Source organism: Oryx dammah, unplaced genomic scaffold (genome assembly GCF_014754425.2).
Source record: "Oryx dammah isolate SB20612 unplaced genomic scaffold, SCBI_Odam_1.1 HiC_scaffold_25, whole genome shotgun sequence".
Lineage (NCBI taxonomy): Eukaryota > Metazoa > Chordata > Mammalia > Artiodactyla > Bovidae > Oryx > Oryx dammah.
In genome coordinates this window covers 76,900,895-77,032,914 of record NW_024070209.1, presented here as the reverse complement: position 1 = coordinate 77,032,914, position 132,020 = coordinate 76,900,895, and the positions used below count along the sequence as shown (strand labels likewise).

At 38.9% G+C, this 132,020-nt stretch overlaps 1 protein-coding gene across 1 annotated transcript; it reads left to right on the top strand.

Annotated features, from left to right (window-relative positions):
• The first annotated feature begins 11,190 nt into the window (after positions 1-11,190).
• Positions 11,191-106,639, top strand: TDRD15 (tudor domain containing 15). The gene is made up of 2 exons (XM_040225703.1): positions 11,191-17,440; positions 106,557-106,639. Exons 1-2 carry the CDS (start codon positions 11,191-11,193, stop codon positions 106,637-106,639), a joined length of 6,333 nt encoding a protein of 2,110 aa, XP_040081637.1.
• The last annotated feature ends 25,381 nt before the right edge of the window (positions 106,640-132,020 follow it).

Genomic DNA, 132,020 nt, shown 5'->3' with positions numbered 1-132,020 from the left:
AGGGGCGAGAACCGGCTTCAAGTTTACCGCCATCTTGGGCTGTGGCTAGAGCTTCGGGAAGAAACTGGCCTGCGTCAGGAAAAAACGGACTCCCACTGAGGGCTCCGTAAGTCCTAAGTCGCTATCTACAAAATGATCAGCTCGTGGTAGGCGGTATTGTTTTTGAAGGTGACGTCTCTGCAGCCCCCTTACCCCTTTGTCCCTTGACTGTTGTGGTGTTGGCTCCAGAGGAGCGGGGTGCCGGCCCACAGCCTTCGATCCGGGTCGGGATCCCCTCAGCACTGTGACCTCCCGGCCTCCTAAAGGTGTTCGCTGCTCGGCCTCTGCTTGGGCGCTGGTGTCCTTGACCTGAAAAATGCTATTTTCAGAGAAGGTGTACCCTCCAGGTTTGGTTCAGGAATCGTTGATAGTATTGCTGAGGCGCTTTTTTCTGCGGAGGTCAAAAGATACCAAATCGGAGTGTGACGTTGTTCTTTTGAAGAGATTGAGCTTTGCTGAGTCACCTCATTGTAACAGTTTAATACACATTCAAAAATAACGTGTTACCTTTTGGAACTTAGAAAAAGAAGTGCAAGCCTTTTGCAGTATAGCAGCTAAACAGAAGTTCATCCCCCCCGTCCACCCCCACCCCATTTTGCCAGTCCCATCTCCTAATTTATCCTTCTTCCCTTTATTGTTTGCAGAGAGACACATTCCTGTACATATTTAGGATATTATTTTTGTTTTTTGTAAGTTACTCCGAGCCCCGCAACTTAACAGTATTCCTAAGACCTGTTCCAGTCAATAAAAATAGATTGAACCTACTACTTTTTTAGTAGTAACGAAAATAATAGAGACGCCATAATTTTACTCTTATTAGGTTGTGTGTTTGTAGGGTGTGTGTGTTTGACAGCTTTGCTGAAGTATAATTCAGGTACAACAAACTTGCATGTAAAGTGTGTAGTCTGACACTTGACAGAATGTGTGTGATCATGAAATGATTATAATCAAGATAATAAATACATCAGACACCCCCAGAAGTTTCTTCTGCCCTCTTCAACACTGATCAACACTCTGCCACTGTAGTTTACATATTCTAGAAATTTTATGTAAACAGTGGAATACAGTGTATATTGTCTCAGGTTTCTTTCAGGGTAATTATTTTTGAGATCTTTCTATGTTGTGGTGTGTACCAATACTTTGCTCCTTTATATTGCTGTTTAGTTTTAATTGTGTGGTATACAGTCATTGTATGATTCCATTTTTACTTCAAAAACAAACTGTGATCATTCAGGTTTGGGTATTTTGCAGACATTTTCCTGATAATGAGTAAAGTGAGCTTGACACTTTAAGGAAAACACCTGATGGTATTTGTCAATGATAAATTTAAGCTTTAAAGCCAAAATTGAAATGTTGAAAAATATGTGGACTGTCAATGCAAGCTTGATGCCTTCCCAGTATTTGGGTTTTCTAATAAAGTTGATGGTGATGCTAATTTAACTTGATGTTGGTTAATGTGCTATGTATGAAAGTTTTGTATAACTGAATCAATATTTTCAAATCAGTGTATCTTTGAAATCATTCATGTTTGAAAATCTCATTCAAGATGCATGATAGACCAAGGAAGTTTAAGGTAACAGAGTACAAAAATTTGTTAATATGATATTCCATTTTGTAAATAATTTCTAAGAAATGACTTCTCACAGAGCTTTTGTGAATATAAATAAATCCTCAGTTGTATGCAAAAGCTGTTAAAAGTGCTCCTCTCTTCTCTAACTACATGATCTCTATGTGGTCAGTTTTTATTCATATACTTTACCCAGAACAACCTATTGCATACTGAATGCAGAAGCAGCTGTGAAAATACAACAATTTTCATTAAGCAGACATTGAGGTTTTCAAAAATAGTAATTTTTTGGTTCTGTAAAATAATCTTCATGAAAGTACCAAAATTTAATGGGTTTATTGTTATTTAAGAGTGAATTACTAAATATTTTAAAATTTACTATTTATAATATGGTAAATGTTGAGAGTCATGTATATGTTCTTTGGGGTCTGTCTTAGCTTAGACTGCTAAAACAAAATACCTTAAACTGAATGGCCTATAAACAACAGAAATCTGTTTCTCATAGTTTTGCAGGCTGAGAAGTCCAAGATCAAGGTTCTTGCTGATTTAATATCTAGTGAGAACCTGCTTTTCATGGGGATGGTCTTGATCCCTGTCTCCTGTACAATGTCATGAACCTCCGTCCATAGTTCATCAGATCTAGTCCCTTAAATCTGTTTCTCACTTCCACTGTATAATCATAAGGGGTTTGATTTAGGTCATACCTGAATGGTCTAGTGGTTTTCCCTACTTTCTTCAATTTAAGTCTGAATTTGGCAATAAGGAGCTCATGATCTGAGCCACAATCAGCTCCCAGTCTTGTTTTTGCTGACTGTATAGAGCTTCTCCATCTTTGGCTGCAAAGAATAGAATCAATCTGAATTTGGTGTTGACCATCTGGTGATGTCCATGTGTAGTCTTCTCTTGTGTTGTTGGAAGAGGGTGTTTGCTATGACCAGTGCGTTCTCTTGGCAAAACTCTATTAGTCTTTGCCCTGCTTCATTCCGCATTCCAAGGCCAAATTTGCCTGTTACTCCAGGTGTTTCTTGACTTCCTACCTTTGCATTCCAGTCTCCTGTAATGAAAAGGACATATTTTTTGGGTGTTAGTTCTAAAAGGTCTTGTAGGTCTTCATAGAACCGTTCAACTGTGTGGATCACAATAAACTGTAGAAAATTCTGCAAGAGATGGGAATACCAGACCACCTGACCTGCCTCTTGAGAAAGCTATATGCAGGCCAGGAAGCAGCAGTTAAAACTGGGCATGGAACAAGAGAATGGTTCCAAATATGAAAAGGAGTATGTCAAGGTTGTATATTATCACCCTGCTTATTTAACTTATATGCAGAGTACATCATGAGAAACGCTGGGCTGGATGAAGCACAAGCTGGAATCAAGATTGCCGGGAGAAATATCAATAACCTCAGATATGCAGATGACACCACCCTTATGAAAGTGAAGAGGAACTAAAAAGCCTCTTGATGAAAGTGAAAGTGGAGAGTGAAAAAGTTGGCTTAAAGCTCAACATTCAGAAAACTAAGATCATGGCATCTGGTCCCATCACTTCATGGGAAATAGATGGGGAAACAGTGGAAACTGTCAGACTTTATTTTGGGGGGCTCCAAAATCACTGCAGATGGTGAATGGCAGCCATGAAATTAAAAGATGCTTACTCCGTGGAAGAAAAGTTTTGACCAACCTAGATAGCATATTGAAAAGCAGAGACATTACTTTGCCAACAAAGGTCCATCTAGTCAAGGGTATGGTTTTTCCAGTGGTCATGTATGGATGTGAGAGTTGGACTGTGAAGAAGGCTGAGCACTGAAGAATTGATGCTTTTGAACGGTGGTGTTGGAGAAGACTCTTGAGACTCTTGGACTGCAAGGAGATCCAACCAGTCCATTCTAAAAGAGATCAGCCCTGGGATTTCTTTGGAAGGAATGATGCTAAAGCTGAAGCTCCAGTACTTTGGCCACCTCATGTGAAGAGTTGACTCATTGGAAAAGACTCTGATGCTGGGAGGGATTGGGGGCAGGAGGAAAAGGGGATGACAGAGGATGAGATGGCTGAATGGCATCACCGACTCGATGGACATGAGTTTGAGTGAACTCCTGGAGTTGGTGATGGACAGGGAGGCCTGGTGTGCTGCAATTCATGGGGTCGTAAAGAGTCGGACATGACTGAGCGACTGAACTGAACTGAGAGCCTGCTTCCTGGTTTACATTTTTTCATTGATGTATGTGTTTTGCCTCTTTTGTCTCAAGAAAGCTTTAAGGTTTGATTGTTTTCTACTAATTCTTTAGATGTTTTTAAAGAATTCTTTTATCTTCCTGGGGTTTGTTTTTGCTTTCAGTAAAACATTTTCTCAACGAGTATTTTGGTATGGATAATTGCTGTGTTTTCATTGATTCACTGATCACATTCATGAGAGCTCAGTTCTTATGAGATAGTCTTATCCTATTATTGGGAGACACAGTTTCAACATATAAATTTAGGGGGAGAGGACACACAACCTCAGTCCTCATTAACTGGTAGGTGTATAAAAGGGTCCTGAGGTGAGGCCAGATATTTGAGAACTGGTAATGCACGTTGTGTATTATATTTTAAAAAAGATCATTCTGGTTACAGTGCTGAGAATCATCATGATTGAGAGTAAGGTAGGGTTAAAGACAGAGCAGGAAGATAAATTAGGGACTTAACATTACAGATGATAGGAGTTTGGGCCAAGCAGCAGAGATGGAAGAAATGTCAAGAGTTTTTTTGTACTCTGGAGATGAATCTAGTAAGATTCCTTGATGGATTGTGTGTGAATGTGAAAGTCGCTCAGTTGTGTCTGTCTCTTTGCAACCCCATGGACTATACAGTCCATGGAATTTTCCAGGCCAGAATACTGGAGTGGGGAGCTTTTCCTTCTCCAGGGGATCTTCCCAACCCAGAAATTGAACCCAGGTCTTCTGCATTGCAGGCGGATTCTTTACAAGCTGAGCCATCAGGGAAACTGGATGGCTTCCAGTTGGAAAAAAGTAGAGTCAAAGGTGACAGAAGATAGTTGGACTGAGGAAATCATTTTTTTTAATGTGGTAAATTATATTGATTTTTTATATATTTTTAAATTGATTTCAATTTTGTTACAGCTTTATTTTTTGTAATACTTAAAAAAAAAAACTTGGTAGCCTCTTTTGTCTCATGAGGAAAGCTTTAAGATTAGATTGTTTTTCTACTAATTCTTTAGATAGTTTTAAAGAATTCTTTTATCTCCCTGGGGTTTGTTTTTACTTTCATTCAGTAAAGCATTTTATCAACCAGCATTTTGATATGGATAATTGCGCTTTTTTGTGGGAGGTTATTCTGTCTGTTATAGGATATTTAGCAGCATCTCTACCATATATTCGGAGAAGGCAATGGCACCCCACTCCAGTACTCTTGCTTGGAAAATCCCATGGATGGAGGAGCCTGGTGGGCTGCAGTCCATGGGATTGCGAAATTGGATATGACTGAGCGACTTCCCTTTCACTTTTCACTTTCATGCATTGGAGAAGGAAATGGCAACCCACTCCAGTGTTCTTGCCTGGAGAATCCCAGGGATGGGGGAGCCTGGTGGGCTGCTGTCTATGGGGTCACACAGTGTCAGACACGACTGAAGTGACTTAGCAGCAGCAGCAGCAGCAGCAGCTAGCATATATTGGGCTTCCCAGGTGGCTCAGGTGAAGAATCTGCCAGCCAATGCAGGAGACACAGATCCAATCCCTGGTTCAGGAAGATTCCCCTGGAGGAGGAAATGGCAACCACTCCAGTGTTCTTGCCTGGGAAATCCCATGGACAGAGGAGCCTAGTGGGCTGCAGTCCACTGGGTTGCAAAAGAGTTGGCCACAACTTAGTGACAACTGGCATATGCCTGGTATATGCCAGTGGGAACCCTGACCCTGGCCCAGTTATGATAAGTGAATATATCTCCAGACGTAGCAAATGTCCCCTATGGGACAACATTGTCCTTGATTAAGGAACTACTTCAGTAAAGAATGTTAACAAAATTGAAGCACTGATTTTGAAATATGCAATTTTAAAAGTACTCTATGCTGTTTTATTTTTTTACTGTATCAGTATCCTCAAAGACCTAAACCTAGAAACCATTTTGAATGTATGGAAAATATAGGAGGAGGAAAACCAAGGCACAGATGCCTAATTTGATCCAATCTTTTGAAACATGGTAACCTTAACCAGAATGCTAGTCAGAGCTTGAGCAGAATTATCTTAAATTTTGAAAAAAGAAGAATAAGCTGATTCTATCCCACTAAGGGTGCTTTTCCTTTTTTTTTTTTTTCTGTTTAGATTTTTGGTTTTTGATTTGTATCTTTCACTTTTTATTTCTTGTCCATGATTTACATGGGTTAGTTGAAAGAGCAGTGTGAAACAGTGGGAGTAATGTGGGAGGAGAACTTGGAGAACTGGACTGAATCAGAAAATGTAAATTCAAGCTTGCTCCTGTATTTCCTTTAAGTTTTTTCATTTGAAAAAAATGGAAGTCTTAATGCATTATCTGTTAAACTAATGTGCAGAAAACTTTTTTTTTAAATGTAAAGCATTATAAGAAGTTCTTAATATAAGGAAAGAAATTCAAATTTCTCTTAGAAAATTTACAAATCAAAAATTTAAATTACTTACATGACTCATTAAGAGTGGCATCATCTCTACTATGTATTCTGTAGAATCAGGGAATTTTAGTGTAGGAAGAGGTTTCCATATCAATTTTAATAGTTTTATAGTTTATATTTTCACAAACCTTAGCAGAACAGTGATACTTTGATTTTTTGACTTAAATTTAATTCATGAGTTTGTGAACTTTGAATTTAATTTTTTAAAATAGTCTACTTTTTAAAGAAGAAATAAAATATTTCAATATGATATATTAAACTTAAAAGCAGTGATGAGAACTGATTGGTGCCATACAATTAATTTGTTTAAATTGAGGCTCCATTGCATCTTTTTTTTTAAGATTAAGAAAAAAGATGTATTGAGCTGATACATTAAGAGGCAGATAGCGTGATTCAAAAAAACACAATATGGGTTAAATGATCTTCATATTTAAATAATTACTAGTGTCATCCTTGAATCCAAAATAAGATGGATGTGTGTTTTTTATAGATGGGGAAACAGTGGAAACAGTGTCAGACTTAATTTTTTTGGGCTCCAGAATCACTGCAGATGGTGACTGCAGCCATGAAATTAAAAGATGCTTACTCCTTGGAAGAAAAGTTATGACCAACCTAGACAGCATATTCAAAAGCAGAGATATTACTTTGCCGACTAAGGTCCATCTAGTCAAGGCTCTGGTTTTTCCTGTGGTCATGTATGGATGTGAGAGTTGGACTGTGAAGAAGGCTGAGCGCCGAAGGACTGATGCTTTTGAACTGTGGTGTTGGAGAAGACTCTTGAGAGTCCCTTGGACTGCAAGGAGATCCAACCAGTCCATTCTGAAGGAGATGAGCCCTGGGATTTCTTTGGAAGGAATGATGCTAAAGCTGAAACTCCAATACTTTGGCTACCTCATGCGAAGAGTTGACTCATTGGAAAAGACTCTGATGCTGGGAGGGATTGGGGGCAGGAGAAGAAGGGGACGACCGAGGATGAGATGGCTGGATGGCATCACGGACTCGATGGATGTGAGTCTGAGTGAACTCCGGGAGATGGTGGTGAACAGGGAGGCCTGGTGTGCTGTGATTCATGGGGTCACAAAGAGTCGGACATGACTGAGCGACTGAACTGAACTGATAATTGACTTACTGTGTTTCAGGTATACAGCAAAAATGATTAAGTTGTTTGTTTATATTCAGATTATTTTCCATTTTAGGTTATTATAAGATATCAAATATAGTTCCTTCTCAGAAAACATTTGTTGCTTGATCTATTTTATGTATAGGAGTTTGTATCTGTTAATCTCACACTCCTAGTTTATCCCACCCCTGCCTTCCCCTTTGGTAACTGTCTGCTCTATTTTTGTTTGAACTTACCTGTATCTGATCATGTACTATTGTGAAAGTGTTACAAATGTCTGAGCCTAATTTTTCCCCTAATACTGTTAACAAATACAATATTAAGGCAGATTATATGATGGAGCTGCTATAAGACTGTGTTCATCAGAGTGATTTTATTATTCTCATTTACTGGCTTTATACTTGTATAAACTTATGAAATTATTGGGGCTTCCCTGGTGGCTCAGAAGGTAAAGAATCCGTCTGCAATGCAGGACACCTGGGTTTGATTCCTGGATTGGGAAGATCCACTGGAGGAAGGCATGGCAACCCTCTCCAGTATTTTTGCCTGGAGAATCTCCATGGACAGAGGAGCCTGATGGGCTACAGTCCATGGGGTGGCAGAGTTGGACATGACTGAGCAACTCAGCACAGCACATGAAATTATTAGCATACCATTTATGAATCTGATTGATAGATACTTGAAGTTTTCTATTTACTTTTTGCACCTTAGATTAAGAAGGATTTCTGCTATTGCAAAAAAAGAAAAAAAGTTTGAAAAACCCAAATTTAACTCAGCCCTCTCATTTTACAGATTTGGAATCTGATTCTAAGAAAACAGTTCCCCAAACTTCATACTGTTAATTGAGTCTCAAGTAAAACTCAAGTTTCCTGATGTCCTAATCTTGTGTACAAAGTGTAAGTACTTTCTGTCAGTGTAATAATAATCTAAGGAATATAATACTGAATAGAGTTTGGATCTAGAACATCTTTAAGTTATATCCTTAAATAATTGTCCCTTGTATAAAATAATTGGTTAAATTTCCTGTTGATGTTTTTTCCCTAATTTTCTCTAAACTGTTATAGTTTGACCTTCAGATACACAAGGGCAGGAGCTTTATCCATGACCCAGTGAACCTTCTTCATGATCCTATTGGGCAAGCATTGGAGAGGCAGGTGCAGGAGGCTGATTGATAGTCTTTGAATAAGTTCTGTCTACCTGATTAAAAATCTTTTCCATAGTGAGCCCTTCAGTGCACATCACATGCGACCTACAAGTTTTCTTCATGTGCCAAGTCTGAGAGGCTCATCCATATGCCTTTTCTTCAGATTTATTTTGTAACAGATCATCCAGTCTTGTTCCTTCAGAATTGCTAATCATTCTGCAGAAACTATTAGCTGTGGCCTACTAATATGCATAGATTCTTAACTGAAACAGTTTCTTCTTCAGGCAAAGTAGAGGTACTGGTAGTCCTGTCAGCTTGAATATCTCCTGGATTGGGATACTGTGCTTTTGTGGTCCATTTATGGAAGGTACTGGCATTAGGTGAGAAAGTATGTGTGGATCAAGCTCAGATTTTTTTCCCTCTTTCTCTGTGAAATTCTCCATGAGGCCATTTGTTTTGTTTGAAGGAGGGACAGCAGTGTGGAGGAGCAGGCTTCTGGTAGTTGGGGTAACCTCATCACATAACTTCCTTTGGGCTTTTCTTTGGTCTATTTTGTATATACCACATTTGCTTCATCAAGGAATCCTTCTGGCTGCATCTGCTTTTTATATCTAAAGTGTGTGTGATTCCTGGAAGACTTAACTATTTGTTTCCTTTTCCTATCTACTCAGGTGACCCTTTGGGTGCATACCAAGAATGTTCTTGGTATAATCAAACACAGGATCCTTTCTTAATAATACTTGGTCTTCTCTTCATGTAAGGTATTATAGATTTATAAACTGACTAAACTCTGATAATTGAGTAGAGGCCTGTGACTTTAATTAAAGGAAGCTTAGTCTAATGAGAGTCTTTAATGTATTGCCCATTGATTTTTATTCTTAAGGACATCAGGGTCAAGTGAGCATTGCCTGGAATCTCTGTAGATCAAGCCATGCTGATTATCACACCAAGTTAATTATCTGGGAGGAAATAAGAACTGATCTCAGTACCCAGATGATCCTAAATCATTTCTCTTTCTCTAGCTTTCCAGTGGTCTGTTTCACTGTGTGGACTTGAATCTTAAGAAAGGGCTTCTCTTCTCTTATTTTATCTCTGAGATAACAACATTTATACTTTGGTAAGATTTTATATCCCTGTCCTTCATGCTTCTTTTTCATTTTTTTATCCTTCTGAGTTTTTTGGGTATTTTCACAAAATTTTCTTGTCTTCCATTCATCTTTATTTTGCATTGACTTTCCTTATTGCCGTAGGAACATTCCCATTGACTCTTACGTGTGGGTAGTTATTCCTGATTTCAGTTGCTGGATCTTAATGACTACTTAGTCATATAAAGATGCATTATCCTCTTTTGGGCTTTTTAAAAACAGGAATCGAACTGTTGAAAAACAATGTTTTGCTGTTTCCTTCAATACAATGTTTATTCGTGAGGTGTGGGTTTCCTTTGTTTCTTTTAAGTGGTTCCCTCTTTTTTTTTTAAGCTCCAGTGTTTTTTTCTCTTTCTCTCTCATTCTCATAGAAAAAAAAATTGTCAACTATTAGAGTCAAGCTGGAGTTAGGCTGTATCCTACCACAATAGATGTTGGTTCTTACCTGAATTTGGGCTCTATTTTATACTTCTTGAATATTTGACTGAAATATTTTAGAATTCTAACAATCTAGAGAAACTTAGCTGGAGCCGTAGTTATAGTAGAGAGTTTTGCCTCTGTGCTAAAGATTTATTTTCCTCTCCCCCTCCCTCTACACTTTTTGTGGGTGCCACCCATGCCAGTGCAGAGGCTTCCCAGGTGGTGGTAGTGCTAAAGAACCCACCTGCCAATGCAGGAAACATAAGAGATGCAGGTTTGATCCCTGGGTTGTCAAGATTCCCTGAAGGAGGGTGTGGTGACCCACTCCAGTATTCCTGCCTAGAGAATCCCAAATGGATAGAGGAGCCTGGCGGGCTGTAGTCCATAGGGTTGCAAAGAGTCAGACATGACTGAGTGATTTGACACGTACACATGCTAGTGACAAGCCTGGATGTACTTAACCTGTCTCAGAATCTTTCCATGCCTGGCTTTCCTTAGTGGTGTCCCAACCTATTGTCTCAACTTGTTGCCCTCAGAGGAGGAACCTGGAATTGTATAATGATGCTGATAGGGTCCACATACTGCTAATTGACACAAAGTGGGAAGTATAAACAGTGTGTCCCCTGTTGGGTAACCATCCACCCTTGCTTCTAGCACTCACCCCTTGGAATTAGGGGTACTGGAAGAAGTCTGCATGAAGGAGTGTAGTTCTCCAGTAGGCTTTATTTGGCTTTCTTCCATTACACTATCCGTCCAATATCTAGTAGAGATTTGTTAGTCTCTTGAAAAATACTGCCTTTTTTTCTGTTTTCCAGTGATTATATTTCTCTCCCTATTTTTAAATGTTCTCTTGGTTATTTCAGTAGAATTTTTTGAAAGTATGAAAGGCAGTGAGTGGTCAGATGCATTTTATTTATTTCATCATCTTGTCCAATATGTATAATTTTTACCAACATGTTCAGTTTGATAAATACAGACATGGCATTATTTTTATATTTAATATATGTTTACATACATCTAAGACTAATTTGGTTTATGTTTACGTACATATAAGACTAATTTCATTTAATTTTGACAACTGTCTGTCCAGAAGCTAATAGGTTCTTATTATTTGTTTTTTAGAAAATGGATCCTACATCTTTGTTACCAACCCTTTTAAATGTGAATCTGACAATATCACATATAGAATGTCTTCCCAAGGACATTCTGGTGAAATTTCAAGGCAGAAATAACATTGAATGTGAGTTTGACTACCACATATTGCAGAGGGAAATACAGCATATTCAAAAAGGAAACAATAATGTAGACATTGATGACTTCTGTTTGGTAGAAGAAAGAGTCTCAGGAGAATGGCAGAGAGGAAGAGTTGTGGAAAAGAAAAATGAACTCTATACTGTGCTCCTCATAGATCGCGGAGAGGAACTGAGAGTTGACAGTACGCACGTTGCTTCAGCCTGTGGCAACTTATTTGAGCTACCACCACGGGTAACATTTGGCATTTTGGCCAACATACTACCAGCTGGGGAAAAATGGTCTCCCAAGGCTTTGAATTATTTCAGGTCATTAGTAGGACTACAAGTGAAAGGTTGTGTACAAGCTGTTTTGCCTCTTCAGATGATTCTTCTTGAAGTGCCAAACATAATATCCCAGGTTCTTGAATTACAATTAGGGAGACTCATTGATGGAGATTCATTTCGTCTTATTGTGGAAATGGTAAAAGAATTCCCCAAACAAATGCCAGATTCATTACACCATAAAAGACCTGAATCATCATTAAGTAATAATGCTACTTTACTTGATATTCAGCATGTTCTGGATAATTTGCAACCATCTTTGTCAGTGGGCAGTACTGAAAGTGTAAAAGTATCATCTGCCTTGAGCCCAAGTAAATTTTATTGCCAATTAATTAAATGGATTCCAGAGTTAGAAAACTTTACAACATGTATGACATTGCATTATGATATTATCAGCCAAGGAAGTAGTCCCACCTGTGATAATTTTGGACTACTTTGTGTTGCCAGAAGGAGAAATGGACAGTGGCATAGAGGAATTCTTCAGCAGCTTTTGCCCAATAATCAAGTGAGAATTTGGTTTATGGATTATGGCAGTAGTGAGACTATACCTTCAGTTCATGTAAAGAAACTTAAACAAGATTTTATCTTAGTACCATTATTTTCATTTCCATGTTCTCTAACATGTTTACACAGTCCAGACAGAGATACAAGAAAATCTCAACTGAGTATATTTAAACAAGCCTTGTTAGGACAGGTAGTATATGCACACCTTGATCAGTTCAATAAGGATGAGCATTTGTATTATGTAACCTTAGAAAGTCAAGAGTCTGCAATTAGTTCTAAGTGTCTGCTGAAGACTGTAGGCACACAAGTACTTTGTCCAGTGTCTGATTCAAAAATTTATAATAGGCTGAGGGCGACTAGTGCTTCTGAGGTAAACAGCTTTGCAGTTGAGAGTTTTATTGCAAACACTGAGCGGTCGATAGACTCTCTAAGTAAAAAAGATACTTTTAAAATAGATTTTCCTGTTAAAACTGTAGAAATGAAGATAGAGGCTGCCTATATAGCTTTTGTAGTGTATGTATTAAATCCATCAAATTTCTGGGTACGTACTAATGAACATCAGAATGAATTTCAAGATATAATGAAAAATATAAACAAATATTATGATTTGTGTGAAAATGATGAACTGATTCTAAGAAATCCAGAACCTGGATTATTTTGTTGTGCTAGATATAGCAAGGATAGACATTTTTATAGAGCTGTCATCACTGAAATTAATGGTTATAAAATTAATGTTTATTTTTTAGATTATGGAAATACTGATTCCATACCATTTTTTGATGTAAAAATTTTGCTTCCAGAGTTCTGTGAGTTGCCTGCTTTAGCCATGTGCTGTTCACTTGCACATATATTTCCTGTTGAAGATTTATGGGTGAAGGCTGCTGTTGATTATTTTAAAAAAATTGTCCTGAACAAAGCAGTTTTGCTTCAGGTTATAGCAAAAAAAGATGACAAATATACTGTAAATATTCAGAGTATTGAAGCCTCAGAAAATAGTGATGTTGTCTCTCTTATGTTACAAGCTGGATATGCAGAATATTGGGAAGTAGAACCAGAATGTTGTCCAAAATTTGTAAGTGAATATTCAGTGTTAAATTTAAAATCTAAAAAAAAAGTTAACGTTAACAAAGTCATATCTGCCCTTGACGGACCTCAATCTAAAAGGTACCATTCAAATAAGCTAAAAGAAAGTAATTTGTCTTTGTTAAAGTCCCCACCTGTTAATTTCTCTGACTTAAAAAACCCTTTCACCTTGTCTGTGGGACCTGAGTCACCATGGCGTTATAAAGAATATGTGTTTAAACCAGGAACAGTCCTTGAAGTTAAGTGTTCTTATTCTTGTGGCCCAGGTGACTTCTTATGCCAGCTGCAGTGTAAGTTAGAAGATTTAAAATTACTAATGGAACAACTTCAGGATTATTATAGTGTTCATTCTGATCCTTATCAGGTTGGGCAGATGGCTTGTGTTGCTAAATCCTCTAAAGATGGGAAGTGGTATAGAGCTGCTATTTTGACTCAAATATCAAAAAAAGAATTTGATGTAGTACTGGTTGATTATGGCTACCAGGAAAGAGTTTTAATTAGAGATCTTTGTGCTATTAAGCCACAGTTTCTTTCTTTAGAAGCCCAGGCCTTCAGATGTAGTCTTAACCATTTAGTTGAACCCATTAGTTGTAAAGTATTCACTTGGTCGAGAGAAGCATACAGAGACTTTGAGAATTTTATTTCTTCATCTAGAGGGTTATTGACTTGTGTCATCTTTGCCATAGTTCTTATATATCCAAACTGTTTAAGTAATTTAGTGGATTTACAGTCTCCGTTTACTAGTGCAAAAGAATTTCTTATTCGTCATGGCTCTGTACAATATTGTACAGTATCAAAGCCATTTCCATCTTCAGTTTGTCTTTACAGTTACTGTTATTCTTCCTTCAATATAAAAATTGGAAGTGAGGAAGAAATATATATATCTCACATATATAGTCCTCAAAAGTTTTATTGCCAACTTAGTAGAAATAATAAAGACCTAGAGATGATAGAAACAAAAATCAGGGAAATTAGTTACCTCAGTGATTGCCCCAAATATAATTTTAGTAAAATGAGATTATGTATATCTAAGTATGTAGAGGATGGTCTCTCTTACAGAGCTTTATCAGTGCCGACAGATTCATTATCTGACTTCCTGGTGTATTTTGTGGACTTTGGAAATGAGCAGTTAGTAGAAGAAAGTATGTTGAGGGCTGTTTCAGATGAATTTCCAGAGTTGCTGTTTACACCTATGCAAGCTATTAAATGTTTTTTGTCAGATCTTAGTGATGTAGATATTCCAGCAGAAATCAATAACTGGTTTGCAGATAAATATTTTGGAAAACCATTAAGGGCAAAAATACTGTCCAGGGAGCCAGATGGCCAGTTTGGTGTGGACTTATATGATGGATATCAACATATAAATCAGAAAATTAAAATGTTGCTTCATGCTTATCAAAAAAAACATTGTGACCAAGCACAGTGTGTGAAAAAGGATTATAAAACAAATGAGAATAAAAAAGAGGCTGTTTCCTTGAAAGGCAAAATAGAAAACAACTATCACCGTAACATAAGTGAAACTAGTCTAATAACATATTCTGAAAGCAAAACAGATCAGCTGATGAATCCCAGAAGTATATATGCCAGGCTTTTGAAACCATCCGTTTGCTGTAAAGTGGAACCTGTGTCAAAAAACAAGGTGAAGACGTCTTTGCAAGATGAACTTAAAAATAAAGGTGTAGAAATTGTCCCTGAACTTGCACACATTCTTGATGAACATGATGTGGGCCAAAACTCAGTAAAGGTTGTATCACAGTCCTTTATCAGAAAATTAAATAAAGCAGCCTCAAAAAACATACACAGTCATGCTAGACCACAAATTAAAGACCTTCCTCAACCCAAGATTTACTTAAATGCATATGTTAAAGGATATGTTTCTAATATAAGTAATCCAGCGAGTTTCCATATTCAGCTTGCTGAGAATGAAAATTTAATCATCAGACTAGCGGCTGCTCTAAATGTAAGAAGAGCCAGTATAGTGAGAGAGAGAAAATCAGTTAAACCCATGGTAGGAGATCTTGTAGTTGCAGAATACTCTGGTGACAATGCCATTTACAGAGCAGTTATTAAGAAAATTTTGTCAAGAAATTCTTATGAAGTGGAATTTATTGACTATGGTAACACTGCAGTAGTAAGCACATCTAAAATTTATGAAATTAAGAAGGAATTCTTAACCATTCCTCAGCTAGGAGTTCATTGTTTCCTTAGTGGAGTCAAGTGGAATGAACCTAATGAAATATGGGACAGAAAAACTGTGGATTATTTTGCTTCAAGAGTAAGTAACAAAACAGTTTCCTGTGAGTTTTTGAAAAGGCATGAACAGAAATGGGAAGTAAATGTAATTTGTGATGAAAAATGTGTCATTAATGAACTAGTGAAATGGACAGCATGCTCGAAACTACAGAGAATAGTATTAGAAATGCCTCAGGTTGTCTCTCAAAAGATGGGCCCTGTTGATAATGAAATGAAGAAAGGAGGGTCAAATGGATATGAAGATTCTGTGATCCTTCAGCCATTCTACCAACAACTGGTTAGTATTCCTTTTGAAGAGTTAAAACCTGGACAACTTGAAAAGGCTGAAATACTTCATGTTTCACAAAGTGGAACGTTTTATGTGAAGTTATCTAAAAATAAAAAGACTTTATCAGATTTAACAGTATTAATTACTAAAGAAGTAAGAAACACTGCTTTTTTATCAGTGGAAAATGTTGAGCAAGGCTTGGAATGCTTGGCAAAATCTAAGAACACTTTTAAGTGGTATCGATCAAAAGTAGATAAGTATGTTGATGAGAAAGTGCTTGTTTTTTTAGTAGATTGTGGTAGGTATGAAATAGTGCCTTTATGTAATACTAAGGTGCTCAGTAATGAAATCAGAAATATTCCAAGACAAGCTGTGCCTTGTAAATGGATTTGGTTTGAAAATTTTAGGAAGATGCCATTTGAATCCATTGTGGGTTTGTTTGCTCATTTGGAAATAAGCATCCTTTTCCTGAAATATTTAGACTCTGCTTGGAAAGTAGACATTTTGATAGATGGTCTGTTACTTTTGGAATATTTAAATTTAAATACAGTTCATGTTGAAGAAAACAAATTTAGATCTTCAGGAATTATTTGTAGTGTTGAATCTAAGACTCCCGTATTACCATGTACCATAAGATCATTTCCTTGGACACAGCTTCAAAATGGTAGGCAATATTTTGGTATTGCCACTGCTGTTTCTGATCCATCAGACTTCTGTGTTCAGTTGGAAGATTTCTTTGACACAATGAAATCTCTCTTTATGTTGCTTTCTGATCTACCAGAAGACTTAGAAACAGTGCCTCAAGAGCATATAATTCCCGGTTCTAGTTGTTTGTTCAAATATGAATTGGAAGATCAGTGGAATAGAGTAGAAATTTCCGAAGTCTCTGATCAGAATTTACTTCTTATATTGATTGACTATGGATTTTCTGTTTACATACATTATTCAGATATAAAAAATCTTAAAGTTGTTCCTGAAGAACTTCTGAATTTGCCGAGGCTAAGTTATCCTTGCATCTTACATGGTGTCTTACCTGCTGAAGGGAAACATTGGAATGAAGAAGCCAAAAGATTTTTTCAAGATTTCCTGAGTAAACCAGGCTTAGTTTTTCAGTTTAGGGAATACAGTTTTGAAAAAAAACTGAAGGTAGACATCATTCATGAGAAAAACAATTTGGCAGACATGTTAGTTGCCTCTGGTCTTGGAATTTATTCTGAAGATTCAGCTCATCTCGACGCAGTTACTGCTGGATCTGTTGAAGTCCAATATAAGTCAGAGAGTAAGCCTATTTGCCAATTGTTAGATCAAAATAATTACAAAATAGAAAATATAAATTGTACATGCACTGAGAAGCAAGTGCTAAAAAATCAGAAAACTATAAAGAGGAAAGACGTCTATAAACACCTCTTAAGGAAAAGCCATATTAGTAGAAGATTACAGTCTGGAAACTCAGTACTGAGGAGGAAGAACGTTGATACTGGAAAACATAATCCCCGAAGTACCATTACATCTGATACATGTGCAACAGCTTCATTTTGGGAATCATCTAATGGTTTGAAGAATAACACCAATTGCATTGAAAACATTTTTGCAAAGCTAAGTGAAGGATTGCAGGAAAATAATACAGTGGACTTAAGAACAACAGGAAAAGCACTACATGTTAATGAAGTAATGGTATCAAAACATTTGAAAGGTAAGTGGACATTTTTAAAGAAATAATTCTATTTTGTAGATTTTGTAGATTCTATTTTTGATTATTTAAAGGTTTGTTATTTACTAAAATTATTCAAGTTGAAAATGCCCTGCAAGATTTTACTAAAAATTTGAATAAAGGGATAACTAGAAGAGATCACTTGAATTATAAAATGATGCTTTGCTATTTTTACCTTTTATGAATGCTTTGTGAATGTAATGAAAGTAGAGGATTTGAACCACATATACATGAACATGTGCATGACATTTTACAAACTTCACGGGTTTCTCAAAACTCCTGAAGGTCCACAGATCTCACATTGATCTTGCTACTATTAGAGAGCTTCCTGGGTGCATTTTGAAGAATCAGTTTTCTATTATACTTTGATTCTTATCAGATTACATATATCTTGAGGTTTTTTGAGTATGATTTTTAGCATATTGACAATGTAATTAAACTTGTAGGATTGACTCTAGCATAGTCATCTGAAAACTTTCAGATATCAAGCTGTTCATGAACATTAAATTTTTAATAGCCTATGTGCTAGAGTTAAAATTTTAATATTCTCTGTGTGGAGTATTATCTTTTTTTGTTTATGTGTGTTATATTTCATTTTATATATGAATTAGTGAGGATTTATAGGTTATAAAGAATATTCTATGCTTAATGAATGCTCCAACCTGTGTATTATCTTTTCTTGTTTATGTGTGTTATATTTCATTTTGTAAATGAATTAGTGAGGACTTATAGGTTATAAAGAATATTCTATGCTTAATGAATGCTCCAACTTGTAGAATATTCTGTGCTTAATGAATCCTCTAACTTGTATATTATTCCAACATATACAGGTTACATTGTTTCAGTGAATGGAGGTATCTTGTTTTTAATTGATATATTTTAGAAAGTATTTCATTTGAATTCATATTAGATGTTTTGTAGTGAATTGATAAATGCTTTAGTATGGGCCCCCTTTTTTTTTTCCCTAATTTTTGAATCACTCTTTTATCATAGTAGCAGTAATGGTAGAATGCTTATTATGTTCCCAGGTACTAGGTGGAATTATACATATTAGCTTATTTAAAGCTTTCCACTACTCTTTTAAGCTCCATTAAAATGTAAATTAATAACTAGTATCCTACTTCCTTGCCTGAATTCAAAACCACCTTACAGAGACAAGCGGAAAGACAATTGAGCAACATACTACATTTATTAAAAACAAAACAATAGTTGATGAATGTGGCTTACATACATGGGTATATAGGTTTCCCAATACTGAATCTATAAAAGTAGGCTTAACCCACATAGGCACAGAGGAGAGTTTCTCCATGGGGGCTTACCCATGTAAAATTTACAGCTTGAGGTAGCCATATCTATAAAGGGAGAGAGAGGGAAGAGGAAGAGACGAATAAAACATAGATCTTTCTCACTGTAAATGAAACAGATTGCCTCGACTTCTCGAGTATGAGTAAGGGTGGAATGAGACCAGAGGGTTGTTAATCTAGAAGTGTGCCTCAATCATGAATACTTCCACATGGAGGAAGATCAGGAATGAGAAGTGTCCTTCTCCCCCAAAATTATTATGAATATTTTCACTAAGGCTCAGGGAAATTAAGTAAATTGCCCATGGACATAAAGCTGTTAAGTAAGAAACTGAAATTTTAAATTCAGATTTCTCCAACTACAGAGTCTACTTTTGTCCATTATTTATACTTTAAAAAATAGTTTATTTTAGAAAGGGTTTTTCTATAAAACCCCTGACCATCAGTCTGTTCATTTTGGCACTTACATATCTTTTATTGTTCCTTTACTTGTGAATGTTTTTGCCTTCTTTGTTTTGCTCATCAGATTCTTTAAGATCCCACTTTTGGTCACCATGTCTATCCCATCTCCTGCATCCTTAGCACACAGTGAGTCAAAAACTTAAAGTGTTGAAAGTAGCAGTTATAAAAGGAGTTAGAGAATCAAACATTAAATTATACTTCTAAAAAATTTGAAGTCCCTTTTAAGGAAAGATCATAACTTCAGTGATACAAAAATATATGGTTTTATGGACAGAGAATAGGATGATAGATTTGCTATTATCATAGTTTTAGAACAAAACAAAATAAGAAAACAACACAAACTGATTTCATTGCCTGGAGTGCCATCTGGGTTCTTCCACCTGTATTACTTATCCAAGAGCAATAGTAACCACTGCTGTTTGCTGCTATTATTGGCTGTAGCTTGTCTGAGTCTAGAGCAAAATAGTTTTAGTAGTTCTTATTTGAAGATAATCAACACTTGAGAAACTTTAGTGATTATTAAAAATGTTAGCAGAGGGACTCTAACAGCCATGCTTTTCAAGCTAGGCTTTGCATTGGCGTTAAGAAAGGATGTTTTCTTTTTTAAAATTCTGATGCCTGTGTGTCAGTTTTACAGATTGTAGATTGTTTTAATTGGTCAAACTGTGGCCTTGTCATTAAGATTTTAAAGCTCCCCAAGTGATTCTGATGTATAGCCAAGGTACAGAATTGCTATTCTAGAAATTACTATGGATAGCTTCTTGAATTGTGGGAGAAAATAGCAATTTTGTATTTTCATGTGGGGAAAATGTTTAGAATTGTTTCTGTATTTGGAGTCCAGACTATACATAATAAGTCATAGTAATCCTCTGCTAAACTTAATTTAAGGTAATGGACATTGTATTAGAAATGGCCTAGAAGTATATAATGCATTTATTTCATCTTGCTCAGGTATTGTTTTAGTTATAGAAGTTTGTTGTTGTTCAGTTGCTAAGTCGTGTTCCACTCTTAGCGATCCCATGAACTGCAACACACCAGGCTTCCCTGTTCTTCACCATCTCCTGGATTTGCTCAAACTCATGTTCATTGAGTTGGTGATACCATCCAACCGTCTCATCCTTTGTTAGCCCCTTCTCCTCCTTCCCTCAATCTTTCTCAGCATCAAAGTCTTTTCCAATGAGTCAGCTCTTTGCATCAGGTGGCCAAAATATTGGGGCATCAACTTCAGCATTAGTTCTTCCAATGAATATTCAGGGTTGCTTTCCTTTAGGATTGACTGGTGTGATCTTGCTGTCCAGGGACTCTTCTCCAGCATCACAGTTCAAAAGCATCAATTCTTCAGCACTGAGCCTTCTTTATAGTCCAACTCTCACATCCATACGTGAGTACTAGAAAAACCATAGCTTTGACAATATGGACCTTTGCTGCCAAAGTGATGTCTCTGCTTTTTAATACACTATGTAGGTTTGTCATAGCTTTTCTTTCAAGGAGCAAACATCTTTTAATTTCATGGCTATAGTCACCGTCTGCAGTGATTTTGGAGCCCAAGAAAATGAAATATTACTTTCTCTACTTTTTCCCCATCTATTTGCTATGAAGTGATGGGATTGGATGCCATGCTCTTAGTTTTTTGAATGTTGAGCTTTTTCACTCTCCTCTTCATCAGGAGGCTCTTTAGTTCCTCTTTGCTTTCCGCCATTATCTTGTAGAAGTTGCTGCCTCTTATATTTAGACAATTGTCTTAACTTGTTCATAGATTCAGCCTACTATAACATATGAATATTTAAATATTCAAGGCAATTGTTTTTATTTACAGACTGTTTTCTCCAAAATAAAAATTACTAGTCCTTCTCCAGGATGTTTTTACAGAGTTCTTTTGTTTTTTGTTTTATTGCAGTGGTTGGTTGGTTGGTACTTGCTTTTTTATTTTTCTCTGGAAGTCCTGAAACAATTATTTCAAAAAGAATCTTCATGTAAACTGTGCTTGCATGCATGCTAAATTGCTTCAGTCTTGTCCAACTCTTTGTGACCCTATAGAATGTAGCCCACCAGGCTCCTCTGTCCATGGGATTCTCCAGGCAGGAGTACTGGAGTGGGTTGCCTTGCCCTCCTCCAGGGGAATCTCCTGATCCTGGGATCGAATCTACATCTCCTGTGGCTCCTGCACTGTAGGCAGATTGTTGACTGCTGAGCCAGAGTCTTTTCTCATTTAGGTTATTACAGAATATTGAGTAGAGTCCCCTATGCTATACAGTAGATTCTGAAGTGAAAAGTGCTCAATCTTGTCTGACTCTATGAGATACCCCCCCACCCCTGCCACCATGGACTATAACCCACCAGAATCCTCTGCCTGTTAAATTTTCTAGAAAAGAATGCTTTAGTGGGTTGCCATTTCCTTTTCTAGGGGATCTTCCAGACCCAGGGATTGAACCTGCATCTCTGGTGTCTCCTGCTTTGGCAGAAAGATTCTTTACCACTAGCACCACCTGGGGTCCTGCATGTAAGCTTTATCTTATAATACTTGTCTTTCTCTGACTTATGATAAACTTCAGTTCATTCATGTTGCTATAAACGGCATTTTTTCATTCTTTTTAATGGCTGAGTAATAGCCCATTGTATATATTACTACGTCTTTATCCATTCATCTGTAACTGTATCAGTTTGCATTCTTACCAACAGTGTAGGAGGGTTCTTTTTTCTCCATACCCTTTCTAGCATTTACTGTTGTAGGTTTTTGTTTTTGTTTTTTGATGATGGCCATTATAACAAGTGTGAGGTGGTATCTCATGGTAATTTTGGTTTGCATTTCTCTAATAATTAGTGGTGTTGGGGATCTTTTCATGTGTGTGGTTTCCTTTGTGGTGCAAAAGCTTTTGAATTTAAATAGGTCCCATTAGTTTTTTTGTTTTTATTTTCATTTCTCTAGCAGATGGCTTGAAGAAGATATTGCTGTGATTTCTGTCAGGGAGTGTTCTGCCTATGTTTTTCTCTAAGAAAAACAGTGATATTTGTTACACTGATATTTTCAGTTTTGTGCCAATACCTGTTGTTTTTATGACTGTAGCTTTGTAGTGTAGTCTTAAGTCAGGGCACCTGGTTCCTTCAGCTAAATTTCTCTAAAAATTGCTCCGGTTATTAGATGTCTTTTGTGTGTCCGTACAGATTTTAAGGTTTTCTTGTTATAATTCTGTGAAAAATGCCATTGGTTACTTGATAGGGATTGCTGTGAATCTGTAGTTTGCTTTGGTAGTATAGTCATTTCGAAAATACTGATTCTTTCAGTCCAAGAACATAGTGTATATTTCCATCTGTTTATGTAATCTTCTATTTCTTTCATCAGCATCTTGTAGTTTTCAGAGTACATGTCTTTTGTTTTCTTAGGTAGGTTTATTCCTAGGTAATTTATTCTTTTTGATGTGATGGTAAATGGGATTGTTTCTTTAATTTTTTTCTAATCTTTTGTTGTTAGTGTATAGAAATACAACAGATTTCTGTATATTAATTTTGTATCCTGCAACTTTACTGAATTCATTGATGAACTCTTAATAGCTTTCTGGTACCATCTTTAGGATTTTCTATATATTGTATCATGTCATCTGCAAGCAGTAACAGTTTTGCTTCTTTTTTTCCAATTTTAATTTCTTTTACTTTTTCTTCTCTGATTGCCATGGCTAGGATTTCTAAAACTGTGTTGAATAAAAGTGTCAAGAGTGAACATTCATTTCTTGCTTCTGATCTTATAGGAAATGCTCTCAGCTATTCGCCAATGAGTATGTCTTATACAGTTTGTTTATTTACCTGGAAGACATCTTTGAAAGAAATCTGGAATGGCAACTCAGTTTTAGAGAAGAATATTGTCTGACATTTTAAATTTGAGATCCTATCTGGACATCCAAAGGGGGGTGGCTGACAGGCATGCAAAATGTCAGATGGAATTTTGAAAATACAACACTAAGTGATATATATATTCATAAATCACTTGCATTAAATCTAGCATGGTACTGAAAAATATGGGCATGGAGGCCAGATTCCGTGAGTTTGAATTCCTTTTTCCATCCTTTACTAATTGAAAATGTAGGTAAGCTTTTTAACTGATCTGTTCCTCAGCTTCTTCGTCTGTAAATGGAGATCATCATAATTACTCCATTGTTTGGTGGAGGATTAAATAAAACACAAAGTATTTTCACTAGTACCTCAGTTCAGTGTAGTTGCTCAGTCATGTCCAACACTTTGTGACCCCATGCACTGCAGCATGCCAGGCCTCCTTGTCCATCACCAACTCCCGGAGTTTACCCAAACTCATGTCCATTGAGTTGGTGCTGCTATCCAACCATCTCATCCTCTGTCGTCCCCTTCTCCTCCTGCCCTCAGTCTTTCCCAGCATTAGGGTCTTTCCAAATGAGTCAGCTCTTTGCATCAGGTGGCCAAAGTACTGGAGTTTCAGCTTTAGCATCAGTCCTTCCAGTGAATATTCAGGATGATTTCCTTTAGCATGGACTGGTTGGATCTCCTTGCAGTCCAAGGGAATCTCAGGAATCTTTTCCAACACCACGATTCAAAAGCATCAATTCTTCGGTGCTCAGCTTTCTTTATAGTCCAACTCTCACATCCATACATGACTACTGTAAAAACCATAGCCTTGACTAGACGGACCTTTGTTGGCAAAGTAATGTCTCTGCTTTTTAATATACTGTTTGGGTTAATCATAACTTTCCTTCCAAGGAGTAAGCGTCTTTTAATTTCATGGCTACAATCACCATCTGCAGTGATTTTGCAGCCCCCCAAAATAAAGTCAGCCACTGTTTCCACTGTTTGCCCATCTATTTCCCATGAAGGGATGGGACCAGATGCCATGATCTTAGTTTTCTGAATGTTGAGCTTTAAGCCAACTTTTCACTCTCTCACTTTCATCAAGAGGCTCTTTAGTTCTTCTTCGCTTTCTGCCATAAGGGTGGTGTCATCTGTGTAGTAGGTTATTCGCAAGATTAATCGCAATCTTGATTCCGGCTTGTACTTCATCCAACCCAGCGTTTCTCATGATGTACTCTGCATATAAGTTAAATAAGCAGGGTGACAATGTACAGCCTTGATGTACTCCTTTTCCTATTTGGAACCAGTCTGTTGTTCCATGTCCAGTTCTAATGGTTGCTTCCTGACCTGCATACAGATTTCTCAAGAGGCAGGTCAGGTGGTCTGGTATTCCCATCTCTTTCAGAATTTTCCACAGTTTATTGTGATCCACACAGTCAAAGGCTTTGGCATAGTCAGTAAAGCAGAACTAGATGCTTTTCTGGAACTCTCTTGCTTTTGTGATGATCCAGTGGATGTTGACACTTTGATCTCTGGTTCCTCTGCCTTTTTTAAACCTGGCTTGAACATCTGGAAGTTCACGGTTCACGTGTTGCTGAAGCCTGGCTTGGAGAATTTTGAGCATTACTTTACTAGCGTGTGAGATGAGTGCAATTGTGCAGTCGTTTGAGCATTCTTTGGCATTGCTTTTCTTTGGGATTGGAATGAAAACTGACGTTTTCCAGTCCTGTGGCCACTGCTGAGTTTTCCAAATTAGGTGGCATATTGAGTGCAGCACTTTCACAGCATCATCTTTTAGGATTTGAAATAGCTCCACTGGAATTCCATCACCTCCACTAGCTTTGATTGTAGTGATGCTTCCTAAGGCCCACTTAACTTCGCATTCCAGCATGTCTGGCTCTAGGTGAGTGATTATCTGGGTCATGAAGATCTTTTTTGTACAGTTCTGTGTATTCTTGCCACCTCTTCTTAATATCTTCTGCTTCTGTTAGGTCCATACCATTTCTGTCCTTTATCGAGCCCATCTTTGCATGAAACATTCCCTTGGTATCTCTAATTTTCTTGAAGAGATCTCTGCTAAGTCACTTCAGTCATGTCTGACTCTGTGCGACCCCATAGACTGCAGCCCACCAGGCTCTGCCATCCCTGGGATTCTCCAGGCAAGAACACTGGAGTGGGTTGCCATTTCCTCTTTCCCATTCTGTTGTTTTCCTCTATTTCTTTGCATTGATTGCCGAGGAAGGCTTTCTTATCTCTCCTTGCTATTCTTTGGAACTCTGCATTCAAATAGGTATATCTTTCTTTTTCTCCTTTGCTTTTCGCTTTGCTTCTCTTCACAGCTATTTGTAAGGCCTCCTTAGACAGCCATTTTGCTTTTTTGCCTTTCTTTTTCTTGGGGATGGTCTTGATCCCTTTCTCCTGTACAATGTCATGAACCTCCGTCATGAACCTCCATCCATAGTTCATCAGGCACTCTGTCTATCAGATCTAGTCCCTTAAATCTATTTCTTACTTCCACTGTATAATCATAAGGAATTTGATTTAGGTCATACCTGAATGGTCTAGTGGTTTTCCCCACTTTCTTCAATTTAGGTCTGAATTTGGCAATAAGGTGTTCATGATCTGATCTACAGTCAGCTCCCGGTCTTATTTTTGCTGACTGTGTAGAGTGTCTCTGCCTTCGCTGGAAAGAATATAATCAATCTGATTTCGGTGTTGGCCATCTGGTGATGTCCATGTGTAGAGTCTTTTCTTGTGTTATTGGAAGAGAGTGTTTGCTATGGCCAGTGTGTTCTCTTGGCAAAACTCTATTAGCCTTTGCCCTGCTTCGTTCTGTACTCCAAGGCAAATTTGCCTGTTACCCCAGGTGTTTCTTGACTTCTAGTTTTGCATTCCAGTCCCCTGTAATGAAAAGGATGTCTTTTTTGATGTTAGTTCTAAAAGGTCTTGTAGGTCTTCGTACAACTGTTCAGCTTCAGCTTCTTCAGCGTCACTATTACCTGATGTATAGTAAATGCTTATTGTTAGCCAGTAATCATTATAATAACGCAACTATATTTACTTTGAAAATATTTTGGGAAATGGTAACTTTGAAAAAATTCTGATGCTACTCTGTAAGAAGTGTTTAGGACAATGTGTGCATGTGCACACATCATAACTTAACAGTGTGAGATTAATGGTTAAATTTCTATTTTGAAGGTAGGACTTATGATTAAGAGATAATTATTGTTTTAAATAAGCATTGGAATAGGCTGTACGTGTTTCACAGAGGTTATAATTGTTTAAGAAAGCCATTTTAAGTTTCTATATATATGGTTATATATTTTGGTGTATGCATAATTTATTTATGCTTTATTTCATATCTTTAGTTTCTATATTGGGACTTTTAGGAATTATATAGAAATTCTGTTTATGTCAAATCTTGATTATTAATTGAACCCATAATGCTTTGTAAATTGTATTCATCATGTTCATTTTTGTTTGCTTTTTCAGTAGAGGGAGAAGAAAGTTCAGATGGTTTATGCATCAACAGATGGTACATAGAATACACAGTAATTGCTATATTTAGATGTTCCAGATATATTTTAAAAGTTTTAAGTGTAGAACAATTTTTAATATATTAAAACTGTTAAAATAATCTAGATTGTTCAGATTATTTTCTCAGGAGACAATAACTAGAATGTTAGAGGAATTTTTGACACCCAAGAATTGTTATTTGATGTAAAAAGTGTTACTTAGGAAATGTGGTTCACCTCTAAAGTATCTTGAAAAAATTTTATTCAAGAAATAATTTTTACACATGCTTTTACAGTCATTAGATAATATCATTTTAATATTTTCAGCTGTCTTGCTGACTGATGTCTGTGTTTCAGTTGCTACTTTGTAGGGTCCTAATTTCAATCCTGAGTTATATGCAGTCAGTGGCACCCCACTCCAGTACTCTTGCCTGGAAAATCCCATGGACGGAGGAGCCTGGTAGGCTGCAGTCCATGGGGTCGCTAAGAGTTGGATACGACTGAGCAACTTCACTTTCACTTTTCACTTTCATGCATTGGAGAAGGAATTGGCAACCCACTCCAGTGTTCTTGCCGGGAGAATCCCAGGGATGGGGGAGCCTGGTGGGCTGCCGTCTATGGGGTCACACAGAGTCGGACATGACTGAAGTGACTTAGCAGCAGCAGCAACCCTGTGTAACTGTATTCCCTGGGACGTAGAGGTGCTTATAGGACTGACATTTATCAGAAGGTCAGAGTTAATCCTATTTTCCCATCTTTTTAGCTCTTACTATGGTGTTTTTCTTCCTTTCATTTTATCATTATATCTATTTTTAATTTGGGTTTGGGTTTATTGCTTGTGGATATTTGTGATATGTGGGTTTTTATGACATTAAAGAACATCCTTCTCTAGTGGTAGGAGTATAGATATTGTCAGAGCATTTACCTGTGAATTGGAATTTATTTTGCAAGTAAATATTGTTGCTCAGTTGGTAAAGAATCCGCCTGTAATGCAGGAGACCTGGGTTCAATCCCTGGGTTGGGAATATCCCCTGGAGAGGGAAATGGCAACCCACTCCACTTTTCTTGCCTGGAGAATTCCATGGACAGAGGAGCCTGGCGGGCTACAGTCCATGGGATCACAGAGTTGGACACAACTGTATGACTATGTTTAGTTCAGATATTTATTGGGCAAATCCAGTGTTTTGGTACAAAGATAGAACCTTAAAATTATACAAGTGTGCTTAAGAGTCAGTGTAAATCAAATAGTTTTGAAAAACTAGAGATCTAGGGATACAAAGAATTTTGGGAAAAACTTAAATTTTCAAAACGGGCTAAGGGCAATAAGCTTTGTCATTTGTACATATATATCGAGTGTTGAATATGTGTTGATATTATTTTTTAAGCCTAGGAAATAATTTCCAGAAATACTATTTATGAATATATTGGCATATAAATTTGGTATCCTGAAAGTTAATTTATTCAAGGCAGGCAGACATTATTTATATATTTTTACATTATGAATTAATATCTAGTTGTGATTATTTTAACATTTACTCATTCTTACCTAATTTTTTGGAATAATTTTGTGTTACTTGCCCTCAAACCTCACCAGATCTTAAAGATTACTACAGTTTAGAAGAGTGCTTCTATTGGAAAAATAATTCACTCTACATAACTTCTATGACTGTTGTATCTCTGGGTTACTTTTGTTCTTTTGTGGGTTTTTTTTTTAATGATTTGATTAGTTTTAAAGAATTTTAATGCTAAAGTAAGATAAAGTAGTAATAATAAATTTGGGGGTACTAATTTAATCACGAAGGGCTGCATACTGCTTTAGATTTTTAGAATTCTTTTAACTTCATTATGTCTTGCTATATAGTATTTTATGTTTGGAAATGATCAGAAATGAACAGACTTATTCACAGAATTTGATTTAATAAATCCTGTAGAACATATTTTTTCAAGTCTGCATATCAGTTAATTCCTGATTGATTCCTTTTCTATTTGGACAGAAGTCCCTGATAGCTTAGTTGGTAAAGAGTCTGCCTGCAATGCAGGAGACCCCAGTTCAATTCCTGGGTCAGGAAGATCCACTGGAGAAGGGATAAACTATCCACTCCAGTATTTTTGGGCTTCCCTTGTGGCTCAGCTGGTAAAGAATCCACCTGCAATGTGGGAGACCTGTGTTGGGAAGATCTCCCGGAGAAGGGAATGGCTGGCTACTCACTCCAATGTTCTGGCCTGGAGAATTCCAAGAGGGGTTGCAAAGAGTTGGACATGACTGAGCGACTTTCTGGAGAAGGCAATGGCACCCCACTCCAGTACTCTTTGCCTGGAAAATCCCATGAATGGAGGAGCCTGGTAGGCTACAGTTCATGGGGTGGCACAGAGTCGGACACGACTGAGCGACTTCACTTTCACTTTTCACTTTCCTGCATTGGAGAAGGAAATGGCAGCTCACTCCAGTGTTCTTGCCTGGAGAATCCCAGGGACGGGGGAGCCTGGTGGGCTGCCATCTGTGGGGTCGCACAGAGTAGCACACGACTGAAGCGGCTTAGCAGCAGTAGCAGCAGAGCGACTTTCATTTTTACTTTCCAGTGCAGAAAGTAACTGAAGATATGATTAAAATCAGGTTTCCTTTTTTTAAGATAAATAGTGCTAAGTTGTGTATATATTAACTTTATAACTTTTTCTGATTTTATTAATATTGAGCTCTAACATTTTAAATGATAAAACTTTCTTACATTATTAATGAATATTATTTGTGCACACCGAAAGAAAATTATTTTTGTTTTGTGTATTGAATGTTTTGAGTTAAATTTTTTCACTGTAAAATAATTGTGATACTTCCTAAACAGTATATGTGTGTGTATATGTTTTAATAAAATTGTGCTGTATGCATATTGTGATGAAAAATTTAATTCATTTTATTTTATTTACAAAGATAGTTCTTACTCAAACACATTATAGTTTCATGTGTTGAAAAGTAGTTTTGTCTTCTCAGAAAACAGACTTTTAAAAATATTCTTCATCCTTTTCACTTTTAAGGGGAATGCAGGCATTTTAAAAATTGAAGCTCTCTTTTAAAACATTTTTTTTTTGGTTTTTACTCTGAATATAATTGTCATCCATTTTCAGAAGTCTCCAGCATTGTATTTTTATCTCTATTTGACTTTTAGAATAATTTTTCTTGGTATAGATATCATAATATAACCTAGATATGTTTAAGATTCTAATAGTCATTGCCCTTTGGCTATGATGCATTAACATCTTCGTGTGAACCCTAAGTAATAGTTTTAATATATCTCCTTAGTTTTGTCATAATTTTTTAGTAATGATAAAGTGATCACTTGCTGATTAAAGCTACTTTTGTCATAATGCTTTTGTGTAGCACAGTGTATTTATTTCTGTCTTTTGTCCTTGAACATAATGATCTTTGAATATCTTCTCATTACTAAATCATCATCCTTTTTAAACTCATTATATTCTTCTTATGGTGCCTTCATTCATCAAAAGTTTTGAAAGTCACTGTATTAGATATAGGAGATAGAGAAATAAGTCAAATTCTACTTCTTAAAGATATGCCTTTTACAGTGGTGGAAACGAATTTATAAGCTTTTATTATAAAGATTGATATGTAGAATGCAATTAAGGTATATAAGAGATGTTTTACATCCACAGAGGACGGTGTATCTAACTGCCAAGGAACCAGTTAAAAGACTTCATTCAGTTCAGTCGCTCAGTCGTGTCTGACTCTGCGACCCCATGAATTGCAGCACGCCAGGCCTCCCTGTCCATCACCAACTCCTGGAGTTCACTCAGACTCACATCCATCGAGTCATTGATGCCATCCAGCCATCTCATCCTCTGTCATCCCCTTCTCCTCCTGCCCCCAATCCCTCCCAGCATGAGTCTTTTCCAGTGAGTCAACTCTTCACACGAGGTGGCCAAAGTACTGGAGTTTCAGCTTTAGCATCATTCCCTCCAAAGAAATCCCAGGGCTGATCTCCTTCAGAATGGACTGGTTGGATCTCCTTGCAGTCCAAGGGACTCACAAGAATCTTCTCCAACACCACAGTTCAAAAGCATCAATTCTTCGGCGCTCAGCCTTCTTCACAGTCCAACTCTCACATGACCACTGGAAAAACCATAACCTTGACTAGATGGGCCTTTGTTGGCAAAGTAATGTCTCTGCTTTTGAATATGCTATCTAGGTTGGTCATAACTTTTCTTCCAAGGAGTAAGCATCTTTTAATTTCATGGCTGCAGTCACCATCTGCAGTGATTTTGGAGCCCCCAAAAATAAAGTCTGACACTGTTTCCACTGTTTCCCCATCTATTTCCCATGAAGTGATGGGACCAGATGCCATGATCTTCATTTTCTGAACGTTGAGCTTTAAGCCAACTTTTTCACTCTCCTCTTTCACTTTCATCAAGAGGTTCTTTAGTTCCTCTTCACTTTCTGCCATAAGGGTGGTGTCATCTGCATATCTGAGGTTATTGGTATTTCTCCCGGCAATCTTGATTCCAGCTTGTGTTTCTTCCAGTCCAGCGTTTCTCATGATGTACTCTGCATATAAGTTAAATAAGCAGGGTGACAATATACAGCCTTGATGTACTCCTTTTTTTATTTGGAACCAGTCTGTTGTTCCATGTCCAGTTCTAACTGTTGCTTCCTAACCTGCATATAGGTTTCTCAAGAGGCAGGTCAAGTGGTCTGGTATGCCCATCTCTTTCAGAATTTTCCACAGTTTATTGTGATCTACACAGTCAAAGGCTTTGGCATAGTCAATAAAGCAGAACTAGATGCTTTTCTGGAACTCTCTTGCTTTTTTGATGATCCAGCGGATGTTGGCAATTTGATCTTTGGTTCCTCTGCCTTTTCTAAAACCAGCTCAAACATCAGGAAGTTCACGGTTCACGTATTGGTGAAGCCTAGCTTGGAGAATTTTGAACATTACTTTACTAGCGTGTGAGATGAGTGCAATTGTGCAGTTGTTTTAGCATTCTTTGGCATTGCCTTTCTTTGGGATTGGAATGAAAACTGACCTTTTCCAGTCCTGTGGCCACTGCTGAGTTTCCCAAATTAGCTGACATGTTGAATGCAGCACTTTCTAGCATCATCTTTCAGGATTTGAAATAGCTCAACTGGAATTCCATCACCTCCACTAGCTTTGTTCATAGTGATGCTTCCTAAGGCCCACTTGACTTCACATTCCAGGATGTCTGGCTCTAGGTGAGTGATCACACCATCGTGATTATCTTGGTCGTGAAGATCTTTTTTGTATAGTTCTTCTGTGTATTCTTGCCACCTCTTCCTAATATCTTCTGCTTCTGTTAGGTCCATACCATTTCTGTCCTTTATTGTGCCCATCTTTACATGAAAATTTCCCCTGGTGTCTCTAATTTTCTTGAAGAGATTTCTCATCTTTCCATTCTGTTGTTTTCCTCTATTTCTTTGCATTGATCGCTGAGGAAGGCTTTCTTGTCTCTTCTTGCTGTTCTTTGGAACTCTGCATTCAGATGCTTGTATCTTTCCTTTTCTCCTTTGCTTTTCGCTTCTCTTCGACTCACAGCTATTTGTAAGGCCTCATGAGACAGCCATTTTACCTTTTTGCATTTCTTTTCCATGGAGATGATCTTGATCCCTGTCTCCTGTACAATGTCATGAACGTCTGTCCATAGTTCATCAGGCACTCTGTCTATCAGATCTAGTTCCTGAAATCTATTTCTCACTTCCACTGTATAATGATAAGGGATTTGATTTAGGTCATACCTGATGGTCTAGTGGTTTTCCCTACTTTCTTCAATTTCAGTCTGAATTTGGCAATAAGGAGTTCATGATCTGAGCCACAGTCAGCTCCTGGTCTTGTTTTTGTTGACTATATAGAGCTTCTTCATGTTTGGTTGCAAAGAAAATAATCAATATGAGCCTGATTCTTAAAAGGTGTGGTGTAGTTTGGTAGGGAACTTAGGCAGGAATACAGGGAAGAAAATGATAGAAAGCATAGTACAGCCACATAACGCTGACTCACTACAAACACACTACTTTTGTTTTGATTACCAAGGCCTGAGGGTAGGTAGCTGATGGTTATGTGGTTTCTCTTTGGGGTGATGAAAAATGTTCTGAAGGTCATTGGTGATAGCAGTTACACAACTCTGAATATACTGAAACTCATTTTTATACTTTAAAAAAGATAACTTTTATGACAAGTGAAGTCTTAAACTGCTTAAGTTACATGTATGATGCACATGTATAGCTTGTGAATTAAGTAAGCTATCCTTTGAAACTACTGAAGAAAGAAATGTAGTGAATAGTTCTGATATCTGTTGCAAGGGTTTCAAAATTAAATGAAATACGAAACCTCAAGGTTTTTTTTTTTTTTTAAAGACCCAGGAAAGGGAGCACAGCATACTGAACCAAGAGCATTCTTTGCATGTTATCATTAGTTATTGGCATATAATGCATTTTTAAACCTTTGTTATTTTAAAATGTAGCATAAAGAAAACTGCACCAAACAGAATTATGCAGTTGGAGGGATTACTTCTGATTGAACACTGATGGTAACCACTACACATTTAAGAATAGAACATTGCCAAAACTTCAGAAGTTCTGTCCTTCTCCTTTTTGATATTTATGCCTTTTCCAACTGAACTGCTATCTTGACTATTGTGTATTTCTCTTCTTACTTTTTATGTTTTAAAAAGTTTTACCACCTAATATTGCCAACAGTAAAGAAGTAATGTTGCTTTCTTTTCCTTCAACGATTATCTGTGGAAATCATGATCTGTTTTTTTTATGTGTAATTTACTTTTGCAGTTTTTTAAATGTTAAGATTCATCCATTTCATGTAAAGCTATGGTTCATTCATTTTCTTTTCCAAATTTGTTTTCAAAACAATTTTTATTGTTAATTGACAATATTAAGTTTTAGGTGTGCAACATAGTGATTCAGTATTTTTTATAGATTATATTTAAAGTTATTACAGAATAATGGCTATATTTGCATACTTTTACTTTATCCATTGTAATTTGTGCCTCTTAATCCCAACCCCTGTCTCCCCCTGTCCCCCAGCCGCGCATTGGTAATCACTAGTTCTCTGTGTCTGAGTCTGTTTCTGTTTTGTCATCACATTCATTTGTGTTACTTTTTAGATCCCACATAGAACTAATAAAGTATTTGTCTTTCTCTGACTTATTTCACTAAGCATAATACTCTGTAGATTCATCCATGTTTTTGCAAATGACAGAATTTAATTTCTTTTAATGAATGAGTAATATTTCATATTGTGTTTTTTTTTGTGTGTGTACATACCATTATTTCTTTATTTGTTATTCTGTTGGTGGACACTTGGGTTGCTTCCTTATCTTGGATATTGTAAATAATGCTGCTGTGGACATTGGAGTACATATATCTTTTTGAACTACTATATTTATTTTTTTCAGATATATACCTAGCAGTGGAATTCCTGGATCATTTGGTAGTTCTATTTTTAGTTTTTTGAGGAACCTCCACAGAAATTGTGCCAGTTTACCTTCCCAGCAGCAGTGCACAAGGGTTCCTTTCTCTCTACATCCTCACCAACGTTTGTTGTTTGTATTTATGATGATAGCCATTTTGACAGTTGTGATGTGATCTCATTGTTGTTTTGATTTGCATTTCTCTGATTAGCAGTGTTGACCATTTTATTCATGAACTTGTTGGACATCTGTATATTTTTGGAAAAAGTGGCTATTCAGGTCGTCTGCCTGTTTTTAATCATGTTTGTGTTCTCGTGTTGAGTTGAATGGGCTGTTTATGTTGGATATTAACCCTTTATCAGTCATATCATTTGCAAATATTTCTCCTGTTCCATAGGTTGTCTTTTTACTAAAGGCTTCCTTTTTGTGAAGAAGCTTTTTTACATTTAGTCAGGTCCCATTTGTTTATTTTTGCTTTTGTTTTCTTTGTTTTGCTGTGCTGTGCTTTGTCGCTCAGTCATGTCCAGCTCTTTGCCACCCCGTGGACTCTAAGCTGCCAGGCTCCTCTGTCCATGGGATTCTCCAGGCAAGAGTACTGGAGTGGGTTGCCATGCCCTTCTCCAGAGGATCTTCCCAACCCAGGCATCGAACCCAGGTCTGCTGCATTGCAGGAGGATTCTTTACTGTCTGAGCCATACTGGAGTGGGTGACCTATCCCTTCTCCAGGGGACCTTCATGATCCAGGAATTAGACTGGGGTCTCCTGCTTTGCCAGTGGATTCTCTACCAGCTGAGCTACCAGGGAAGCCCTTCTTTGTTTTGGGAAACAGATTTTTAAAAAATAGTGTTACAATTTATGTCACAGTGTCTTATTATATTTGGGTCTTTAATCAGTTTGGGTTTATTTTTGTATATGGTGTGATAAAATGTTCAGATTTCCTTCTTTACATGTAGCTGCCCAGTTTTCCTGCTTGTTCAAGAGAGGCTGTCTTCATTGTATGTTCTTGCCTTCTTTGTCATAGATGAATTGACCATTAGTGCTTTGGTTTATTTCTGAACTCTTTTCTGTTCCATTGATCTGTGTGTCTCTTTGTGCCAGTACCATACTAAAAGAAAGTGAAAGTTGCTCAGTCCTGTCTGACTCTCTAAGACCACCTGACTATACAGTCCATGGAATTCTCCAGACCAGGATACTGGAGTGAGTAGCCATTCCCTTCTCCAGGGGATCTTCACAACCCAGGGATTGAACCCAGGTCTCCCACATTGGAGGTGGATTCTTTGCCAGTTGAGCCATCAGGAAAACTCAAGAATGTAGTGGGTAGCCTGTCCCTTCTCCAGGGGATCTTCCTGACCCAGGAATTGAACTGAGGTCTCCTTCTTTACTAGCTGTGCTACCAGGGAAGCCCATGTACCATGGTTTTTGTACCATGCTGTTTTTGATTAATGTTGTTAATGGGGAGTTTTGGTCTGTAGGCTTTTTTTTTTTTTCCTTCTTCTTCCTTGTGATGTCTAGTTTGGATATGGCATCAGGATAAAAGAATGACTTGGGAAATATTTCCTTCTCTATTGTGTGAAGAATTTTATGTAGGATTGGTATTATTTCTTCCTTTAAAATTTGACAGAATTTACCAGTAAAGCTCTTTGAGCCTGGGCTTTTTTTTATAAGAAGTGCTAATTCCTGCTTCAGTTTCTTTGCTTTTCTAGGTATGTTCTGATTTTTTTTTTTTTTCTGAGTCAGTTTTGGTTATTTGTGTCATTTTAGGAATTTGTTCATTTCACCCACATTATCTAGTTTGTTTACATAAATTTGCTCTAGGAATTATTGTAGGGCTGCCTTCCAGGGCCTGTGGAGAAGGGGTGGAACTTCTGTGCTAAGAGCTGAAATTGACTGCTGTTAACTGCAGTTTACCCCCTATTCAAACTTTTTCCTTGGCAGTTGTAAGCAACTTGAAGAAGTGAAGTCGCTCAGTCGTGTCTTAACTCTCTGCGACCCCATGGACTGTAGACTACCAGGCTCCTCTATCCATGGGATTTTCCAGGCAAGAGTACTGGAGTGGATTGCTATTTTCTTCTCCAGAGGATCTTCCTGACCCAGGGATTGAACCTGGGTCTCCCTCATTGTAGGCAGACGCTTTACCGTCTGAGCCACTTAGATTATTTTAAATCTTTGTGTAATAGAGGTATTTAATACTGTAGACTTGTTTCAAGTATTCTTTAGCTGCATCTTGTAAATTTTGAAGTGTTTGTTTTCATTTTCAAAGTTATTTTCTGATACATTTTAATTTATATTAATTTGGCTCTTAACAATGAATTTTTTCAGTTTTTGTCTGTGACTTTTAATTTTGCTACTTTAAAAACTAATTAGAGGCATGTTTTCATATCATATATCCTTTTCAAGTGTAGAATTCAGTGTTTTTTTGGTAATTAAAAAATTGTGAATTGTCATCAATAATACTTTTTATAGTATTTTTATCATCCACTGTCATTTCTGCTACACATTAATCCCTGCATTTCATTGTGTGAATACACTAAGTTTTAGTTGTTCCTAAGTTTCTGCTATTATGATTAGTGCTGCTAAAAAGATATGTTTATAATATATTTATGTGAATAAATATAATTATTTATGTGAATGTATGTGTTCCTTTCTCTTGGCTATATATCTGAGTAGAATTACTGGATCATATGGTAAATTTAATTTAACATTTAAAGAATTACTGAACTATTTTCCTAAGTGGCTGCATCATTCTTACATTTCTACTAAGTCATATGTATGCACCTGGTTCTCTGTATCTTTGTTAATATTTGTTACCTGCCATTTTTATTCTTGCCACATTAGTATATGTGAAATGCTGTTTTCTGGTTTTAATTTGCATTTCACTAATGACTAATGATATTGGGCATTTTTTCATATGGTTATTAGTCATTTGTATATCTTTTTTTGTATAAATATGTCCAGACTTTTTCACCATAAAAATATTTTTGTCTTTTTACTGTTAAATAATAAAAGTTCTTTAGATATTCTGGATACAAGCCCCTTATCCTGTATATGGTTTACAAATATTTTCCCCTATTCTGTCAGTTATCTTTTTACTTCTTGACTGATGCTCTTTTGAAGCGTAAGAGTTTTTAATTTTGGAGTTCAGTGTACCTGTTTTTCCTGTTGTCACTTTTGCTTTCAGTGTCATATATAACAAATCATTGTCTAATCCAGGATCATGAAGATTTACACGTTTTTCCTAAGAGTTAGAATTTTAGCTCTTATGTTTAGATCTTTGATCTGTTTTAAGTTAATTTTATATGTGATGTAAAGTCGGGTCTGCATTTTTTTTTGCAGATGGATTTCCAGTTTTTATAGCACCACTTTTTAAAAAAAGACTATTCTTTGCTCATTGAGTTGTTGTGGAAACTGTCAGAATCAGTTGACCAAAAATGTAAGGATTTATTTGGGGATTGTTAATTCTATTCCATTGATCTACATGACTAGTCTCGTGCTGGTACCTCATTACTTAATATTATAGCTTTGAAGTATTTTTGATGTTAGAAAGGTAAGTCTCCATAGTTTCTTTGTTTTTCCAATTTTGGGGCTCCATTGGCTATATTACATTTTTATTTGAATTTGAGGATCATCTTGTAAATTTCCACAAAAGGCCAGCCAGAAATTTTAAAAGCATTTGGTTGAATCTGTAGATTAATTTGTAGAGAATTGCTTTCTTAGCAGTATTATCTCTTCCAATTTGTGAACACGGAGTATGTCTCCATTTGATACTTAATTTCCCTCAGCAGTGTTTGCAATTTTTAGTGCACAAGTCTTGAACTTCTTTTGTTTCTAAATATTTCATTCTTTTGACACTAAATTTTTAAGTTTATTTTTTCAGTTATTCATTGTTGATCTATGGGAATACGGTTGATTTTGAATTTTGACCTTTCTGTCTTTTTCATTAGTTCTAATTTGTACATGTGCATATATGTGCATGTGTGTGCCTTTGGATTTTATGCATAGAAGATAGTGTCATTTACAACTAAATAATCTTCCCTTTCGAGTTTAGATGCCTTTCTTATCAGATTACATGAGGTAGAACTTTCAATATAATGTTGAAAAGTTGGGAGAGCACATCTGGGCTTTGTAGTCTGTCATAGAGGAAAGACCTTCTGTCTTTTCACCATTAGGTATGATATTTGTGGTAGGTATCTTAACTTCTAATCACGTTGTGCAAGTCCTTTCTGTTCTGAGTTTATTGAGAATTTCATCATGAATAGATGCCTGATTTAACTGATTATTTTCTCTTGGTTATTGATCAGTCTTTCCTGCCTTATTTTTAAATTACATGATGGATGGTGTGAATATATATTATAGTAGCTTTGGGGTTATGTTATTTTCTTAAGGTTTTTTAAAGTTTTTGTTCTGATAGGTAGATAAATTGCAAATGCATCACCTGAATCCTATCAAGAATTAGTTTAAGAAAAGATCTATTTCAGTTTTGTTTTAAGGAAAGATCTGTTTGTTTCTCCACTTTGTTCATGGTCCCCACTTCTATGGCATAAGTGTTCTTGGGTCTGAACTGAATGCCAGGGTTGTTTTATGGGGTGCTTATGCACTAGTTGGGCTTCCCTGGTGGCTCAGAGGTTAAAGCGTCTGCCTCCAATGTGGGAGACCTGGGTTCAATCCCTGGGTCGGGAAGATCCCCTGGAGAAGGAAATGGTAACCCACTCCAGTATTCTTGCCTGGAGAATCCCATGGACAGAGAAGCCTGGTGGGCTACAGTCCACGGGGTCACAAAGAGTTGGACACGACTGAGCAACTTCACTTCACTGTGCGCTAGTTTGGCCCGAAATCTTTCAGGCACTTTTATTACCTCTAGAATTTCTTTTCATTTTCAGCTTCTTAACACAGCCACACCAATTAGAGTCTTGCCCTGTAAATTTACAGTTTAGAGTTTGGCTAAGGACTAAGGGATTACCACGCAAGCCCGAGGGATTCACTCTTTCTGGTCCCCCTCAGTATGGCATTGCTAATTCCACCTAACCACACGGTGCACTGAACTTTGACTTCTGCATCCTTAATTTAGCAGAGCTACTGTCCTGTGCTTGCATTTTCTGAACTGTGGTCTGTGTAATTTTCTGAGGGAGAGAACTTGGATGACTACGGGGATTCTCTTGTGTCTTCTTTCTTACAGCCCTTCATGGGTGCTTGAAGATTTTGTATATTCATTCTTGGTTTTGTCTCCAGTTGTATTTAATGGGAGGATAAGTCTAATACCAGGTACTCATAGCCAAGACCAGAATTTTCTAGTTTTTCCATTAACTTTTACCATTGGACAGCTCAATTTTCTGTTTATATGCTTGTTATTTTGATTACGTTTCTTGATCTTGAAGAAGTAGTCTTAGGTAACGAATGTCCTGTAGAGCCCAGAGGCATGCTCCCCTCTGGTTACCAGAGCCATATGCTCTAAGAGTGCCCCCTATGTGTGCTGTGTGGTCCCTTCTGTTGTGGCAAGGGCTGCTGTGGGTACAGTGGTAGGTGGTATTGGTCCCTGGCACAGTTGACTACAGTCTGCATCAAGTGGCTACAGGTTTACGGGAGGGTGGGTAGGCTTCTTGTGTGGTTGGCTCTGTGGCCCAAGCCCTCTTAGGACTATTGCTGGCTCACAAGAGGGTAATTCATTATTCTGCACTGTCTGTTGGCTTCCCGCAGCTTGGGGCTAGGGCATGCCTTGGTCCTTGCAGGGCTTCCTGTGTTGCCTGGAATTTGGGAGCTGGACTGGATCCTAGAGTAGCTGACTATGGGGCTCTGGGAGCTCAGGTTTTATGCTAGCCTACTGGTGGACAGGTAAGCCACTAACACTCACAGGCTAGAGGGAGGATCCAAAATGGCACTTGCCAGCACCAGTGTCCTCTTAGAATAAGGTCTCCAGATGGCTGATGACAACATCTGTTTCTCTGGGGAGTGGGGTTCCCCATTGCCTCCCATCTCTATGGATGGGAGGCTCTCTACGATTATCAACAGGTGAGTCCTTTCAGATCACTGTCTGGGTGCTGGGACTCAGAGCCTGTGAGATTTTGCATGTGACTTTTTAAGCATCAAGTCTCTGTTTCCTATAGGTTTCCAGCTCACCTGAACAAAAACCCTGCTGATTTTCAAAGCCAGGTTTTCTGATGCATCGTTTTCCCTGTGCAGGACCCTTAGACTGGGGAGCCCAATGTGCTCAGACACCTCACTCCTTAAGGAGGAGACCTCTATGATTGCAATATTCCTCTGTTTGTGTGTTGCTGAAATGGGGATGTAAGTCCTGACTGTACTGTTTCTCCACTCCTCCTGTCCTGTGTTATTGTGTTTCTGCCTATATGCCTTCAGTTGTTGAAAATATTTTCTGCTACTCTTTAAGTTGATATCCTGTCATATGATATCATAGATATCATAGACGGTTGCTCCTGTAAGTAGTTGTAATTGTGGTGTGTTTGTGGAAGGAGGGGATTCAGTGTCTTGCCGCCCTGCCATCGTAGCTACCTGTCCTCAACAATTGCCCATCATTCTTACTGATTATCAGCTCACTTCAGTCGCTCAGTGGTGTCTGACTCTTTGCAACTCCATGAATCACAGCACGCCAGGACTCCCTGTCCATCACCAACTCCCAGAGTTCACCCAGACTCACGTCCATTGAGTCTGTGATGCCATCCAGCCATCTCATCCTCTAGTCGTCCCCTTCTCCTCCTGCCCCCAATCCCTCCCAGCATCAGAGTCTTTTCCAATGAGTCAACTCTTTGCATGAGGTGGCCAAAGTACTGGAGCTTCAGCTTTAGCATCATTCCTTCCAAAGAAATCCCAGGGCTCATCTCCTTCAGAATGGATTGGTTGGATCTCCTTGCAGTCCAGGTGACTCTCAAGAGTCTTCTCCAACACTACAGTTCAAAAGGATCAATTCTTCGGCGCTCAGCCTTCTTCACAGTCCAACTCTTACATCCATACATGACCACAGGAAAAACCATAGCCTTGACTAGACGGACCTTAGTTGGCAAAGTAATGTCTCTGCTTTTGAATATGCTATCTAGGTTGGTCATAACTTTTCTTCCAAGGAGTAAGTGTCTTTTAATTTCATGGCTGCAGTCACCATCTGCAGTGATTTTGGAGCCCAGAAAAATAAAGTCTGACACTGTTTCCACTGTTTCCCCATCATAGTGAACCCATAATATAGCTTGAAAATTGAAAGTGAAAGTCACTTGGCCGTCACCTCTTTGCAACTCCATGGATTCTAGCCCACCAGTTTCCTCTGTCCATGGAATTCTCCAAGCCAGAATACTGGTGTGGGTAGCCATTCCCTTTTCCAGGGGATCTTCCCAAACCAGGGATCGAATCAGGTCTCCCACGTTGCCGGCAGATCCTTTACCATCTGAGCCACCAAGGAAGCCCCATATTCCACTTTAATAGCTGGCATGCTGAGGATAGTCAGAGCCTTTGCCCCAATGTATTTCTTTCTTGCTTTTTTTTTCCTTTTAATTGGAGGATAATTGCTTTAGAATATTGCATTGGTTTCTGCCATACCTCAGCATAAATCAGTCATAGTATACATATGTCCCCTCCCTCCCACTCCCTATGCCCCTCCCACCCTTCTAGGTTGTTACAGAGCCCTGCTGTGAGTTCCCTGAGTCATCCCAATGCATTTGTTAAATCAGTTGTGAATAAAATTGTTCTTTGAATGTTCCTTGGGAACTAGGGAATTAGTGAACAAGTCACAGAATAAATACACTTGCATTGTTATATCCCTATGAATTTCTTCTATATCAAAGGTTTTCAAACTGCCTATATCCTATCTCCTGGAGGATTTGTTAAAACAGGGATTTCTAGGTCCCAGTGCCAAAATGTTGTGATTTAGTAGCTCTGAAGGAGGCCTGAGAATTTTCATTTTAAACAATCCCTAGGTAATGGTGGTGTTGCTGGTCTGAGGAGGCCATCATTTGAGAATTGTTTTATGTTATACAAATAGAACCCTGGAGAACCCTGGGTCGGGAATATCCTCTGGAGAATAAAATGGCAACCCGCTCTAGTATTTATGCCTAGGGAATTTCATGGACAGAGGACCTTGGCAGGCTACAATTAACGGGGTTGCAAAGAATCAGACAGGACTGAGCAACTTAACACTTTCAGTTTCAAATAGAATTTTGAACATCTCGATTTTCATGTGTGACACCATTGAGTCCACATTTTACTCAACCAGTTGAGCAAGCTGTTGGAACCACTCTCAACTACCTAGCACATTGCAGCAGTTACACAGGGTAAGATAATTGAAAGTGTTCACAAGACTCTTGTATACTCATAAAATACTTTAATAAAGGTTGGACATAAAGTGTGATAGATAGTAAGCAAAGGCAAACATATGAAAGCTTTTCTCTGTCACCCAGGACATGCTTCATACTTAAATAGTGACCCATCAGGAAACATGTGAGATCTCTTTGACTTAGGAGAGCCACATACTCATCTGAGAGAGGATCTTTCATATCCCTGTGGTTATTTTTGTAGATCTGTGTTCTCTTTTAGTGATGCAAAAATGTTTTTAAGTTTTGTTTTGCTCTTTGCACTGTTGGTTTTGTTCTCCTAGATTTTCCTCAAATATATATATATTTTTGGTCCATTCGTGTTGGTTAGTGAAGAGACTTAAAACAGTGATTGGCACTTCTCCATTCGTATGCTGAGGGATGATCTGACAGGAGCAAAGAATTCTGCTATGTTGGCTTCTCTTTGACCCGTTTTCCCTGCTAACAATCCTCTTATCTACTACTTGGTGGATATATGCCAGGTTGTCAATCTGGAAGCTAAATTAGGAAACAGGTTGGTGAATTCTATGTATAGTATTTCTTTTTGTCTCTAAATTTTGAGCACAGTATGTTACCCATGCCTTCTGTTGCACTTGACATCACCAAATTAGAAGCCTGTCTTATTTCCGGTATAAATTCTCTAGAGCAGTGGATTGTAAACTTTTATTCTCAAGTTCTCCTTATAATCTTAAAAACTAGTGCAGATCCCAAAGAGCTTTTGTTTATGTGGATTATATCTATTAAAATTCACTATGTTAAAAATTGAAGATTAAAAATAATTCATTGAAAAATAGCAACCTAATTATATTTTAATTTTATATTGTGATTTTAAGATTAGCCTAATTCTTTGAAGATATTTCTGAAATAAAAAAGCAGTGAGAACAATGTTGTTGTTTTAAATTTTCATAAGTTTAATGCCTGCCTTCATGGAGGATGGCTGGATTTTCATACTTGCGTTTGCATTCAGTCTGTTTCTATATCACATGTCATGTAGTTCTTGGAAAATTCCATTCTGTACTCATGAGAGAATGAGAATGAAAAAGGCAAAGCACATCTTTTCATTATTATAATGAAAATAGTTCTTATCTTTATCGACTGGTAAGAAAGGGTTTCAGGGCCCCCGTAGTAGTACCTAGACCACAGTTTAAGAACTGTTGCTTTAGAGAATAAATAAATATACCTTCTACTGAGTAGTGGAGAGGTAATTGCCTAGGCATTTGGGGTTGGGCTGAGGTCATTGGTTTAATTCTTCTATACAAAATCTCAGTAAATCCGTTTTTTTTAAATTTTATTTTTTCTTGAGCTTTACCTGCTTACCTCCTCCTTCATAAAAATAAAGCTCTGCTATAAGGTATGTCCTTGGAAATGCTGTTTCAGATATTAAGTGATTGGCTCTCATCCTCTACCATGATTATGTTTTCAGAGAAGTTGGGACAAAGTTGTTATCTTGGGATTGGAGAGGAAGGGAAAGTTGGATCAAGATGGCAGACAAACTCTTAGCTAGAATGAGACGGTGTGTCTTTATCTCCACAGCCATCTCTTAGCAAAATCTGTCTAGGTTAGACTATTTGACTATTTGAATAGGTATCAACTAATTTTCTCTTTCCATTGCTGTTTTTATTTTTGTTCTTTGGATTTATCTTTTTTATTTTTTCTGTTATTCTAATAGGGCTTTAAGAGGCAGCAGAGATATGTGTTGTAGCCATTAGTTCTTCCTTCTGTCATTATGCATGGTTGACAATAGTACTTTCGTCTTCTTTACCATTTATTTCTTGATTAGTTGGTATAGGGGATTTTCCAAAAATGGCCACAGTGCTGTTTCCTGTCCTTATTTTCTTCTTCAAAGAGTATAGAGAATGATGCTGTGTGACTTCCAAGACTTGGTCATGAAAGCTGTGTTTCTCTAACTTGTTCACTGGAATACTTGTGCTTAATGCTGAGCTGCTATGTAAGAAGGCCAGTTACCCTGAGCTAGCCACTCTATGAGGAAACCCATGCTACATGGAGAAGAAATGTTTAGGTACTTTTTTTGATAGTTTCAGCTTATGACTGTTTTAATATCCCTGTATAAGGTCCAGACATTATGAAGCAGTGCTCCATCCTGTCTGAATTTCTGCATCACAGAATCTGTGAGCATAATAATACCATTATTTTTATCACTAGGCTTTGGGGTAAGTTGAAACAATAACTGGAACAGATTTTGGTACCAGAAGTGAGAGGCTGACCTAACTTTTGGATTGAGCAGTGGACAGAACCTGGAAGGGTCTTAAAGAGGAAACATGACTCAGGCTCCAAGAAGGCCGTCAGTGAGGGCTTTGAGGAAGTGGAGGAAAATGTTGGAAGCTGAAAGAAAGGAGACTGGAAATCTTTGTTAGATACAGTCAAGAAAATTTAGCAAAATGGTTACTGCCACAATATGGAAACTGAAAATGTAGCTAACTTGAGGAATCCAGCTAGCAAGGTTAAAGAGATTTCTGAGCAGTCACTGTATTCCTGCTGGGTCTCCTCCTTTTGAATGAGAGTGCATACAGAGGTTAACCTGTGCTTGTTCCATAGTTGTATGTTAAATGTGTGGGGGGTAACATGCTGCTTTGTTTTGTAGATCTTCAGGTCAAGAGGAGCTGTACTTGAGGAACCACTTCTTGGGAGCTTAATCTACCCTTGGACCTGATTTAGACAATGAGATTCAAGATTGTCCTGATGCCATAGTGGATTGAGACTTTGCAGGTCTTTTGGAGGGTACAGTGTAGTCTGCATATGGGAATGATGTGAATTGTGACCAGAGTGAAGACTGTGTTACATTGTATTATGCAAAGATTGTCACAGTAATATTTCCATTCTCACGTGCTTTTATCCAGTGTGCCCCTTGTCGTTCTTCACCACTTGGATCTTAACAGGCTTGTGAATGCTTTGATCGAAGCATAGAGTAGCAGTGATGCAGTGTGACCTTACAAGACTGGGTCATAAACTGTGATGCAACTTTCACCTTATTTTCTGAAACGTTTGTACCTGGTACCCTGGACCATCATGAAAGAAATCTACGTTTAGCATCTAGGCTGGGAGGAAACCCATGCTACATAAAGATTCCTGTCAGCAGTTCCAGACCCCAGGCATTTGAGTTGTTCTTGCTAAGGCCATGGGCATTGTGCAGAGACAAGTCAGTTCCATCATGCCCAGATTCCTAAGCTGCAGGATGCATGAACTTGATAAAACAGTAGTTTTAGGTATTAAACTCTGAAGTAGTAACTAGAACAACTGGGTAACTTAAATACGTTATAAGAATCATTAAGACCTTTTGGTGTATAGATGTGGTAAAGATGCTTAGTAATGTATACAGTATGAGTTTCAGTGAAAATGTTTATGACACACATATTAGCTGCCCAATGGCTTGTTTATTCAATTATTTGGTTTTGGGATACCACGTCATGTGACTGTGTCTGAGTTCTAGATAATTCTTGTGCTGTTGTACATTAGTGTGTACTGGTTTATTTGTAAACATTCTATTCAGTTTTCATTTTGTTCTACTTGATTAAAAATTCAATAAATGATTCTTTCAATTTGTCTCCTTATTTTACGCATAAAAGATTTGAGATAAATGCATATTGAGTAAATACTAAGTCTGTCATCTTTTCAGATGACATAATTTATAAGTTTTAAAAATGTGAATGTTTCAGATGACTTAGGAAATGGAGAGTTATATATGACTATTAACTGCTTTAGGATTTCCCTGTAGCTCAAAACGGTAAAGAATCTGCCTGCGATACCAGAGACCAGGGTTCAGTCCCTGGGTTGGGAAGTTCCTCTGGAGAAGTGAATGGCAATCCACTTCAGTATTCTTGCCTGGAGAATTCCATGGACAGAAAAGTCTGGCAGGTTAAAGTCTGGCAGGTTATAGTCTGTGGGGTCGCAGAGTCGGACATGACTGAGTGACTAACACACACATTAACTCCTTTATTAATAAAGGTTATAGTCTGTCTTTTAAGGAGCTTCATTCCTGCTAATCATCTAATTTGAATGTTTTTAATGAGGTAAAGAAAGATGTTTAGCAGTTAAGAAAACTGTTTGTATAACTTTTGGAGGGTTTTACTGCCATCTAGTGGCACTTAGTCCTATATGATTTAAATTCCTTTTAGTTTTCTTTATTTCTACTCATTTTCCCATAATTATATTCTCTTAGTTTTTAAGCTTGTTTTTTTTTCCTTTTTAAGGAAAAGTATTTCAGGTGCCTAAAGTAATGCTAGGGTTTTTTGAAGATATGTGATATTATACATATACCATGTATATATGATATATATATATAATTTAACATAAGTGAATAAAGATAGCATTCATTTTTAGGTATAGTAATTTCCTGCACTTTTTTCCCCCTCTCATTTGCTTAGATTCTCCTTCCTCTTTTCTCTGTTCTATTCTTATAATTTATATAATTTCTGCTTATATAACTCTTCCATCTCTGTTGAGTTAGGTCATAAAAGCCTAGATTTTCTCCATGTGCATATAATCAGCGCTTGAGTGAATTTAATGATGTTAGGTAGAAATACAATGTACACATTTTTGTTTTAGAAAAATAAGATCATACAAGTTTCTGCATTTTATTTTTCTCACTAAGAATTCCTCTTAGAAATCTAAGATTAGTAATGTGCTGTTGGTGCTTTTAATTCTCTTCAGTCGTGTCCTACTCTGTGCGACCCCATAGACTGCAGCCCACCAGGCTCCCCCATCCCTGGGATTCTCCAGGCAAAAACACTGGAGTAGGTTGCCATTTCCTTCTCCAATGCATGAAAGTGAAAAGTGAAAGTGAAGTTGCTCAGTCATGTCCGACACTTAGTGACCCCATGGACTGCAGCCTACCAGGCTCCTCCATCCATGGGATTTTCCAGGCAAGAGTACTGGACTGGGTTGCCATTGCCTTCTCTGTAGTAATATGCCACTTTTAGTTTTTAAAATCATTGATAATTTTAAAAATATGGATATATTTTAAATTCTGTTATCAGCAACTTCTTTATTGATTTATTTTTGCAGTTTTTGCCACCTTGAATGTAGCTGCAGTACACATCTGTGAGTGTACACCCCTTACATAGTGATAATCTATTAAATATGTTTTTCCAAGATAGTTTTTTAGCAATGGAGATTGTTAAATAAAAGAAAATATTTTTAATTTCAGTAGCTGTTACCATTATTGCTTTCAAAAACAACTGAAATACCAATGAATGATATATATAATACTTTTTCCCTACGTTATCTTTAGTAGACTTCATAGCATTTTATACTTTTTTGTATGAGAGTGTAAAATTTATTATTTCAATTTGAATTTCTTTATTAATAGAGAATTTTAACAACTTTGTGTTTGAATTTATCCTTCTATGAAGTTTCTGGGAGAAGGCAATGGCAACCCATTCCAGTACTCTTGCCTGGAAAATCCTATGGGCGGGGGAGCCTGGTAGGTTGCAGTCTATGGGGTCGCTAAGAGTCGGATACGACTGGGCGACTTCACTTTAATTTTAACTTTTGCAGTTTGTGTATTATGTTAACACTTTATCATCCAATTTACAGACATTTTGTATGGAAAAAGATATAACACAGTTTTAACTCTTCGATTAGCCATGTTTATCTTTTGTTTTTGAGACTGAATTTCCCAGATGTAGTTAAAAAAGTCTCTTTTACATTTGGATTGTATTCCAGGTTCATTTCTGCCTTTTTTGTTTTGCAACATTTTTATTTTCCAAGTGTTACTTTTAAGCCTTAATGCCTGTGGGATTTAATTGTTTTAATAGACTTTCATAAACTTTTAAGAGCTTAAAGATAACATGCACAGTTAAGTACAATATTATCACGAAGTGAACAGAACCATGTTCTCATCAGCCAGTCAGAATAATTCTTACGCCTTCTTTATTACTAAGCGTTCAGTATCATAGCACTCTCCTGATATGTGATATCACCTTCTTGCTACTTTTTGTATTTTTAACCTCCTAAACTGAGTTCTTAAAAAAGAGCAACTTCTCTGGTGGCTCAGAGAGTAAAGAATCTGCCTGTAATGCATGAGACCCTTATTTGATTCCTGGTTTGGGATGATCCTCTGGAGAAGGGAATGGCAACCATCTCCAGTATTCTTGCCTGGAGAATTCCATGGACAGAGGAGTCTGGTGAGCTACAGTCCCTGGGGTCGCGAAGGATCAGACATGACTGAGTGACTAACACACACACAAGCTGGGTCCCTAAACATTATAGTTTGATAAGTTGATCCTTGACCTCATTATGTTCATGTGTATTTTTATATGTTATCTTTTGCTTATTAACATGTTATTTGAGTTTTATCCATGTTATGTGTCAGTTCAGTTCAGTCCCTCAGTCATTTCCGACTCTTTGCGACCCCATGAATCGCAGCACGCCAGGCCTCCCTGTTCATCACCATCTCCCGGAGTTCGCTCAGACTCATGTCCATCGAGTCCGTGATGCCATCCAGCCATCTCATCCTCAGTCATCCCTTTCTCCTCCTGCCCCCAATCCCTCCCAGCATCAGAATCTTTTCCAATGAGTCAACTCTTCGCATGAGGTGGCCAGAGTACTGGAGTTTCAGCTTTAGCGTCATTCCTTCCAAAGAAATCCCAGGGTTGATCTCCTTCAGAATGGATTGGTTGGATCTCCTTGCAGTTCAAGGGACTCTCAAGAGTCTTCTCCAACACCACAGTTCAAAAGCATCAATTCTTTGGTGCTCACCCTTCTTCACAGTCCAACTCTCACATCCATACATGACCACAGGAAAAACCATAGTCTTGACTAGATGGACCTTAGTCGGCAAAGTAATGTCTCTGCTTTTTAATATACTATCTAGGTTGGCGATAACTTTTCTTCCAAGGAGTAAGCGTCTTTTAATTTCATGGCTGCAGTCACCATCTGCAGTGGTTTTGGAGCCCAATAAAAGTCTGACACTGTTTCCACTGTTTCCCCATCTATTTCCCATGAAGTGATGGGACCGGATGCCATGGTCTTCGTTTTCTGAATGTTGAGCTTTAAGCCAACTTTTTCACTCTCCTCTTTCACAGTCATCAAGGGGCTTTTTAGTTCCTCTTCACTTTCTGCCATAAGGGTAGTGTCATCTGCATATCTGAGGTTATTGATATTTCTCCCTGCAATCTTGATTCCAGCTTGTGTTTCTTCCAGTCCAGTATTTCTCATGATGTACTCTGCATATAAGTTAAATAAGCAGGGTGACAATGTACAGCCTTGACGTACTCCTTTTCCTATTTGGAACCAGTGTGTAGCAGTTCATTAATTATTCTTGCTATATAGTATTGCATTGTATGGCTGTGACTTACCTGTTTTCTTGATGGATATTTGGATTGTTTTCAGTTATGGCTATATGGAATAATGCTGCTATGGTCCTTCTTAATACATTATTCTGATGCTTTTGTGCATATAGTTGGATATATTGGATATGTATTTCAGAGAAAAATTTGATGGCATGTATATGTGTGTAGATAACATATTTCAGAGAAAATTTGATGGGATATACGTGGGTTTATGTGTGTGTGTGTTAAAAATTTCTTTCCAGCTTAATTTTGTAATGCAGAGAACAGACATTCAATTTAGTCTTTCAAGCCACACTTTGGGCTTTTGTTGCAGTAGCACATGGATGATTTTCCATGTTCTCCAAACTTCTTTTACTTTAAAACATACTTTGTCCTTCTATTTAAGGTGTGTATGTCATACACAATTTAAAGCTGTTTTCCTCGTCCGATTGTATTTTTCTTTTAGATGGAGTATTTATTTCATTGACATTTATGTAGCTAAGTATGTATGTGGTTTGTATATACTGTTTTACCATTTTTTTTCCTGTTTGGTCCATTTTTTGTTTTCTTTTGAATATAAAATCTTTTTTAAATTATATTTTTATACTAGCCTCAGTTATACATCATTTCAAAATTCATTTTAATGGTTACATAGAGATTAACACGGAGAAGGCAATGGCACCCCACTCCAGTACTCTTGCCTGGAAAATCCCATGGATGGAGGAGCCTGGTAGGCTGCAGTCCATGGGGTTGCTAAGAGTCTGACACGACTGAGCGACTTCACTTTCACTTTTCACTTTCCTGCATTGGAGAAGGAATTGCAGCCCACTCCAGTGTTCTTGCCTGGAGAATCCCAGGGACGGGGGAGCATGACGGGCTGCTGTCTGTGGGGTCGCACAGAGTCGGACACTACTGACATGACTTAGCAGAGATTAACACATGCATCCTTGATTTAGTAGAGTTTAAATTATTTTTTCTATTTACTAGACAATGATAATGTCTTAGAACACAGCTTAATGCCATTTACCACTTTATTGCATTTTGTATTATTGCTGTCCCAATTTTTAATCTCATGAAATATTTTGAATAGTATTAAACAATTAGATTTATCTACATACCTACCATTTCATTTGGTCTCTGTTTCTTCCTGTATTCTTATGTTTCCTTCTGGGATCTTTTTGCTCTCTGAAGAACCTGTTAATGTTTCCTTTAACACATGCTTTATGATGAATTCTCTTATTTTTGCCTGAAATACATTTTGTCTTCAATTTTAAAGTAATTTTTATTGCATATAGAATTTTGGAATAGTTATTTTCTAACTAGAATTTTAATAAAGTTTTAGAATTCTAGGATAGTTTTTTTTTTTCAAAGTTTTAAAGGTGTCTTTCTATATCTTGAGACTTTCACCTTTTTAAGTCAGCTCGAAATATTATTGGTTTCCCTTGGCTGCTTTAGGTTCTTTTCTTTTCCCTAAATTTTAGAAATTCTCCTGTGATGTCTGAAACATTTTTGTTTATGAATTGATGCTTTTAAACTGTGGTGTTGGAAAAGACTCTTGAGAGTCCCTTGGACTGCAAGGAGGTCCAACCAGTCCATCCTAAAGGAAATCAGTCCTGAATATTCATTGGAAGGACTGATGCTGAAGCTGAACCTCCAATACTTTGGCCACCTGATGCGAAGAACTGACTCATTTGCAAAGACCCTGATGCTGGGAAAGATTGAAGGCAGGAGGAGAAGGGGATGACAGACGATGAGATGGTTGGATAGCGTCACTGACTCTAGGGACATGAGTTTGAGTAAGCTCCAGGAGTTGGTGATGGACAAGGAAACCTGGCATGCTGCAGTCTATGGGGTCACAAAGAGTCGGACATGACTACTTGCTGAAATGAAGTATAATTTCCCTGTTTGGGATTTGTGCAACTTTAAAAAAAATCTTCAGCTATTAATAGAATTTTGGGGAACAGTTTTAATAAATCCTCAGTCACAATATCATTAGACATTTCTTTCACCCATTGTATCTCTTTTCTTGGATTCCAGGTACACTTATGTTAGAGGTTTATACTTTGTCACTTATTCTGATGACGTTTTAGTTTTCATCCTTTTCACTTTCCAAGCTTTGGTCTACATATTTTCTACTGACATATATTCTGGTTCATGACAGAACCCTTGATATTATCCTGATTCCTCTTTTTCTCTCATACTTCACCAGCATTCCTATTGTACCATCTTTAAAACATATCTGGGACTTCACTCATGGTACAGTGGATAAGAATCTGCTTGCCAGTGCAGGGGACATGGGTTTCGGCCCTGGTCTGGGAAGATTATGGAGCAACTAAAGCCCGTGAGTTGCAACTACTGGAGCCCATGCACTCTTGGGCCCACAAGTCACAACTACTGAGTCCGTTTGCCTAGAGCCTGTGCTCTGCAAGAGGAGCCACTGCAATAAGAAGTTCTTGTACTGCAATGAAGAGTAGCCTCTGCTCACCGCAACTAGAGAAAGCCAGTGCTCAGCAACAAAGACCCAGCACAACCAAAAATAAATAAACCTATCTGGGAACTTCCCTAGTGGCTAAGACTGTGCTCCCAATGCAGAGGGCCAGGTTCCATCACTGATCAGGAATCTAGATCTTGCATGCCACAAGAAAGATTGAAGATCTTGCATGTGCCAGTTGAGACCAAGAGCAACCAAATAAATACTAAAAAAAAAATTATAATGTTTTACTCCTTGTGTTGCTACCATCAGAGTGGAAGCCACCACCATTTCCTCCCTGGATGGCTACAGCAGACTAGTAAATTCCCCGCTGCCCCTTTTTTCCTCCCACAAACATATACCCAGTGTGTTCCTCACATAACTGTCTGCTGAGTGAACCTATTAAAGCCCAAATCTGTTTCTCTCCAAAACCTCCAGTGGCTTTCTCCCATGTTTAGAATAAAATTCATAGTTCTTGAGTGGCCACAGGGCCCTGCATACTCTGACTCATTGCTACCTCTCTTAGCCAATCTTTCACTTTTCCTGTCACTCACTATTCTCTAGCCACATTGTTCCAGTTACTTGTCTGTACATGTTTCTACCTCAGACTCTTTACACGTACTGTTTCTTAGCCTAAAGCGTTTTTTCTTAGGAATGCATCAGTTTAGTTCAGTCGCTTAGTCGTGCCTGACTCTTTGCAACCCCATGGACTGCAGCATGCCAGGCCTCCCTGTCTATCACCAACTCCTGAAGTTTACTCAAACTCATGTCCATTGAGTCTGTGATGCCATCCAACCATCTCATCCTCTGTCATCCCCTTCTCCTCCCACCCTCAATCTTTCCCAGCATTAAGGTCTTTTCAAATGAGTCAGTTCTTTGCATCAGGTGGCCAAAGTATTGGAGTTTCAGCTTCAGCATCAGTCCTTCCGATGAATATTCAGGACTGATTTTCTTTAGGATGGACTGGTTAGTTCTCCTTGCAGTCCAAGGGACTCTCAAAAGTCTCCAACACCACAGTTCAAAAGCATCAATTCTTCAGGGCTCAGCTTTCGTTATAGTCCAACTCTCACATCCATACATGACTACTGGAAAAATCATAGCCTTGACTAGACGGACCTTTGTTGACAAAGTAATGTCTCTGCTTTTTAATATGCTGTCTAGGTTGGTCATAACTTTCCTTCCAGAGAGCAAGTGTCTTTTAATTTCATGGCTGCAGTCACTATCTGCAGTGGTTTTGGAGCCCCCCCAAAATAAAATCAGCCACTATTTCCACTGTTTCCCCATCTATTTGCCATGAAGTGATGGAACCAGATGCCATGATCTTAGTTTTCTGAATGTTGAGCTTTAAGCCAACTTTTTTACTCTCCTCTTTCATCAAGAGGCTCTTTAGTTTTTCACGTTCTGCCATAAGGGTGGTGTCTTCTGCATATCTGAGATTATTGATATTTCTCGTGGCAATCTTGATTCCAGCTTGTGCTTCCTCCAACCCAGCATTTCTCATGATGTACTCTGCATATAAGTTAAATAAGCAGGGTGACAATATACAGCCTTGACGAACTCATTTTCCTATTTGGAACCAGTCTGTTGTTCCATGTCCAGTTCTAACTGTTGCTTCCTGGCCTGCATATAAGTTTCCCAAGAGGCAGGTCAGGTGGTCTGGTATTCCTATCTCTTTCAGAATTTTCCACAGTTTATTGTGATCCACACAGTCAATAAAGCAGAACTAGATGTTTTTCTGGAACTCTCTGCTTTTTCAGTGATCCAGTGGATGTTGGCAGTTTGATCTCTGGTTCCTCTGCCTTTTCTAAAACCATAGCTTTCTCAATTTATTCATGTCTGTTATTTAAATATTGTCTTATAGAGACCAATCTTGACCATTCTTTATAAAGTAAGTATATTTCCACCTATATAATGCCTTATCCTATTGTTCTCCTTTATGTTCTTATGTTGATAACAACTGATGTTATGGTTGTGTATTTATTTTGTCTCTACCTGCTAGAATGTAAGCTGTCTGAAGGAAAGAAATTTGTTTGTATTTTTCACTATAGCCCTTGCACTGAGGGCATTTGTTCACATATAATATGTACTCAATAAATATTTGTTGAATAATGAATACATAGAGGAAATTTCTGACAGTCACAGAATTTCTCCCTGTGCTCAGTTCAAAACATTTGCTTTTTTGTTTTATTTTTTTCTTGTATAAGATTAGCTCTAAGCATTGATGGACTTTATTTTGTAAGTATGCCTTTAATTTATGCATTATGAAAGTCAGAATTTTCTGAATTAAATAAGTTTATGCATTCTTTTTAAAATAACACATTACATCTTTTTTCTTTTGTGATTCACTCTTAGGGCGATGAACCAAAAAATTCTGAGATCCTTTATAATTTACAGGTAGAAATTTTGGCCACCAGATGGAGACCCAGTACTGACATTTATGATAGGTTGACTATCCAAGAAGTAATGGTAAAAAGATAAAATGCTTGAACAAATACCTTTTTCCCCTCCTGGTTTTTTTTATAATTCTCACAAATTTTACTCTTTAGAGTCAGTCTTACCTATATTCAGGAAGGTTTGGTGTGGATAGCAAGTTGTAGTAAAAAGGAAGCATTAAAATCTGATTCATTCAAAGATCAAGAAGTGAAAAGTGATCCACGCAAAGATCAGGGTACTTGTCTAATTCTGTTAAGTAAGATTGGAGGAGCACAGGGCTGTTGAAAAAAAGTTAAAAAGTAATGTTCATTTGATTAGATTTTAGGAGTGAAGGGATTTGTATTAGTAGGAAAAAGGGCACTCAGGTAAGAATGTAAAAAGGAAAATAACTCATGGTCAAAATAGCTGTAACTAAAGTGTGTTTTCTTGATACAGCGGAGTAGAACAGCAATGAAGTCCACAGAGAGGCTTCCAGAGATTTGTCAGCAGCAGGATATTCTGAGAAATTTTCTAACAGGCCAGGCAAATTGGATTGTGCTTGTTCCTTCTTAAATGAGTGGAGAAGTTGGCCTATTTATCACTTTACCCCTTTGTTTTTGGTATCTTTCCATAGTGCTGTGCAGTTTGGAGACTGCATGTACCTCTTATGAGATACCTAAAGCAATAAACGTTTTCCTTGGAGTTCTTGGTGAATATGATTTCCTCATAACTGAAAGACAAAAGACCCCAGAAGGGAAATGTAAAATAACTTTTCCATATTTGCTTGCTAGGTTTCATTTACCTTGCTTCTAGAGATGGGAAACTGCACAAAAAGTTAGTGACATTATGTGACAATGCACGAAGAAAAATCTTTCATGGCTTATATGCTGTTTGACCCCAACATTAGAGGAAAAGTTTGCCTTTTGTTTCACTGTCACCTCATGGAGAGCTTGGTGAACTTTGCTCTAGTTTTCTTTTACTCTCTGCAAATGGCAAGTCACCTTTTAACTCAGCTCTGCCTCTGCTCTCTCTTCTGTTGCTTTGGCCTTTTGTACTCCTGTCAGGCTAATGTACCTAAAACAACGATGATGGAGTCTTCCCATAATCAATCAAAGACTGCATTCAGTGCAGGGTAAATCCAAACTGTTAGGCATGATGAGGTCTACGCATCTGATCCTGCCTACAGTTTGGACTGATGGCTCATCTGATGTGTAACTTCTGGAGCCTCCCTTAATGCTTCTTAATAAAAGCCACATAAGTCCCCTCTTCTGTATTTATGTTTTTGTTTATACTATTGGTGTATACCTGATGCATTGTACCTAACTGTATTGATTTTTGATCTTCCATAGATTTTTGATGCTTTTCTTCTGGAATCCTCTCTTTATTTCCTAGGGTCTTCAGCACTGAAATAAAAGCAATTAGTAAAACATTGTTCAGCCTTTCAGTTTTATTTTTGTAGGAATGTGTAAAAATCATTTATTTCCTGCCATGCCCTGCTAAAGATTTTAGATAACTTTGGTTTTTAAAATTCATGCTTGAAACCAAAATAGCCTGTTGGCAAAATGAAAAACTATAGAGGGTGTTATCATTTTAGCCTTTTAAAATGTAAATAGTTTGTCACATTTATATTACATTATGCATAATATTTAATAGAACTTATTTCTCTTTTGAACATTATATGCAAATCAGAAACCAATAAAGTCAATTCATAACCTTGTAGAACTTACCAAAAGGAAGAATTAGTTCCTCCTCGTATTTTTCTGTCAAAAATACCTACAGCAGGGGCTTCCCTGGTTAAGAATCTGCCTTGCAATGCAGGGAACATGGGTTTGATCCCTGGTCGAATAACTAAGATCCCACGTGCCCCAGCTACTGAGCCCACATGCTCTAGAGCCCACGGGCCACAACTAAAGAGTCTGTGCACCACAATGAAAGATTCTGCTGATGCAGTGAGGATCCTGAGTGCTACAACTAAGACCTGATGCAGCTAAATATTAAAAAAATAATAATAATACCTGCACTAAACACATGCAAAATAATGTATACGACAGTAACAAATACAGTGAAAATCTTATCAGGAAATTTCGTATATTGAAAAGTGCTTTGGCTTTAATTTATTCCTTAATGAAAAAAATTTTTTTAACAGTTGCTCTTTGTCAGATACCATCATAGGTCCTGGAAAATACTTATAAATAAAAAGGTCAAGTCTTAATACTCATGGAACTTACCATGTTATGAGGATGATAAACAGAAGTAAGCAATGAGCAAACATTCTGGATAATGGTGGTTTCTAATAGGAAAATCAGGGCAATAGTGTATAGAATAGAATGTCAAAGAACATTTTTACTTTTTGCCCTCATTTAAAAAATTACGTGAGCAGTGGTGATAGATTTGATTACAGAGTAGGGGTGAATGTCAAGACATGGCAACTTGCCTTTTGTAGGGAATATCCTAATGTGCCTCGGATCACTGGAGTTCCTAATCTTCACTGAGATTTTAAGCTTTGGTATTTTTGTGGAGTTTATCTCAGATTTTTTTTGCCACACAAGTGTCTTATCCAGGTATCTGGCTTACCTGATGTTTCCTACTCTATTCCATCAATGTGGTTCTATTAGTATAATGCACCAGCATCATGCTCTGTGGAATAGGAAAACAATCAAGCTCTCTGTAGATTAATTTGCTTTATAGAGCCTGAGAGTTGACCTACTTTGAGGCGAAACAGTCAGAAGTTACTTATGTCACTGCTAAGGGTGAACAGGCTGCTTTGAGTATTCTCTGTCGGATGGTAGAAAAAGAATTCACCAGAGCAGTAGCTGCCTGCCAGGTGCTAGGCGTTGGGTTGATTTACTTTAGTGGAGTGGCCGCATCTGGACCAGCAGCTTCAATTGGCATAATTGCTTGATTAGGCTTGTCCTTCTTCAGGATATATCTTGGAATTAAACAGGGCTGTATTAGGAATACTTACCTCAGCAGCTTTCAAAAATTTGGTGGTATCCTAATCTCTATAATTCTCAAGAGATATCTGGTATTCTTATAAATGTATTCTTTAGGTAGGTAGCTGTCACTCCAGAGGCCCTTCCACTTGGCCCTTCCCACTGTAAAAGACTTTACTTTTTTAAGAGTTCATGTACCAGGGGACAGTCCTGGTGGTCCAGTGGCCAGACAATGCAGGGGGCCTGGGTTTGGTCCTTGGTTGCAGAATTGGATGCCACAGCTGGGAGTTCACACGCTGCAGCTAAAGGATCTCAAGTGCCACAGCGAGGACCGAGGATCCTGCAGGTTACAACTGTGGCCCAGTGAAACCAAAGAAATAAATGGATAATTAAATATATAGACATTTTTCAGAGTTAAAGTGAGGATTCCTCTTTTTTTCTACTGTATCTGTTTCAACTATATATTAAGGATCTGGGGAAATGGCCATAGGTTGAGACTGTTGTTTACAGACACTCTGAGTGTCTGTAAAAAACTAAGACTGATAACCCTGTATGCAAGACAGCAAAAGAGACGCAGATGTACAGAACAGACTTTTTGACTCTGTGGGAGAGGGAGAGGGTGGGATGATTTGGGAGAATGGCATTGAAACATGTATAATATCATATAAGAAACGAATCGCCAGTCTAGGTTCAAAGCAGGATACAGGATGCTTGGGGTTGGTGCACTGGGATAACCCAGAGGGATGGTATGGGGAGGGAGGTGGGAGAGGGGTTCAGGAGTGGGAACTTATGTACACCCGTGGCGGATTCATGTTGATGTATGCAAAACCAATACAGTATTGTAAAGTTAAAAAAATAAAAAACAACAAAAAACCTAAGACTGAACTCCTTTTGTCTTTGAATAGATGACCACAGTGGCTTTCTGGACTCAGAGGTTTTAACATTAACTCAATGCTATGTTCAACAATCTTCCAAACACCTAGATATTTCTATACCCCCAAAGCCTCACATTTTATCCCTTTGGGAAAAATCAGGATTTATGGAATGTACTTAAATACCTCACCATCCCTTCACTTAAGGGGCTCAGTGTCTCTAACTCAGAATTAAGTATTATGTAAAGAACTATGACTCTATTTTGGTGGCTCATGTCATGATGTTCATCAGATTCAAGAGGTTTTTGAGTTATACAAATCATGTAGAATCTTAGAAAGCTGCCCATTCATCTCAGTCCTCTCCTCAGTTTTCTAGTATCAAAGGTCATTAGTACTCGGAACATCCTGACTATAGCTACGTTCTTTCCTTTGGTGGTTAGGTGTGACTTCTAGGCTAATACTGTCCAGAGAACTGATCATTACATAGGAATCCTGGTACCTATGTCACTTACAGGCATCATCACCAGCATCCTTGCCCTACAAAGAATGCACACCATGACACTTTTCAAAGATGCTCTCATTTCCCTCAACATTTATATTTCTGAATTCCTTGATTAAGTTAGTATCTTCTAAGTTTTCTTGGGGGGCATAGGATAATGGGAGAGTAGACCATTCATAATGAACAGCATTCCTGTCGCCCCAAGTTTTTGGATCCTTTCTTTGATATACTAAGCATTTTCTTAAGCTTCGTTTAAGATAGTCACATTGTGAACAGTTTTTTGTTTGTTTTGGTTTTTGAAGTTTAGAAGGGGCTCTGCCAGTACAATTAGTGTAAATCATCTGTAAATAGAGGGTACCCAGAGTACTTCATTAGTTCACAGATACTAAGATTTTCTTCTATTGTAATTTTTGTGTTTACATTTTATTTTTGTCCTTCACATTTGGATCTTTGATTACGATGCATTGTAGGGACTTTATATGTTTTCTCCTTTAATTTCTTTACTGTTTTGTGGTTATACTAATTTATACTCCCATTAATCCTTACCTGCACCATGGCTTACATTGGTGGTATTAACACTTTTTGTTCATTAGATGGTAAATGTTTTGTTGCAGTTGAACAGTTTTTTTTTGTCTATTAGCATTTCTAATTCTTTAAAGTAGGTGTGATTTACCATTAATTTCTTTTGCTCATCATTTTTAAAATGTCATCTACTCAATGACTTGTATTTCAAACTTGCACCCGGCGCCATGCAATCTTGATTCTCCTTAAACTACTCTGTTTTTAGTTTTTTCCATAATGTTCGTCAACCTTCTAGTATAATTTTATTTATCAGGTTTACTGTTTATTGTCCATTTCTCATGGACATCTCTATGGAATGTCAGGTCTATAAGGAAGGATAGTTGTCTGTTTGGTACATTGGTGTATCTAGAATAATGCCTTGCAAATAATAGATGCAGGTATTCCCTGATATCCAAGTGTAGAGCATTCCTTTGAAATCTTTTGTAAGCTGAAATGGCATCAAGTGAAGAAGCAGTTACCTTAGTACTTACCTTGCTAATGGATGCAGAAAATGAATTGAGGAAAGGCACAGATCCCAGGTGGCACTAGTGGTTAAGGAATCCACCTGCCAATGCAGGAGACTTAAGAGATGCGGGTTTAATCCCCTGGCTGGGAAGATCCCCTGGAGAAGGAAACATACTCCATTATTCTTGCCTGGAGAGTCCCATGGACAGAGGAGCCTGGTGGGTTGTGGTCCATAGGCTCAAAAAAGAGTCAGACACGACTGAAGCAACTTCACACAAAAGCACAGCTGCTCACAGAGTTCAAAGCTGTGGTGTCTTGATGCTCAGATACTGAGTATACATCCACGTCTGTGAAGGAGCTTGGAGGTGCTACTCTTGTTACTCAGGGTGTACACTGCCTCTATAGGGGCTCTTTGTAAAACATGGTGAAGGCTCTTTTCACCTTTTTTTTTCTTCATAAAATCGAAAATCCTCTTGGAATTTCTTTTGTTCAGCAAAAAGAGGCACTAATGTAAGACTTTTGTAAAAGCAAAGTAGCATAAAGCAAACTTTCAAAAGGTGGGGAATACCTGTACTTGTTATAGACTTCCTCCTTTCCTTCCTTCTCCCCTGCCTCAGCTTCATGTGCTGAAATCACCAGTGCATTAGAACATGACTATATTTGTAAAGAAGGAAATTAGGTTAAAATGAGGTCATTAGGGTGGGTCATACTCCAGGACAACCAGTGTCCTTATAAGAAGAGGGAATTTGGGTATAGACATACACAGAGGGAAGTCTATGTGAAGACACAGGGTAAAGACAGTTACATGTCTACAAGTCAAGGATAGGGTCCTCAGAAGAAACCAGCTCTGCTGAAACTGTGATTTTGGACTTCTAGCTTCTGTAATTGTGAGAAAATAGATTTCTGTTAATGCCACCCAGTCTGTGTTACTTTGTTAGCAGCCCTTGCAAACTAATACAGTGTTCAATATATATTTGTTGAGTTGCATTTATACTCTTATTGGAAAATTTGCCTTCTTTTTATTTCTTATAGCATACAAAGCTTTTTTTAAAAAGAAGGCAAATAGTCATGAACAAAGGAGCCTGGTGGGCTACAGTCTGTGGGGTGGTGAGAGTTGGACACAGCTTAGCGACTAAACCACCACCCACCATGTTTTTAAGAATATTTACTTTCTCTTGTCGAAAATTTACTTTCCCAGTTTTTCTTTTCCTGTTTAGCTTTGTTTACATTTGGTTATCTTTTAACTTTGTTTACGGTGAGGTTTTAAAGTTTTTGTACACAAATGCTCAGTATTAGTGCGGTGATTTTAGTTGCTAAGTCGTGTCTGACTCTTGTGACCCCATGGACTGTAGCCTGCCAAATCTCTGTCGGTGGGATTTCCCAGGCAAGAATACTGGAGTGGGTTCCCACACTTGTCCTCCAGGGGATCTTTCCTGACCCAGGAATCGAACCTGGGTCTCCTGCATTGCAGGTGGATTCTTTACTGACTGAACTACCAGTGAAATCAGTAATTTCTTAGTGTATTTGGGGTTATTTCTGAGATTTTCATTGTGCTTATTTCTGTTATCTCTTTATTCTGGTGCCAATATCATACTTCTTAACTGTGGTAAATTTATAGTATGTTTTAACATCTATCTCTCTTATTTTCTTCTTCATGGATACAATATCTTCAAATTTGCATGAGAATCCTGTTATGATTTAGTGCCTTGATTTTTGCTGCAAGCGTGATAAAGTTGTATTTGTTTGAATTCTTTTAAATTGGTCATTTTCTTTCAGACTACAGAATTATCTCATATAAGTCCATTTAAAAAAATGACTATTTTTTTTTTCTCATCATGTTATTAATGGATGCATTTGGGGTGGGGGAAGTGTATATTTTTCTAATATTGGAAGTTACATAATTTCTTTAAGTGAGAATGAAAAGACTAGATTTACATAATTTTTATTTATTTAAGTTAGAGAGGTCTAAGGCATAGGGAAAGAGTAGGTATGGCCTCGTAACAATAATCTCACCCATTATGTTGATGCGCTTGTTTTCAGAGTGTTTTTATTTTATTTTTAATGCAGCCCTACTAGTTAGATCCTAGCAGGTATTGTGCGGCAAGTGAGTAGCCTAGCAGGCTCCCAGGACCCTGAGAATGGGTGCCTCTTTCAGTTTTGTTCCCTGGGAGCTTCTCTTGTTTCACTCTTGGCTCTTCTAAGGGTAGGCTGGGTGTATTAAGGGTCACCCTTCCAAGCGTGTGCAAACAGGTGCTGCTGGCAGAATTTACTCTGCACATGTTACTTCACAGCCCATTCCCACCTACAGTTGCTGAGGCCCAGGTTGTGTTAGTGGAGGTTTTCCCTGGGAAATTCACTTCCAAGTTAGGGATTTTCTTCACTTGTAATAATTTAGAATTTGCATTTTCCTTATTTTTCTTTCTCTTAGGGTATGTTTTACAGGAATTCCTGATATGTGTGTATATTCCCCTCCCTTTGAAATGGGGGAATCTCTGTTTATGCTTAGTCATTTCAATTTCAGTGAGGATTATTGGATCATTTTGTGATCTTGAAGGTTAATGCTTTAGTGTATTTTCTTCTAGAATTTTTTTCAAGTATATATTTTATACATAGCTGAAATAAAAATTCTGTACAGTTTTCTGCCTTTTTTTTTTTAAATGAAAGTGGTTAGTCACTCTGTTGTGTCTGTCTCTTTGTGACCCCATGGACTGTAGCTTGCCAGGTTCCTCTGTCTATTAAATTCTCCAGGAAGGAATAATGGAGTGGGTAGCCATTCCCTTCTCTAGGGGATCTTTCTGACTCAGGGATTGAAACTGGCTCTCCTCATTGCAGGCAGATTCTCTACCGTCTGAGCCACCAGATTTGACATTTTTACCTGACAATATATCAGAATATTTCACTGAGTTTTGGTGAACATGTTTTTAATGACTGCATAACACTCCATTAAAAGGATTTAGGGACTTCCCTGGTGGTCCAGTGGCTAAGACTAGGCACTCCCAGTGCAGGGGGCTCAGGGTCCATCCCTGGTCAGAAAGCTAGATCCCACATGCTCCAACCAAGAGTTTGTATGCTGCGACTAACGATCACACATGCCAGAAGATGGGAGATCCTGGGTGCCCCAACTAAGACCTGGCACAGCCAAATAAATATTTTAAATAAAAAGGATATAGTAAGTTCTTTCTCAGCCATTTGATGTCTTATTGTTTGTGCAGAAGAGATATTATAGGCTTACTGACAATGTAGTTTGCTGTAAATGTGCACCTACTGTATGCAGCCCTGTTTTAGTTGGGGTTAGGATGATACATTGTAATGAAATATATAAAAAGTTCTTTTGGAATACTAAGGAGAGAGTAATTGATTGATACTTGGTATTGGTATTTGTGGGTATAGTTTCACCAATGAGTGGCATTTGAAATGACCTTGAAGGCTTAGTAGTTGTTACAGAGTTAGGAAGAAAGCATTCAAGGAAGAAAGAACAGCAATAAAGACATAGAATAGAAAAAAAAAATGGAATTCAATGCTGACCTGTTTATCTGTGCTTACTATAATTCACTGATAAGTCTAGGTTGTATCCTAGTGAGTACTTTAACCATATCCCTTTTTAGACCCCAATAGCTGTTGATAAGAAAATCTAGTTATGTTATTTGTATATTATGTCCACATATTTTCGCCTCTCTCCTTTCTGATGTCATCTATGAAAAATAAAATAGATTTGATATGTGTCTTTTGTTTTCTCCTATTGAATTTAAATTCATTAGTTTTGTAAGAAATTATTTTGGTAAAAGGCAATAGCCATAGAAAAATAAGAACCAACTTTGGAAGTGTCTGCAAGATCTTATGTGGAAATGAAGAAATAGTTTTTAAAGAAATAATTGTGGTGTTTTTAGCTAGTGTGAACAACAGAACATAATATAGAAAATCTCTTTTTCACTTTCCACCCTTACTTGTTTGTGTGCACTTCTCTTAACATTGAGTATATTTAAGAACTGCTGAGAATAAAGAATTCTGAGAACAAAGGATCTATATCACACATATTGTAAGCTTTAAGTGGGCATTTTATGTGTGTTTTAATGTTGCCAGTATATATATTAGGAGTGGAAATCACCAACTCTGGAAACAAGGAGGCCTTTTATCAAATTAGTAAAAGGGCAGTGAGATTTGTTAAGGCCAGAGATGTAATGGTTAGATAATATGTCAAGTCTGTGGAGAGCACTAATTGCAGCAGAGATTAAAGTCTGTTGAAATCACTTAAAGCTCTAAAGACTTGCTGAAGTAAATCAGAACAATGCCCTGTGCCACAGCGCTATCAGCACCCGATGTTCATTCATCATGTGCTTCTACTTTTTGCCTTGAGTGTTTCCACAATTGTCCTCAGGACAGTGTGACTGTAGTTATCATACTGAGGAAGATTAAGAGCTTTGTACCTCTAATAGCAAACCTGCAATTACCCAATGGGGGAAGACACCACAGATTAAGTGCAACAGAAGGGAGATCTGCATCACCTTAATTTATTCAGGCCACCAACCTGGGTAAGCTACTTAATAAAATAATTCTGAACTTGGCCAAACTTTATGGCAGTTATCTTTTAATTTGAAAATTAGTAAATTCACCTTTCTGGCATAATCATGTGGGAAAGTAGCTCAGTTGTGTCTGACTCTGACTCTTTGTGACCCATGGACTAAAGAGTCCATGGAATTTTCTAGGCCAGAATACTGGAGTGGGTAGACTTTCTTTTTTCCGGAGGATCTTCCCAACCCAGGGATCAAACCCAGGACTACCACATGGCAGGCGGATTCTTTACCAGCGGAGCCACAAGGGAAGCCCAAGAATACTGGAGTGGGTAGCCTATCCTTTCTCCAGCGGATCTTCCCAAGCCAGCTATCCAACTGGGGTCTCCTGCATTGCAGGTGGATTCTTAACAACTGAGCTATCAGGAGATAATCATGGCTGGGTCTCAAATCTAAGCAGTTAGATGTCCTTCTCCCCACCCAGCCTTTTCTTACTAACACCTGTATTAGAAAAGAGATGCTCTTTAGAGTTAAACATATGTGGTTGGCTCTTAGGGGAATTCCATCCATTCTCCAATAAACAGAATACTTTTCCTATACTCAGGGACAATACAAGGCTGTTGAAAATCACACTGTAAGGTTAAGGTGCTGGTAGTACAAATGTTAGGTGTTGTTTGATTCTGAGCTTTGTGGTTCAAAGGATACTGTGACAGGATTTTTAGAATCGGATGTAGAATGGCAGGCACCTTTTGAGGGAAGAAATGGATTGTTAAAAGCAAATTTTGGATAAAATATAAATATATGAAGTTTTAATTTTAAAAACTTTTTTAGGTTTAGAGTTTTTGTGAATTTGTGAACACATATATTGTGTTAGAACATGGTTTATCAAATTATATTTTTCTATGTGGATATGTAAAGTCCTATAAAATATACTTCATATTTTTTAAACAAATTTCTCTTAAAATATGTAAAGTCCAAATGTTTTTCATTATTTTTACATAATAAAGCTTTTTAAAGATAGAAACACCATTCTTAAAAAAAACAGGTATTAGAATTAAAAAACAGACTTGAATGCTGTTGGGTATGGAGGTCTGCTAGGGATATTGTCCCTAAAATATTTTTTCCCTTGGGATTCTCTCACTTATGTACTGTCACCATGCAGGTTAAAAATGGTCTGTCCCTAGGGCTGCGTTAAGACTTTAGAGGCCGTAAATGCTAAAAGGAATAGTAGTACATGGATGGATTTATATCATTATTAAAAAATACTGAAGAGTGAGAATACTAAAGGTGTCTGTTTTTATTCTGTTTATGATGACTACTCCAACGCTCTCCATTCACACATACATACATATGTTTATTCATTTAAAAGATTCATTTAAAAATATTTTTGATGCCCTTGCAAGCATTTAATTTAATACTGACTGCCTCATTAGAACTCAGTCATATAATTTTTCTTTTTTTAATATAATTCCCTTCTGCCTAAAATTTTCTCAGAATTTATGGCCAATATCATATTGATACCCTTTAAGCTAAAATCAGCCCACTGTGTGTGTTGTGCACATACACACACACACACACACACACAAAATGTGTATAGGTATATGTGTATATATATTCATACATGTAGTACAGTTTCATTTTTATGAGTTTTTAGAATTTTCAGTGTTTTAAAACTATGTAACTGATAAAATAGAAATAGGTTGGAGGGAGAGGAAGAAAAATCCTCATTCTGTTACCTCTCTGCTTTGGAAACATGAGGATTTTACTTGAACTGTCTACCTTGTTTCCTTGCATTAAATTACTTCCAGCAAGTGAAATTTGTTACCTGGATAAATAGACTACACTTGTCTCAAATATCATGATTCCAAAAAAGATCTTGTTCTCGTAGCATTTCCCTCTGGGACTCAGAATTGATTCATTCTACAGATATTTTGGTGTGTCTACTGGATGCAAATCATTCCATAAATATTTATGCAAGGTCTGTGTTTGGGACGCAAATGAATAATATCATTCCTGACCTCAAGAAGTTTATTTCTGATAGGAGAAATGAGAAAATTAGAATTATCTGTAATAAAAGGTGAACTAGAGTAAGTTCTGCATTAATGTCCATTTAATATTTAAGGAGTTAGGGCAGAGTAAGATTTAGTGTCGTAAATGTATTTTAATTTTAGCTCTAACCAACACGACTTTTTTTTTCATTCTTGCACTCCACGAGCAGGGAGGTGAATTCATTTCTACAGAGAACACTGTCTTTTTTTCCATTAAGAGACAAAGCAATTAAATGGAGAGTTTGAAATTTTTCTGTGTGCTTTGCCATACAGAAAGTTATCTTGCTCTTCCCACTCAAATAATGAAAGCAAACAAACAAAGGAAAACACCTGCTTATTTCACCTCTAATTGTGTTTTCTTTCATCCTGCCCCCCAAGGGCCAGATTCAGTCAACAGCTGTGCACCATGTGTGCCCAGAATCTGTAGAAATTTGTGTGTGTCTGCAGAGCACACTTCTTTTTTCTTTTTTCATGGCATAGTCATGATTGAGTTTAGTTTATTTTTTCCATTGTAGTGTTTGAGAGTATGTGTGATGAGAAATAATACACACATACTTATAATTAAAGTGGCCTTTAAAAGCACATTTGAAATTGTATCACATTCATCTCCTAATATTTGGCAGCTACAAGGACATGTGAAGAGTTGCCCTCCCTATGGCTTACTTTTTCATGGGGAAGGGGAGAGGTCTAGCTGCTTTCACAGTAATTAATCTGTAGACTTTAACTAGAGAATCATATTCTGTGGAGTTTTTATGATTGGGGATATGGAAACTTCATTTCTGGGCTTCCCAGCTGGCGCTCCTGGTAAACCTGTCATTGCAAGAGACTTAAGAGATACGGATTCAATTCCTGGGTCAGTCCTGAATTGGGAAGATCCCCTGGAGGAGGGCATGGCAACCCACTCCAGTATTCTTGCCTGGAGAATCCCATGGAGCCTGGAATGACAGTCCATGGAATGACAAAGAGTAAGACAGGACTAAAGTGATTTAGCATGCCTGCAGGCAAACTTCATGTTTGCAAACAGGACACTGCTGAGAAAGAGCTATGCAGGGGTCACAGTTTGAATACTGATTTTTCTTGAATATTTTAGGTTATGAATGTCAGAGCTGGTATTTAGGTGCTCCTCATAAAGGATTTCAGAATGTTATTAACATTACTCTTATGAATCCTCTTGTTTCACATGGGGGCACAGAACTGACTAGTCAGTTAATATGCAGTAAAAGAGAAGCATAAGCTTTCTGAAACTTCTGTGGTAACTTCATTTTTATTTATAGTTCTGCCTTGTTGCTAGAGGCTCCCAGTCATGGTCAGGTGCTTAGGTAAAGTGCTGAGTTACTTACCTTTTCCTAGATTATAAATGAGTTTATCTTATTTCCAATGGTCTTAATTTAAGACAGCCTACATTCTTTAAGGACTTCCCTGGTGGCTCAGATGGTAAAGCATCTGTCTACAATGCGGGAAACCTGGGTTCAATCCCTGGGTTGGGAAGATCCCCTGGAGAAGGAAATGGCAATCCACTCCAGGACTATTGCCTGGAAAATCCCATGGACAGAGGAGCCTGGTAGGCTACAGTACATGGGGTCGCAAAGAGTTGGACACGACTGAGAGACTTCACTACATTCTTTAAAAACAGTGACCCTCAACCAAATAAATCAAGGAATGAATAAATCAGAACTCTAGAAAACATCAGTCTAATTTATCAAAGTTCTGATATTGTGGTGATAAAATAAAGCAGTAGCCAGTTGCAAGTCATAAATGGCTAAATTGATTAACATCCCCCTTTAAAATTCACTTTAAATAAATTCATACATGAGATCATATCATCCTTAGTTTAGCAGACCCACAATGCCATATGGATTTCTGTTTTCACCAAGAAATTATGTTTTTTGAAATTAGTATGAATATGCTTGATTTGTTCTATAGTAGCATCAAGTTTTTACTCTTTTTAGTTTCTGTTATTTGTTCTTGCCATTGGTTGATATTATGTAGTCTTTGAGGGGCTTTTTGTAAGGTCATTTTTGAGCTTGTTTCTTGTAAATGATGCTTTGTGACCATCAACACTGCTGATTCCTGCAGTGTGTGCTTCTTTTCCTTCTGGACTTTCAGCAGAGGTATCCCAGCCAACAAGTGAGACATCAGTGTCCACTCAGTCATGTCTGACTCTTTGTGACCCCATGGGTTGTAGCCCACCAGGCTCCTCTGTCCATGGAGTTCTCCAGGCAAGAAAACTGGAGTGGGTTGCCATGCCCTCCTCAGTAGTTATCCTTTGTTCTGCTGGTCATCTTCACAATCCCACCAGGCATAGCCCGATAGTGATTTCCTGGGTTTCCCAGTAAAGGTTGGAGTTTATCTCCATAAATTATCATGACGCTGTTGAAGGGAAACAACAAGACACAACGTCTGCAAATATTTTCCCTGACATAAATTATATATAAATAAAAGTTATAATAGATGTGAAAGCTACTGGCTTAATTAATCAGACATTTCCGAATTTTATAATAAAGTAAATTGATTTGAATTTTGATGAGAGTATAGCCTGCTCAATTAAGTGTGGTAATGAAGATTTACAAGATGAGTAGAAGTATTTGCAGTTGACTTATACATCAGTCATTGATATAATCTTTTTCATTTCTTTTCTGCCCATTTAATTCTGTATGGCATGTGTGGTTCAGGAAACTATTCTTTAAACTGCCATGGTAGCTAGAATTTTGGCATATCCTCTAGGCTGCTACAGTGCCTTTGTTTGTGATTTGGAGGATTGCATATCCTTGATGAGACTGAATTAGTCACAGTGTTTTGAGGAATCCTATGTCCAGTGATGTTATTATCGTTGCTTATCCTTATTTACATATAATTGTCATATTGTGGAACATTTATCTCTGCCAGCTTTAGTACGGATAGAGAAAAAGAAAATATCTGACCTCAACAAATTGACATTGATTCGGATTACATTTACTATTGTGTTCATATTGTCATATTATTGCTTTCAACTACTAGCACATTTGGTAAAAATATTTAGTTTTTCTTATCAGTTTTTTTTTTTTTGCCTTAACCTTTTTCTAGTTGCTAACCAATCACTATTCTCAGAAGATTGAGTAAGATCTGTTCTGTGTAACTTCTCTGTCATCTTTGCTGAAGAAGTATCTTTTGATGAACAGATTTCTCTAGAATTTTTCCATTGTCAAGTTTAGTGATCAGCCTGTTTAGGAGGATTACACATTCATTATTCTTGTTCAGTTGCTAAGTCATGTCGGACTCTTTGAGACCCCATTAACTGTAGCACACCAGGCTTCCCTGTCCTTCTCTCTCTCCCGGAGTTTGCGCAAACTCATGTCCATTAAGTTGATGATGCCATCCTACCATCTCATCCTCTGTCGTCCCCTCCTCCGGCCTTCAATCTTTCCAAGCAAAAGTGTCTTTTCCAAAGAGTTGGTTCTTCGCATCAGGTGGCCAAAGTATTGGAGCTTCAGCTTCAGCATCAGTCCTTCCAATGAGTATTCAGGGTTGATTTCCTTTAGGATTAACTGGTTTGATCTCCTTGCTGTCTAAAGGACTCTCAAAAGAGTCTTCTCCAATACCACAATTTGAAAACATCAATTCTTTGGTGCTTAGTCTTCTTCATGGCCCAGCTCTCACATCTGTACATGACTACTGGAAAAACCATAGCTTCAACTATATGGATCTTTGTCAGCAAAGTGATGTCTCTACTTTTTAACATGTTGTCTAGTTTTGTCATAGTTTTTCTTTTGAGAAACAAGCATCTTTTAATTTTGTGGCTGCAGTCACCATCTGCAGTGATTTTGGAGCCCAAGAAAATAAAATCTCTCACTATTTCCATTTTTTCCCCATTTATTTGCCATGAAATGATGGGAATGGATACAATAATCTTCATTTTTTGAATGTCGAGTTTTAATCCAGCTTTTTGTCTTTCCTCTTTTACCTTCACCAAGAGGCTCTTTAGTTCCTCTTTGCTTCCTGCCATTAAAGTGATATCATCTGCATATCTGAAGTTGTTGATATTTCTCCTGGTCATCTTGATTCCACCTTGTGAGTCATCTGGCTGAATATTTTGCATGATGTAATCTGCATGTAAGGTAAATGAGCAGGGTGGCAGCATACAGCCTTGTCATATACCTTTCCCAATTTTGAACCAGTCTGTTGTTCCATGTCTAGTTCTATTGCTTCTTGACCTCCATACAGGTCTCTGAGGAGGCAGATAAGGTAGTCTGGTATTCCTGTCTCTTTAAGAATTTTCCATAGTTTGTTGTGATCCACACAGTCGAAGGGTTTAGCATAGTCAGTGAAGCAAAAGTTGTGGGGAAAAGAATATCTGAGCTCACTCTTCAGATCCTCTTGAGAAACAAATAGTTTCAAAAAGCAAACCATGTTGAACATATCAACATTTCTCTTATGATTTATAGATTCTATGGATAATATAAAAATTAAAATTCCGTATCCACCAATTCAAACATGTGATTTCTATTCTCTCTTTCCCCCCACCCCTAATTCATGGGAAATAGATGGGGAAACAGTGGACACAGTGTCAAACTTTATTTTTTTGGGCTCCAAAATCACTGCAGATGGTGACTGCAGCCATGACATTAAAAGACGCTTACTCCTTGGAAGAAAAGTTATGAGCAACCTAGATAGCATATTCAAAAGCAGAGACATTACTTTGCCGACTAAGGTCCTTCTGGTCAAGGCTATGGTTTTTCCTGTGGTCATGTATGGATGTAAGAGTTGGACTGTGAAGAAGGCTGAGCGCTGAAGAATTGATGCTTTTGAACTGTGGTGTTGGAGAAGACTCTTGAGAGTCCCTTGAACTGCAAGGAGATCCAACCAATCCATTCTGAAGGAGATCAACCCTGGGATTTCTTTGGAAGGAATGATGCTGAAGCTGAAACTCCAGTACTTTGGCCACCTCATGCGAAGAGTTGACTCATTGGAAAAGACTCTGATGCTGGGAGGGATTGGGGGCAGGAGGAGAAGGGGACGACCGAGGATGAGATGGCTGGATGGCATCACTGACTCGATGGGCGTGAGTCTGAGTGAACTCCAGGAGTTGGTGATAGACAGGGAGGCCTGGTGTGCTGCGATTAATGGGGTTGCAAAGAGTCGGACATGACTGAGTGACTGAACTGAATTGAACTGAATTGAGTTGATGGGTTACATTGGAGGAAAATAAAAACATTACTCATATAAGGAGAGATTCTGAGTAAAGAATATTGCCAGTGCTGACTCTTTTCCAGGTTAGAGGTTTCAACATTCATGCTTTATTTCAATGTTACAGATTGTTTAGTTAATATGTGGTGGTTCTCTGCAAGAAAAGAAAGTGTCTTGTAGAGTCAGTGCTGTTTTGTCAGACTATTAGTAGTAGAAGTTTGTGATATATCTAGAGAAGGAAAAAGAATGCTGCTAGCCTTATCATTGCTTAATTATAGATTCATTTTGACAGTTTTCCTGAAGTTGCTAGTTCCTGTTAAGGAATTTCAGGATTAAACAATCTAAATAATTTGAAAACAGATTGAGTTTTCCCTATGGTTTAACTAAAGACAATAAAAAAATACTCCATACCCTCAACAAAATGCCACCTTTATCTCTGAAAGATTCTGTGTCCCACCCTAATTACTTCATCCTCCATTCATATTAATATAACCAAACTCCTGATTTTAGTGATGATTACTCCAATACTATTCTGTATGGTTTTTACCACATTTGTATCTGATCCAAAATATGCTATTAATTTTGTACTTCTCAGTTTTTATATAAATAAAATTTTAATTGAATAGTATATTATAGAAGTTCATCCATTTTTATGATGTAGCTGTACTTAATTTGTTTCCCAGTGCTGATAATTTGTTTCTGTTTTTCCTTATTTGTCTGGCTAGAAGCTTATCAGTTTTATTGATCTTTTAAAACAATCAGCTTTTGGTTTATTTGACTTATTTTTTTCTATTCCTTTTTATTTTCAATTTGATTGATTTATGCTCTTTATTATTTCTTTCATTCTATTTGCTCTTTTTTTTCTGATTTTTAGTGTAAAGATTCAGGTAGTTGATTTGAAACCTTTTCTTTTTTACGTAAGTATATATTATCCTCTAAGCTCTGCATTGTCTGTGTCTCACACATTCTGTTACATTGTGGTTGTATTTCATTTAGCTAGATTTTGTAAAGCTGAACTTCATCATATTGTATGTATCATCATCTTACAGCTTGCTTCTTATATTCAACATTTTGCTTTTGAATTTTAACCAATTTGATACATGAAGATATGATTTATTTATTTAAGCTACTTCATAGTATTCATCATGCCCATAAATAACGGTTTATATATCTGAATCTATTCTTTTGGACAGTTCTTACTTATTTTTGCTATCATAATCAGTTCTGTAATGAATGTTTTTTTATATGTCTCCTTTTTCTTATTATTACTTTGTTGACTAGAAGTGTAAATTGTGGGTGATGTCATTCTGTAAGTATCAACCAAGTCGAGTTGCTTGACTCTGTTGTTCAAGTCTTCCAAATGCTACTGATTTTCTCTCTACAATTCTAAATGTTTATGTCCTTAACAAGGGGACTTGATAATAAATGAAGCAAGACAATTCCACAGAACTACAAAAAAGAAAGAAATTTATAGTTATAACGGGATATTTTAGTACCCTAATATTAGTAAGGTTATAGAAGACTTGAGAGTACAATCAACCAACCTGACCTAGTTGAAATTTATAGTATACCTTATAGTGCACATGAGATATTCATCAAGACAGACTATATACTGGGCCATAGAACCAACTTGATATTTAGAAAAATTAAAATTATACTGTTTGTTCTCTGACTACGGTGAAATTAGCAATTAATAATAGAAAAATATCTATAAAAATCCCCCAAACTTATAAAGTTAAACAATACAAATCCAGAGGTCAAAAAGGAAATTACATGGTATATTCAAAATTATTTTCAGTAAAATGAAAGCAAAAGCACTGCATATCTGTAGGATACAACTAAAGCAGTTCTTAAGAGGAAAATCTACAGCATTAAATATTTATATTAGGAAAGAGTAAGGGTCTCAAATTGATGACTTAAAATATACCTTGAAAGAATAGATACGACACAGAACAAGTAGAAGAAAATAAAATCAGAAGTAGGTGAAATTGTAATTATAAAAACAATAGAGAAAAATCAGTAAACTCAATAAAAGAAGTGATTAAGAAAGAAGATAGAGAAGATGCTTTTACCTCTATCATGAATTTTAAAAGAATACCAGTATAAAATTTTCAAATATTGAAAAGACAGTAAGGAAATATTATGAATGTCTTTATGCCTATAAATTTGACAATTTTGAAAAACTTGCAAAATTTCCCCAAAGACACAAATTATAGAAATACCTTCAGGAAGAAATAAATAATTTGTAAAGTTTATCCATCAAAGAAAGTGCATTCATAGTTAAAAACATTCAAATAATGAAAACCTCCCGTACAGACAATTTCACTGGTAAATCCTATCAATACTTAGAAAATTTAGTAGAAATATACTAATTCTACTAAATTTCTTTACAGATTAAATAGACATGGTTCTCAACTTCTCTACTCATTTTTTAGAGGCTGACATTACTCTGATGTTAAAACCAAAGACACTACAAGATAATAAAACTAGAGACAAGTATTCCTCATGTATATGTTAGAAATTATCATCAAAATGTCTACTGTCATTATGGCAAATGTCTGCTGTCATTCTCCCAAAATACGTACTGTCATCCTGGTCGGGATTTGAGGGATGCAAATTTAATCAAGGGATGCAGCGTCACACATATTAAATTTGTTTTGCTCTATTTAAAGCCTGTCTCACATTTTGACATTTGGACTTTCAATGAAAATCAGACCTTTTGTTGAGTTTGAGTTGATTAACCTTTTTCAGTAGATAACATTCCTTTAAATCGTGCCAAGAGATTCTCTGAGGAAAGAATCCATTGAATACTTATTTATAGTCATAATATTGCAATTCATCAGTTTTAAGTTTTTATATTTTAAATGGGATTAAAGTATTAACTATCAAGGAAAATTAAGCTTACTTTAACTTTTCCTTTAAAACAATAACAGAGTCAAACTTACTTGGCATTGCATGCAGAGAATTTGAAATGCTGAGACTTTCGTCTGAGACCGTGTGGAAGGTCAACTGCTTATATTCATGCTTAGGCATAGTTCAGTGTCTGACTCTACACTTTGTTTACAATAATGTATTCCAGATCATGCAAATATATTCTGATTGTAGACCTGACACTAAGTCTGAAAGGTTAATAACTTTTCAGTTTGGCCCATGGTTACTGTTATCATTGTCACAAGTGCAACCAGTAAAGTGCCCCTGTGGCCAACCATCTGGTTTTCTCAGGATTGTGGGGATTCCCAGTATGTGAAGCTTTCAGGGCTAAATGAGAAAGACTTAGGTAAACTGGGAGAAGTTGAATACCCATATCATTCTAAGTTTTTTTTTAATTGTCCCTTGCAATGATTAACACATTCTCTTCTATAGTAGATGAAAAACAAATGTGTGTTCAGAAAATTGTTGAACATAAAGCTTTATCCTCAAGATTTTTCTAATGTAATACAAAATCACTTTCATATTGCTTATGACATACCTTTCAATTGCTGAAAAAAAATTTCCAGGAACCACTTGAACAAAGATGCTGTTAAGGAAAGGAAAGAAACACTCAGTATGCAAATTGTGGAAGCAAAAATTAGTATGATCTGTATGCTGTTGTGGGTAGTGATTTAATGAATTGTCTCCACCGATATTATGGAATGAATTAATCAGAAAACCTTGAAGATCGTTGATGAAAGTGTGCACTTACGACTTGAACCATTTTATAGCTACTGAGACTGATTTGGTGGCACAGAATATGGATAAATATTCTGGATGCACTTGAAAAGACTATGTATTCTGCTAATGTTGTGTGGAATGTTCTACAAAATGTCACTAAGGTCAAGATGGTTGACTATGTTGTTTAAGTCTTTTATATCTTCTCTGTTTTTCTGTTTACTAGTTCTTTCAACTTTTGAGAGAGCAAATGGAAATCTGTAGTTATAATTATAGATTTGTCTTTTTCTCCTTGTAATTCTATCAGTTTTTGTTTCATTTATTTTGACGGCCTGTTATAAGGTGAAGAAACATGTTATTAGGTGAAGAAACTAGGACTATTATGTCCTTTTGATGGATTGACCCCTTTATAATTATAATTTTTTTTAATCTTTGTTAATAACTTTTTCTCTTTTCTCTTGAGATTGACATACACACACTACTATAAAATAGGTAACTAATAAGAACCTCTGTTTATCACAGGGAACTCTACTCAATATGTGACCTGTATGGGAAAATAATCTAAAAAAAGAGTGGGTATATGTAACACTGATTTGCTTTGATGTACAGCAGAAACTAAAACAACATTGTAAATCAATTATACTCCAATAAAAATTGATTAAAAATTTTTTCTCTGAAATATACTTTTTATTTCTTTTGATTAGTGTTATCATGGTATATACTTTTCCAGCCTTTTAGTGTTAAGTTAGCTTATTTGTGTTTTTATGTTTAAAATGCATTGTTGTAGGCAACATGTAGTTGTGTTGCTTCATAATCTGACCATGTCTGTTTTTCAATTGAGATTATCAGACCATTTACACTTACTTTTAATGTGGTTGTTGGTATGGTTAGATTTAAATCTGTCATCTTTTTATTTTCTATTTGTCCCATATATCCTTTGTTCCCTTTTTTCTGTCTTTCTGCTTTGTTTTAGGATTAATTCCATTTTAATTCCCTTGTTGACTTATTAGGTATAACTCTTAGTTTTGTTAATTTGGTGATTTATTTAAATTATATATTTAATTTTATATATTTAATTATATTTATAGTTATATAATTAAACTTACTAGTTTACTTTCAAGTGAGCTGTGATAACTTCACATAAAGTGTAAGAATGTTTTATTTATATACTTCCATATCTTTAATATTGTTTTCAACATTTTCTTACATATATGTTTTAGTGCCACATTTGCACTGTTATTTTGTTTGCTGCTGGTAAGTCGCCTCAGTCATATTCAACTCTGTGCAACCCCATAGACGGCAGCCCAGCAGGCTCCCCTGTCCCTTGGATTCTCCAGGCAAGAATACTGGAGTGGGTTGCCATTTCCTTCTCCAATGCATGAAGGTGAAAAGTCAAAGTGAAGTCGTTATTTTTGTTTAAGTAACTGTATTTTAAGAAGATGCAAATCATAAGAAAAATCTTGTATATTTATCCATGTAGTTATAATTTCCAGTGTAAATCCATGTTTTTGTCTATTATAATTTTTCTCTTGCTTGAAAAAAATGCCTTTTTCTTCTGCCTTCTTCCTTTAACATTTCTTATTGTGTGAATCTGCTGGTGATGAATTCTTTCACCTTTTTTATTATTGAAAAATTACTCATTTTGTCTTCATATTTGGAAAATACTTTTGCTGGATATTGAGTTCTAGGTTGACAGTTTTTTTTTCCCCTTTCAAGTACTTAAATTTGTTGCTCCACTGCTTTCACATTTGTAATATTTCCAGTGAGAAATCTGCCATCATATTTGTTTCTCTCTACTTACTGTATCTTCCCCCCACATTTTTGGCTATTTAAGATTTCCTCTTAATCACTAATTTAGAGCAATTTGATAATAGTATGTTAAGGTATAGTTTTATTCTCTTTTTGTGTTTGCTGTTGTTCAGCCACTAAGTTATGTCTGACTCTTTGTGACCCCATGGACTGCAGCACACTAGGCTCCTCTGTCCTCCACTCTCTCATGGAGTTTGCTCATGTTCATGTCTGTTGAGTTGGTAATGCTATCTAACCATCTTATCTTCTGCCAACCCCTTCTCCTTTTGCCTTCAGTCTTTCTCAGCATCAGATTATTTTCCAGTGAGTCAGCTGTTCACATCAGGTGGCCAAAATATTGGAGCTTCAGCTTCAGCATCAGTCCTTCCAGTGAATATTCATGATTTCCTTGAGGATTGACTGGTTTGATCTCCTTGCAATCCAAAGAAGAGTCTTCTCCAGCACCACAGTTTGAAAGCATCCGTTCTTTGACACACAGGTTTCTTTATGGTCCAGCTCTCATTTGTGTGTGTGTGTGTGTGTGTGTGTGTGCGTGTGTGTGGGGTTAGAGTAGTTAGATGTCTAGGTATATTGTTTTCATTATTTGGAAAATCTCTATTATTTCTTCACATTTTTTTTCTGTTCCTCCCACCCCTGACATTGAGGTTGAGATAGGCAATGGCTTGGGTGTAAATCTACCATCACTTTGTCTTAGTTGTTAGTTCTGACTTTCTGGAATTAAAAATAAATTTTTAAACTGACAGCTCACTTATCAACATTACCAATTTCTAGTGCTTTTGCAACTTTCTTATTCTGGTATTTTTAGTGCATTTTGGTAGATGAAAAGTAGATGAATTAAGTGCTGTTATCTAACTTATCTTTTAACTTTTTGGTCTTAATTTAAAAGTACATTTTTTACTTTTTTTCCTGTGTTCTAATACTGTTTCACTTAAACTTAGAACTATACAATTGTTACTTTTGAATCACAATAACTCATCTCACATGGAGCTTAACCTAGGCTAGAGTAGAGAAATTTGGAGTAGATCTGCTACCAGTTGGATTCTGATACTGTAAAATATGGTTTTCTTAACTCTAATTTAGAATATTTGATTTAAATTCCTTAAGTATCTGTGTCTTCAAAGTTATGTAATGAAATTAAACTAAGTTCCAGTAAACATTATCTTATAAGCTACAGTATGAATGGAGTATCATTTATTTAGGGGTGCAAGTCACTAATGTGGATATGATGATTTCTCATTAACACTAACAACTTCAGAGCTGTTTTTACATTAGATTAAAATAGTAATTTACCTGCTAAGTAAATGATTACATGCAAAGAGTGTTATGTAATCTGTTCACTAGGAGTTGTTAAATGTTGCCAAGTTCTAATGATTCAGTTTTTTAATAGCATGAGGGAGTATGAGGCCATAAGTTTCAGTTAAGAAGATTCTATCAGGACTGAACTTGGCCCTGGTGCAGAGGCAACACAGTGAGATGGGAAGAATGTAGGCATGTATGCAGGTCTGTATTTGAATCTTAGTAGGAACTGTGAGGAATGGTACCCTCTGAGAGCTCAGCTTTCCTTCTGTAAAATATTCTAACTTATATTGTAGGATTATAACAATAATAATTATATTATTATAATAAATAGTAATGCATTTCTGTACAATGCCTGCTTATATTATCATTAGAGGTTGAACTGAAATGTATTTGGGCAGTATTTTCTCTTGTATCTATGGTATACTTCTCAAGAAAACAATACTCTATTAGGGAAGGCCTGGAAAAAGATTTGTTGCAGGATTTTTGAGAGGAATATAAGGTAGAGTTATGGTTGATTTTTAAATTTTCTATTACTTGTCTTAATGATAAAAGGCTGTGAAAGTGAAGTTGCTCAGTCTTGTCCAAGTCTTTGCAACCCCATGGACTGTAGCTTACCAGGTTCCTCCGTCCATGGGATTTTCCAGGCAAGAATACTGGAGTGGGTTGCCATTACCTTCTCCAGGAGATCTTCCAGAGCCAGGGATTGAACCCCGGTCTCCCACATTGTAGGCAGACGCTTTACTGTCTGAGCTACTGAGGGAGTCCAATGATAAAGAAATCCTATAGGAAAACCTGGAAACAAGATTCCTAACTAATAGCTTTGTATAAATGTAGGATAGAAACTGGAGAAGGCAATGGCACCCCACTCCAGTACTCTTGCATGGAAAATCCATGGACAGAGGAGCCTGGTAGGCTGCAGTCCATGGGATCGTTAAGAGCTGGGCATGACTGAGCAACTTCACTTTGACTTTTCACTTTCATGCATTGGAGAAGGGAATGGCAACCCACTCCAGTGTTCTTGCCTGGAGAATCCCATGGGTGGGGAAGTCTGGTGGGCTGCCATCTATGGGGTCGCACAGAGTCGCACATGACTGAAGCGACTTAGCAGCAGCAGGATAGAAACTGAGAACAAGTTGTTTTAGACTAGGGAACTAGTCTCATACAGTATCAGGTTTATTCAAATAGTATCAGAATGAGAAATGGGCTTGATTTTCTTTTTGGGTTCAATGACTACATTTTTCTTTAACATATGGAAAGTCAGCAAACCTAGATTAGGTCATTTGTGTTCAGGAATTAATAGAGGATGGTGAAGATAGTCTGAAATAAAGATATAGAAGAAATAGTTTTAAATAGTCTTTTTAAAAAACAATAAGGACAAAATCTAGCAGCAAAATCTAGATGGCAATGGCTGAAGTCTGGGGTAGAGTGTGTAAGCAGAATGAATCAAGACAATAGTGGTTTGAATTCTTGTGAAGTAATAAATGAAGATTCTCTATTTTTCAGAGGAGTCCCATAATTTTATGGTATGTTTGTTACTCCCAAAGACTGTGAACTGTTGCTTTAGTGCTAAAATCACATAGCCTATACAATGGTAACACTATTGCATACACTAACTTTGTGCCCAATAAACATATAATTTTTACTTTTAATTAATATTCATTGATACCTATTATAAGTAAAGGGCTGCAGATGTAACAATATATAGACAGACAAAAATCCCTGCCCTGATGGAGCTTATGTTATAGCAGAGAAGGCAGTAAGCAAACTAAGAAAATATTTACTGTGGTGGAAGATAATAGCTTATATGGGGGAAATAAAGCAAGAAAAGCATTAGGGTTTGTGTGTTGGGGGAGAGAGAAGGTCATATTTAAGCAAACACCTGAAAGAGATCTGTGAGTTAGTCATGAAGGGTGTCTAGGGCAGGAATACTCTCTATGTGGGACCAGCAAGTACAAAGACCTGTGTGGGCTTTTGAGTAGCCTCTTCTATTTGAAGAAAAGTAAGGAAGCCAGTATTCTTGGAACAGTTAGTGAATGAAGGGAGAGGAGAAGATGACAGAGATCATGGGGGGCCAGATCACATGGAGCTTGTAAGCCATTTTTGCTTGGAGTGAAACAGGAAGCCAAGACAGGGCTTTGAGAGAGGACTGATGTGATCTGACATATTGTTAAGAGTTTACTGTGGCTTCTGTACTGAGAATAGAAAGTAAGGGGGCTAGAGAGAAAACACAGAGACCAGTAATCCATTCAATAGAACCGAGTGGGTTGCTCACTTGCTTCCTTATACGTGCTGTGCAAGGGAGAAGATTAGTAGTGAATACCCATTAAACCTCTGAGATTGGAAGGGTTGGCTTCCTCGAGGGAAATGCAATTTCCTTTTGGCAGATAAGGAAATATTCCTAGGTGATGCAGAGGCATCCTCTCTCCTATTAGTGGTAACTTGGTGACAGGAAAGTGAACTTGCTGGCTCTGGCCCACCTGGATGTTTCAGATCTATTTCTGGAATACGGGGTGTATGCAGTATGCGTGGAGCTTCTTCCTTTTATCCTGACTTGCAAGTTCCTAATTGGGTTGAGTTCAGATTCTGTGTCATGGTTCTGTTTTTCTGGGAGAAGCTAATAAAGAAGGAAACTATGTATTCTTAGGTATAGGACAAATGGAATATAGTAATTAGGCAGCATTGTGTCTTCACTGGACAAAAGCCTTAAGCAGCTCAGGCAAACACCAAACAAAAACTTGACACATGCATACAGATGTAGATACCTGGTGAAATCCTAGAAAATGTGTTCTCATTTTATTCTCTGGTAGTGATATTCTTTTCACAGAGCATTCCACACTGTGATAGTTGTATCATTAGGCTGATAATCTCAAGTTAATTCTCTATTGCTTCTTACTGTATACTGTTGATTTAAAGCAGAAGGCTGAGCAGCTTAGAGATTGCTCTAAGAAATTGCAGCTTTAGGTGGGAAAGAAAAATAGACTACCTTTAGATGAGAAGTGTAGTTAAATTTGAATGGAGCAAATGTCTTTGTGTAAATGGGTGTTTGCATTTGTTGAGTAGAAAGTAATTTCCATGTGTCCCACATTGTGTTTAGGATGGGGCTGGTCAACACAGAGCCTGCCCCAGAGATGCTGATCTCTATCTCTCTGTCTGATATATATATAAGCTTCTTTAATCATTCTGTACTGTTGTTTATTTGGTTGGTGTACTGTTTAGCATAACACTAGTTGTAATAAATAAAATTTCAATGGCCAATTACAATGAAATTTAATTTTTTTTGCTCATGTAAAGGTCCAGTGTGAGTGTTCATGGTTTCCAGGTACCTTTCTTCCAGGTGATGATTCAGAGACTCAGGCTCTTTCCATCTGAGACTCTGCTATTCCCTAAGGTCTCAGTCTCCTGCATTCAGTCAGCAGACAGATAAAGAAAGGAGAAAGATAGTTCCTGCATGAGCAGCCAGTTCTCAGCTGCAACACTTCTCTGAGGAGAGGAAGCACTCATTTTTAGTGAATGGGTAGCTCACCCTGCTACACATGATTTCTAATTTTTTCAGTTGCCGATAGCAGTACTTTTCAATAGCTCTGAACAAATGGTTTTCTTTTCTATTTGAGATTAATTTATTTCAGATATATTTCTAGAAGAGAGAGTACTGGATGGAAGTTTTAATTATAAAATAACAGTGAATATGTTTTATTTAATAAATGTATTAGAATTCTAATTGAACCTATGAAGTTGTTGGCTGTGAGCCAGCCACCTCCAATTCATTATTATTTAGGTTTACTCCAAGAATATTTTTGCTATCTTGTATTTAGGATAATGAATGCTGTAAAAACAACAAATATATGTACACTGTCATATTTAACTACAGGCTGTTTGGTTATCATATTTTATCCTACACAGAATGTGTTAACTGATTTAGCAAAACAGATACCTGTACTGTTAGACTAAATTACTTAGACAATACATGTGACTTGAGCAGAAAATTAAAACATATGTCTAACAGTCTTGACATTCTTTTGTCTTGCTGTATTTTGGGGTGGCAGATTGGGAGATGGTTTAAACGACTTAACTCCCATGTACATATGTGTGTATATATTTATTTATTAAATCTCAAGAATTTTTCTGGGAACTGTGGAAAGCTTGAATACATAGATGGAGAGAAGACTCTATGGACTCAGCTGCAGGTTGCCCTCCAAAGAGTTTGCACCATTCCCCCCCCACTACCAGTGTATTAGAGCATGTTTCCCTTACACTTTTCACATCAAGCATTTTGATCTGTCCCAAAATTATTTATATAAAATTCTAATTTAGTTATCATTTATTTAATTATAGCTAAAGTTGAATGTCTTCTTAAACATCCATTATCCATTTTTTTTCTATGAAATCTCTCTATACAGTTGCCCATTTTTATGTTTAAGTTTTGGCCCTTTTATAAGTAGATTTTGAAGGAAATATTATTTATTTTCTGTTTCAGGAAAATTATGGCTTTTATGTATATTGCAAATATTTATTTTTAGTTTGCTGTGTTATTATTTTGTTTATATTTTCCATGTTGTATTTTTATTAAATTTTATTGGCGTATAGGTGATTTACAATGTTGTGTTAGTTTAAGGTGTACAATGAAGTGAATCAGTTATACATATATGTATATCCACTTTTTAAAAAGACCTCAAATACCCAAAGCAATCTTGAGAAAGAAAAACAGAGCTGGAAGAATCAGGCTCCCTGACTAAAGACTGTACTACAAAGATACAAAAATAATCAAAACAGTATGGTACTGGGAATTCCTTGGCAGTCCATTGGTTAGGACTCAGAGTCACTGCTGAGGGCCCAGGTTCAACCCCTGATGAGGGAACAAAAATCCCACAAGCCATGCAGTGTGGCCAAAACAAAAAGAAACCATTCTGGTACTGGCACAAAAACAGAAATATAGATCAATGGAACAGGATAGAAAGCCCAGAGATAAACCTGTGCATGTGTGACCTCCTAGTCTATGACAGAGGAGGCAAGAAGATACAGTGGAGAAAAGATGATCTCTTCAATAAGTGGTGCTGGGAAAACTGGACAGCTACATGTACAAGAATGAAATCAGAACACTCCCTAACACAGTACATAAAAATAAATTCAAAATGAATTAAAGACCTAAATGTAAGGCCAGTTACTATAAAACTCTTATAGGAAAATATAGAACACTCTTAATATAAATTGCAGCAAGATATTTTTTGATCCACCTCCTAGAATAATGGAAATAAAAATAAATTAGACTTGACTAAATTTAAAAGTTTTTACACAGCAAAGGAAACCACAAGCAAAATGAAAGACAGCCCTCAAAATGGGAGAAAATATTTGCAAATGAAGCAACTAATAAGAGATTAATCTCCAAAATATACAGACAGCTCAGGAACCTCAGTAGCAATAAAACAACCTAATCAAAAAGTGAGCAAAAGGTTTAAATAGACATTTCTCAAAAGAAGACATACAGATGGCCAAAAAACAGATGAAAGTATGTTCAACATCACTACTTATTAGAGAAATGCAAATCTCAGCTGTAAGGGGGTATCAGCTCACCCTGCTCAGAATGGTCATCATCAAAAAATCTATAAACAATAAATGCTGGAGGAGATGTGGTAAAAGGGAAACCTCCTATAGGGTTGATGGGAATGTAAATTGATACAACTACTTTGGAGAATAATATGGAAGTTCCTCAAAAAATGTTGAATTTTAAAATATTTGTATGTAGTTAAATTCTTTGATCTTTTTCTTTTATGATTGCCAGGGTTTTGGTTTTATCTACTCTGAAGTGTTTTCTTTTTACTGTTTTACAGAATCAGCTTTTTTTTTAAGCTTTAATCTCCATTTTGCTGGTTTTGATAATATAGTTAGTTATATAAGATGTTACCACTGGGAGGAGCAAGGTGGTGGGTAGAGAGAACCTCTTCTGTGTATGAATTTTACAACTTCTTGTGAGTCTATAATTGTAAAAGTTAAAAAAAGAATAAGCAGAAGATAAAATCACTCTAATCCAGAAGTACTCCATAAGAAAATTCAGTAAACCTTATCCTAAGTAACCCTGATCACTAAGTGTTCAAAGAAAACAAACTTTATGCATTAAGTGCTAGTGTGACCTGTTGGGTTTTCTAATAGTGTGATCTGAGATAGTGTAATGAAAACAAAAAAGAGCAACTACTCTGCACCTGTGTAATGCTGCTGCTGCTAAGTCGCTTCAGTCATGTCCGATTCTGTGCGACCCCATAGACGGTAGCCCACCAGGCTCCCGTGTCCCTCGGATTCTCCAGGCAAGAACGCTGGAGTGGGTTGCCCTTTCCTTCTCCAATGTTAGTAGTGATTTACTCATTCAGAGAGTGTATTACAACTTCTAAAGCACCTTTACATAAATATTGTGATGTAATTCTCTTAACACTTCTGTGGAAGTATGTGTATATTTCCTGCTGTACACATGTGGAAACAAACTCACAGGAGTTAAGTGACTCTGTGTGAGGCTACAGAATTCCTAAGTGACAAAATTGTACTGTCACCCAAGCTGATGCTATTTCTAATAAACCACAGTGACCTTTGGTCTTTTTGACTCTCTTTCTGAGCGGAAAAGAACTCTGCCTGTAGAATAGGACATAGCCAGGTGGCCTGATAGCAGCTGTATGAGCTTTGCTGGGACAAGAAGAGCTATCTGAGGTATAGAATAGGGGAAATGTTTTTTGTGGTGCAGAGGGGAAGATGGACATGGTCAAAGGGGCACAATTGCTATATTCATATAGCTACCATGATTAATGAGCTAGTAATAGACATGGGGCTCCCCTGGTGGCTGGAGCTCCCCTGGTGGCTCAGATGGTAAAGACTTGCCTTTAATGTGGGAGATCTGGGTTCGATCTCTTGGGAAGATCCCCCGGAGAAGGGAATGGCTACCCACTCCAGTATTCTGGCCTGGAGAATTCCATGGATAGAGGAGCCTGGCAGACTACAGTCCATGTGGTCACAAAGAGTTGGACACGACTAAAGCTGAAACTCCAGTACTTTGGCCGCCTCATGCGAAGAGTTGACTCATTGGGAAAGACCCTGATGCTGGGAGGGATTGGGGGCAGGAGGAGAAGGGAACGACCGAGGGTGAGATGGCTGGATGGCATCACGGACTCGATGGACGTGAGTTTGAGTGAACTCCGAAAGTTGGTCATGGGCAGGGAGGCCTGGTGTGCTGCGATTCATGGGGTCGCAGAGTTGGACACGACTGAGCGACTGAACTGAACTGAAGTGACTTTCACACATACTAATAAATAATTTTAGTACTAAATATGTCCAAGTATTATGCTTAGCATTTAGTGTATATTATTTTATGTATCCTATATAATTCATTTTTATTTTCATTTTATAGTTGATGATACCCAGGCTTAGAAATGTTAATATGCCCAAAATCATGGCTGGAGAGTAGCTGAACTCCGATTGTAACTCTGGGCTACCTGATTCTTAATGAGTCTGGGGAGAAGAGACTGAATGAAAATAGAATTAGATAAACATCTTTTTCCGTTGCTACATTTCCAGAAAAGGCAACTACTCTATTTTTAGTAAGTTGCATGTGATACTCTGTGATGTGAAGGCACTTTTCTTGGTAGTTAGCCCTTTGCAACCAGACACAAAGTTAATAGAGCTGTGTCAGTTTTTCTCTTGCTTTCCTTTGCCTTTCTCCCAGTCCTGGGTCTAGCAGCTGGCCCTACACACGGTGAGCATTGGTTTGGATTACCTTTGGGCTTACCTGCTTAGAACCAAGACAGTAGGTGGTCTAATGCTGGAACATATTTTAACAAGACTTGTTTCCTTACTCTCAGCCTCCTGTTCTTCCTGGTTTTATAGATGGTGACCGTTTTTGAATGAAACCAGAAATTTAAATTGGAGAGAAGCCAGGTCTACCATTAGGTAGTTTAGTGATCTCTCCCTCTGTAAGAATTATAAGTCCCTGGAGGGTAGGGACTCCTGTCTGAATAACTCATTCAGATTCAACAGACATGTGCTAATAAGAATCACTATGTACCAAAACACAGTGCTAAGCTCTTTATATCTGTAATCCTTGCAATAATCCTGTGAGGTGGAGACATCATTTTTATTTTGCAGATGAGGAAAGTCTGAGTTCAGTTGAATGTCCCAAGATTATATCCCTTGTCACTGACAGGTGTGGGATTTTAACTCAGATCTCTCTGGTCCCAAGTATATCTCCTCTCACAGAGCTGTGGGTGAATTGTTAGATGCACAGGAATACCTATTAATTGTAGGTGCATTATTTTTGATATTTGAGAGTTTTGCTCTTCTGAAACTTGATTACCTATGATGCACAACCACTGTCAGGAGAGTCTTCTCAGGTTTTTTTCCCAGCTGCCTGTTGGCTGTCCGTTCATATCTGAGCAGTTTCCCTGCCTCTGTGAATGTCTGTTTCATGTTGCCACGTCTCCAAACTTTCTTCTTTCAGTCCATCTCCATGCTGTAAAACAGTACATACTTTAAAAAATCTGATTATACCCATCCTCTGTGTATTAAAAATTTTGTAATAACTTTGCATTGTTTTCAAGCTAAAGTCCCAGCTTCTTAATATAATCTATAAGGCCCTCAGTGTCTGTCCTCCTGTCTCACCCTGTTACTTGTATCTCTTCCCTCTTCCTCCAAATCACATACTAGTATTTTCTGACCTCATGACCAGTCTGGGTTACGGTCCCTTCTCCATGTCCTGTTTTCCTTTTTAATAGCATTTATTACACAGAATTGTGATTGTTTACATGACTGCATTCCCCCATCAGTCTCTAAGATGCTCAAGCTCAAAAACGGTACCATCTTCACCATCTTACTGCCAGCCAAGCACAGTGACTGGCACACTGTGTCTGGTCGACAGACATTTACTGCAGATCCTTTAGGTAGTTTTGAGTCTAACACCTTGTAAATTCAGGCAAATAGTCATTTGCTTCTATTTGGAAGCTGTAATGAGAACAACATTCAGTCATATAGAAAATAAGAAAAAACTCTCTGTTAAGAGTACTTGTCTTCTATTTCTTATATTTCTTTAGTGAACCATAGGCGGTATGATAAAAATAATGATTATATCACATCAAGTGCAACGTCTGTCTTACTTTTGCCGTACTTCAATCTTGAGATTTCTTGCAGACCAGTCTGAATTTTGTATTAAAGAGAATTCAGAAGATCAAGAACAGGTGACTTATTTAAACTGAAGACTGATTTTCAAAGAAATGATGTTATAAATTTAACAAGTAGTAAAGCATCAGATTACTTGTAAATTTAACTTATTGAACTATGCCCAGAGCATGGCTTCTCAATATAATGGTCAAATATCATGGGAAGAGTTTGCACAGTGTTCATGAGAATTACACCAGAAATTCAGATCACCTTGTAAGTAGGAAAACACACACTGCCGCTGTCGGGCAGGGAATGGGATGAGCGCCTCCGTCCAGGTACAGGTAATGTCAGGGTCTGTTTCTGGGTAGTGGAAAAGGTAGTGCAAAGGTCAGTAATTTTATGTCCCCAGGGAAAAATCTCCTGGGGTTTTTTGTGGCTAATTAAAAGAAATGGTGCCTAATTTAAAGAAATTTTTTTCTCGGATTTATTGCAGGCAGTGGAAGGACAGTTGGGAAGAAGGCACAGGATATTACTTGATCTGGAATGCAAATTAAGAAAACTCAGGAAAATATAATCCAGTTTGGAACATAGCTGGGTTGGGAAGTAGTTGTAAGATCTGCTGAACCATCTTTATAATGTTTTTAAAGTAAAAATAAATGTATTTGAGTTCAGTTTCTACCTAAATGTGAAGAATCTGCCTTTAGTTACAGTGATGTACACTGAGAATAAAAAGGTGGGGGAAAGTGTTGTGTGAGGCAACAATTAAATCCTAGAGCTTAAAAAAATTAAAAATAAAAATAAATCCTAGAGCTTTTAGGAAAATGAAGTAGCATGAGAGGTAAATAAAGGGGGTGGGAAAATTGGGCCACAGACAGTGGAAACACCTGCTTGTATTGTAACTGGTGCCCTGTCTTGATCCAGGTATAAAGGATGGGGCAGAGTAAGCTGATGGCTGGAGAATAGAGGTAGGAAATGAGATGGAGTATGAGAAGGTAACTTGAGCCCTAAGGAAGAATCTGAGTAGTTTCTGTGTTCTGCTTTTATCCTCTGTCTTCCTTTCTGAATTTCCTTCTTCACTGAACTGGTTATATGTGCAGTGTACACAAACTAATGCAGAAATCTTTGCTATCTCCCAGGCACTTGCAGAGACAGCTGTATTTCAAAACCCTTTCTCATACGTAAACTTTGGAAGCCTTGGTAGAATATGTCAGTATTGTAATGCCAGTTTGACAAATGAAGAGAATGACTCAGGGAGGCTGTGCTGACTTGACAAAGGTCACTTAGTGATTTGTCTCAGGGTGGGAATTTCAGCCAGTCTCCTACCCTCCCATTTTGTGAAGCAACATCCTTGTAGACTATGTGACCATTTATGTATATAGTAGATGTTTGTAGGGGTGGTATGGCCTTCCCAGATGATGCTAGTAAAGAACCTGCCTGCCAGTGCAGGAGACTGGGGTTGGATCCTTGGGTCTAGAAGATCCCCTGGAGGAAAGCAAGGCAACACACTCCAGTATTCTTGCCTGGAGAATCCCATGGACAGAGGATCCTGGCAGAGTACAGTCCATAGGGTCACAGAGTCGGACACAACTGATGTGACTTAGCACTCATGTACTGTCCTTCAGACACCCAGGATCCAAGACAGGGTTTTAGACAGCTTTTGATCAGAAAACTGGGGAGGGTGATCTAAACAATTTGTTGGCCTTTATCTTCAGATATTATGAGAGATTTTGTTCTACACAAGGAGACTATTTTTCATTATAAATGGTGTTGCTCACAATAAGACTAAAAGGTTCATTAAGCTAAAAATATTAGAAGGAAACAATAACATTTCACAGAAGCAGTTGTGGAGAGTACATTAAAGTTAATGAGTATTAGGCTACTTTATTTGTAAGACTTCAAAATTTTAAATATTTTCAGGGAATATAAACTAGTTCCTGTCCACTTCCTGATCACTCTCCTAGACTGTAGGTAGGATGTTTGACCATTTTCTCTAGGTTTGGAGGGAGGTCTCAAGGTAGGTGAAATGAATGGGCTCTTGCACAATGCCAGATGACTTTGTTGAAGTTGTGCATCCCACACACTTTCCCCCTATAAATCACCAATTCTGCACCGATCCGGACTTAACTTGGAGGATTGAGGGCTTCATATCTACTGTGGGTAGTTTTCTTTTCCAGTAGAGTTCAGTGGAGAGGGCAATGCTGAAGTTGAAAGAGTGATTGTTTAATACTGGGTTCTTAGGCATGTTATACCTGAATTTATAATCCACCCTCTTGCCTAGGTCTGAAGGCAGGCAGGCAGGCAGTCAGTCAGTTCTTCAGTTGTGTCCGACTCTTTGTGACCCCATGAACTGCAGCACACCAGGCTTCCCTGTCCATCACCATCTCCCAGAGTCCACCCAGACTCACGCCCATTGAGTCCTTGATGCCATCCAGCCATCTCATCCTCGGTCGTCCCCTTCTCCTCCTGCCCCCAATCCCTCCCAGCATCAGAGTCTTTTCCAATGAGTCAACTCTTCGCATGAGGTGGCCAAAGTACTGGAGTTTCAGCTTTAGCATCATTCCTTCCAAAGTAATCCCAGGGTTGATCTCCTTCAGAATGGACTGGTTGGATCTCCTTGCAGTCCAGGGGACTCTCAAGAGTCTTCTCCAACACCACAGTTCAAAAGCATCAATTCTTCAGTGCTCAACCTTCTTCACAGTCCAACTCTCACATCCATACATGACCACAGGAAAAACCATAGCCTTGACTAGACGGACCTTAGTTGGCAAAGTAATGTCTCTGCTTTTGAATATGCTATCTAGGTTGGTGATAACTTTTCTTCCAAGGAGTAAGCGTCTTTTAATTTCATGGCTTCAGTCACCATCTGCAGTGATTTTGGAGCCCCCAAAAATAAAGTCTGACACTGTTTCCACTGTTTCCCCATCTATTTCCCATGAAGTGATGGGACCGGATGCCATGATCTTAGTTTTCTGAATGTTGAGCTTTAAGCCAACTTTTTCACACTCCTCTTTCACTTTCATCAAGAGGCTTTTTAGCTCCTCTTCACGTTCTGCCATAAGGGTGGTGTCATCTGCATATCTGAGGTTCTTGATATTTCTCCCGGCAATCTTGATTCCAGCTTGTGTTTCTTCCAGTCCAGAGTTTCTCATGATGTACTCTGCATAGAAGTTAAATAAGCAGGGTGACAATATACAGCCTTGACGTACTCCTTTTCCTATTTGGAACCAGTCTGTTGTTCCATGTCCAGTTCTAACTGTTGCTTCCTGACCTGCATATAGATTTGTCAAGAGGCAGGTCAGGTGGTCTGGTATTCCCATCTCTTTCAGAATTTTCCACAGTTTATTGTGATCCACACAGTCAAAGGCTTTGGCATAGTCAATAAAGCAGAAGTAGATGTTTTTCTGGAACTCTCTTGCTTTTTCCATGATGCAGCAGATGTTGGCAATTTGATCTCTAGTTCCTCTGCCTTTTCTAAAACCAGCTTGAACATCAGGGAGTTCACGGTTCATGTGTTGCTGAAGCCTGGCTTGGAGAATTTTGAGCATTACTTTACTAGCATGTGAGATGAGTGCAATTGTGCAGTAGTTTGAGCATTCTTTAGCATTGCCTTTCTTTGGAATTGGAATGAAAACTGACCTTTTCCAGTCCTGTGGCCACTGCTGAGTTTTCCGAATTTGCTGGCATATTGAGTGCAGCACTTTCACAGCATCATCTTTCAGGATTTGAAATAGCTCCACTGGAATTCCATCACCTCCACTAGCTTTGTTTGTAAAGATGCTTTCTAAGGCCCACTTGACTTCACATTCCAAGATGTCTGGCTCTAGATTAGTGATCACATCATCATGATTATCCAGATCGTGAAGATCTTTTTTGTACAGTTCTTCTGTGTATTCTTGCCACCTCTTCTTAAAATATCTTCTGCTTCTGTTAGGTCCATACCATTTCTGTCTTTTATCGAGCCCATCTTTGCATGAAATGTTCCCTTGGTATCTCTAATTTTCTTAAAGAGATCTCTAGTCTTTCCCATTCTGTTGTTTTCCTCTATTTCTTTGCATTGATTGCTGAAGAAGGCTTTCTTATCTCTTCTTGCTATTCTTTGGAACTCTGCATTCAGATGCTTATATCTTTCCTTTTCTCCTTTGCTTTTCGCCTCTCTTCTTTTCACAGCTGTTTGGAAGTCCTCCCCAGACAGCCATTTTGCTTTTTTGCATTTCTTTTCCATGGGGATGGTCTTGGTCCCTGTCTCCTGTACAATGTCACGAACCTCATTCCATAGTTCATCAGGCACTCTATCAGATCTAGGCCCTTAAATCAAGGAGTAAGCATCTTTTAATTTCATGGCTGCAGTCACCATCTGCAGTGATTTTGGAGCCCCCCAAAATAAAGTCAGCCACTGTTTCCACTGTTTCCCCATCTATTTGCCATGACGTGATGGGACCAGATCCATGATCTTCGTTTAAGCCAACTTTTTCACTCTTCTCCTCTTTCACTTTCATCAAGAGGCTCTTTAGTTCTTCTTCACTTTCTGCCATAAGGGTGGTGTCATCTGCATATCTGAGGTTATTGATATTTCTCCCGGCAATCTTGATTCCAGCTTGTGCTTCCTCCAGCCCAGCGTTTCTCATGATGTACTCTGCATATAAGTTAAATAAGCAGGGTGACAATATACAGCCTTGACGTACTCCTTTCACGATTTGAGACCAGTCTGTTTTTCCATGTCCAGTTCTAACTGTTGCTTCCTGACCTGCATACAGGTTTCTCAAGAGGCAGGTCAGGTGGTCTGATACCCCCATCTCTTTCAGAATTTTCCACAGTTTATTGTGATCCACACAGTCAAAGGCTTTGGCATAGTCAATAAAGCAGAAATAGATGTTTTTCTGGAACTCTCTTGCTTTTTCGATGATCCAGCGGATGTTGGCAATTTGATCTCTGGTTCCTCTGCCTTTTCTAAAACCAGCTTGAACATCAGGAATTTCACGGTTCATATTACTGAAGCCTGGCTTGGAGAATTTTGAGCATTACTATATTAGCGTGTGAGATGAGTGCAATTGTGTGGTAGTTTGAGCATTCTTTCGCATTGCCTTTCTTTGGGCAGTAGTTACCCTTTCTCATCTGTCTGATTTGCTCTGGAAGGAATTGTCTTACCTATCATTCCTGTCTGGGTTAGGCAGTTGCAGCCAAGATCATGGTTTAAAGTCTTCTTGAAGAGTAAGGTGTAGAATAAAAGAGCTGATCATGAGACTCTCCTTATTCCATTTATACTAAGAACTTACTATGTGGCTTTAAGGAAGTCTAGTCTTCTTCTAGACACAGGTTTCTGCAACTGCAGAATGAGTTTTGGTCCATGGTAGATAGTGATTGCTGAATTTGATTGACTGTAAGTTTCATTCTCTCTAGCTGTGGTACAGAGACACAGGACTTTATTAAAATATATTTCAAATGTACAAAATTGTATGTCTAAAAATTATATGCTGGAGGATAATAAACACATGCTGACTAATATTAAACATATTCCATGTTTCTCTTTGATTTTAAAGTAACAAAACATTTAGCATTTGAAGACTACTGGGTACACAACCTAATCCCATTCCATATCTTCTCTTTCTCCTTTTTCTATGGTAATCACTGTTTTGACTTTTTAGCTTTATATGACCATACCTGGTTCATACTTTTCACCATAGGTGTGTAACTATAAATAATACATAGGATTGTTTTTAATGTTTTAAAACTTTATATAAGTGGCATCATATTAACATACCATTCTGCAAATTTGCATTTTTGCTCTCCATTATATTCTTGTGTATATTTTGATATTTGATTATTGGAGAAGTAGTTCATTTATTTTAACTAATACTCCCTTATTAAATATAAATATAAATATACCACAGTATATTTATAAATATACTTATATAAATATAAGTATATAAATATACCACAGTTGGTATGACCATTTTCTTATTGATGCACAGTTGCATTGTTATAAATTTCTCACCACTCTATAAATAATATCCCAGTAAACATTCTTGCATAAACTTGTCTCCCACTACATGTAAGTGAGCATTTCTCTAATGCATACACCTGGAAATGGAAGTTTTTCCAGATATTTCATACCCCTCAAAGTAGTCAATCACTGAAACTCTGACCAATTGTGTGTGAGATTTCTAGTTGCTTTAGTTTATTGCCAACACTTGACACTGAGTGACTTTAGGAATTTTGCCATTCTGGTGTATTTAAAATAATTTCTTATTGTTACAGTTTACATTTTCCAGATTGGTTGAACACATTTTTTAAATTTTTTTAGTGTTTGGGTTTTCTTTTCTGAAGTAAGTCTCTGTTTTTGACTATTTTTTCATACTGGATTATTTTACATTTTTAATATTGATTTTTATGAACTCTTTATATGCTATGGATGTATATTTTACAGTAGCATGTGTTAGGATTTTTAGTGTGCAACTTATTTTCTATGAGGTGTTTGCTTTTAATTTAATAAAATTAAATCTGATTGATTTAATTGTGACAGATTGTATTTTGCAAAGATAGTCACAGTGGTATTTCCTATCTAACATGCTCTTCTAAAATTTTGCTACTTCTTCCTCTAGGAATGAAATCTGTGTCTCTTGCACCTGAAATTGGGAAGGACTTTGTGACTGTCTAGAGTTTGGCAGAAATGCTGCTGCTGCTGCTGCTCAGTCGTTTCAGTTGTGTCCAACTCTGTGCCACCCCATAGATGGCAGCCCATCAGGCTCCCCCGTCCCTGGGATTCTCCAGGCAAGAACACTGGAGTGGGTTGCCATTTCCTTCTCCAATGCGTGAAAGTGAAGTCGCTCAGTCGTGTCTGAGTCTTAGTGACCCCATGGACTGCACCCTACTAGGCTCCTCCATCCATGGGATTTTCCAGGCAAGAGTACTGGAGTGGGGTGCCATTGCCTTCTCCAGAAATGATGCTATATGACTCCAAAGCCAAGTCACAAAAAATGCCATTCACCTTTTCCAGGCTATCTGAGATGGTTTTTTTGGGAACTCATCCATCATGCTGTGAAGAAGTACACATAGGCAGTGGAGAGGTACACAGAGTGAAGGACTGAGCCCAGAGCTCTGACTGAGCTCCCAGTTGACAGTCAACACCAACTTACCAGCCCTGTGAGTGAACCAACTTAAAAAGTGAGTCCTTTATTTTTCTCCAACTTTTTGGTGTATACTTGATAAATAAAAATTGTGTGTGGTGTACAACCTGATGTTTGATATATGTGTACACTGTGAAATTATGACCACAATCAAGCTAATTAATTAATCTGTCACCCTCAAAAAGTCCCAAGAAAGGAAATCCTGTCATTTGCAGCAGTGTGGATGGACCTGAATATAACCAATGTATAATAATATAATGAAGGACCTTACATGAAATAAGCCAGACACAAAAAGGCATATACCTCATGATCTCACTCATATTATTTGAATCTAAAAATGTCAAACTCAAACTCAAAAAAAAGGCAAACTCATAAAAGCAGAGAGTAGAAGGTAGAATCCAGGGCCTGGTGGTGGGGTTGTAACTTAAAGAAATTCTTTCCTATATCAAGACTGTGAAGATATGGATATATCTATTCACCTTAAAGTTTTAAAATTCTGTTTAAAGTTCTGCTGTTATCTTTTGTGTGTATATATATATTCAGTTCAGTTGTTCAGTCATGTCCGACTCTTCGCGACCCCATGAATCGCAGCACACCAGGCCTCCCTGTTCATCACCATCTCCCGGAGTTTGCTCAGACTCATGTCCATCGAGTCCGTGATGCCATCCAGCCATCTCATCCTCAGTCGTCCCTTTCTCCTCCTGCCCCCAATCCCTCCCAGCATCAGAGTCTTTTCCAATGAGTCAATTCTTCGCATGAGGTGGCCAGAGTACTGTAGTTTCCGCTTTAGCATCATTCCTTCCAAAGAAATCCCAGGGCTGATCTCCTTCAGAATGGATTGGTTGGATCTCCTTGCAGTCCAAGGGAGTCTCAAGAGTCTTCTCCAACACCACAGTTCAAAAGCATCAATTCTTCAGTGCTCAGCCTTCTTCACAGTCCAACTCTCACATCCATACATGACCACAGGAAAAACCATAGCCTTGACTAGATGGACCTTAGTCAGCAAAGTAATGTCTCTGCTTTTGAATATGCTGTCTAGGTTGGTCATAACTTTTCTTCCAAGGAGTAAGCGTCTTTTAATTTTATGGCTGCAGTCACCATCTGCAGTGATTTTGGAGCCGCAAAAAATAAAGTCTGACACTGTTTCCACTGTTTCCCCCCCATCTATTTCCCATGAAGTGATGGGACCGGATGCCATGATCTTCATTTTCTGAATGTTGAGCTTTAAGCCAACTTTTTTGCTCTCCTCTTTACTTTCATCAAGAGGCTTTTTAGCTCCTCTTCACTTTCTGCCATAAGAGTGGTATCATCTGCATATCTGAGGTTATTGATATTTCTCCCGGCAATCTTGATTCCAGCTTGTGTTTCATATATACATATAAACATATGTGTGTATATATATTAATATATATGTATAAAATTTGTATATATATATGTTAATATATACATATAAACATATATGTGTGTATATATATAGAGAGAGAGGAGAGAGAGAGAGAGAGAGATGGGAGTGGGAAGAAGGAGGGAGTGTGTGTGTGCATGTATGTATGTGGAGTGAAAGTCGCTCAGTTGTGTCTTAACTCTTTGCGACCCCATGGAGTATACGGTCCATGGAACTCTCCAGGCCAGAATACTGGAGTGGGTAGCCTTTCCCTTCTCCAGTGGATCTTCCCGACCCATGAAGCGAACCGGGGTCTCCTGCATTGCAGGTGGATTCTTTACCAACTGAGCTATCAGGGAAGCCCCATGTGGAGAGAAGTGGCACTCTAATTTTTTTCCCATACAGGTAAACAATTTTTCTAACACAGTATTATTGGTGAGTCTATCTATAGATTTTAATGCTACCTCTCTGCTCTGTGTATATTTACATATACTTGTGAGTCTGTTTCCAAGTGTTTTATATTTTCCCTCAGTTTGTTTGCTTATTCCCATACCATTATCACATTGTCTCATTTACTGTAGCTTCAGAGTCAGTCTTCACATCTGTCAGAAGAAATTTCCCTATTTGGTCTTTTTACTCACAATTGTCATGACAATTTTTGGCCTTTTGTTCTTCAGTATAAATTTTAATAGTTTGTCAAGTTCTATAGGATACTTTGTTGATATTATTTATAGATTAATTTGAAGAGAGTTGTTATTGCTATGCTTCTTGCAGTTTTTAAATTGTAAATGGCAAAAGAATGGACATACAGATCTATAGAATACCTAGTTCAGACATATTTACACATATGTAAAAATTACACATTCTAATTGTTGTTCATATAAAGGAGTACATTTTTCTTTTTATTTAGCTATACTTTACATGCAATAAAATAAACCTATTTTAAGGGTGTAGTTTGTTGAGTTCTGAAAAATGTATATATGCCTATAACACATATGTCAGTTGGGGTATGATCCACAACTCAGTGAGCTCCCTCATGTCTCTTTCTAAATAATTCCTTCCCATTCAAAGGCAGCTACTGTTCACCTGTCACCATAGAATAGTGTAATGTGTTTTTCTTATTTTAAGAAATAATTCAGTATGGTTTTTAAAAAATCTGGTTTCCTTTCATCATTATAGCTTCCATGAGATTCATCTGTGTTAGTGCAGATAGGCATGGGTTTTTCCATTTAATTGCTGAAAAGTACTCCATGATAAAAATATACCACAATTTACTCATTTTCCTATTGATGGACATTTGGATTGTTTCCAGTTTTTTACTATTAAAAATAAAGTTACTAAGAATATTCTTGTATAAGTCTGTATGTGGATATATGTTTCTATTTCTCATGAGTTAGTACATGGAGTGAAATTTCTAGGTTGCAAGGTAGATGTTTATTGAACTTTTTAAGAAACTGCCAAATGGTTTTCCAAGATGGTTTTATTGTTTAAACTCTCACTGGTAATGCATGAAAGTTTCATTTGCTCCACATCCTCACCAATATTTATATTAATTTTCCTCATTCCAGTAAGTGTGTGGTAGTATCTAGTCATTTATATTTTTCTTATTGCTAGTCACACTGAATATCTTTTCATACACTTATTCACCATTCATATTTCTTATTTTATTAAGTTTCTTTCCCATTGTTTACCTGCTTTTAAACTTTGGGTAGTTTATCTTTTTGTTCGTAAATCATAAAATCTTTAAAAATATATTCTGGATATCATTTGTGGCAGGGATTTGTGTTTTTTGATGGTATCTTTCAAAGATCAGATCTTGGTTTATGAAATCCATTTTATCACTTTTTTATGTCTGAGACTTTGGCATGCTATCTAGGGGATATTTTTTATAGACTTTATTTCTTTAAGAGAAGATTTAAGTTCACAGTGAAATTGAGAGAAAAGTACAAAGACTCTTCCTATACCCCTTGCCCCCACACATGTATAATTTCCTTCATTATCAACATCTCCTACCAGAGTGCAGCATGTGTTAAAATTGATGAACCTGCTGTGACACATCAAAATTACCCAAAGGCCATAGTTTACTATCAAATTACCCATAGTCCAATGTTAGGGTTCACCCTTGGTGTTGTACATTCTATGGGTGTGGATGACATGTCCCCTATGGGCAATGACATGTCCCTGTCATTCTACTTTGTGTACATATTAATAGATGCTCTGTATCTACTGCTGTTAGATACAGAGTAGTATCATTGGCTGTAAGGAATCAGTCAGTTCAGTTCAGTTCAGTCGCTCAGTCATGTCCGATTCTTTGCGACCCCATGAATTGCAGCACGCCACTATGAATATTTTTTTGCTATGTTTTTTTCTGTAAGTTTTCAATTTCAAGTTATTTATTGTGTAGGTGTTGAGGGAAGAATCAAGTTTCATATTTTTTCCAACTGAAAATGCAATTTTTCCAACACCATTTGATGAAATGATTGTCCTTTCAGACTGAATTACCGTGGCATCTTTGACAAAATGCAGTTGAGCATATATGTAGGACTCTATGTCTGGATTCTGTTTTCTATTTTGTAGATCTGTATGTCCCTCTTTATGCCACTTCAGCACTGTCTTGATCTTGTAATTTTGTGAGATCTTAATGCACGGTTGTGTAGTTTTTCAACTTTGTTCTTCTTCTGAAAAATTATTCTGGTTATTCTATGTTCTTTGTATTTTGATGTGAATTTAAGAAACAGCTTAATTTAAGAATTTAAGAATTTCTGTTCCCACTCAGAATCTAAAACCAGCTTTGTCATATAATTTGTCTTGTATTTGATTATACTGAGAGCAAAAGTTATGTGCTATCCCCAGAATGAAGGTGCAGTGGTTAAATTTCATATGTCAACTTTGCTAGGCTATGGTACCCAGTTGTTTGGTGTAGCAAGTTCAGATGTTACTCTGCAGGTATTAGGTAGATTTGACCAATATCTACAATCAGTTGACCTCTAGTAAAGGAATTTGCCCTCATAATGTGAATGAGCTCTATTCAATTAACTGAAGGCCTGAAAAACAACCCAAAATTTCCCAAAGAAATTCTGCCTCAAGCCTGTAGTGTAGAAATCCTATTTGAATTTCTACCCTCCCTGTTCTTCAGATTTAAGACTTAAGAACTGATACAAAAGGGTAAAAAATTCTTATTTTTTAGTTATTTGCAGCTCAGTAGATTTTCCCTTTGACTTACTATTAAGTGTGGTACAAATCCGAGAGTATGTGGCTAAGTCGCTTCAGTCGTTTCTGACTCTCTGTGACGCTATGGACTGTAGTCCATCAGGCTCCTTTGTCCATGGGATTCTCCAGGCAGGAATACTGGAGTGGGTTGCCATTTCCTTCTGGGAGAGGGGGAAATATAAGCTTTTATGAAGAAGAAAAATAAGAAAACATCATGCAAACTTTGCAGGAAGGACAATTTTTCAGTATAGAACACTATGGTTAGAATGACTGAAAATAGCGCCTGTTGGCAATCTGCATTTTACTAAGCATTTCCATATAACTAATTACACCTTCTTTTCATGCATCCTTGTCAACTCTGTGAGAGGCCCTGGTGCTTAGAATTCATGATTTAGTGAGACTGTGACACAAACAGAAGCATGAAATGAGTGCTATGACATGGCTAACTAAAGGTTAACTGTGGGGATACTTAAGAAGCATGGATCATCCTTTATTTAATTAATCACATGAAGGGTGTTACTAGTGGTAGGAGACATTTAAGAGAGGAAGGAGCTGAGAAGATGGTGGGAAACCTCAGCTTTTCTCCTGACTCCTCAAAGGGTCAGGCCTTGTGTATGCCACAGAGCTTTCTGAGGGACGAGCCATGTGTCAGGGAGCCCTCTACTTCCTCACTTCTCAAGAATCTTCTTGATTAGAGAGTCTTACAGCTCAGTGTCCCAAGGGACTTATTTATTCCCCTTGGAGAAATACCCATTGCTTATGTGTGGACATATAAAACAGCCATGCCTACATACTATATAAATATTTAACATAGCAAAGATGATCTTCTACAACCAGAAATTCTACTGAGAAAAATCTCATGATTAGGAGCTTGACTTCTATATCTTCCCCTGACAGACATTCCTCATGGGTGAATGCCTAAGCTTTGGGGTCTGTGTCCTTATGTTTCAGTGAGGTAATGCATGCTCTGAGATCCATGCTGGTACAAGAATCCTCCTTCATAAGAGAAAGTGAAAACTCAAGCCAGTTGTTGTGTTCCCAAATTTTTGGATCAGTTTCAATTTTGCTTGTCAATTTTGATGTAAAAATGATACAAAACCCGATATAATGTATATTTGTCTATATACTACCTTATACTACCCATTACCCTGACCCTCGTCCTACCTCATGGAAGTTCTGTGTCAGTTTTCATCATCACTGAATTCTCCTGCAATAACTATTTTTTGAGTAAATGAATGAATGATTGAATCTATATTTGGTAGTGTTTCTTAACATTTATATTTTAATTCCATTTGACTCTTGTCTCATGTCCAGAAGCTCTTTGTGGATACTGTTATTTCTTTGCTTGAAAGACTGTATCCTTCTTTCTTTCTTTCTTTCTTTTTTGACTGAGATTCAGTTTCATCTATGATCTGACATCATCCTGTATGTTAATTTTTATCTTCTATTACTCCCCAACCAAAAGCCACTTCTCACATATTTGACTTTTTTTTTTTTTTGATGGTAGAACTTTGCATGTCTGTGTCCCTACTTGTCCTTTCCTAAAACTCAATATGCAAAGCTTGAAGGCTGTGCCGTAAAACTTGTCACTTGATCATATTCTCTATTTGTTGCAGATAAAAGTAGAGAGTGGAGAGATTATTGTATACTTCAGGAGAATGTTAAAGTGAGAAATGTCACAAGTCTCTCAATTCTAGTGCCCAGGACTTACCTCTCCAGTAGGATTTTTACCTACATAGGGTACACATTTTTATGTGGTAGATTTTCCTAGACAAGAGGTTGCTTGCATTCAACTTGTATTTTAGAGACTTTCTTTTATTTTTCTCAGTTTTGGGTGCTTTTTAGACAAGAGAGGAATAAAAGGATTGCAGGGTGGGTCACACTTTGAAGCAAACAGAAATGCCAAAAACCCAAATGTTGTTCCTTTACATTTTGGCAACATTTTCTATAAGCCTCATTTTTCTAGCAAGACTGAGCCAGCTAATTAGTTCATGGTCTAGTTTTTACCTCCTGTAACTCTGCAAGAACTCTGTAGTATTAACTATCATTGCTGTTATTATGATCATCTGTACTTGAAAGTGTAGTTCCCATCATGACTGCACTCTAGTGAGGAAGCCCATGCACTATGGGATCACAAATATTTGAATTGTTAGAGGACTTGTCTTCAACCAGGTGTCATATTTTAACAAAGCTGTCATCCAGTAACTCGAAACAAATGTCAATGTAGAATTAATTTGTTTTATAATTAATATTCAATCTTTGGTGTCAAATGAATATAATAATTTAATGATAATAGTAATTAGACTCTATTGTAATTAACTTTAAAATGAAGAATACACCCAGAGCTGTAGAAAGTAATTTTGGGAGTTGATTTTTGTATTCTCTATAGTAGGAGACTACTGTAAAGATGTCAGCTTTGGGTAAAATAGTCTGTAAATTTAATGCTAATTCATTCTCAATTGCAAATTTAAAAATATTGACAAATGGATTCATGCTTTCATCTGGAAGAGAAAAAAATATTGATGGTCAGGAAAGGGAGGAAAGGCCTGGGGAAACTTGCCCTACCAGATATCAAAGTATACTGTGAAGTAAATGTAATAGGAATAATGTGGTACTGGAAAAGAAATAGATAGATAAATGAAAGAGAAGAGAATATTCATAAGTGGACTCTAGTATGTTAGAATTTTATATATGATGAAATAAGCACTTCTAATCAATGGAGAAAATCTTGATGATTCAGTCAAAAATCTTACAGCAGTTGGTCTGTATTAGCAAGAAATTTAAATCGGGTCTCTGTTCACATTTTATGCATCAGATCCAGCAGAATTGAAGATTAAATACATATTTTTGATATAATATGTTATTAAGAGAAAATCTCCTTCAAGTCAGTGAAAGGTGCCACAGCAAACTACTGAGGAAAAGAACACAAATTTGACTTCATGAAGTTTAGAATTTCTGTATGATATATTGTGACATTCATTCTTTCAATCAACTAATACTTGCCCTGTAGCTACTACATGCAAGGTACAACTGGGAACACCATAGAGTTACTATGGTGTACAGTGATTTAATATCTTAAATGTATAAAGAATTCTTACAAATCAACAGAAAGAAGATAAATAACTTGAGAAAAAAATGGAAAAAAATACAAATAAATGTAATTTATTACAGTATAAAAAGCCAATAAACAAATGACAAAATAAAAACTTCCTAATCAGAGATGTACTTTAAAAATACCAATGAGATATAACTTTTTATTTATCATATTAATAAAGATTTAAAGGCTTGATAATATCCACTATTGGTAAGGCTACAAGCAAGTAAATATCTCGACTTCTCTTGTGAAAATATAAATTACACAGCTTTTGGAGGGCAATTTGGCAGTGTGTAATAATGTTTAAAATGTGCATAACTTTATACCCAGCAAATCTATTTCTAGAAATGAATCCTAAAGAAATAACTGCCTAAATGTGCTGAGACTTATGCAAAAGACTTTCACTTGCAGCAATGCTTATAGTAACTAAAAGTGAAAATTACCTAAGCATCTATCCACAGGGATTCATTAAATGCATTGTGTTATATCCATACAGTGAAATTCTGTGAAACTGTCCCCAAAATAAGTTAATTATTTGTGTTGTTGTTGTTGTTTCAGTTCAGTTCAGTCGCTCAGTCGTGTCTGACTCTTTGTGACCCCATGGACTGCAGCTCGCCAGGCCTCCCTGTCCATCACCAACTCCTGGAGTTTACTCAAACTCATGTCCATTGAGTCAGTGATGCCATCCAACCATCTCATCCTCTGTCATCCCCTTCTCCTCCTTCCTTCAGTCTTTCCTAGCATCAGGGTCTTTTCAGATGAGTCCGTTCTTTGCATAAGGTAGCCAAAGTATTGGAGTTTCAGCTTCAACATCAGTCCTTCCAGTGAACGCTCAGGACTGATCTTCTTTAGGATGGACTGTTTGGATCTCCTTGCAGTCCAAGGGACTCACAAGAGTCTTCTCCAACACCACAGTTCAAAAGCATCAATTCTTCAGGGCTCAGCTTTCCTTATAGTCCAACTCTCACATCCATACATGATTACTGCAAAAACCATGGCCTTGACTAAATGGACCTAGTCACTAAGTAATGTCTGACTCTTTGTGGCTTCATGGACTGTAGCTTCATAGACTGCCAGGCTTCTTTGTCCATCAGGTTTCCCAGACAAGAATATTGGAGTGGGTTGCCATTTCGTTCTCTAGGGGATCATCCTGACCCAGGGATTAAACCGACATCTTCTGCATTGGCAGGTGGGTTCATTACCACTGAACCACTAAGGAAGCCCCAATTATTTGTACAACTACATGTAAGTGAAAGTGAAAGTCACTCAGTCATGTCTGATACTTTGCAACCCCATGGACTCTACAGTCCCTGGAATTATCCAGGCCAGAATACTGGAGTGTGTAGCCATTCCCTTCTCCAGGGGATCTTCCCAACCCAGGGATCAAACCCAGGTTTCCTGAATTGCAGGCAGATTCTTTACCAACTGAGCCACAAGGGAAACCCAACTACATGTAAACATGCCCATAATATATCCTTATATTTAAAAAGTCAGTTTTGTAGTATGTACAGAATGTCTCCTTTCAAAAGGATTTATGTGTAGGTATTAACAAAATATATAGATACATAATTATGCTTGAAGTAGCATAAAAGTGTTAATGATCATTATATCTGAGGTATGGGATTTCTGGGGATTTGTATTCCCTTCTCTAAATATATCAGTATGTTTTGGATTTATTGAAATTAAAAAAAAAACCTTTGCTTTCATTGGAAAAGGAGGTATATTTTCACTTGAACAAATTAAAACATGAGACCATAAAAATATTTTAAGGTCACAACCCTATTCTGTATATATTTACTGTGAGGATTTATAGACTCTTAAACTCAAAAAGCAGCTTTTTGTTGCTTTGACAACTTTGTTTTGTTGGTTCTTAGCAGTCATTTTGGTAAATGTTTCTTTAGGGCCAGATATGGAGAGTCACAATGATGACTAGTTTGTGATGCCTTACCCTAAAGAACATGATGTTCTATAATGTGATCAGTTTGATTTAGTAAGATGAGCTTTCAGCTGGCGGACACTGGTCAGTTCCCCAGCAATAGCACCTATGGAGTCCCTCAGTGTATTTGAGGACATCCTAAAGATTCATAACAGCAAGATTTACAGCAGTGACTCATGGGTTTAGCCTACTGCCTGTCTTTGGCCACCCTGGTTTAGATGCAGGCGCTCCTTTCACAGAGCAAACCAGAGTCAGGAGACATTTCCCTGAACACACTGATTTCCTAGAGTCCTTGCATGAGAAATCTGAGATTCTGATTGAATCTTTCCCACATATGCTTCAGATATATTTTCTCAAACTATAACCTCTCCCTAAATTGCCCTTCACTGCCTCTGTTTGTTTATATCTGCACATTCTCCAGTGTCCAATCAAAATGGGTTTTTTGTGATGTCTTTATTGACTCCTCACAGAAGTGATGTGCTCATTCCATAAGCTCCTGCAGCTTTTTATACCTCTTTTAAGTATAACATTGATTATGTACTGCCTTGTGGTCTCATGATGACTGTAAATACTCCATGTTCCCTAAGAGAATGTAAGCTATGTGGTCCCATCATTTACCAAGCACCGTATTGGAAACATATGAACTATGTATTTGTTGAGTAAGTGATGGATGAATGAATATTCAGACAGATTTTTTTTTTGTCTAGTTTTTTAGTTTGTCTAGTTTTGTCTAGTTTTTTTGTCTAGTGGTTGCATTACTACCTCCTAAGGAGTGTTTTGGAAATTTATAGGAGACACTTGTGGTCATCATAGTGATTGGGCAGAATCACTGACACTTACTGGATGTGACCTAGTTATACTAGGGCTTCCCCGGTGGCACAGTGGTAAACATCTCTCCTGCCAGTGCAGGAGAGGCAAGAGACATGGATTAGATCCCAGAGTTGGGGAAATTCACTGGAGAAGGAGATGGCAGCCTACTCCAGTATTCTTGCCTGGAAAATCTCATGGAGAGAGGAGCCTGGTGGGCTCCAGTCCATGGGGTCACAAAGAGTCAGACATGACTGAGTGACTGAGCATGCACATAAAATATAGGGGCTGTCCTTCAATATGTAGTATGATTCTTCACAGTGAGTAATTCTGAAGAATTACTTCAGAGTTCTAAACTCTGTCTCATGAGTTTTGAATAACCCACCATATATACAGGTAGGTGGAAAACATGTTCTTAATCATTTAGGACTAGAAGCAAGCTCCATTTTTTATATATAAAAGCAAAGTTTATTTTTATATAATTTTTCTCTTTACTAAATTCTCCAGGAATGTAGCCACTATGTAAATTGAGAAAAATTATATTCTTTTTTGTTTGAAGTTTTACCAAGTGTTGGTTCACCATTTTGGAAAATCCCATCACTGACTGCAGTGCTTTTCATCATGACTGAATTGCCAACATAGTACTCCTGCATTTGTAGAGGTTTCATTCACGCAGCCATCTGTTTTATGTGTTTTGGGGTGGGCATGCTCAAGCATTTACTTATGAAAATATATGTCATTTTATTATAGATTGCTTTCTGTCTATTTCTCTTTTATATTACCAATAAGATACTTTATTACTGTAAAATTGTGCATAGGAAAGCTATATTGTCTTTGAATTTCATTTCAAGGTAGTGAAAGGGGCATTAGTTCTGATAAGTTTGAAAACTCATCTAGGTTGTCAGTTTTTCTATCATTAACCATGGAAAACTTGGGTGCTTTGTTGCAGTTCCAGAAATGTTGTCTAAGTTGTTCTCAATGAAAATAAACTTACACCAATGGCCTCAGTTAAAAACTGACATTTCAACAGAGCTTGAGGGATATCTTTGAACATTCTTTGGCATTGCCTTTCTTTGGGATTGGAATGAAAACTGACCTTTTCCAGTCCTGTGGCCACTGCTGAGTTTTCCAAATTTGCTGGCATATTGAGTGCAGCACTTTCACAGCATCATCTTTTAGGATTTGAAATAACTCAATGGGAATTCCATCACCTCCACTAGCTTTGTTCATAGTGATGCTTCCTAAGGCTCACATGACTTCACATTCCAGGATGTCTGGCTGTAGGTGAGTGAGCACACCATCATGGTTATCTGGGTCATGAAAAATTTTTTGTATAGTTCTTCTGTGTATTCTTGCCACCTCTTCTTAATACATTCTGCTTCTGTTAGGTCCTTACCATTTCTCTCCTTTATTGTGCCCATCTTTGCATGACATGTTCCCTTGGTATCCTCTAATTTTCTTGAAGAGGTCTGTAGTCTTTCCCATTCTATTGTTTTCCTCTATTTCTTTGCATTGATCACTGAGGAGGGCTTTCTTATCTCTCCTTGCTATTCTTTGTAACTCTGCATTCAAATGGGTATATCTTTCCTTTTCTCCTCTTGCCACAGGAGTGGTAGCTGCACGGCACAGTAGTGACGTCTGCGTGGCGCAGGAGCTACCCCATGTCCAAGGTCAGGAGCGGCAGCCATGAGGTGATACACTACGTCCAAGGCAAGAAGGAGCAGCGGCTGTGCTTTGCTGGAGTAGCCGTGAAGAGATACCCCATGTCCAAGGTAAGAGAAACCCAAGTAAGATGGTAGGCACTAAGAGAGGGCATCAGAGGGCAGACAGACTGAAACCACAATCACAGATAACTAGCCAATCTGATCACATGGACCAGCCTTGTCTAACTCAATGAAACTAAGCCATGCTGTATACGGACACCCAAGATGGACGGGTCATGATGGAGAAGTCTGACAGAATGTGGTCCACTGGAGAAGGGAATAGCAAACTACTTCAGTATTCTTGCCTTGAGCACCTCATGAAGAGTATGAAAAGGCAAAAAGATAGGACACTGAAAGGTGAACTCCCCAGGTTGGTAAGTGTCCAATATGCTACGGGAGATCAGTGGAGAAATACCTCCAGAAAGAATGAAGGGATGGAGCCAAAGCAAAAACAATGCCCAGTTGTGGATGGGACTAGAAGCAAGGTGATAGAAGCAAGGTCCGATGCTGTGAAGAACAGTATCGCATAGGAACCTGGAATGTTAGGTCCATGAATCAAGGCAAATTGGAAGTGGTTAAACAGGAGATAGCAAGCGTGAATGTCGACATTGTAGGAATCAATGAACTAAGATGGACTGGAATTGGGGAATTTAACTCAGTTGACCATTATATCTACTACTTTGGGCAGGAATCCCTTAGAAGAAATGGAGTAGCCATCATAGTCAACAAAAGAGTCCGAAATGCAGTACTTGGATGCAATCTGAAAAACAACAGAATGATCTCTGTTTGTTTCCAAGGCAAACCATTCAGTATCACAGTAATCCAAGTCTGTGCCCCAACCAGTAGTGCCAAAGAAGCTGAATGGTTCTATGAAGACCTACAAGACCTTTTAGAACTAACACCCAAAGAAGATGTCCTTTTCATTATAGGGGACTGGAATGCAAAAGTAGGAAGTCAAGAAACACCTAGAGTAACAGGAAAATTTGGCCTTGGAGTACAGAATGAAGCAGGGCAAAGGCTAATAGAGTTTTGCCAAGAGAACGCACTGGCCATAGCAAACACCCTCTTCCAACAACACAAGAGAAGATTCTACACATGGACATCACCAGATGGTCAACACCGAAATCAGATTGATTATATTCTTTGCAGCCAAAGATGGAGAAGCTCTAAACAGTCAACAAAAACAAGACTGGGAGTGGACTGTGGCTCAGATCATGAACTCCTTATTGCCAAATTCAGACTTAAATTGAAGAAAGTAGGGAAAACCATTAGACGATTCAAGTATGACCTAAATCAAATCCCTTATGATTATACAGTGGAAGTGAGAAATAGATTTAAGGGACTAGATCTGATAGAGTGTCTGATGAGCTATGGAATGAGACTGACATTGTACAGGAGACAGGGATCAAGACCATCTTCAATAAAAAGAAATGCAAAAAAGCAAAATGGCTGTCTGAGGAGGGCTTACAAATAGCTGTGAACAGAAGAGAAATGAAAAGCGAAGGAGAAAAGGAAAGATATACCCATTTGAATACATAGTTCCAAAGAATAGCAAGGAGAGATAAGAAAGCCTTCCATTTGTAAGTAAATAGCTCAGAAAATCTTTAATCCAATTTTCTGTTGATGGGCAGGGCTGTGTTCCCTCCCTGTTGCTGACCTGAGACCAAACTATTGTGGAGGTAATGAAGATAATGGCAACCTCCTTCGCAGTTCCTGAGCAGAGGGCTTCAAAAGGATTATAAAGAAAGCTGAGCACCAAAGAACTGATGCTTTTGAACTGTGGTGTTGGAGAAGACTCTTGAGAGCCCCCCTGTACTGCAAAGAGATCAAACCAGTCAATCCTAAAGGAAATCAGTCCTGAATATTCACTGGAAGGACTGATGTTGAAGCTGAAACCCCAATACTTTGGCCACCTGATACAAAGAACTGACTCACTGGAAAAGACCCTGATGCTGGAAACAATTGAAGGCAGGAGGAGAAGGGGACAACAGAGGATGAGATGGTTGGATGTCATCATTGAGTCAATGGACATAGGTTGAGTAAGCTCTGGGAGTTGGTGATGGACAGGGAAGCCTGGCGTCCTGCATTCCCTGGGATGGCAAAGAGTTGGACACGACTGAGTGACTGAACTGAACTGAGGGATATCTGGGGAGCTGTTTGCCATATAATCATCGGAAGTTACAGGATAGGGTGAAATTCTCAGAAGTGTTAAGATGGCCGAATATTCTTATCCAAGGTTAACCCAGCTGTTAAGCCCTAGGTACCCTCATTTTCAGGGCCTCTCTGATGATTCCAGCAGCACTGGTAAGTTTGTCATCTTTCTGGACAGTGATTCTCACATTAAGGCTGCATCAGAATCAGTGAAAATCCTGATTAAAATATGGATTATTGAGCCCTGTTTCCAAAGTTGCTAGTTTAGTAGGTCTGAGGTGGAGCTTGAGTTTTGCAATTTTAACAAGTCCTCAGGTGCTGCTGCTGCTGCTGTTCCCAAGCCCACACACTGGGAACCACTTGAGAGATGCTAGAAATTAATAGATGTTTATTTGCTCATGCCTTGTTTCAATATGGACTTAAAGCAGGTAACGTATTTTTAAAGGAGGAGAGAAAAGAAGGAAAACACAGAACCAGAAATGAGTCTAATACCAAAACACAAATTCAATGATCTCATACATTTGCCAAGGAGTGGGGGAGTGTAGAAATATACTTCAAAGTTTTTTGAAAGTCTCTACTGCTAGAAATGCTATGTGGTTTTCAAATAGAAATCCCCTAAAGCACCTCGAAAAGAAACGCTACACTATTCAGAGCTTCTTGGGACAGAATTTCCATGGCCAGCCTGTGGATGGGGAGTCTGGTACTTCATTGTGGTATAGTTTAAGAAGATAAATACATAGAGGCTGCTGCACACACACACACAAGCAGACCCATATGGGATGGATTGAGTAACAGATCCACCATGTGCTTCAGTTCAGGCAGTTGTGTTATAGCCACTTAATTTTAAGTAAATGAGTAATTAGCAGCTCTTACATAATTTCTGCTTGTCCCATCAATGTGGTTCATTTTTCATGTGCAGATACCTAACTGGAAAAAACAACAGCAACAGCAACTGGATGTTAAGTGGAGAAAACTGCCAGTTTAAACTTTCTTCCCAAAAGGACAGAGCAGAATTCCATTTTATTTATTATTCTCTATAAAAATCAGGTCTAATAGTCACAATGAATCCTTCACGGGCAACCAAGCTATTCTTTGTTTCTGATTGTCTCCTACAGCGTTTATCTTAATGCTCTTCCATGTGTATAATTTCCTGGAAAATTTAGTACTTAATATTCTGATGGTTTCCAGTACATGTTTTGTTTCCCTACTGAGACAGTAAGTGATTCAAGGGCAAAATCTATGCCTTACACCATTTCTTTATCTTTCAGTGCTGAGCCCACATGAGGTGCTAAGTAGCTAGAGCAGTTGTTCTTCATGAGGGGTAAAGGTAGGAGGACACACAGGAATCACACAGTGAGCTTTTAAAAAATACGCATACTGCAGAAAGTCCTATGTAAGGTACTAGATATAATGATTTTTTCCATATTATTTATATTTCCAATGGTAATTTCAACCTACTTTTCTAGTACCTAAAATATGAGAACTTGGCAAATGATAAAGTCAGCAGCCAAAACCAGTGGGTAAGTAATGGTTTATTTTGTAGTGAATAATAGGAATACTGGTTCACTTATTTGGAGGGAAAAAAAGATGAACCCTTTAAATCATATAAAATTACTATTAAGTTTATTTAACTGAATATTCTACTATATGCCAAGCACTTCTTTAGATCTTGAGGAGAAAGGAGAGAGCAAAAGAGAAAGTGAGCTGCTGCTCTTATGAAGCTTTCATCCTGATGGGGTTCTGTGGACAATTAACATGCACACATACATATATATTTATTTACTTACAAATATATATTCTATTTCAGTTTTCCCTAGGCAAAGGGCTATAAAGAAAACGGAAGCAGGCTAAGAGAATAGGGGGAGATGTTCTTTTAGATAGGGAAGGCCTGAGAAGGTGACAACTGGACTGAAGTTTTAACGAAAGGAAGAAGGAAGGCATAGAACATTCTGAGAAAATCATTCTGGGAGGAGGAAACTAGTGACTATAAATGTCCTCAGGCAGAAAAGAGCTTTCTCGACTCCTTGAAGAACAACACAAAGGCCCGTGGGATGGAGTGGAATGAGTGAGTGGGAGTGCTTTAGGAGAGTAAGGGAAGGTGTATGTTTTTGACCTTGATGTCTGAGAGTGAGAACTGTAACGTGAGCTGGGAAAAGGTGAGGGACTAACAAAATCCGGGAGTGAAGACATAAGGTTTTTCCAAATGTGAGTGGCATATTTATCCTATTTTGGGAAGACGACTGGACTCTGGTCAGCAGATTTCAATTCCCATGCTTCAGAGTTTAAGCCAAGTGATGTAGCTAATGGCATTGGGCAGGATGTGGTGAGTGCCACGAAGCATAAGGAGATCTTGGTGACTGTCTTTGGATTGTTATGACAAAATGCCAGAGACTGGGTGACTTATAAACCACAAAATTTCTCACAATTCTGGAAGCTAGAAATCCGAGAAAAGGGTGCTACCAGAGTTTTATAAGAGCCCTTTTTGGGGTCACAGCCTTCTCATTGTATCCTCACATGGGGGGAAGGGGCTAGGGAACGCTATGGCATCTCTCATAATGCTAATTTCATTCATGAGAGCTCTACTCTCATGACCTAATCACCTCCCAAAGGTCTCACCTACTGTTTTCATCACCTTAAGGGATTAGGGTTTCTACATATGAATTTGGGGAGACCTAAACATTCAGGTCATGGCAGTGTCCAGAGATGTGGGTTCGATCTCTGGGTCAGGAAGATTCCATGGAGGAGGGCAGAGTAACCCACTCCAGTATTCTTGCATGAAGAATCCCATGGACAGAGGAGCCTGGAGGGCTATAGGGTCGCAAGAAGTTGGACACGATTGAAGCAGCTTAGCACACAGCGTCCAGAAAAGAGAAGGAACTAACATGCCTTCACAGAGGGCAGTGTGTGAGCTGGATATGTCTTGAGAAAACCCTTGTGGATGCAGCAGAGGTTGCCTCATGTGTGGACCACAGGGTTACAGCCCAGAGTTCTCCCTGGATGGAAGGAGTATGGGTCATCTTCACTTGGTGAAAGTTTCCCTGGGGAAGGTTGTGGAAGGTTCTCCCTCACCCTTTTTATTTCTGCCTCTATCCTGTCTGGGAAGTTTCTTTCAGAACAATCAAGCATAAAAATTAAGCTTGGGTTGGCATCCTATAGAAATAAGATTTTAAAGTCTTGAAAGACCTAAGCCTGGCAAGAGCTATAGATCTATGTGTAGGTAGCCTTCTAAAAATTGGCTTATTTGATTGTAGGGTCTAGCAAGGCTAAAATTTGTGGGGCAGGTTGGTGGGCTGCAAATTCAGGTAAAAGTTGTTGCAGATCTCAAGTCCTAGTTCTACAGGGCAGCAGGCTGGATGCTCAGGCAGGGTTTCTGTGTTGCAGTCCTCTTTTTTAAATATTCTCCCCCAGCTCCCTTTCTCTCACATCTGTATTTATTTTTACAGCTCACTGAGGTATAATTGACAAATTGTGTATATTTAAAATGTAAAATCTGATGATTTGACATATGTGTATATTGTGAAATACCACAATCAACATGTCTGTCACCTCAATGGATACCTTTTTTTTTTTTTTCCTTTTCCTATGATGAGAATGATTAGCATCTACTTTCTCAGTAAATTTTAAGTAATTTTAACTCAGTTTCTGTTGCAGTCCTGGGTAGAATTCCTTCTATTCCGTGGAAACTCAGTTTTTGTTCTTAAGGCCTTCTGTGCTTAGATGAAGCCCATCCACATTGTAAAGAGTACAGTGATTTATTTACTTAGTTATTAGTTTTATCAATTTAATCATTCATTATTATTTAGTCATTTAGTTCTGATTTACTCATTCACTTATTTAATGATTTTCTTATGGTCTCTGTTTTTAAAAAAATGTCTTTATGGAGACATCTGGACTTCTGTTTAACCAAACTACTGGGCACCATAGCCTAGCTGAGTTGATACATAAGGTTAACCACTAAACTGCCTTATATACTAGGATGATTGAGGTCTTCCTTGTGTTTAGGGATCGTTCTTTGGATATGCAGTGTATGAAAGTTCAGATCAGTATCTCTAGAGTTAGCCTTCTGGGTTTGAATCATAACCTTCACCACATACCAGTTCTCTAAACTTTGGGTAATCAATCTATTTGTGCTTTAACTTCCCTACCTATAAAATATGAATATAATATAACCCATTTTCTAAGACTATTAGAAGAACTGAATGAATTAATGCAGATAAAGGGCCTAAACAATGTCATATGTAAATGCTAGGTAAATATTAGCTATACTTATGAACATAAATAACATTATTAGGTGGTTTTGGGGATGGACACTGGGGAGATTGGCGAGATAAGTCAGTAGAAGGAACTGCTAAAACCGGGGATAGACCCCATTAACACAGCCAGGGCTAAGGAGGGACAGAGTCAGTGAAGGTGTGCAATGTGTTATGGCTTGTAGATTTTAGGAAAACTTAAGTTTTAAGTTTTCTTCTTCAGTATTGTAATTTATTATGACACCCTCAAGTGTTTGGGAAAGTTGGTTAAGTACTACAGTCTAGTGTCAGTCATGGTTTGCGGTTGCCTTGGGGACAAGCAGCAACCATGTGTTTACGTTCCCAGGGAATTGTGTGGTAGAGAAACTAAACAGGGACTCCAGTGATTTTATTTGAATTCTGAAGGAAAGAATGACTCCAGAATTGAAATGCTTGGGGGCATTTCAGTAACACACACACATGCCATTGCTTTTTAGCTGGTATCTTGTGCACCAGCCATGCTCACTGCTCACTGTCTGCCATTTTGTTTCTCGGCTTTTGTGTTTGTGAAAGTAATGCCTTTGCATATTTTGGAGGATAGTTTGTATTTTGCTTAGAACATAGACAGGGATAATTAAAAAACAAAGAGGGAGAATTGTTAAAATCAGGTGTTTGGGATACTGTCTTGTAGCTCTGGTTAGGCTCATGTTGGTAAAGAGGGTGTTTCTCAAAAGTGACCTTGGACACATGGTGATGAGGCTGTGGAGCCAAGCAGGTAAAACTTTGATTGCTTCCCTTAACTATCACCCCCCCCCCCCCCCCCCCCCCCCGCCCCCGGCAAACACGTGATTTCGAAGCTCAACCTCAGAACTAGAAAAGGCCAATTTGAGATTGGTCAGACTTGAGCACCTTACAAACCGCTATTACAAGCCAAGTCACTGGTGCCGGCAAGGAAATTAGCATTTATCGCATTTCAGTAAAAATGATGTGGCCCAGTTAAATTAGATTTCCTTTCATTTACAATAGACTTAAAATCCTATTTAGCTATAATCCAGCCATTGTAAAATTGGTTACAAGGATCCTAATTTTCTGAGATATTGAAGCCTCCCATTCTATCAGAGCATCTTGATTTTATCCATTTTCATCCATCGTTAAATTTCTTATGGCTGAGAATGCCAGAGGCGACCTACCTTTCCAATCCGCTGCTGCATTCAGCAGTAACTGGATTGAGATCAGAAACATTTATTTTATTCAATGCCTTATCTGCTCTTTTCCACTATTTTAAACACTACTGAGGGTCAGACTGAAAATCCTTCTCTGATTCTAACTGTAATCAAGCGGGAAATGGTTTTATTTTATTTTAAACTAATATCAAGCTTAAGAAGACAGCATCATTTTATACAATGGGATTGAATGGCCCATTGTGCCAATGCTGAAATTGTACAGTTTGCATATCTTACCACAAAATCCATGCTTTTATGTGGTGTTTCAACTTAAAATTCTCTGAGCCTTCTCTCTGCTTAGATTGATGTCTCTCTCGTTTGGGAGCCAGCTCAGGCTTTGTCACCTTTAGGAACTTGTAGTCACAGTGACCTCCCTCCTTCATAGGAACTCCTGCTGCTCTGAAGGCCTGTGTTACCTGTAGAGTCTGTTTGTCCATAGTATGGTGTCCTCAGCTGCTTCTGTGTGAGTCCTGCCACCCCATCCAAATAGGGTACTCTGTGAAGGCTGGGGCTGTTGCTCAAGGGCTCCATCTGCTTTTTTAGTTGACAGAGAACACCTGCTGATGAACCATTCCAAAAAGAGGAGGCTTTGTGTGTGCATGCAAGGGTAGGTACTTTTCTAGGTTCCTGACATTGGGACCCTTAGAATGTTAGTTAGATAATATTATGAGGCATTACTTTCTCTCCAGTTCCCTCTAGGCCTTTGTGCCTTTGAGGGAGAAGTCAGTGAGCTCTTCTGACTCAGAAGCTTGTGCACAGCAGCTTGAGGTACCCTGTGATCTGGGAGGTAGAGGTGGGGGGGAATGGAGACCACTGTACCTTATGGTTCATGAGGGCTCACTGGTCTCCTAGGCACTGCAGCTTCCTTTCCTGGAGAGCAGGAATTGCCTGTGTCACCAATACTCACCATTCCTTCTCCCTGCCTTCCATACATCGTGGACCCTGTGGCCTTCCCCAGGAGTTGCCGGCAGAAAAATGGAAAGGGTAGAATTAGAGTACTGCTAGGGACCTTGTGTCCCTTTGACTCAGAGCAGAAGACAGTATTTGTGATCTTGACCTTGGTGCTCAGCATTCTCAGGTGAGCTGGAGAGCTGGTGGGCGTGAAACTACGACACCACCACCAGCTGCACACCCGTGAGTTCTCTTCTGTTAGAGGTGCTAGGGTTTGGAGCACAGAGACATTTTCAGTCTGGCCCCTGATTTGAGTTGCTGAACCCTCCATCTGGGAGGACTAGATCTGAACCCAGTGCCAGGCTACATAGCTTCTGAGTCCCAAAACTGAAAGAAGAGGAAATCTCTGAGCATACGTTGCAGGGTAGGGAGACATGTAGGAACATCAGAGAAAGTGGGACTCTATGTATTTATTATTCAATAAACCTAATGAACTCCCATCAGCCAGAATGTACAAAGTTGAAAATGTTCTTTCCTTGAGGGGCAGGGAGCAAAGGGCAATAACAGCATGGCATGATGTGAGCTGTGCTGTGGAGAGCCTGAGCTGAGGGAGCCCCGAGTAGGGGCACTTCACCAGCCAAGGTTTTCTGGAGCTGAAGAAGCACATGGTGTGAAAAAGACCGCCAATATGCCTTTCTTTTTCAAATCTATTAAGAAGAATATCAGCCAGAATGCTGATAGAAAGAACTGTTCACTGTTCCACAAAGTTTGGGTCAAGTGTTCTTGTCTCTTTGTTTTGTTTTGTTTTCCAAAGTCAAATAACCTATTATGATGACTTTGTGAAGAAGGAATCTCCGAGGGCTCTTTCTGGCCTAAATCACATTTTATCACAGAAAATACACCGAAGGATGAGTTACACAGGAGCCTTGGTTTCCCCCAACATCTTCCTCAGTTACATGGGTACTGGGCAGCTGTAGGAGAACCCCTCCTGGCTGGGCTCACAGTTCCCTTTCTTCCTCTTACACATGTCTGTCTGCCTAGGTGGTAACAGAATATGGAATGAGCTCAGACGAGAGAGCCATTGTCTGGATACAGGCCTGACATGGTCTAGGATCTGGCTCACCTTTTTGTTTTCCTTGTCTGCTGAGGACCTCCTGGGTCCTCCTTCTCAGGAAGATTTGTCATCTCACCTTCATCAGCAACCAGCCTCCTTCCCCAGCATTTGCTAAAAACGTGGTGTCACAGGACTAACATCAGAGGACAGAGAGAGTGGCTTCATGATAGCTTTATTGCTCCAGGTACCCTTGGAGGTTGACCACTAGAGGAACACAGGGATTCTGAACATGATGGATGTGGGGCTTCCATCTGAGTAATCTGACAGGCCTGGAAGGGAGACCCTCAAGAGAGAGTCAGGGCTCTATCCATTCTAGCCAGTCAACCGCTTCTCTCTTCTAAGCCCCCTTTTCTTACGGGAGTTGACTCTCCAAGCTCTGAGGGAGACAGCCTGGCTGGGGAGCTGTTAGGTATAACTGGGGAAATGGCTGCATATTTCTCTCTCAACGGCAGTGTGACTGAGGCAGCTCCTGTTGCAGTAGTCCTGTGGGCCAGAGGCAGTTATAGATTAGTCAGCATAGGGTGGGCAGTCTTCTTTCTCTGAGCCTGCCATAGAACAGCCTGGTGGGATGGAGTCTAGGGAAGCCATACTGAGCCACTGAGGATAAGGAAACTTACAGTCTGACACAAGGGAACTTTTCTCCCCTTCTGGTCCAGGCTTTCCTCCGTAGACTTGTCACTGAGCTTTGTTGTAGCTCAGAGATGCTATTCTGAAGATAGACCATAAGAAATAAGGTAGGATTTGAAGTCACAGGCCAAAGATTCCTTTGTCTCTTCTCCTAGGGATACAGAGTTCTGCACAAAGCTTTTCTCCAATTCACTGGCTTCCCAGGTGGTGCAGTGGTAAGCAATCCACTGCAGTGCAAGAGATGCAGGTGTGATCCCTGGGTTGGAAAGATTCCCTGGAGCAGGAAATCGTAACCCACTCCAGTGTTCTTGCCTGGGAAATCCCGTGGACAGAGGAGCCTGGCAGGCTATAGTCCATAGGTTTGCAAAGAAGTCAGACTCAACCTAGCAACTAAAACAACAAACACTAATTCACTGTAGCCTTCTTATTGTTTTCATGGTAGTAACTTATGAATGGTAGAACTGAGACTGTAGAATTGGAACTAACCACTTGGATGTTGTTTAACAGAAGAGCTGGGGTCCATTGTATGACCTCTGTCTCGTTTGTATTTATACTTCCACCAGCTGCCTGGCCTTGTGTTCTGGAGCCTTGAGAAAATTATCATACCTTTTTGAACCTCATTGATAAAGAGGGGTGATTAGTGCCCATCACACAGGGTCTTTGGAAGAGTATATCAAAGTAGAACATTTTGCATAGTATGTGGCATGCAGTAAGCCCCTCTGAAAAAGGCAGTTAATAAAACTTTGATCATCATGACTGGGTGATTGCAGTTGTTCCTGAGGACCAGGATACCACAACCTCTGAGGACAGTGGTGGACATGGACAGGGAGATCTGGTCTCAGGATATTTGACTCTAATACTTTACTCTGGGAGATTTGCAGACTTGCTGCAGAGATGATCACCTTTGTCCAGTGCCAAGGCTGCTTGGGATTCTGGTTTGTGTTCTACTGGGGCCTGGAACAAAGCCAAGGAGACACAATAAAGGATGTTTCCCTTTGTGTCTACAGCTGCTTACTGGTTACAATGGGCCATTGTTGTGCTAAGCTGCAGTGGAAGGGAAGTGTAACTGATTGGCCAGTTGATTCTGTCTCATGTCTTGGGCTCCAGAGACCCTGCTCTGCAGGGGCATCTGAGGTTTGGGGAAGTTGTCTCAAACAGTAAATTAGTTATTACTGAATGGTAGATGGATTATTGATCTTTACTCTTTTTTCCCTCCCCTGTAATAGAGATACCTTCATGAGTTTTGCCCTCTAACTTTGGTGCCCTTTCCATTAGAGCAAGAATATAAGCCCCATTGACTTTAACGAATAGAATTAGTGTATATGACATAAGCAGAGGCTATGAATGTGCTCGGGTTGTTTGGCTTAGCCTCTTGTATTTCTGCCATGGAATAAATGCTCTGGATAGGTCTGGTCCACAGAGAATGATGTGATACTTAGAACATACCTGAACTCTATCCTTAGTCCAGATCCAAGCCTAGCAGAGCACAGTTGAGATCAGCTGAATCCCAGCCTACTGGTAAACCAGTGAAGGAGACAAATTAATGTTTGTTGTTATAAGCCAGTGAGATTTGGGATTGTTTGTTATGCAGCATTGTCTTGAAACAATAGTTAATTAATGCACTGACACATGGATTCTCTAGTAAAGAAGGATCAGCAGGAGAATCTAATGGCTACAGACTGGTTAGTGTAAGCTCTTTGGAGAAAGACTTGACATTTTCTGAGCTAGAATGATCGATTATCTTTTCTCCTGGAGACTGAAGAGAGCACAGGATGGGCATGGTTTCTGTGTTCTGCTCCTGATACTTAACTTTGTGCCTTCTTCAGAGTAAAGGGTTGATGTGTTAGATCTTATTGGAATAAATTGAAGCACAGCCAGGTTAGAGAGGGCTTATTTCTCAAAACAAGGCTTTCTAAAGAGCATCCAAGATGCAAATCAGAGAAAAGGCCATGAGAAGGGCAGACCTAGCCCACCCAGGGCAAGCCAACTCCAGGAGAAAATTTAGGAATGCCCCGAGGCTGTGAAGACTGTTGGGTGGTAGCTTTTGTTCTCTGAAATTTGCTAGAGAATACACCTAGAAATGTTTTTTATCTTAGTCCTAGCTGCTATCGTAGAATATCATAAACTGGGTAGCATAAGCAACAGGTATTTATTCCTCACAGTTCTAAAGCCTGTAAAGTCTGAGATCAGGGTGCCAACATGGTCAAGTTCTGAACCCACACCCTCGGCAGTTAAAGCATGGAGTCCTAACCACTGGACTGCCAGGGAAGTCCCCAGATTTTATCAGTTTTACATTCACTTATGTGTGTGTGTGTAGGTCCATGCATAGCTTCATGTAACTACCACCATAGTCAAGATACAGAACTGTCCAGTCACCATAAGCTCCCTTTTGCTTCCTCTTGACCACATTGCAGGTGGATTCTTTACCAGCTGTGCCACAAGGGAAGCCCAAGAATACTGGAGTCAGTAGCCTATCCCATCCCCAGCGGATCTTCCCAACCCAGGAATTGAACAGGGGTGTCCTGTATTGCAGGCGATTCTTTACCAACTGAGCCATCAGGGAATCCCCTTTTGGCTACACCAAACACCTATTTCTAAGTCATTGAGGTCATCAGGAAACAGATTTCTTCTCAGTGGAAGTATATTTTTGTGACAAGAAATGTTTGACACAGAACTTCTGAAATAGCAAGCTCCTGGTCCTTGGAATCTTTCAAACAGAATCTGGATCTTCTTTATCAAGGATTTTTTTAAAGTGGTAATATAGGAGCGGGACTGGGGTAAATTAAACTCTGAGGTCCAAACTCTAAGCTTCTAGGTTTATACAGGAAAGGACTCAGGAAGGTGAGGTGTCAAATGGGCCTGGAGGACCAAGAAGGCAAAGAAGAGAGAACACACAGGTGAGACCCAGCTTTTCTCTGTTACCACACCTTGAGTGACAAAGGTAAACCTCTGGGGCAGAAGAGTAGGTTTCTCTGAAGAAAGCCCTCTGGCCATGTGGAGCCCAAGCATTCAGCTTCTTTATTTTGGGTCAAGGAGTTAACAGCTGTGTTGTCCAGTAGTCCAGGTATCTGCCAAGTGGCAGAGGCATCCCAGGTGAAGACAGGCTTCCAGCTGCCCTGGCTGCCATGCCCTAAGCCATGTCCCCCATCAGAATGGATGAAGTGGTCCCATCATTATCTCTGTTCATAACCCAAACTAGAGAAAATACGAACAAGCCTAACTGGTCTGCTTCTAGCACCCCCTGTGATGTTGTTCTTTCCCCAGAATGTATTCATTCTTTTTTTTTTTCCCCCAAGGAACTTCATCAGGTAATTTAAAAGGCTAACAAACTTTGGTGTAGACCACTTTAAGAGCCAGAGAGCTGGCTGGAATATTAATGAAGCCGTTTAGTGATAGAGTTGCTTCCTGATGCAGGAACATATCAAAGAGGTTAGGGCCATGAGTGTTGCTCTGCAGAGCCCCAGCTCTATTATCTAGCTCTTAATTACTTCATTAAAATTCAGCAGAGGAGCTGCCCAAATCCAGTAGCGTGCCCAAGGCTTGCTGGGTGATTTCCCTGCCTCTGGCCATACGCGAGTTTTAGTTCTTTAGGTCTCCAGAGATAGGAGGCCAGATCTTAGGCAGACAGACCTGCTGCTGCCGGCTGAGTTCACTAGCAGCACTGGGGCAGCTCTCTGGCTTTTGCACAGCTGGAGCTCTGCCCCTCTCTCCCACAGGTATCAAGACCCCTGCTTGGCTTGTGTCCTTGGGGAAGAAGCTGCCCTACAAAAGTGTTCTCCAGATCTCTTAAGTCTCCTTGGTTAGATGCCTATATTTTCTGAAACTTTCTGGGAGAGATAAATTGTCATCTGCCTTTCCTCCTTAAAGCTGTAGTCACCATTTCACCTTGGGTGGCTTATCTGGAGGAAGAAGTGGGCATGGTGGGCTTTGTATGAGAACACTTTGGCTCGATTCCCAGTTTTCCAGCCTCCCTGAGCCTCAGTTTTCTTATCTGTAAAATGAAGCTGTTTCATGGCTTAGTCCCTCCATACCTCTAAATTATCTTGGTCTTTAGTAATATCCATTTTCAACTAGGGATATAACATAGTGACACATTCTGGCATGAAGCTGCATCCATTTTCAGCTTCTGTCCTAAAGTGTCTCTATTGGCTCTAATTTCTAAGTGCTATTCCTTTTAGTGATAATCCTTGTCACTGCCCTCTTGAACTCTGGGACCAGGAAATCTGCATGAGACAGCTATATCTTTAAACCAGATTTTTAGTCCACAGGGAATTAGTGAGGTGGTACTACCTCTTCTTTAGAGTTCAGGCTTTTGAATTCCTTGTTTTTAGATCCAGAGGCCTTCTTAATGTTGCTGGGTTTCCATCTGTGCTCCAAGTAGAGTAGAGTTTTTAGAACTGCAGTGAGTCAGCAAAAGACACTGTGGAGGAAGGGAGGTTTCAGCCCCTCCTCTCTGACTGCAGGAACTGGGGCGTCAGTCCTCCCCTCCCCTCACACTGGGGTTTATGCTGTCAGCTTCCCTGATTCTCAAACCCTCACATGCAGACTGCCTTACACAACTGACTTTCCTGGGTCTCCCGCTTGCAGATGGCAGACTGTGGGACTTAGCCTCCATAATCATGTGAGGCAATCCCTCGTAGTAAATCAGTCTCTCTCTCTCTTTCTCTATCCCCTCTCTCTGAATTCCTTTTGGTTCTGTTTCTCTGGAAAGCCCTGACTAATCCAGGATAGTATATGATGCTTGACCCTTTTCAAGACTTGGAAGTGCCCCTGTTCTATCAGGTGGTGCTGGCAGGAGCTCAGAGTCTCATAACTCATTCACCATGGAAGAAAACATTTTTTTGGGGGGGGTGGAGGGCAGTGTTCAGGCTTTTATTCTGGTTCTAATATACTCAATTCGATGCCATATATTTCAGGTCCTTGTGGAATACATACCATGTGCCAAATCCTGTGCTAAGCAAAAGCAGTGTAATGTGGCACAGAGATAAGTCATATAGAAGTTCTGTCCCCCAGGATCACATTCTGGCTCTGATGGGACCTGTCACAACTTGCTTGACCTTCACACTTGGTAAAGCCACGTACTTTAGCCCAGGTCCTTGTGAAAGCAGTGTCAGTGGCAGGAATTAAGGTACTAACCATTTGTTTGGGAATTGCAAGATGGAGGTGTTGAGAGCGCAGGCAGAAAGGGGGAGGTGGGGCAAGGAAAGATGTAAAGCAGTGCCATGCTGTGTGTTCCTGTGCTGTTGGAGGCTTCTGCTGAGCATGTTAGAGATGCATTGGGTCCTCACAGGCATGCTTCCTTGCACCCTGGACTTCTTGCGAAGGTTTGCAAAGAAAAATAAAAAACAACCACTGTTTGAAGCAATTAACATTGAAGAGGAAAGGGGCATTTGTTTGCCCAGTTTCCTTCCATTTTTATTTCTCTTTAGTCAAGGTTACATCCAGAGGGAGCTGACAAAAATGCCCTTTCAGGTTGTATGATCTGTTCCCTAGAAAATGCTCAGAAAGCCAGATGTCGTGCCCCATGACATTGTACTTCATACAAATGCAGAAGCAAGGGGACAGCTTGGCACAGGTGGAGTTTGATCAAGAGAAAGAAAGAGACAGTTGAGGGCATCTGAGAAGGTGTAGGGGTTTGGATTGCTATACACGGACCTCTCCTTATCAAGGTTAGGAGGACATGGGATCCAGTGGAGATGGGAGGTGGATATGGCTCAACTTCTCAGTTCCTCCCTTCATGTCCATCTACTGGAAGTGGCTGTATCCTGCTGTCAGGCTCCTCAGCTCAGAATCCTCATCCAGGGGCTTAACATTAACAGAATCGTTTCTGTTGCCCCTCCTCATCCTCCCCTGGGGACCCGATCCAGCCTTATCCTCTTCACAATCCCTTAGGAGAGGCCCAGATCCTTATTAAGAAATACTATGGATTTTTAGAGTAAAAAATCTATAGAGGGACTTCAGAAACAGTCTGGGGAGATTATAAAGAAATGTGGGCCAGTTTTCCAAGGAGATTTTATAGAATATTCAATAGCACTCATGTCATAAAAGGCCTATGGAGGTTTCCAAAGCTGAGGCCGGCCCTGAATTATGATTCCCTGATGCAGAGCCCGGAGAAAGGTCACAGCATAACAGATCAGGGCTTGATTCTGCGGGGCTTGTAAAAATAGAGCCACCTCACTAAAATGCAGTGGGGATATTAATTTCCAGGGCTGAAGTTCAATTTAACAGAAAGACAGAGTAGAAAATAGAGCTGTCTTTTCAATCCTAGTGGTCATAATAGAGCCCCACCCTGCACCTCTCTGAAAACCGTCTCCCAGCCAGCTCCCAGCCATTCTAAAACGTGCCTTGTGCTTTTCTTTCGATGATAACTGGAGCTAGGTAGCTGGAGGGACAGCAATTACAGTCCACAGATGAGGAACCTGAGGCATTTGCAGGTTAATCTACTCTCTCACAGGCACTGAACAAGTGAGAGGATGAGCCTGTTGCAGTTAGTAAAATTTTACTCCTAACTCAGAGCTGATGACCATATTTATATTTAACTTTTAGGCCAGAAGAAAGGGTATTAACGTGTATCCCTACTGGGTATCCCTGCGTAAAGAGCTAGAAATACATCTCCTTGGTCAATTTTACAGTGAATGTCATAGATTGATATGCTCTCCATCTAGTAGGAAACTAAGGCTCAAGGAGGTAAGGAACTTCCTCCAAATAATTCACATAGTCCTTAAGAGGCCTGAAGCTCAGAAGAACTGGTGTCAGATGGTCTGACTGGTATAGATTTGCCCCCTTCCTTGATCCTTTTTGTCTTCTCAGCTGGTCTGAAACTTCCGCTAGACCAGGAACTGTGTCCCAACTCCCCGCCCTCTCAGTATACAGCTCCAGGCAGGGCTCTTGATGTGCCTGAGGGGAGGTGAGCTGGTAGGAACCCATATGGAGAGTTCATATGTGCTGGGTAAGTGAAAGAAAATGAAAGTGAAGTCGCTCAGTCATGTCTGACTCTTTGTGACCCCATGGACTGTAGCCTACCAGGCTTCTCTGTCCATGGAATTTTCCAGGCAATAGTCCTGGAGTGGGGTGCCATTTCCTTCTCCAGGGGCTCTTCCCAACCCAGGGCTCAAACCGGGTCTCCCTCATTGTAGACAGATGCTTTACTGTCTGAGCCACCAGGGAAGCCTGGTAGGGGTGCTGGGTAGGCCTGGCCTAATATTCTTTGACAGTAGTCTGGAGCTTTAACAGAACTCTCTCTTCAATATGAAGTTCAGTGAAATGCCAGTCTTGGGGTAGATGGGGAGAACTTGAGGGTGAATTTGTCTAGTTAAATGAGAATGAAACATTGAGAACAGAGGCATTTGAAAGTTAGACAAAGGACTCCCTTGATGGGGTACAGAATTATAAATGGAAAGGTCCGGAGTTTGAGATGGACTTGAAGTAGACACTCAATCACTACTTCCAGGTCCCTTGACAATTTCTTTCTTGGACTTTCACCATTGGTCCACAGTGACTACTGGCCTAGGCTGGAGTTCAACAGGATGGCCATGCCCATGCTCAGTCATGGTGGGAGGGTTTCAGCTTTACAGGGGCCCGGGGAACGTTAGAAGATACTGCCCTAACACATGTTCTCTGTAGTGCTGGTGCCAAGTGCTCCTCCCAGAAGCAGAGGGGAACAGGGGGAGAAGCTGCACCTGGGACTGTAGGTCATGTCTGGGCTTTGGGCTCAGCTCCACCTATGATTGAATTGAGGGAGGTGAGAAAATGCATCTGAAAGCACCACACGAATAGTCTGTGCTCTAATTCTCTGTCTGCCTTGCTGCTTTGAGTTGCCAGCCACCCACCTGGGCACACTCAGGGCCATCAGCAGGATGAAGGCATTCTGCTGTTGCCACGGCAGTAATGACTGTAGTGAACTAATGAGGACATTGTCTGAGGCAGTGATATCTGTTTAACCGTGACCCTGGCCTGGGCTTACCGATGGGAACTCAGGTTCAGCTGTGGCCTGTGACACTTGTTGCCATAGTCTCTATCACACTCAGAAAGGATCTCATTAGCGCCTGGGAAAGTCTTCCTCCCTCGCCCTTTCTTCTTCTAACAGTGAGCAGTTTTAATTGCATTCGATCACCTTTTTTGACGATCCTGATGTCATCTAACCCTTTTCTCATCTCCTAGCTCCTCCGAGATAGTATTTGTGCATGTCATCCGCACCTAGTGGGTGTGAGATGGCTACACACATGACTCCACACGGGGGAGTAGATTGATGTTTAATGGTGTTATGCGGGAAGTGCCACAGCCTCTTATTTGTGCACAATGGAGAATCTATTTTCAGCTCCCACCCCATCTGCAAGTTACTTTTCTAGGCAAAAAGAGCAGAATTTACCCACCCACTTCCTATTACCACAGTGTGACCAGAACACAGAGTAGGTGGGGAGAACAAAAGATTTGGATCAGAACGATTGGTTCTCTAAGTTCAGTGTGCATTTCACCTCCAGGACCGGGGAGGTGTTGTTAACATACAGGTGCATGATCCATATTCTTGGAGATTCTGACTTAGTAGCTCTGAAGTAGATGCCGGGCATCCGTTTTTTGTACAGCCTTTTCAGGCCATTTCCATTCGTGGACCACACTTGTAGAACTGTCGGGTTAGAAGAATGAGTTGGAGGCAGATAGCTGCAGGACCCCACGTGCAGGGAGAACAGCTTCTCCTGGATAATGGTTAATTAGCAGCTGGTGGATGTAAACCTCTTCAACAAGACAGTTGATAAAGCCTTAAAGTTTGGCTGCCATATGCCCTGTTTTGTTTGATTTCACGGTAGTTGTAGATCAATTAATACCTGTTAATTATTTTTAGTGCCTCTTCTCCCTCTCAAGAAAGTGTCTGGGTTTGGACGATAAATTATATAGTTTCCTTAAAGTGAACTTTAAGCAAGCTTTGTAAAGGAGAAATTTCTTCCTGCCAGCATAAGTTCCAGAGCTCTAATCATCTCTTAGCCAGTGTCCTTGGGATCTGGGGGTGGGAGGAATGAGCACATCACGTGTGCTGGGCTCTTTCCTCCAGTGTCCCCAGCTAAGGGATCACCCCAGGAAGGTTCAAAAGCCCCTCATCTTATTGAGATATCTGAAGCATAAATGATTCAAAAAGGCCACAGGCATGTTTCCAGAAGCATAACAATCTTATTAAAATCATGGCTTACTCTCAAAAAAATTCAAATCTGTTTACACCCAGCTTATTACATATGGTAGCAACAGAAAAACCTTCATTTTTTACCCCTAATCTCAACAATCTTCTCTTGTTCAACATTCAGATTTTATTTCCACAAACACAGAACTGCATTCTACATTTGAGGATGTCATTTAAGGCCAAGAAACTCCAACAAAAAAAAGCACTTATCAGCAGTAAAGTTTGTTTGAGGATTACCTACTGCGAAGAAAGGCAAGCTCCCCTTTTAAACTGAAGCATGCTATTTCAGGAATGTGACCCCTTTCATGAATAAATGACATGGTGACATTTACAGATAAAGCAAGATTTAACTGCTATGAAAGAAGGTGACAAATGTCAGGATGTCAATAATGATCCGTGAACATAATGGTTTCTTGCCTGAGCACGGAGCAGATACATAACATAACTGCTGCCTGCCAGCATTCTGCAGAGAATGGGCCCCACAGTCAGAGAACAATCGGGAAGCTCCCAGAACTTGGAGAGTCATGAGTCTGGGGGTGGTGGGTGCATAGGCAGGGTCTGAGTGCAATCTAGCTGCAAAACGAGGCTTTTGCTTCCTCCATGTTACTCTCAGGTCTACACTCCAGGGAAGGATGAAGTTTTTCTGTCATGTCTGGCTAAATGTCTGTCAGAGGAGGATTCAGATGTTGTGAAATAGCTTCCTGATGATGCCTTCATTTTGTGAAGTGCCAAGGGTGTAGAGGAAATGTCAGAAAAAAGTCTGCGCTGTCTCTAGTCTTGTGAGGCCACGGGTGATGCCTGATCAGGTGATAAAGGCACAGAAACCCACACTAGGGTCACCTTCCCTTCCAGCATGGGGCCAGCAGTATGTGACCAAAGCCTCAGGACATGCTAGCCAGAGTGTGAGTGGCTCAGCCAGCAGTGACTGGCTCCATCTCATGAAGGCCCTTTGCTCTGGGCTGTCTCTCCTGCCTTGGATTCAGAACACCATTCCCTTCTGGTTCTGCTCCTACATCTTTGAAGCTGTTTTGTCCTTTCTTTTACTGGCCTTTTATCTCCTCTCTTAAAATTAGATGTCCTTGGTCAGTGGTAAATGTTTAATTACCAGCTCCTAGGAAACAAGCTCCAGTTACTTTCCAGTTTTCTGTGGCATATATACTGTCCTACCACCACCTCCCCGCCACCCACCACCACCAATGTTAAACTACTTTTCAACATGAAGTCACTGAGCAAAAGTTGGAAAGAGATACATAGTTGCTCTAGCCAGCTTCAGTACCATTTGGTGATCCTCAGGGTCCTTACTGCTTCTGTACACTCACTCCCCACCCAACCTCAGTTACTTCTCTTTCTTCCCAGATGGAACTATCGTGTTCACGCAGAGAGTCCCAAAGTATATTCCAGCCTGGATGTCTCTCCCCAGATCCTGGCTCACATAACCAACCCAGAAGACACCTTCCTCGACTTCTGCCTTTGCAGTTGTCCTGCCCAGTCCCCTCCTTCATCTCTACCTCCTAAGGCAAGCTCTGTCTTCCCTTTTCCCCTTCAGTGATGCTTTCTGGGTCTAGCTAATGGTCTCCAGGTTCACCAGAGCACCTCCACTCCTAACCCCTAGTCTGGGCATTGTTCTCTTTTCTCATTATATGTTAAAGCTCATGAGCCTCTAGCTGTTACCTCATTTAACAGTGAAATTGAGAAAACAAAGGTTCTGATATGTTCACTGACTTCCTGGAGGATCTACAGTGTGTTGTATCCAAGTTATGACTGGAAGCCACGTTTCGTGATTCCCAGGACCAGGCCTTTTCCTGTGTAGCTCCCTGTTTTCCATTACTTACCAAAGCCCAGGCCCAGCTAAATCTCCATCTTCTCAGCTCCTCCACCTCCAACCCAACCTCTGGCCCCACAGTGACTCCCAGGCCCTCCTCTGAGTTCCTGGGTTCAGGCACTTCAGTGATGGAGAGATGAGTGTTGGCAGTTGTCATTCTGAAGCCTCTGGTACCACATGGTGGCACGTTTCACACAACCTTCTTTCAGCCCTCTGGTACAGATGTGATTTTCTTGACAAATACCATGGTCCTGTCCCCTGTGGCTTCCAGAAAAGCCTTGAACTTTAAGAACAAGAGCAGGTCAGAAAGTAGGGTTGTCAAAACCAGCACTGACAGGCCACCAGCCCCCCATCAGCAGCTGGAGTGAGTGAGGTCTTGGGTTTTTACTTCAGTGGGAGGGCATTTTTCTCCATGTGTGGAGGTCTTTCTCAGACAGACAAAGGAATGACATTCCAAATCTTCTGTACTTTGTGGGTCTGGATTAGATGCCCTGCCTGGTGTGTGTGAGCAGTTAGTCCTCTGCTCAGTTATACTGGGAGGGGAAGCCAGAGGCCTTCCCAGGCCCAGATCTGAGGCTGAATCTGAGTGACAGAATTCGATTTGGGGAAGGGAGAAGTTTTCGTTGCCTAGAACAATCAAGGATAATTTTCTGGGTGAGGAAAGGAATTAGTAGAACTTTGAAAAACAGTATTTTGTGCAGAAGACAGACTCCTAGGATACTTGGGAGAGGGAAGCTGCCATGAAGAAGAATTTCAGAGGCGGGAAAGAGTGGTTCTCTCTCTCTCACATCCCTCTCCCATCTTCTTGTTGCTGCCGTTGAGAGCTCAGGCTGAGAAAGCTGGTCCCCTAGGGAAGAGGACAGGAGAGTGCAAATGACTTCAGACCCTTCCCTGAAAGAGGGAGCTGATGGGAGTCCCCTGCAGAGAATACTCCTGGCCCTGGCGAAGGGAGGCATAGAGTTGGGTGGGCCTTGTGCAGGGAGTCAGCACTACCATCCACCTGCCCACTTCCTGTGTGCAGCCTGTCACCTCCAGCCACAGAGAGGCTGCTGCCTTGGCCATTCTGACAAGTCAGTGGGCTCACTGTGGGCACCGTGGGTACGGGCTGGAGGCCCCGCACCTCCTTAGCAGCTTCGGAGGCAATTAAGAGCCTGACTGACATTTTTTTTTTCCTTAACACTAACTTACTTCCATCCTGCTTTGCTCTTACAGGCTGACAAGATTTCATCCTGAAGCAGGAGACTCGTGATGCTGTCATAAAGTACATGTGGAGAAGAGCTGAGAGGTAAATGCATTTCACTGGAAGTCAATTTCATTGGGAAGTTTCCCTGTGGTTGGAAGTTTCTTTGAAAACTTGGTGATTATTAAGATGTCAGTGGTAGAAGAGAGTTTGCTGCTGCCTTCCTGCCACCCAGCCCTGTCTGCTCTGACAGTCCTCCTCCTCAGTCCTTTCCACAGAACCGGCCAGAGAAAGGACAAGGGATGCTGAATAGTGGTGGGTGACACTGCTTAGGCCAGGCCCTGAGATGCTTGGTGTGTGGCCCCAGCCACCTGTGCTGAGGCCCTTCAGGGTTTTTTCTCCCTCTTGGGACAGATCCCAGACACTTACATGGCTAAAAAGTACACTTTGGCACAACTAATCTGTAATCTGCAGAATCTGTCTTTGAAGGAGTGGTGTTCTCTGGCCCGGGGAACTTTCTAGTGAGCCTGTTGGTTATGCAAAACCAAGTTCAGAGCCTCACCTTGGAAGAAGAGGGGGACAAAGATAAAGGAGGCCCTGCAGCCACTCTGCTTGATGGTGTAGGTCTATGGCCTTGCTGTGGTCTGGGCAAGGGCTCTGGGTGAACTGTTTTGTTTGGAGTTGAGGAAGGCAGGATGCGGGACTCCTGATTTGGAGAGAATGGGAGAACTCCAGGGACTGCTACCTACGAGTGTCCCCAGCAGCTGGTAGAGTGTGTGGGTGAATATATGACAACCCTGAGGGCCTTTGTTGCCCAAAGAGGGATCCACCTTCCACCAGGGACTTGCATTGTGTTGACAAGCACTAGAAGCTGTGGCTTCTGATATTAAACTTTGAGGCTTTTCTTTTTAGCACTGGCACATTCTCAGACTGCACTGAGTTCTGAAATTCTACAGCTGAGTGTCAGCCATGGTTTGGGGAAGACAGGAGAGAGGGTGCCCGTGTGTAGGGGAAGCAGAGCAGGAAGCACAGGGATGGGCCCCAAGGACAGAAGTCAGCAGGGAGGAGCTCAGAGCATCTGTAGACCGAGCAGTGAGGAGTAGCCCCCACCCTGGGGGCAGTCAGCTGCCCACCCTTCCTGGGCTTCATAGCACTACTAAGACAGGGGACCTGCTTAGAGACATGGTCTTTCTGCAGCCACAGAAGAGGAATTAGACTATTCTTATTTAAACAGAAAATGCATCGGTAACCCTGGAAGATGGGAAAATAGAGATTCTTGCATTTACCTGTGTAGTCCTCCATTCAGCCTTCTATGCATTTAGGTATTTGTTGAACAGTATTTTGGGTTCAGGCTCAATCAAGGATACGGTGAAGCGAAAGACTCAGTGTCTGTCCTCAAGAATCGTTCTCTGGCCAGTGCTCATGATTATTATTATTGCTCTGACCGCTGTTACAGCAGCCTTGTATGATTTAGGAAATCTTCAGCCTTCTCCTTAAGGAGGAGCCTGGCGCCGCCTAGGACTCCCCCTAGCTGCTGGTGACACTGTGGTCTTGTGCTCCTGTCCGCAGGTTAGCTCTGGGCTGCAATCCAGATGAGAGAGGACAGAGCACCCAAGAGCAGGGGGAAAGTGTGCTCAATTTTATTCTGCTGAAGTAATTTTCTTCTGAGCACTCCACAGAGCTAACAGCAATGTGCATGTACAATTGGCAGTTTTGAATATGGTGTCAACGCTCCACCCAGACCGTTCATTTGAGAACTTGAACATGTCTCCATGTCCTCCTTTAATATTGAAATCTGGTGCCTGGCCTGCTGGAATGCAGGGTCCTGGAGTTCAGAAACCTTCTGCAGAGAGTGCAGTTTGAGTACCCAGCAGGTCCCAGTCCACCTTGGCTGAATTAAACAAAAGACATCAGAGGGATTTCCGCTCTCTCCACCAGGCAGCTTGAAATTAGCTGCCACTGGTGTTCATGGGTGCCTGAGTAGAATTTTTTGCAGCTAGCAGCTTTTGTCTTAGTCAGTCCAAACAAAACACCATGACAACATGGTGGCTTAAACAACAGACGTTTATTTCTTATAGTGACGCAAGTCTTAAGATCAAGGTGCCAGCCATTTAAGTTCCTGATGAGGATACTCTTCATGGTCTGCAGACTTCAGTCTTCTTGCTGTGCCCTGCTATAGTGGGAAAACAGAGACCTCTCTGTGTATCTTTTAAGGACGCTAATCCCATCAAGTAATCTCTACCCTCATGACCTAATTACTTCCCCAAACCCCACCTTTGAAATACCATACCATCACATTGAAGATTAGGGCTTCAACATAAGGATTTTGGAGGCACACAAGCATGTAGTCTATAACACCCTCCATGCCTTTATATCCCTGCCTTTGGACCTGGGTGATTCCCTCTCCTCAGCACATACAGTGCCTGCATTTTCTTCTGGGAGTCCTGTGTTCTGCATGGGCTCTGGCATTGGTCCTTTGTACTTCAGGAGGATGGTCTTCCTGCTCCAGGAGCTTTATTTTCAGCCTGAGTGCTCCAGAGAGGAAAGGATGTCTCTTGGAAATGAAGTTCTCAGCTTCCTTTAAATTCCCTCTGGAGTTTTTATATTTTGGTCCAAATGCAGACTCTGCTGGAGTCCTTTTGACTCAGCTCCATGGTATCTGTGCCCAGAGGAAGTCTTGTGGTCGCCGCTGCTAGAACAGCAGGTATCACTGGTATTCCTGATGAAACCATGGCCCTGGCAAGGCTCAAGTGGACAGAAGCTTCTCCTCTGCAGTTTTATCATATTGAAATGTCAGGGATACAATGATCCAGGCAACATGGAGAATTTAGGATGAAACTAAAGCTTTATTTTAACATATCTATGAAAAGTATGTGGTATGCGCCAGTGTTCTGGGAAGAAATGTGCATATGTATGTGCACGTGTGTACAAGAACCGTGCATGTGTGTACAAGTTCCATGCA

What these genes read in the sequence shown, in the direction of transcription:
- TDRD15 (XM_040225703.1), top strand. Translation starts at nt 11,191, where the DNA reads ATGGATCCTACATCTTTGTTACCAACCCTTTTAAATGTGAATCTGACA. An exon ending in GGTATCAAAACATTTGAAAG is followed by an intron (nt 17,441 to 106,556) that starts GTAAGTGGACAT and finishes CTCTTGCCACAG; the next exon opens with GAGTGGTAGCTGCACGGCAC.